This window comes from Bos javanicus, chromosome 2 (genome assembly GCF_032452875.1).
Source record: "Bos javanicus breed banteng chromosome 2, ARS-OSU_banteng_1.0, whole genome shotgun sequence".
Lineage (NCBI taxonomy): Eukaryota > Metazoa > Chordata > Mammalia > Artiodactyla > Bovidae > Bos > Bos javanicus.
In genome coordinates, this window is record NC_083869.1 from 127,915,018 (window position 1) to 128,033,469 (window position 118,452).

Below are 118,452 nucleotides of genomic sequence, written 5' to 3' on the forward strand. Positions count from 1 at the left end.
AAGGGGGGCCCTGGGGGTGGCTGGATGTGGCGGCAGCAGACCAGCTGTTGACTCCCTCTTACCACGCCTGAGACTGGTGAGGCCCTTCGCCTCTGCCAGCCTCAGTTTCCCCAGCTGTAAAAGGGAGAGAACCATCTCGGCTGTGTCTGCCCAGGGTGTTTGCGTGCGGGGGGCAGTGGAACGGGGGACCCGGGGGTCATGATTTTAAGTAGTGAGGAAACTCTGTCCAGAGAGGGAGGCAGCAAGCCCTTCCAGGGGGCAGTTGATCAGCCCAGCCTGGGCTCTTCCCTCTTCAGGCGGCTCTGTGACTCCTCCACCCACTTCTCTCTGCCTCTTTTGACAGAGAGCTTGTGGCTGAAATATATTCAAGCCCAAACGTGCGCTAGTGGTGGAATTCCAGGCGGAAGGAAAAGCCACTGTGTGGAGCTGTGGAGGTCCCTGGTGAAGCAGATGCTGAGAGTAAAGATGGTTACAGGATAGTCCTCAGTACCCCCAAGCCTCTGGCAGCTCCACGGGATGGCAATGAGGGGTCCAGCAAGGGGAGGCCTGCCTGCAGAAGGGGGCTGAGACCGGAAGGTGGAGGAGAGGGAGGGGGCAGTTCTGAAGGGGGCACCCTGAGCAGTTTTCTGAAACAAACAACAGGAAAGAGAGAAACTGGGGGTGGGGTGGGGAGAAGCCCAGAAAGCGGATGGTGGGCAGGTTGGGTTTGATCCTGCTTCTTCCACCTGCAAACTGGGTGCCCTTGGGCGGGTCTCCTGGCCTCTCTGACTGCTCCCAAGAGATGGCCGGAAAACCACTTTGCATGGGGGCCCGTCCTGAGAGCCCACCACTGGAGATTCTGTGCAGAAAGCTCTCATCATGTGGATCCCACCTGGTAGGTTCTTAGCTAATGATCATTGATCTGGGTATCCTGGCCCCTTGGGTAGGCAGCATGCTTGCAGAACTCATCTGCTACCCTGATCTCATGATAGATCAAGAGGTGGTGACCTGGCTGGTGGGGAGAGGGAAGATGGAGTTGGGGGCGGGGACATCTCATCTGGACGTCTCTGCACTCAGCTCTGAAGGTGGAGCCCCCTGGGCAGCCTGTGTACTTCGTCGCTTCAGTCGTGTCCGACTCTTTGACCCTATAGACTATAGCCTGCCAGTTTCCTCTGTCCGTGGGATTCTCCAGGCAAGAATGCTGGAGAGGGTTGCCATTTCCTTTTCCAGGGGATTTTCCTGACCCGGGGATTAAATGCACTTCTCCTGCATTGCAGGCAGTGTCTTTCCCTGCTGAGCCATTGGGGAAGCCTGCAGTAGATATCAAATATCATTCCAGCACCTTCCTTGGGCCCAGCAATGTGATTGACTGCTGGAAAGCTGGAGTTTGAACTTGAAGACCAGTGCCCACCTCAAATCTGCTCGCTATTCGCTGCAAGCTGGCTCTGCTGACCCCTAGAAACTAAAACGTGGGGTTAATCCCTGGGATTAGTCTTTTCCTCATCAGAAAAGTGAAGAGAGACACACCTATCCCACAGGTGGTTGGGAGGGTCCAGTGGGCTCAGAAATGTGCCATCTTTGTAAAGTTCACAGACAGGCCTAGAAGCCAGTGCTTGTAATTCCTCAGTCACAGTCACCCAAAGCCCTAGTGAAACCATCAGCTCTGCACACAGGTTAAGAAAACGAATTTCGTCACCATTCACAGTAGGTGTTTTCTTAACTGACCCCAGTGTAAATGGTCCATGGAGCTCACGGGTAATTCTGGGGTAATATACCAGTGGATATATGACTGGGTGGCAGGTCCCTCACTGGGACCCACACCTTCTGGCCCCACCAGCCCACTGAGCTGTCAACTTGCCAAGCATCTGTTGGCTTTGTTCCCATACCCATTCACCCCCATTGGGTTTCCATGGTTACAGAACTCCAGGGGCTACCATGCCAGTTTGGGGCCACTTTGCCTTCAGATCTATCTACTCCCTCTCCTGTTTGACTCTATAAATGCAGAGATCTGATTCCACTGAGTCAGTTTGCTCCAGCTCCTTCAGCCATCGGGAGGCACCAGGAGGAGACGGAAGGATGGGAGGAGGGGAGAAGTTTCTTTACTCTTTGTCTCAGGGGCCTCTCCATGGCGGCTGAGCCTCCTCTGTGGCTCCAGTAAATGCGAGACTGGCCCTCCACGCTCCTGCTTCCGCTGGGGGCACTGGTGACGTCACTCCTCCTTGTGTCCCTCGGGTGGCGGTGGCTTCCTGCTGTTGGGGCTCCTCCCCACCTCTGTTTGTCTTCTCAGCTCTTCTATCACCTGGGTTTCCAATAATCCCTGAACTAAGGTCCTTCCTTCAGTTTCCATCACTCTAAGTGGCTTCTGTTTTCATCATTGGACCCTCACTAGCGGTGATGTGATGTTATGGGTGGTGTGAGGCAAAGCGGGGGTGTCTGTTTCTATGAACACTTTCCAAGGTTGAATACCTGGGAAAGATTCATTGAAGGCAAGTTGCTAAAAACTAAGCTGAATTAAGTGTGGGTGAAACATTGTGAAAGATTGGGCAAAAGGCTCAGCACTGCTACGGTGCTAATCGCTTCATAAGCATTTTTACGTCTGTGTTCCATGTTAAAGAGGACAAACCTGGACGTCGCAGGAGACTCCTTCCAGGTTGATTTAAGACAGAAGAACAAGAGGGAGGCCATTTGGTACACATTGATAAACTTAAACATATAAAAAGGAGCATCACTATTTTTTTTCAGTGATTTCCTTCTTCAGCCAAAATTTTAGATTAAATGGTTCAGAGGCGTCTGTGGTACCAGATATTTTTTTTCTAGTGGAGAACAAGAGGACACTCGACTGCTCACTACATACCGAGAGGGTGCATGGTCAGAAGTGGCAGCAACGGGAGTCCTGGGAACTGGGCGCCTACTGAGTGCCGGGCATGCTCACAGTATGTTTTTCATTTAATCCTCTTTGCAATTGTAAGTGGGTCCCATCTCACAGGCGAGGAAGCGGGCTCAAAGGAAAAAGCCTTTGCCCATGATCTCACAGCTCATAAGGACCAAAGGCAGGCTTCAGGAAGGTTCTTCCCTGGGCAGCCTTCAGAGGTTCGTGCAAAGACTGGTGCACGCTTTTGAAAGGGCGCGTGGAGATTATAAGCCTCTTGAGGGAGAAACCAAGCTCGTTACCCAGCAGGCCTTTGCTGCATGGTCCCAGGAAGGCAGCAAGCCACCTGCCTCACACATGTACCCCCTTGGGCCCCCTTCCTCCCTGGGTCTGAACTCAGCTTCCCAGGGAGGGGGAGTCCCTCAGAGTGACCAAATTATAGGTGTTATGGGGGAGCCCACTCTTACGTGTGGAAAAAACAGCCAAGTGCGTAGGGTGGTACATTAGAAACTCGAGGTGGCGGCGGCAGAGTGGAAACAGCTCCTGGGCAGGGAAGCAAGGGGCCCGGGTTCCACTGACTCACTGGTGAGTTCAGAGTGCGTCTCTGCCCCTCTGGGGGCCTCAGTTTCCATTCTGTTAAAGGGGGGTCTTTCCAGTTGTTTTAATCTCTGATCAGTTTCACAACATGGCAGACTCCAAAACACTCCAAATTTAGCCAGGAGGCCAAGGCCCCTTGGCCGGCTGTGCCGCTGACCCACCCCGATCCCTACCGCCCAGCCCTGCCCAGGCCAGGCCAGCCAATGAGTTTCCAGCAGGGGCAGTCTATACTCCTGTGTGACCGTGATGGCTCTTTTCCTGCACTTACTCATAACGGAGCCCGAATTACATCACCCAGACTCAGGCAAGGAAGCCAGACTTCACGGCATCCTCACTTAGCTGTGTGTCCTCCGAGAAATGTGTTATCCCCATTCTACAGGAAAGGAAACTGAGGCCCAGAGGAGGGCAGTGACTTGGCCCCACGGCGTTGCAGCTGGGGTTCAGCAGAGCTGGACTAGAAGTTGAATCTGACCTCAGAGCCCTGCACCTTTCACTTAAACCTGCTTCCTACCTGGAGAAGTTAGAACCCCACCCCCACCCCCAGCAACTTGCCACTAGGGAACAGAAGACTGAGTGAGTTTCCAGGAGGACGCAGGTGAGACACAGACGGCGAATTTCCAAGGGCACGCCACTCCCAGGTGACCCAGGGAGGCGGTGAGCAGAAGCAAGTCTCCTTGGGACCTGGGCCAAGCTCCTCTTCCCCCGGATGCCCCTTCTCCGCTGTCTTAGCCTACAGAGATGACGGAGCCTGGGCCCAAGCTTGGGCTCCCTAGGAGAGGCCAGGTGGTGGCGCCCAGGCTGCAGAGGGCTCTTGGGAGCCTCGGGGTTTGGCTTAGAGGACACTGCAGAGCCCTGGGGTGTTGTGGCTGAGGCCCAGCCTGGTGAGCCAGAAGCTGACATTCCAATCCCACTCAGAATACTGTGTGGCCTTGCACGAGCTGACTTCAATGTCTCGGGCCTCAGTGGTCTGGCCCATGAAATGGGAGAGTAGTAGAGCTTTCCAGGGAAATGGTGAAGCTTCCACCCTCCCCCCAAAGCCTGACCTGGCTTCTGGGAAAACACGGAAATGTGGAGTTGAATCATCCTCCATGTCTTTTCTACTTCTGAGTCCCTCTGGGAGTTGAAGGATTCAGGGGGCTGACGAAGGACACTGGGAGCCGGCAGAGGGGGAGCGGGAGGGTTGGAGGCAGTGGGGACCGGAGAGCAAGAGGAAAGGCCTAGAGGCAGGCAAGTCCAGGCACATGAGGCTGGAACAGAGAACCCCATAGAGATGCATGGGTGGGCAAAGTGAGCAAAGGGCCTTGAATGACTGCGTGCGGCCCTCAGACCCCAGGCTCTGCACAAGGCCCCTTGACAGGCCCCTAGGAAGCCCTTTCTGGAGGCCCAAGGGCTCCAGCGTGAGCGCTGGTGACGCCCCTTCATGTATTTCCCCCTTGGTGCCTGATCCCAACTCCCATAAAAGCTCCCCGAAGTGTCACCCAGCCACACGCGTGGACACCTCTCTGGGACTGAATTGGTTGACGATGGCCGGCTGACAGCCACCCACAGCCCAGGGTTGGGGGTGCCTGGAGGGATCCGGGCTCCTGGGGCTCCCTGCTACCTGGGCCCACACTGGCCTTCATTAAAAAGGAGTTTTCCACAGGATCCAAACCACCAGCCAGCCACTCCTGCCCCAGCCGCTTTCAGTTCTGCTTTTGGGCCGCGTGCTGAGGCCAGCCCCACAAATAAAAGCCATCCCTTTTCTCTCTCTCTCTCTCTCTCTTTTTTTTTTTTTTTCTAAAAAGGGAGTGAGGCAGCCACAAGATCTTCTAAGAGGCTGTGACATCACGGCCCAGGTGACTGCTGCCCAGCCAATGGGCCAAGGCCGCGAGCTGGCTTCTTGCATCCTGTGAGCTGAGGTTGGGTTGACACCGTGAAGGCCTGGTCCCTCAACCACAGAACCACAAGGCCAGGCCCTCGGCCGCCTTCGGGGGGCCCTGCGCCGGAGCTGGTTGGCTCCCGGTCCTCCCACCCCTGGCCGCCCTCGCACCCACTGAGCTGAGCTCTGACGGGGGCGAGCCTCATTCATTCATTCCCGTGGCGCCTGGTGCTGGGCTGCCTCTGCTCTCACCGCCCCGCGACTCCTGCCCTGGCTGCCGAAGGCCCCTTCCCGCCATCTAATGATACACTCTGCATACGCTTCTGTTGAAAATTTGTGGCGAGACATTCCTGTGGGACCGGGAATCCAAATTCTTGGGTACAAACAGAAACTTACTTTCCTTGGGGATTTTTTTCCTCTCTCGCTCACACACACACTCTCGCGTTCTTTCCTTTTTTCTTTTTCATAGCAGTAGGTGGGGGTGGGGGGGGAGCGAAAAGGACGAAACGACGAAAAAAAACAAACAAAAGGCACCCCCCCCCACTTTATTTTCAAAAGTAGCTAGGAAAAAATAAAACAACAGCCAACCAAGTTATCCCAACCCAACCCTCAGAAGGGCTGAAACCTCGCCTTCCTCAGAGCAGGGCATGGCATCGAACAGCATCTTCGATTCCTTCTCGACCTACTCGCAGACCTTCATCCGCGGTGAGTAATGAGCGCCCTTTTGGGTGGGGAGCTGGGGCCAGGCCCCGGACCACGACCCTCCACCGCCCGCCCTGGCTGCCTTCAAGGGCCCAGGGTTGGTTACCTAAATCCGCTGGCTTCTGAAAGCCGGAGGTGGGAACTGGGCTTGGTGGCCTCCGTGGTCTCCTGGAGTGGGACATCTTTGTGAACTTTTATCCTCAGCTGGTGGGGACCGTTCGTGGTGAGGGTCATGGATACCACGAGACCTCAAGACCTCAAAGACCAGAGCTCCGAGGGTCGTGAGGTGGAGAGGACACGGGGGTGTCCCTGTGACCTCACGAGGCTTCCTGCCTCCCCCGGGGGGCTCTGGGGTCCTGAAACCCTAGCCCCTGGCCCTTCTGGGGTGCTCAGACCCTCTACCTGTGCTCAGGGAGATACTCAGATTCTCCCATCCCCCAGGGGCCCAGCCGGCTTCTGCCCAGAGCCGCGGAGCAGGCAGTGGGCAAGTCTTACATTGGTGGACTCAGAGACCTTCCCAAGGACCTTCCCCTAACTCTGCATTTTCCGAGGAACCCCTGGGACTAGGGAAGCAGAGGGAGAAAGGGGTCCAGGCTTTTGTTGGAATGCATGCAGCTCTGGGTGGCCCTGAGCCTGGATCAGAGTGCGGGGAGCAGGCCTCAGGAAGGTCTGTGGATTTGGTCATGGGGAGAAATCAGTTGTTTCTATATATGGCCTAGAGGGACCCAGAGGTCTAAGTCATGTCCCTCAAAAAGGATTTAGTTCCCAGATGCCCCACTGGGAACCTCTGATTGAGGCTAGAACTCAGGGGGAGACTGTTCCTGCCTCTGTCTGGACCTTCGAGGTGACGTGCCCGGGCCTCAGACAACACCCTGTTGCCTTCCCCCTCACTAGTGGGAGCCCAGATGGGGCTGTGGCACCTGGGATCAGGGGTCAAGAGACCCTGAGGCCAAGATCAGTGGCTACCCTGCTGGGCAGCCTTAGACAAGTTACTTAACGTCTCTGTGCCTCAAATGAAGGCCCCTCTGGCTGTGACATTCTGATTGCCTGAGGCTGGGAATGGCCTGTGTGTGAGGGCAGGGCCTCGGGGTTGTACACTGGGATGACTTCTCCTCTGGAATAGAGGGATGGAGTGGAAGCCAGAACTCCAGGGTTTGGGGTCCAGGCCTTGCCTTTGCTCTGCTGAGGTGGTCAGCTGAGATGCAGTACCGGTCTGACTGTCCATCTGCCCATCTGCCTGTCCCGCTGTGGACTGACTCCAAGCCAGTCCTTGGGCAGCCAGCTCTGTGCAGGGACCGAGGCACATTTGAGTGCTTATTGTTCAAAGGCTTCTGCACGGGCTTGTCTGAGGGCTGGACGCGCTCCCTCCTGCCTGGAGAGGGGCTGAAGCAGGCTGTGCGGCTGCAGTCGGGGGGCTGAGTTGGGGAGAGGCGGTTTGTGGGGGCTGCCGTCCCTGTGGTGGGGGCACTCCTGTCAAACCTGCTTGTGGCCGGTGACCAGCAACAGCCCTGGGTCTGGGAGCCGAGCGCCGTGGGCTCCTTCCTTCCAGCGGCTCCTATTATAACGCTGCTCCCTTTGTAGTCCTGCGAGCTAATTAAAGGCAGTGCTGTGGCAAGAAAATAGGAGTTTATAAAAACCATTTGCTGGGTCTTTGTAATCTGTACTTCTCTCTCCGTGAGCAAGATGGAGAAACGTTGAGCTCAAAACAAAGGAAATTTAGGAGCCGGGACTAAAGGGCCACCCACCTAGGGTGGGCTCCTGAGAGATGGTAGAGGTGACCTGGAGGGAGAGGGAGGGGACAGCTGGTGGCTTTGGGCTGGCTGTGTGCACAGAGCTGGGAGCCTGCCCGGTAGAGCGTGCTGATCCCTGGAGGGTGATCTGGTAAGCTAGGGTGGGGGTGGGGTGGGGTGCTCTGTCTGCCGTCTGAAGCTTTCCCTGAAGTTCCATGTCCTGTCCACACCATCTGGCCCCCTGTCTTGCCCAGTTCTATCCCCCCAAACAGTTCCCACTCACTTAGATGGATCTGCCTCCCAAATTTTGTCTCCAGAGGTTTCCCAATTCTGTCCCCAGAGAGATCCAACCCTGGGGTCCTGCAGCGCTCGTTCCATGCTAATCCATGCTTAACCTGCCGGAAGCCGGGGACCTTTGCGGACTCTCAGGAAGCCTATGGACGCCTCAGAATCGTATTTTTAAATGCATAAAACAAAATACAAAGAACTATGAAAAAAAAAAAACAAACCTCAGATCTATAGAAACGCTGTCTTCAAACTATAAAAAAAGCCAGTGTGTGACACCGTGACCACGGGCCTCTCAGTGGCGACAGTAAGGGCCGTGATGCGACAGGGAAGGGCATACACAGTATCTCAGGAGAATCGTGACAGCCCTAAGGAGACTGAAGGATGTCTGCGATTTCCACGGGCGACAAAGTCACTGTGGAAAAAAGATGCTAAACTTTAGCTAGAGGTCAGTGAAAGGACCTGCCGAGTCCATGGAGGCCCTGAATTCAGGCCTACGGGCCTAGTTCCTTAGCTGGAAGTGGTAGAGCAAGCGGGTCTCAGGACATCACCACCTCCTGAGAGGTTTTTCGACTTGGGTTCTGGATTCCAGAACTCCTCTCAGTTCTCTGTGATGACGAGGTCTGGGGAGAGCCTGGCGTGCGTGCACATGTGCTGGCCAGGCTCCTCTGCCCATGGGATCCTCCAGGCAGGAATACTGGCGTGGGTTGCCATTTCCTCCTCCAGGACATCTTCCCGACCCAGGGATCGAACCTGGGTGTTCTGTGTCCCCTGCAGCGGCAGGCAGATTCTTTACCACTGAGCCACCTGGGAGGATGGGGAGAGCGTGGAGAGGCGTTTGATCCCCACCTGAGTTAGAGGGTGAGGAGGGGACGAGAAGAGGGCGATGCTTACCCCACAGAGCTGGCAGACTGATGGCAGAATCCCAGGCACTGAGGGGGCGAAGGGGGCTCCTGGGGTGCATTTCTCCACCTTCTCCCATCTCTTCTCCCGAGGATTCTCCCAGGGAGGAGAAGGGGTATGAATCCTCTCTTTGACAAATGGGGAAGCTGAGGCCTAAGAACACACTGCATGACTATGGACAAGTCCCGCCCGGTCTCTGGGCCTTGGGGTCCCCACTGGACAAACGGGGCTATGGCTTGGGAATGCCCAGGGGCCTGTCCACAGCCCTTGGAGGGCCAGCACCTTCATTCTGGATCTTCCCCCGAGGCCTATCTCTGCACCCGCTGGGGTGTCCTCTTGCAGCAGGCCCCCCTCATAGCACCCCCAAAATGCACCCTCCCCAGGACACTCAGGGAGGGCGCCCCTCCAGGGAGGGAACTGGAGGAAATGGGTCTAAACTGCCACATGCAGGAATCGCAGGGAGGTAGAGGTTTTCCCCGACTCAGTAATTCCACATACGCTCATCAAGGAGGAGATAATGAGATTCAGGCTGGGTTCTGGAATCAGACACTCCAGGCTCAAGTCCTGCCTCCGCCCTTCAGAGCATCATAGCCCGAGGCAAGTTGCTTCACCTCTCCGTACCTGTTTCCCCATCTGTAAAATGGGAGCGATGATTACACCAACCTCATGGGCTCTGGAGAGAATTAAACAAGCAGGGTACCTGGCACAGAGTAAGCGCTTGCTAAACGTTTTCATTTTTCAAATTATCCTGAGCTTGGCCTTGTGCTGGGAGCTCAGCTGCAAGGGTGACTAGGTCAGGCTCTCCACCCTTGAAGAAGTCACGGTCTGGTGTAGAAAGAGATGGTGAACTGAAAATTGCACCGGGATGGGATAAATGTTATAAGGAACTAAGAACAAGAGGGCTGGGGGATCAGAGAGGGCGACTGGCCAGACAGTTCTGCTGGAGCTGGGCCTTGCAGGCTGAGGAGGTGACCAACGGGGAAAGGATGTCCCAGGCAAGGGGCAAGGTGGGGAAGCAGCAAAGGATGTGTTGATGCCAGGCGCTTCCTGGGATGGCTGGGGGGCACCATGAGGGATGAGCTGCTGGAAGGGGACTAGGATGGGCCTGTCTGGCTGGGGTTCTCCGAACAGCGGTGGGCAGCTGACCGGCAGCTCTGCGCCTGAAGACACCTGGAAGGAATGGGAAATGGCTTCTCAGGTGTCAGCCAGGCCTGTGCAGAGGCAGGGGGTGAACAGAATGGCCCTGGGCAGAGTCTGACTCAGAGGTCACCAGCCAGTGGGGCAGCTGCTCAGACCAGAGAGGTCACTCACTGTGTCCTTTGCTCAGCTCTAGGCAGTGGGCAAACAACAGGGGACTCTCCCGAGTCCCGGGCACCCCACGATGGTTGGTCACCCCGAGCAGCGTGCCCTTGGCGGCTTCCCCTCCCCCACAGCCCCGGGAGATGAAGGGACTGACCGCCAGCCACCCACACCCACTCCGGCGCTTGCCTGGCGCCACCTCTGCGGAGCCCCTTTGACGGCGGCTCCTGAGGCCGCCCTGCACACGCCCGTCTCCCCAGACCACCCTGCCTGTCCAAAGTACCCCCCAGGCAGGAAGGGCATTCCTGGGAGTCCCCCCACTGGCCACAGGGTCTGGGCGGGCATGAGGCGGCCCCACACAGTGGGACTGTGTGTCCAGGCCTCACCCGTGCCCACGACGGCGGCCGGCGGCCCCCAGCAGCCCCACTGGTCACATAGAGAGCCCATTGACACCCTGGCCTGGAGGTGGCCGCATCAAAGCTGAGGCCTCCTCGGCTACTCGGGGGGCGGGGGGGGCCTCTCGGGGGAGATGGGGGCCAGGAGTCGGATGCCCCCAAGCAACAGGGCCTGACCTTCCAGAAGGCTCTGAGAGCAGGAAGGCAGTGGCACCCCCCCACTCACCCCGCCCCATCCTCACCTGGGAGCCAGTCCGGATGCCTTCATCGACAGGGACACTGGAGTCCGGGCTCAGGGTTCAGTGGGGCAGAAGGATGCTGGTCCTCCAGCCATCTCCTGGGGATACCTGGTCTACAGACCCTTCCTCAAACCCACCAAGCAGGGGGGTGCCCCACTGGCAGCTAAGGAACGTCACCCAGTCTTCAAGACTGAGCTCACCCATCCCCTCTTGCCAGCAGTATTCCTCAGGACCCTGCGGCCCTCAGGGTTCCCTGGCCTCCTGGGTGCTTCAGACCCAGGCTGGCCTGGGCCTCAGTCAGTCACTCGCGCCTTGGTGCCCAGTAGCCTGCCTTACCTGCTGGAAGTTAGGGGGGCAGAGGGAGGTGGGAAGGAAGGGTTTGACCCCCTCAGTGGATTTGGAGCCCGAGTCTTCCATCCCACCCTCCTTGAAACGGCACCTCCTGGAGGAACACAGCCGGGTTGGGAGCGAGACTGTCCTACCTGGAGACATGGTGAGAAGCAAGAACAGTGAGTGAATTCCGGAGAAACGTTGGAGCTGGCAGGCAGAGCACCTCCGCCTTGGTTTATAGATGGGGAAACTGAGGTCCTGAGAGGTGTGTGGTCTTGTGTGAGGCCCGGACACAGCAGGAACACCGACTTTCCCCAGCCACTTGGGGACCAACCTCACACGTAGCTCAGGAGTCAGGCCAGGTTGAAGCTGTTAGGTTAGCTGGGTGACCCAACATGTGACTTCATTTCTTTGAGTTGGTTTCCTCCTCCATAAGATGGGGCTAGAGTGGTTGCAAGAGAGGAGTCAACCCTGCCCTGAAGGCCTGCATGGCACTTGGTCTATAGTGAGTGCTCGCTCGGCATGGCCACCTCCTCGAAACTCTCGGCCCTGTGCGCCGACCCGTTCGCTAACTTGCCACTTGCTGACATTCCCATGTCTCAACCCCCAGCTCTGTCTCTAACACTGACCCCTGGTGTTAATGCTGGAGAGGAAAGTGCAGGGAGCCTGTAAGAAGGACCGTCAGGCCCCTTGTCAATGGCTCCAAGAGACGGGAATGGAGAAGAGCCAATATGAAATGCAGTTAGTCACAAGCCCAGGCGGCAGCCAGGTCCCGCCTCTTCCTTGCTATGTGGCCACGGGTAAAGTGTGGCCTCTCTGAACTCAGTTTTCTCATCTGTACAATGGGAAGAACAAACGGTAGCCACTTTAAGGCATGCTGGGTGGGTTAATGAGCTCATGTATATTGCATGCTTAATACAGGGCTTGGCGCAGAGGCAAGATCTCCCCAATTATGGAAATTATGACTATTTAGTGTTCCTGTTCCTCCTGGGCAAGAGTCTGACTCTGAACTGGATGGGGAAGGTGAGAAACCCACCTCTCTCTTCTCAAGGCCCAGTCTAAAGACCTCCCCTTCTGGGGAGCCTTCCTGGGTTCCCCCCCTTCTCCTCTCCAGGCCTCAGGAGTGCCCTACCCTCCTCCTGGCAAGGGGAGTGCTCCTGGGAGCAGGTTGGGCTTAGAGGAGGGAGTGGTGGGGGCTGAAAGGACCAGTGAATGGATGGACCAACACAGACTCTCAGGAGGGTTCCAGCTTCTCCCCTTACTTCCTCTTCACCGTCTGGCTCGTTCTTTGAAACAACGCTTGCTGGTGGGAGTCTGAGCTCTCATGTCCAATCGGCACAGCCGTGTGAAGGTTTAGGTTCCTCTTTGGGGTTTTCATTTGCGTCTGGGAAAAGTGTTTTTGGCAAAAGGTTCAGACTTACGTGTGGGCGGATGCCCATAACTTATGATTTGCTGAGGTGACCGAAGTTAGCCCCCTCTAGAACATCTGACTGAAATTCCTCCCTGGCGTTTGGCCCCTCTGGGGTGAAGGGCTGCCCACTGGGCTTTTTTAGAATGCAGGGTAATTTCAGGGATCTGCTCACCTTTGTAAAGAGGAGAACAATGGCTGGGTGTAGAGGAAGCAGAAGACATAAGGGAAGGAAAACTTGGGGAGCGCAAATGAAAGGGGTGAAAGGAAAGGGGATGGGGAGGAGAAGGAAGGTCCATTTTGGTCATGCCCCTGCCTCAGACTCAACTTGCCCAGGTGCCCTGTGGCTAAAGACAAACACGCCACTATGGCCCTGAGAAGTGCCCCCCCTGAGGACTTTCCTTCCATCCTCCTTGCCCCCCATGGAGGGAGCCCCCCACCCACAGCTCTGGCCAGCAAGATGCAACAGGGACAAGATGGTTGGAGCAAGGAGCCCCATGTCCTAGGTAGCAAGGGTTCACGGCACTGAGCCTGGTTCTCCCCTATAGAGCAGCCATGTCCCCTCCCAGAGGGCGGAGGACACCACCTGTGGGAACAAGTCCGCCTTAGAAAAAAGACTGGAAGGAAAACACAAAAATGCTGTAGTTTGTGCTACATGATGCAATGATAGTGAGGAGCATTTATTTCTAATTCTTTTGATGGTTGTAGGTTTTCCAAAATGTTTAAAATTTTTATTTATCTATTTTTGGCCATGCTGGATCTTCGTTGCTGTGAGTAGGCTTTCTCTAGTTGAGGCAAGCAGGAGCTATTCTCTAGTTGTGGTGTGCAGGCTTCTCATTGGGGTGGCTTCTCTCATTGCAGAGCAAGGGTTCTAGGGCGAGTGGGCTTCAGTAGCTGCAGCAGGTGGGCTCAGTAGTTGTGGTTCCCGGGCTCTAGGACACAGGATCAATGGTCGTGGCGTACGGGCTTGGTTGCTCTGGGACATGTGAGATCTTCCTGGATCAGGGATCGAACCCAGGTCTCCTGCATTGGCAGGAGGATTCATTACCACTGAGCCACCAGGGACGCCTGGTTTTCCAAAGTTTTAAACACTGAACACGTATTGCTTATAAATTTAGTGGGGGGGAACTTTAGTTTTTCAAAACGAAGAAGAGGAAGGGGCAGCCCCACCCTGTTAGGAGCAGGTGAACTGGGTCCCCTGTCAGTCGGGGTTGCAGCCTGGGGTTAGTCTGCTCCCGTCCAGCCAAGACCCCGCCGGCCGGCCCTGGTCTCTGTTCCTCTCCCCACACCCCTTGCCCGTCGCCTTCCTCCCGGGCTCTCTCCCACCTGGCAGTGGGGCGAGGGTCTGCCCTGGGCCAGGCGGAGCCGTACACGTAACAGGTGCTCAGGAAATGCTAGTGGCCTGTACCGTGGTCCCAGTCTGAAAACAGGTTCCCTGGGAAGGGCTGGTTTCCCTGGATTCTCCCATGCCCAGTGCCCAGTACCTGGGTGCGATGTGGGCCAGCTGGTGCTGTTCAGTGGACATTTGCTGAGTACCATCTGCACGCCAAACACTGTGCTGGGCACTGAGGATTCAAGAGCGGACCAAACAGACAACACTGCCTGCCCTCCTGGAGCCCGTGATGTATGGAAAGAGTTTTTCTCAGGAAAATGCCCCAGTGAGAAAGGCCAGCACCTCTTTGGCTGATGCCCTTCCTATCGATATAGAATCTCAGCCTCCTGGGATCTCTGTAAATGTTCCCATTACCCCGCTGAATCCTCATCACAGCTCCGTGTGCCGGGCACCACTACCTTCATTGCAGAGATGAACAAACAGAGGCAGACCGACAGGTGATGGGCTGAAACTAACATTTCAATAGAAGAAAGACCCTAAGGAAGGGAGATGGGAACCATGTTTGTTAATGACTTGCTGTGTGCCAGGCACTGTGGGAGCTCCCATTTTAATCAGTTAATCTCTAATCCATGTAGTAGGTGCGATCGATGTCACCCCCATTTTACAGATGAAGAAACTGAGGCCCAGCAAAGGGACGTAACTAACCCAACTAGTTACGCAGCTAGTAACCACCAAAGCCCAAATTCACATCAGAATCTGTCTGATATCAAAGCCAACCCAACAAAAGTCTCCTTTCTACCTGGCAGACATCGCTTCTTTAAGGTCTCAGCTTGCCACCTCCATGGAGGTCTCCCTGATTCCTCCAGGCAAGGTGATCCATATTCTCTTCTGTGCTACTAGAGTATCTTCAGGCCCTTCTTACTTACTTCCAGGCTTCCCAGAAAGGATAGGATCTGGGATAGACAGATCTTGGAAGGGAGGATCGTTGGTGTTCCAGGGAGAATAAATGGCATCAGCAAAGATATGGCAGAAGGACCTTGTAGAGACGCTTGCTTAGAGATGAGAGGGCCTGGGGGGTCCTGCAGCGATGTGGAGGGAGAAGACGCTAGAAGGAAGGTAAGCCAAGCCTAGAGGCTGGGCATGGCCTTCAAGGCAGTGGGGTCCAGGCAGGATCCGAGCGAAGCGGTGATGTGGGGCACAGCATCCCGTGATGCACCGGGCTGCTGTCTCTGAAATAGGCCAGTGTAGACGTGCGCCTTGAGCTCCTGTGTGTGAGTAGAGACCACAGGGGCCCTCCTGCACCCGGTTGCAAGTCCTATTTTTATCACTCTCTAGACACACATCTTAGTAACTAAAGCAAACTTGTTCTCAGGCACGTAGAGTGCGCCATGGATGGGCTCGTCTGTGGTCTGACGAGGACAAGTCGACGGTTTAGAGCAGCCAAAACGAGACCCATTCCGGGGAGAATCCCGGGACCGGTGCCCATGGAACAACTTTGCAGGACATGGTGCAAAAGGAGAATGCAGGGCCCCTTGTTTGAAAACCATTAAGAATGTACGGATGGCAAAATACCGAGAATGAAACCAAGAGTGGGGCTCTGCTGCTTCTTTTTAAAAAATATTTATTTATTTATTTTTGGCTGCATTGGGTCTCAGATGTGGTGTGCAGGCTCAGAGGTTGCAGCCACAACTAGCTTAGTTGCCCCGAGGCATGTGGGGTCTTAGTTCCCCGACCAGGGATCGAACCCGAGTCCCCTGCACTGGAAGGCAGATTCTTAACCACTGGACCACCCAGTGGGAAGTCCCAGTGGGGGCTCTTCTAAACAAGGGACCCTTTGTGACTGCTTGGCTTGCATTTGTGTGAAGCCGACCTGCCTAGAACAGCCCTGAGCAGGAGGGACCCTGGGCTGAAAGTGAACCTCTGTCTGCTTTTCCTCCTTGTGCTTCATACCTTTGACTTGTGCAGGCTTCCATTCTTCATGTGTCCACAATTTAAAAAATAATAATAAATGAAGTCTTATGTAAGCACATCCCTTGAAGCTTTTAGAACCAGCAAGAACTTTAGGGAAAATATGAATTCACCAAATGCCCACCCTTCCTGCATTTTAGGTTGTTGATCACCTGAAGGACCTAGGAAATGTGAAAATAAATTCTGTAATCTCAACACTCAGAGAAAACCGCTATCATTCAGTGTATTTCAGTCTAGACTCTCTTCCCCTGTGTCTGTTTTTTTTGCCTCTAGAGGGTTGTTCCCTTTACAGGTGAGGCCATACAGAGACTTATGATATATTCTGGAACTTCACCAAATATATTGATAATCAATATGATATATGTTGGGATATGTCTTGCAAGAGTCTAGAGCGATGCTATTCAATAGAACTTTCTGCGAAGATGAAAACGTTCTGTCTCTACTGCCTGACGCTGTAGCCACTCACTGCGTGTGAATACTGAATGCTTGAAATGGGCTGGCCCAGGTCCACAATGAGTCTGAATAAAGGACTGAATTTTTAATATTATTTTACCTTAACTATTTTTATTTAAATAGCACATGTTGGACCATCTAGACCTAGAACCTATGTGCCCAACTGTCAACCCACATTATCTCTTGAGGTGAGGTTATGAAGTTTTTCATTTTCCAACTCAGAATGTTTGATAAGTCTTATACCCAACCACCATGAACTGCTTTTTGTAAGCAGAATAAAGCTGCTGAAGATTTAAGTTTGTAATGTATTCAGTGCTATGGCGGGGAGGCTTTAGATTTTTAAAAGCATATCACCAGGGAAGATCGATCCTGAAAGAGTGAGATCTATTTTTACTTCTCCTATCAATGTGCACGAGAAAGAATGTGGGGTTTAGAATCAGAAGCTGTGGGTTTGCCTCCTGTATCTGCCACTTGCTGGTTGTGTGGCCATTTAACCTCCGTGAACCTCAATTTCCTCATCTGTAAGATGGGGATATTGATGCTACTGACCTTGCCAGGATGCTGTGGGGACTGAATCAGACAGTGATGATGAGAATGCAGGGGACCAGCTGAGCAGTAGAAGCAAGTTACTGGAGATGATTTCCGTAGAGGTGGAACCACTCACTCATCTCTGTGGGGGGCACTGCTCACATCTCTGCCATTTCCTAGAAACCAGGAAATGAGGGGGACATCTCTCGACGTGTGTTCGGCAGATGTCATCGGGTGCCGAGCAGAAATGAAGGGGGCTCATAAAAAGGAACAAAATAATGCCACTTGCAGCAACATGAATGGGCACAGAGATTGTCAGACAGAGTAGAGTAAGTCAGACAGAGTAGAGTAAGTCAGACAGAGAAAGATAAATATCGTATCATACGTGGAATCTAGAAAAATGGTACAGTAAGTTATTTGCAAAGCAGAAATAAAGTCACAGATGTAGAAAACAAACTTAAGGTTACCAAGGAGGGGCAGGGGGGTGAATTGGAAGATTAAGTTTGGCATGTATACACTGCTGCCACTGCTGCTGCTGCTAAGTCACTTCAGTCGTGTCCAACTCTGTGCAACCCCATAGATGGCAGCCCACCAGGCTCCCCCGTCCCTGGGATTCTCCAGGCAAGAACACTGGAGTGGGTTGCCATTGTCTTCTCCAATGCATGAAAGTGAAAAGTGAAAGTGCAAGCCTAGCCAGTCAGAATCGGCTCTGCTGCTTTCTTGCTGGTGAGCCATTACCCTCACTGGGTTGCAGTTTCCTCATCTGAGAAATGGGCCAGCGGTCATTTGAGAACCCAGATGGGGAGGTTTGTAAAACACAGCGCGTGGTCTACGGAGAAGGCACTTGATGGATGGCGGTCGTCTCCTTCATCAGTGCATAGTTGGGGAAACTGAGAGATGGAGCCGTGGGAGCCCGGAGGTGGGGAAAGCTGAGCCAAAGCTGAGCTCAGAGAGCACTCCAAGAGCCAAGCCAAAGTCCGATGGCTGACCCAGGTCCACACACGGCGCAAGCAAAGGGCTCCTTTCCCATTTGGCAGGGAGTGACCCTGCTGCCCCTCTCCTAAGAGCACTCTGAGCCTCTCCCCCGGGGCTCCTCTCCCTGGAGTCCCTCCCACCTGTGCAGGTTCTGTGTGATCCGGCACTGTGCCCCAAGCCTCCTGCCTAGGCATCTTGCAGCAGTCCTCTGGAATTTTCTATCTGGGTCCCCCACACGAGGTGAGCAGCACACACAGACATGCTTCTACCCCAGTTCATGGACCCCCTTGCTTGTCCAGGGGAACATTCCTTTGCCCCAAGTCACCTCTGAAATTGTGGGCTCAGCACTTGATGTCACTGCTAACTCTGAAACCCCAAGCTGTTGGTATTTTTGTCCCCATTTTGCAGAGGAGGAAAGTAAGGCCCAGAGAAGTGAAGTCACTTGCCTAAGTTCACATCGTGTGTAGGGGGTGGAGCTGGGGTTGGATGCCAGGCTCTGCTCCCCACTGCCACGGGGTCCCCCACGGACACAGCACGGGACACAAAAGGCAGCTCCTGAGTGCACATGCTGGATACACACCACACACGCCCCCCGGCACCCCTGCATGTCAGGGGCTTTGTTGCTGGGGTAGAAGCTGAATGACTGAGCGGGGCCCTCCCTCAGGCGGGGCCAGCTTCATGGGCTGCCACCCATGGATGGCACAGTGCTCCAAGTTCAGAAGGTCCCCACACTTGTGTTTCATGCTCTACAGTTGCCTCCTGACATTCCTAATAACTTTATCCTTGGCTAAAAGGGGCTGCTGGGGGTACACGCCAGCTCAGACTCCAGGGTGGCCCCATGCTCTGAGTGGAGGCTTGCCATTCAGCCGAGGCAGGATGGAAGCTGGGTTTCTCTCCCCCCTGCCCCAGGTTGGGGGGCTTGGCCCAGAGTAGTGGGCCTGGGGCGTTGGGTGGGCTCCTGAGGCTCTCCCTGCCTGAGCAGACAATGGGACGAGTGAGGCAGGCACCTGGCCTCGCCTTTGGACACATTGTGGCCCTCCTTGATAAGCTCACAAGGCCCCAGCTGATGAGGCGAGGAGGGACTACAGCTCAGTCAGGGATGGGGCTCAGTCTGTGACTATGTGGGGCTCCGATTAGGGCCTGTCTTGTTCACAGCCAGGTTCCCAGTGGTAAGCTAGGTTGGATTCCTAGGAGGGCTCAGTAAATACCTCTGGAGGAATGAATAAGGGAACACAGTTTTCCCAGAGGAGCCAAGCCCTGGATCCCAACCCTGGGATGATCTGCACTTTCAAATTAGCCAGCCCTGGGTCTGAATCTCAGCTCTGCTACTTACTCCCCATGGGATATATTTAACCACCCTTTCACACATTTTCCTCATCTGGACAAGAGGGAAAATAACAGTTCAGAGAATTAACCAAGATAATATTTCAAGTGCTTAGCTCTGCCCGTAGCCCCAGCGAAATGCTCAGGGTGTGAGAACTAAGGTGATATCAAAAAGCTCTGCCAACTCCTTCCTCCTCAAAGATGCATGGTATTTACTTTGATGCTAAGATTTCCAGCTTTAACATTTTTTAGGTGGTTTTTCTGTATTTCTCCAAGGTTTTCATTGCACTCATATTACTTGTATCACAGGGACAGGGGTGTGTTATATAAGACACTCAATTAATATTGTTCAGACAGTAAAGAATCTGCCTGCAATGCAGAAGACTTGGGTTCAATCCCTGGGTCTGGAAGATCCTCTGGAGAAGGGAATGGCAACCCACTCCAGCATTCTTGCCTAGAGAATTCCATGGACAGAGGAGCCTGGTGGGCTACACAGTCCATGGGGTTGCAAAGAGTTGGACATGACTGAGCGACTTCCCCAGTTGCTCAGTGGGAAAGACTCTGCCTGCCAATGCAGGAGACACATGTTCGATCCCTGAGTCAGGAAGATCCCCTGGAGGAGGGCCTGGCAACCCACTCCAGTATTCTTACCTGGAGAATCCCATGGACAGAGGAGCCTGGTGGACTACAGTCCACGGGGTCGCAAAGAGTTGGACACAACTGAGCGATTGAGCACGAGCGACTAACACAGTTAACGTTATTTATTAACGGTATTGTTTGAAATAGACAATAAGAAGGAGGTAAGTCAGAGTCAGCTGCCTGCAAGCATTCACTGGGGTCCTAGCTCCTTGGGGCCCTGATGGCATTTGGGGCTGTGCTTTCACCCACATGCACCCCTCCCCAACAAGTAACCTCACCCACAGATGCCACTGCCTCCCGTGATCCATCCCCCACGGGCACGCCTTCCCCACATGTACCCCCTCCACTTGTGCCCCTCCCCACCTGTACTCCTGCCCTTCAGGCGCCCCCCTCACCCACAAGCCTCCCACCTTCAGGTTAGCCCAGTCCCAGCCCAGGGCTCTGGGTAGGAGCTGTAGGTGTGGTCAGGCCACCGTCACAAGCTGCCCCAGTTCAGCAGCCAAAGTCTGACACCCTCTCTCTACGTTAGGCCCCCAGGCTGTGTGCCCACCACCCCCCATGCTCCCCACACCCCCACTCACAGAGGCAAACACACATCAGAGGCTGCACCCACTGTGACAGACACCCGACTTTTCAGGAACCCCTGACTGTGGGGACCCGGGGACATCTGGTGGTGTGGTCTGAGGGAGACCGCAGGGGAAGCAGCTTTGCCCTACCCAGGCTGGTCCCCGCTTCTTGGGCCAGGAAGTTCATCCTCTTCCTGGGCAGGGGGGAGAGTCCCCAGACACCTGCCACTGGGCCGTATCCATGTGGCTGATGCTTCGAGAGAGATGCGGCCTTAGGGAAACCCAGGACAGATGGGACAGAGTGGCGGCCCCAGCTCAGAAGGAGGTTCTCCAGCTGGGAGATGCTTCAGAGGTGCCCGGAGGGGACCTTACAAGTGGGGAAACTGAGGCCATGCAGGAAGGTCCCACTCTGGGTCACCCCAGAAAGGCAGAGGCAGAGGAGGTGGGAGCACATGGCAGAGAAGCAGTGAGGAAGGCAGGCCCGGCCCAACCCCTCTGGGCTTCGGTTTCCCTCCCATCACATGGGGACCACGAGGGCACCTTCCAGATCCAGCAGCCTGATCTGCTGGGAGCTCTGGAAGGCTTCAGGGAACTTCAGGTGAAGTCCACTTAGCTCCCTGGCTGCTGCGGGAGAAGAGGATGCAAATAGGAGGGGTCCCCAGGGACCTGGGTTAACCCCCCCCGCCACCCCCCAAGCTCATTTCTGGCTTCTTCTTCCTGTGGGGTTGGTTAAAAAATAGCCTCCCATCTGCCGGGGCTGGAGGGGGGAGGTTCCATCTGGGGCTGTTAGGTACCCCCAGCCTGGCCTAGGACAGAGACTTGCCTACTCCAACCCCCCGAGGACCAGGCTTGGTGGCCTATGATGACGTGGCCCGTCTGACAAAGTTCTGTCTCCCTTTGACTCAGCACTGAGGTATCACCACTGCTGGGCTCAGAGAAGCCACACGCCCAGGAGGCTGTCCTCCGAGTCCCTGCTCTCCCATTTCACAGATGGAGAGGGTGAGGGTTCACGCATGTACCGGGACAGAGGACAGGACCTGGCCCACCCAGCTTGCAGACCAAAGCTCCCTCCTGGCTTCCATCAGACAGTCTAGAAGGGGCAGCCCCAGATTACAAGGCTCACAGCTCTCTAGGGCAGAACCAGTGGCCTACAGGGGTGCAGCCTCTGGGGGGCGGGGCAGAAGAGTCAGCTTTATACCGAGTCAGGCCAACCAGAGCTGAACCCCAGATGCCCTGTTTCCTTGCTCTGTTACTTCTACAAACCACTTAGTTCTAGGCTTTCAGGGATCTCATCTGTAAGATGGGAGACAGTCATCCCAACCGCTAAGGAGAGTTGTAGGGGTGCACAGAAATGCATAGGGCCTGCTACGTGGTAAATTCAGTCACTGAATTATTAACACGTGTGATGTATATGCAGGCCTGGGGCCGTGAGCACCCTCAGAGATGTCTCAGGCTGCTGCATTTGGAACCCAGTGTCTGAGATGGAAGACACGAGCCTTAGACCATGACATGGACAAGTGGCTGAGTACATGAGTATCTTCAGCCTGGATGGAACCAGAGAGGCCTTGGATGTAGATGGGGCCATTCTTCTGAGGAGGTCAAATGATCCCCAGGGTTTCCTCCCAAGGCCAGTGGTAGGAGTGGGGCTGGGGAGCAGCGGGCAGGTGGTGTTGGGGGCACAACAGTGTCCACGTGGGCCTCCCAGTCCTGGAACGTTCCCCAAGGGAGGACCCAGGAATGCCCCCAAGGCGTCCACACCGGGGTATTCCAGGCAGTGTCTTCACAACTGAAATCTGGAAACACCCCAAAGGGCAGACCACAAGGGAGCACCCTGGTGGTCCAGCCAGAGGTGGGAGTCTGTCCATACTTAATCCCCACCACTGCCACTCAGCACAGTCACATCCCCCGCAGGTGAGGAGAGGATTAATAACATGGGGAAATGCACACTGTAGGTTGGTGAGTTTCAAAACCAGGTTCAAAACACGGAGTATAGGTTCCCACCATTAGAAAAGAAAAGAAAGAGGGAGGGAGAGAAGAAATTAAATCTATAAATACAGTGAGAATACCAGAAGGCTGAAAACCAAAATATTAACAATTGTTCTGGGTGGCAGGATTATGGATGGTTTTAATTTTCTTGTACATAATTTCATTATTTTCCAATGTTTCTTTAATGAGTGTGTATTATCCTTCTAATTAGAAAAAAATGTGTTTTGCTTCCAGAGATGGGGGTGTACAGGTTAGAGACTGTTCTTCCCTTTTCATAGACTCTAAAACTGAGGCCCAGAGTGAGATGTTCACTCATTGCCTTGTTCATTCATTCAGTCATCCACTGGTCCTTACATCCTTCCGGAAAGCCCACTAGAGGAATGCTCAGTTCTAAGTTCCTGGGCCAAAGAGCTGAAAGTACTCAGTTCTGTCCTCAGGGTGGCCACAGTCTGGGAGAGTAAAGGACACAAAAGCAAGTCCTTATAATTCACTCAGAGGAGGGGACAAGTCCTCCTGAGAGCATCAGAGACAGTCTCACAATGAAGGGGAATTAGGACCAGGCTTTGATGTATCAGCAAGGGTTCTGCAGTCAGAGAAAAGCGGGAAGCCACCCCTCACAAAGCACCATGGACTATTAGAGAGAAAGAATCTGCTCTCTGTGGGAAAGTGTATCAGGAGATAAAGCTAGAATGTTCTGTGAGGGAATTCAAGGGCCCTGAATTGCTTGGCTCTGCAGGCTGTGTGAATGAGAAAGTCACTGAACCTCTGGGGCCTCAGTTTCCTCATCTGTAAAATGGGCTAATGACCTCATTGGGTTACTGCAAGAACTAAGTTAGCAATCGTAATGCACTCTGAATGGTATTTGGTATACAGGAATGGTCATGAAACTGTTTGCTTTCATGATTGGTTGTTATATACCCTGCATGCACTCTGGGAGCCAAAAGGATTTTTAAGCTAAAATTTAATGTTCATTTATTTATTTATTTATTTATTTATTTCAGTCATTCAACAGATACTTATTGAGATCCTAGTATGACCCTAAGCCTTTTTTTAATCACTGGCAATAGAGTTATCAGACAAAATACAGGATACCCAAGTCAGTTGAATTTCAGATAAACACTGAATGATTGCACTTGCTGGGACAAGTTTATACTGAAAAAGTGTTTCTTGTTTGTCTGAAATTCAATTTAACTGAGTATTCTGTATTTTTATTTGCTAAATCTGGCAAGTCTAACTGGGGATGTGAAACCAAATGGAAAAAGATTTGCTGTAACAAATCACCGCCAATGCAATAGTTTAAAGCAACAGACATTTATTATCATACAAATCTGGGGGGTCAGAAAGCCTGCATGGGTTTCACTAAGAGTAAGGTGTTGGCAGGGTTGTGCCTCTTTCTGGGGCTGCAGGAGAATCCACTTCCTCATCTTGCCCAGCTTCTAAAAGCCATCTGCTTTCCTTGACTACTGGCCCTTTCCTATCTTCACGGCCAGCAATGCTGGGCCAAGTCTTTCTCATGCCACCATCTCTCTGGTTCCGCAGCTTTCCAGATCACATCTCCCGCTGACTGCCCTCTTCTGCCTCCCTCTTCCACTTGTAGGGACTGTTGTGCTGTATTGGGCCCATCAGATAATCCAGAATAATCTTAATGTCAAAGTCCTAAACCTTCACCATGTCTACAAAGTTCCTTTCGCCACATGAAGTAATGTATTCAGTTTCAGGGGCTGGCATAAGGGCATCTTTGGGGGCCATTAATCTACCTGCTGCTGGGGCTCCATGAAGGCCTTTCACTGGGGTGTCAGGGACCTGACTGAGGTGGGGAGTTGAGCCACGTGGACTGAATGTAAAGCCTTTCCAGGCAGAGGGAACAGCATGCGCAAGGGCACTGTGGTGGGGATATAACTGTGTGTTTGAGGACCAGCAAAAAGGCCAGTGTGGCTGGAGCGGGATGAGGGAAGGGGAGAGTGGAAAGAGACGAGGACAGGCAGACGGAAGGTGGGTGTGGTCATGGAGAAACCCACAGGGCTGACTGGAAGGGCAGAATCAGTGATGCCCCTCTCCACTCCCCACCCTCATCTGCCTTCAACCCCTGCCCCCAAGACCATCCTGTTCTGCTAATACCCACTCATATCAAAGGCCAAAGTGCCCTCCGAGGTACTGCAAGCTGAGAAGGAAAAAGGGTTCCAATGAATTAGACTTAAGGATCTTCAAGATCTTCCCAACACTAGGCATGCCTCAGTCGCATCTGACTCTCCGCTACCCCATCAACGGTACCCCACCAGGCTCCTCTGCCCATGGGATTTCCCAGGCAACTGGAATGGGTTGCTGTTTGCTCCTGCAGGGGATCTTCTCAACCCAGGGATCAAACCCTCATCTCCTGTGTCTCCTGCATTGGAGGGCAGATTCTTGACCACTTGCGCCACCTGGGATTCCTTCCTGTGTTGACCCGCTGTGATTCCCAGACTCTTAAGACCCTCTGATTTTAAGGATCTTATATTCCAGGACAAAAGCCTCATAACAGTGTGACCTTAGGCAGGTTATTGAACCCTGCTGAACCTCAGTGTGCCTGCCTGAAAGTGGGGTGACCATAGAACCCAGCCTCCTGGGCAGAGGGATGATGCCAGGAGTTAAACTGTACCACGTGCTCAGCACCATGCCTGGCACACAGTGAACACTCAAAAGCTGTGCATCCTGATGACAAAGATTCTGACGTTCTTGGAGTCTCGGAGCCCGGAGTCCGAGACCCTGCCTCCAGGAGCCTGACACTGGCCAGCTGTGGAATTCCAAGTCTCCGGCCCACCCCCCTACACACACACTGCCAGCGTGCCCCTAACGCCCTGGCCTCCTCCACGTGCTGGGTGGCAGGCCTACCCCACAACCACATGAGAGACCATTCCCCCAGGGTGTCCCCACACCTGGGAAAACCGGCAGCCTGCCCGGCGCTGGCCCCGCCCAGTGGCTGGAACACCGGGCAAGATCAATGGAGCCCGACTGGGCTCCCAGGCCCGGCACCTTGTTCCAATCAGGGCTGGGCGCCTTCCGCTCGGGACCCCCGCCCGGGGTTGGGGGGCCCAGCACCACCCCTCCTGGGCCCTGCCTAGCGGCCCACGTTTCCAGCCCCGTGACCCCTGAGGAGCTGTGCCCAGGGCCGGACTCCACTCTGGCTACTGCCTGCCTGGACTTGGAGGTTTTAGAACATGCTGGATGGTGGGGGCTGGCCCGAGGAGCACCAGGCTGGGGATGGGCTTGAAGGAGTCCTATACGAGCCCCTCCAGCTCCAGCTCAGTTTCTTCAGCGGCAGGTTGGGCTACTTAGATTCACCCCGCACGTGCTTCTCAGGGCTACTGTGGGAGAAGCAAGAAGGGAGACGCAAGATTCAGAGTCACGGACACTCCCGGTGCAGAAAAGGCAGGAGAAGGCAGATGGGAGCAGCGGGTCCTGCCGCGCCGTGGGCCCTCACGTATGTTCCCCGCTCCCTTCCTCCATCCTGAGTCCTTCAACCTCAGGTCTTGGCTCAAATGTCACCTCTTCCAAGAGACTTTCACTGACAGCCACCCCATCCCGTCTAGGGAATTAGGGACTCACCCACTAGGCTTCTCAGGTGGCGCTGGTGGTAAAGAATCCACCTGCCAAAGCAGGAGACATAAGAGACGTGGGCTCAATCCCTGGGTAGGGAAGACCCTGGAGGAGAGCATGGCAACCCACTCCAGTATTCTTGCCTGGAGAAATCCCATAGACAGAGGAGCCCGGCGGGCTACAGTCCATAAGGTCACACAGAGGCGGACAAGACTGAATCGACTTAGCACGTACATACTAATTTTGCTGGCGTGTGTATGTATTCACTCCTTGTTATCTCCCGTCTCCCCTGCTGGCATCAAAGCCATTGTGTCCATTGCTGGATCCTCAGCACCTAAAATAACTCCTGGCACATAGTAGGTGCTCAAAAAATGTTTGTTGACTGAGTGAACCTAGCACCTCCTCCATCCATTTGCTTATTTCTCCTTTTCCTTTCCCACTCTTTCCCTCATCAAATGCAGTGCTCCCCTGTATGACTAGGAACATTCTCCCCTGTGCTCCTGGGACGGGGGAGCCTGGTGGGCTGCCATCTATGGGGTCGCACAGAGTCGGACATGACCGAAGCGACTTAGCAGCAGCAGCAGCAGCATGCTCCTGGGATGGGACCAGGTTCTGTGAGCTAAGGACTCTCAGACCATCAAGCCCCCCTGCCCACTTGGTTTGTCTGAAGTTTGGAGATGGAGCAGGAGGAGGACCCAGCCTCACCCAGGTTCTGAGCACATTCTAGGATCCCCTTTCAGAAGCTCACTCAGGGGCACCCCAAAAGTCACAAGTGATGAACATCATCTTCTTGCCAGTGACAAATTCACGCCAACAGCAAATGACAAAGAGTGCCCAGTGTCTGAGCCTGTGGCCAGACATGCCAGGTGGGAATCCATGAGCTTGCTCTAGTCTCTGTTCGGCGCTGCCCTTATCCTCAGCCCTGCCCCAAGGGCCAGAGGCCTGCTAGGCGAGGAGGGGCAGAACACTGCTCGCTACACGTTACTGGCGTCACTCTGGGCTTCCCAGGTGGCTTGGCGGTAAACAACCTGCCCGCAGTTCTGGAGACGCAGGAGACACGGGTTCGATCCCTGGGTCAGGAAGATCCCCTGGAGGGGGGAATGGCTACCCATTCCAGTATTCTTGCCTGGAGAATCCCATGGACAGAGGAGCCCGGCGGGCTGTAGTCCACGGGGTTGCAAAGAGCCAGACACGACTGACTGAGCAGGCATGCACGGCATCGCTCTGGCATCACCCCGTTCATCTACCCCTGCTGGCCTTTGGTTCCTGGGCGTCATCTGTGGAATCTGGGCCACAGCTCTGTCTTGCATCCATGGTGTCTGTGCTCTCTGTAGGCCAGGCAGGGCAGCTCAGGTTGCCAAGGTTCAAAAGCTCAGCTCTGACCTTCACCCAGGGTGTGAACTGGAGCCAGTTATTAACCTCTCTGTGCCTCAGTTTTCCTAGTGGTATAATGGAAGTAATAATAAGGTTACCTAACACACAAGGTGGGCTTCCTAGGTGGCGCTAGTGGTAAAGAATCTGCCTGCCAATGCAGAAGACGTAGAGGCCCAGGTTCAATCCCTGGGTCAGGAAGATCCCCTGGAGGAGAGCATGGCAACCCACTCCAGTGTTCTTGCCTGGAGAATCCCATGGACAGAGGAGCCAAGTGGGCTACAGTCCATGGGGTCGCAGACTCTGACACAACTGAAGCAACTTAGCCCTCGTGCATGCAACACATAAGGTGGCTGTGAGGATAAATGATATGATATATGTCAAGTGTGAATAGCATTAGTTATTGTAAAAGAGGGGCCTGGCCCCTGGGATTAGGCTGCTGCATACAGCAATGCACAATTTCAGCATCAATAGACCTAAGGCAATGGCACCCCACTCCAGTACTTTTGCCTGGAAAATCCCATGGACGGAGGAGCCTGGTAGGCTGCAGTCCATGGGGTCGCTAGAGTCGGACACGACTGAGCAACTTCACTTTCACTTTTCACTTTCATGCATTGGAGACGGAAATGGCAACCCACTCCAGTGTTCTTGCCTGGAGAATCCCAGGGATGGGGAGCCTTGGTGGGCTGCCATCTATGGAGTCGCACAGAGTCGGACACGACTGAAGCAACTTAGCAGCAGCAGCAGACCTTGGTTCAAATCCCAGCTCCACCCCTTCCTAACTGGCTCCAGGAGACTTATTCAACGCACTTCAGTCCCTCACCTGTAAAGAATGCCCAGTGACAGATACCTGGAGGGCTACTCGTAAGGTCTAATGAGCTCGGTAGGGACCGTGCTTAGCAGGGGCTAGATACACTGAAATTCTCAGCATGGTGGGGTTGTCATGATGAGGGTGGCTTCGAGTCCACCAGACGATTCAGCTGAGTGAGCTGGTGGACAGGACAATCTGGTTGAAACAGCGATCTCGCCAAGAGTAAACAAGTCCCAATTTTGATGCACCACGGGCAATTCTGCAACTCTATGCAAATTTAAGCATTTTTGTCTATTCTTTTTTCAGAAGTTTCAGGGAGGACGAGCTTTTCAAATATTTTTTATCTTTTGCTTTCCTTTACTGCATAATATAGTAACGGGGTATATAAAAATATTATCTAAGTTATAATAATAAGATAGAGACCCATAAACCTACCACCCATCTTTTTAAAAACCCCACTAAGTGGACCTTAGGGCTCCCACCAACACCCCCTCCCCAATCACATCCCTCTTTCTCCTTCCCTGCTGCCATGGTCACCCACTCCCCTGGTCTTTGTGTTAACCATCATCTTGTTCATATGCTTTTTGCTTTCAACGTCATTTTCCATTTATGAGTAGATACTTTGGAATAAACTGAAAGGCAGAAATAAAGGATGTGAGCCATTGAACTACTAAAGTTTACTTGTGGGGAAACCATGGAAGATGGTCATGTGTGTGTGTTCAGTCATGTCTGACTCTTTGCAACCCACATTGGACTGTAGCCAGCCAGGCTCATCTGTCCATGGAATTTTTCAGGCAATAATACTGGAGCAGGTTGCCATTTCCTCCTCTAGGGATCTTCCCAACCCAGGGATCAAGCCTGTATCTCTTGCATCTCCTGCACTGGCAGGCGATTTCTTTACCACTGTGCCACCTAAGAAGATGGTCAATTCTCCCCATTTTACAGATGAGGAGACTGAGGCTTGAGAAGGCCCAAAGTCACACATTAGCAGGTAAAAATGCCAGGGCAAGAACTCAGAGTTGGTAGGCACTGTGTCACTAACTGTCAGGTCACAAATGAAACTTTGGTTTCATTCTCTCATTTGTTCAATAAGTGCTTACTATGAGCCAATCTAGGCTGGATACTGGCACCTGGTCCAGCTTCCAGTTCCATCCAACACTTGTATTCCCACTACAGTATCCTGACTTCAACTTGAATACCTCCCACAATGGGGAACTCTCTACCTCCCGAGGAAAATCTCGTTCTGGGAAGGAGGTTAGCAGATACTGGGGATGTGTCTGAAAGCTTTGGGCTCACAAACCACCTAGAGAGTCAATGCCCCTCGACTAAGAACAAATAGAAACTTCCATAGCCAGGCCTCAACTCCTCCCAGTGCCTCAGAGTTGGGTCCAGCTGCCTGTGTAACCTTGAACGAGTCCCTGATCTTGCCTGGACTTCAGTGCCCCCAGTTGCAGATTAACATGGAATTCTAGAACATTGAAGATGGACAGTCCTCCTGGGGATCAAGTGTGTGCCAATGCATTTGTCTCTCTGATGGGGTTTGTTGGAGGCCCAGAGAGGAAAGGAACTTGCCTGGGGTTACCAGCAAGGAATAAGGGGCTAGAGCCAGGTCATAAGTCACGACCACAGTCAGGCTCCATTCAGCGCCAACTTTCTGATTCATGGGGGACTGGTTTGAGTTTATCAAGGTGCAAGGCACAACTGCCTCCCCAATCGATGAGGGCAGCAGAGGAAAACTGGAGCATGAAAGAGTGGAGGAGGTCAGTCACGAAGGACTTCCAGATGTTTAGAACAGAGAGCTGGGGCCAGGACTCCCACTACGTCCCAGGCCAGACTTAAGGCAATGACCCACCTAGAAGACCTAATAAATTTAAAAGTGGAACAAACAGCTATAAAACTGGGACTCCCGCCCCCCCCAAGTCCTATGGGTCTAGGCGCAGGTGCACTGCTACCCAGCCTGGCAGAGAGTGCCCCACTCCCCACTGACTGGGTATGACCATGAGTCCCTTCACTGGTCTGGCCTAAGTTATCCCTTCTGTTTTGGGAGAATAAAAAACCCTGCCCATGTAAAAGACTGCAGAACGGGGAGCGGTTCAGACACTGGCTTTGGCTTCAGAGGGACCTGATTCCCAGTCTAGGCTTCCTGGCTGCATGGAAACCTCTCTGAGCCTCAGTTTTCCACATGTGCCGAATTCAGAAAGTTGTTCTGAAGTTCATCTCAGCCAATGTAGGTGGCTCAGAAAACACTCTCCCTAGGCCTGGATCCATGCAAGGGGCCGGGGGACCTGTGGCAATTGGCTGATGGGAGGACCTGTTGTGCAGGACCGGTCATATCATTGCAAAATGAAAATACAGGCCCCTTATTCAAAAAGTAGTGAAGAAATGTCAAGACAGGGATAGCAGGGCAGGAAGCCAAGGGCAAGGTCTGGGCGACTACACGGCTCATGGGCCCGGGAAGCTGGCCCCGTATGCGGGGACATCTGGCATGGCTCAGACTCGGTTCAGGTTGAGGGGCTGAGGCCCTGACACCCTGGCTTCCACCAGCAAGTGGAGGGCCACCCGCTCTCCCCGGGGCTGCAGCTGGGATCACGACCACTGGGCCCGGCCACGCTCGGTGGCCGTCGGAGGCTGCATGAAAGACCAACTGTTCTCCACCTCGTCCTACCCCGTTTTTATCTCATGCCATGCACACAGCACATAGTTGATTTCTTTCCGCAAAGAGCTGCGCTTTTTTTTTTTTTCTTTTCCAAGGGCAACGCTGGAAAGCCATGTGGCTTTTATTGCTGGCAGGAATGTCTGAGGCGTTCCTCCACCACCACATGAAATGGAGCCGTAATCTTCATCTGCGTAAGGCCAAAGCCCCTGGTCTCCTCAGAGCCATCGGCCTCTGAGATTAATTAAGGCTTCACAAGGACTGACAGTCATTAGAACCTTTTTGGGGAGGTGGAAAATCCCTAATGGGACTGGCTGGGCCCGGGAGCCACTGGGTGGGCGGGGGGCTGGGGGGCGGGAGGAGGGCCTGCAGTGGAGAGGAAACTACCCTGGACCGGAGTCAGTGGGCGGCGGTGAGAGGGGGTCCAAGGCTCTGCCCCTGGCCTAGGCTGTGACCTTGAGCAAGACCCTTCCCCTCCCCAGGCCTTGGTTCCGCCCCTTGATAAACGGGAGATTTGGATATGCTATCTCAGAACCCTGTGGAGACTGACATTATAAAATCCTGAATCCTGCCCACAATTCTCATGCCAGGATTCTAATTCTATTCCATGACTGTAACTTCAAGCATCTGATTCTGGTCCATGAGAACAGAGTGTGGTAGTCAGGAACGTGGGCTCTGCAGCCAGTCTGCCTGGTTGGAATCTGAGCACCACAGTTTCCCAGCTGTGTGTCCTTGGGCAACTTACCTAGCCTCTCTGTCTTTGGTTTTCTCACCTGTAAAAGGGGGTGATAACTGTACCTCTCCCATAAAAGTACTGGGAGGCATGGATGAACTTAACTGCCATCAGTAATGATGAACAATGCTCAGAAATGTAATGGTGTGGTTGCAATCCTATCCCCCAAATTGGTTTGGCATACCGATTTCTTGGAATCCCATTCTTGCCACCTGCTTAAGGTTTGGAGACATGTTGAACCTGGAAACTCTCCTATCTTTCTTCTACTCTGCAAGAGGAAACAGCCGCTCAGAGAGCCCTTTCCCTCCATGACTGCCAGAGCTGAAGCCCTATGGTGGGACTAGGGGAGGGCCATGCTCTTCCCGGAAACCATCTTGGGCTGCAAGACACTGGGCTCTCCTCTGCCCCCAACAGAAGAGTCCTCTGATTTGATGGGTCCAAAAGCGGGTCATTTGGCACCCACCCATTGCCGTGGATGGAGGAAGGCCCTGTGACCAGCCAGCAGGGGGGAGACAGAGCCCAACTCTGCACCAAGAAGTCATGTTAGAAGGGTCTTTGAAGGACTTCCCTGGCAGTCTAGTGGTTAGGACTTGGCAGTGGCCTCGGGTTCAATCCCTGGTCAGGGAACTAAGATCTCACAAAAACAACAACAAAGAAGGGCCCTCAAGACCTTCTTGTTTGAACCTCTCAGGTTCTGAGACCCAGAGGAAATAAGTTATTTACTGTCTGAACCTCAACTTCCCCATCTGTAAAATGGAGAAGACAAAATCTCAACCCTGCAGAAGCATTGTGAGGGTTAGTGATAACTGAGGTAGCACCCCCAGCACACGGCAGGAGTCTAATCAATTAGGGTAACTATTCATCATAGACCGAAGAGCTCTGCCAGAATTATTTCTGCTTTATAGATGACCATGGGCTTCCCTGGTGGGAAGCTCAGCACTAAAGAATCTGCCTGCCAATGCAAGAAACAGGGGTTTGATCCCCAGGTCCGGAAGATTTCCTGGAGGAGGGCATGGCAACCCACTCCAGTGTTCTTGCCTGGAAAATCCCATGGACAGAGGAACCTGGCGGGCTACAGTCCATGGGGGTTGCAAGAGTCGGACACGACTGAGAGACTAAACAACAACAACAGATGACCAAAGAGAGGAAAAAGAGGGCAGTAGGAAGACCAGATCCGGGGGGGGGAGCCGAAGCCAGAATCCACTTCCCCGGCCACTGATGGGGCCACCTCCTCTCCTCTGGCCAGGCTTGTGCTGAGACCAGCGCCCTGCCCTCCTTCCACTCTCTCCCTTTTGGAATCTGGGCATCCAGATGCCATGGGCATCCTTGCAGGGAAGCATGTCATTTCTCCTGGGGCAAGGGGTGGCAACCAGCCAGGGGGTGGGGGGTGGGGTGGGGTGCAGTGTGGTTCTGGCCCAGGGTTCCACCTGCGGGGTTCCAGCAGGGTGGGCAGAAGTCAGGCCACCCCACTTTGGGGGCCACGCCGTGCTGCCCCCAGCCTTGCCAAGTCCTCTTCTTCTTCGGTGACACGGGTTAAGTCTCTCCCCATTCTGGACCTCAGTTGTTCCTATCTGTAAATTGGGGACTACAGCTGAGTCAGCCTCCTCTCAGGTGGGTTAGTTCCGAGGTGAAAGGAGAGCGGGCAGTGGGTGGGCCTCAGTGGACAACTCCTGGAGCCCCTTCCCTGAGTCCGAAGGGTCTGCTCATTTCCCAGTCCACAGCTATTTAACAGATGTCATTGCCTCTAGCCCCCCCACCCTTTTGCAGTGAACCGTCTTTCAGTATCCATCCATACGCCGGGCTCTTCCCATTTCTTCATTTAACCAGTGCAAGGTCGGAGGGGGGAGGCAAGGAATGTACACACCATTTGGGGTGCCTCCTCTCCAAATTTTGAGTCAAACTGAGCTTTTAATCTGGTTCTGGTCCTCTTTAGCCCAGAAAACCTTGGGCAATGTTCCTTTTCATTTAAACTGGCGTTAACACCTACCAGAGACAATTGAGGGTTGAAAGACCACTTCAAGCCCAAACACAGTGCCGGTACATGGGAACGTCTCTGCTGACGTGGCTGTTACTGCTTTTCCACTTTACCATCCAGGGGACCAAGGTTCAGAGAGATGCAGGCCCTGGGCAAAAGTCCAACCAGCCAACAGCAGAGCCTGTAGCTGTGTCCTACCCACCGTCTTCTCCCCAGCTCCTCTCAGAATCTGGCCCTTTCCAAAAGAAAAAAAAATCTACAATTTGAGAGGACACCTGTCTTCCTGCTCCAGTCCTCTCAGCAGAAGCCTTCCTGAAAGGCTGCCCAGGGCGGGTGGCCTCAGAGCTGGATTCTCTAGGGTGAAGGCTCCCTGCCCTGAAGGTGACAACCCTTCAGCCACATTATTGTCTTTCATGATCCTTTCTCACTAATTATATATGTATATTTTATTATATAAATATTAATATTCCCTGGTGGCTCAGACAGTAAAGAATCCACCTGCGATGCAGACCTGGGTTCGGTCCCTAGGTTGGGAAGATCCCCTGGAGGAGGGCATGGCAACCCACTCCAGTATTCTCGCCGGGGGAATCCCCATGGACACAGGAGCCTGGCGGCTACAGTCCATGGGGTCGCCAAGAGTCGGACACGGCTGAGCTACCCCCACTACCGGATAGCATATATATTAATATTAAAACTTACATATGTGTAAATGCATATATCTGAAATAAGGATGCAGACAAGCCCTAGTTTAATTAGCACAGTTGCTTTCTTATTTTTGCACATAGAACAACTGATGGTATATCTGATTTGGTGAAGCACAATACCCGTCCCCTTCAGGTTGTAAAATGGAACCATCAGAACAACCTCCGTTCACAGTACAGGAGACTGAAGCAAAGCGAGGGACAGGAATGTTCCTCCTGGAGTTCCAGGGCACAAGGCATGAAACAGGTTTCCCCATGGTTCCCTCTGGAGTGGGGGTGTGGAAGCCAGGTTGGGAGACGTCATTAGCTTCTAGCTGACAGTCCTCTGTGTTATTCACTGGACTAGGGCTCCTGGGAGCTGCTCCAGGGAATAAAGGGAACAACCACCTCCCGGGGAGGGAGAGGGGGCTAAGGCAAGTTTCAAGTTAGGAAAGTGTCTGCCTGTGGGGAGGTAGGGGGCGGGACCAATGGGTTTCCTGAAGGAGGGTCTGAGAGCCCAGGGGAAGGTGAGTCCTCAAGATCAAGACACGGGTAGTCCTATGGTGGTGGCTGAAAACCCTCCTGCAAGCTGCCTCTGCCTGGAGGCAGTCCTTAGTTCCCCTGGGGACCCCACCACCACCTCCAGGAGAACCATCCGGGACAGGACCACCATGGACCAGGCTCTGACTCGGCAAGCTTTAAATGTGAGGACTGGATATTTCACAAACAGAAAATGTAAGGCCCAGAGAGGGGAAGGGACTTGCCAAAGGCCGTGTACAAGGGGTGATTAGGACTTATTTTTGAGCATAACAGTACCAGCTTGCATGGATGGAGCACCACCTATGTGCCAGGCGTGTGCCAAGCACTTTACGCATGATTCTAAGAGACCACTGTTATTACTCCCACTTCACAGAAGAAACAGATGAGGCTTGGACAGTTTTAAGCAATTTACCCCAGATCACGGTAGGTGGTGGAAGAATTCAGGCAGGGGAACCGCAGACCCAAGCTCCTTCCACAGCCAGTGAACCTCTTAGAAGGTTTTCCAGAGCATCTGCATCCACTACCTGCCACAGACTGGGGATCCTCACCCCTCCCCAGGCACTGGGACTCCCTGGGAATCAGACTCACTCTCAGAAGCTCTCTGGTGGGAGGGGAGACACGTGCAGGCACCTCACTGCCAGGAACGCAGCTGAAGCCCCTCCTAAACACCCTCCAGCAGCAGGAACGGGGCACCCAACACGGGATCATTCTGACTCCCTCCCCCTGGGGAAGGAGTGTCTCCCAGAACCCAGACTCTGCAAGGCCCCAGGTTATGTTTCTATTTACCTAGCTCTGGGCCAAGGTAGGTCCGGACGTCCTGGCTTCCTCTCCCTGTTGCAGACAACCTGGCATGCCCTTAGATGGGGGCTATTCGACAGTGTCTGTTGATGGGTCCCAGAGAAGAAGAAGGGATCCCTGTCCACACAAGATGGTGAAGGGAGAGATATCTGTGGGCCCCAGGGCGGGAAGTAGATTTCCAATTGAAACTGTCTTTTGAAAATGGGGAGAGACAGGGTGGGGAGAGGAGAGAGAGGTGTGATGCTAGGTCTGTCAGTCTAGCGTGGGGACAAAAATGGGTTGGTCTTAGGTTGAAATTGGGACCGAGTTGGTCTGTTCTTGTGTGTGCTCCTCCCCCCTGAGTTCCCCCGAGAACAGGACAAGACTGCGCACGTCTACCAGAGAGAACGTTCTGCAGGGGGTCAGAGGGTGCCGGAATGCTCCGAGGTCTGAGATAAGGCACAGAGCGTCCACGTCCATGGGGGGCGGGGAGGGCAGCCTTCGATCTACCACAAAGCCACTGGTTTGTCCGATATGTGGCCGCACAGACGGTGAGGAATCGGGTGGGAGGGCGGCTTGTAGGAGCCCGCCGGTGGCGCCTGGTGCACATCTGTGCCCAGAACCTCCGCGGCTGGCAGAGTGCAGGCGTCAACTAGCGGTGGGTCCCGGGACTGCTCCTTGCCCCGCGGCCCCGGCGATCTCCGGCTGGGGACCCAAGTGTCTACAAACCCAGGTTTCCTGGTTCAGGCGCCCACCGGCAGCGAGCGCCTTTCTCTTGGGCTGGAGCCGTGCGGGCACTTTTGGTCAGGTGCTAGGACCCACAGGAGTCCTATCCTCAGGAAACCCATTTGTAAACCGGCCGTAGGACGAGAGGGAGAAATCAGGCGGAGAGACCAGGAAGGGAACGGCTGCAAACCAAAACCACTCAACAAATCGAATTTACAAACCCCAGATGCAGCGGGTCCTGACCTCCAAAGCCGCTCCGGGGCAGCACAGAGTCACCCGCCCTTCCTGGCCCCGGGCCCTACCTGGACAAGACAAGGTGGGCCTTTGCAGAGGGAAGCTCCCAGAGGTCGGACGCCCCAAGGCCCCTGTTCCTCACTTTCCTCCAGTTCTGCAGCCAGTGCCAGCGCTCCAGAGAGTGTGCAGGCCCCTCCTGGCGATCTGCAACTGCTAAGTACAGGCTCTATAAAAAGGTCCAGCGAGGGACCTTCGTTGTCCCCGCTCTCTAAATGGTCTGAGGGGGACTGGTGTGAGGCTCTGACAGGGCTGAGGACCAGCTCTCCAGGTGGTCGAGGTTGGGTCAGGTTGGGTCGGTCTATCCTAGACCCGATACAGGGCTTGATTTCGTTTGGCAAAGACTAAGTGGCCCGCGATGGGTCAGATCCAGGGCGAGATCTTGCTGACGCCATCGGATCCTATGTTTCTCCGCTCGCTCCCGAGGCTTGGAATCCGTCGTTTTGCACCTGTCCAGGGCCGGAAACAACGAATATCCAACCCGATCTCGAAAACGGCGGGTAGACTCTGAACGCGTTCGTTTCCCAGACTCCAGGGGGTCCATCTGGGGCGATAATCCAGAGCGAATGGGGGCTTGATCTTTCCAGTCCTCCTCCTCTGTGTAGCCTGTCCCTAGGCCCGCTATCCCGGCGTAAGAGGCTGGAGAGGGGATCGTTTGCCTGTTTTGCCTCCGGGAGCGGTTGGGCCACGCGGTCGGGAAAGGGGAGAAGGGGAGAAGGAGCGAGGACCCCGGGCCGGCGAGCAGAAGGTGCCTCGGCAGAGCTGTCTGCGTTCTTGCCGCAGGGCCAGAGCGCACTGCCCGGGAAGACGTGGGCGTGGACCCGCGTGGGCCAGTTTGCATACACCTGGTGGATGAAAATTCCCTGCTTTGGAAGCCGGGGCCCTTATCCTTTGCAGCCTTTCCCGCGCGTTCTCTGCACGGTTTCCTTCTCATCACGAATTCTGGTCCTCTCCTACGAAGCAGGACGGCGTTTACATGCCCGCGGGGGGTTGGGGCTTGGGGGTTGGGGGAGCGATGGGGGAGTGGAAACGCTCGCGTTTTTCAGGCACCGTCGTGTTTTTCAAAGAGCCATAGGCCGACGACGCAGCGAGGCCTGCGCGATCCTGAAAGTCATTTTTGGAGGGGAGAGCGGAGAGGAATGGTGTTACTCGCCCCCACGCCGATGCGGGCACGGAGGGGACACTCTTCTCCCTGGCCCCGGGCCGCGAGGAAAGTTGCCCACGGCTCAGTGCTGCAGAGGCCTCTGGCTGGTGAGCGTCATCTCGTGTGCGGTGGAGTTTCTGGGGTCAAAATAATTTGCGGGACAGGTAGGGGCAGGGAAAAGGCACTCTGGGGCCGCTACCCGCTTGGTGTTACCGGACTTGAGGTCCGCCCCCCCTTCCCCGCGCAGTCCCCATCTTGGGGGTGGGGGGTGCAAGCTTCACAGGCCGAAAGCAGCTGGAGCTGGGGAGGCCTGGCTGCCGGCGGCCGGGAAGGGCACCCGAAGAAGCTGGGGGTGGGGGGCGGGTGGCGGCAGGAAGGACTAGACGTTTTAAACAAATTCTCAGCCTCGGCTCCAGCTCCCAGAACTCTGCAGGAGCCCAGGGCTGTCGCGCAGGGAGTCGGGGGGCCCAGACCGGACCCCGGGCGCCCTCCCCGGGCGGAGCCTTCCGCCCCTCCCCGTTGGGCGGCCTTCGGCGGCCCCCGTTCCTCCCCGGCAAGCGCAGCCGAGGTGCCCGCGATGGGGGCTCCCATTGGCTGCGCTACGCGTCGCTCGGGCCGGCCCCGCCCTCGCGGGCCCCCGGGGGTACTAACCCCGCGCGGGCGGCGGCGGCGGCGCGGCCACTCGGTTCTCGAGGATTTTGTTCTGGGGCTGCGGCCGCCCAGTCGGTGGGGCGGCCGCGAGCGGGCTGCGGACGGCGGGCGGGCGGGCGGCGGGCCCCGCCGCAGCCTGAGCGAGGCCGCCGGGACCGCCGCGAAGAGCGGCCGCACGCGGGCCGCGCTACACCCCCAAGATGCGGGACTAGCGGGCCGGGCCAGAGGCGCGGCCGTCGGGGGGGCGGTGAGGCCTCGCGGCGGGCGTCCCCGGGCGCCGCCCCCCGCCACCCCACCCCATCCCACCCCACGCCCCGGCGCCCTGAGGCCCCAGCCCGGCCGCTTCTGCTTTCCCGCTTCTCGCAGCGGCAGCAGCAGCAGCGGCCGCGGAGGAGAGGCGCCCGCGCCGGCCGCCCCCGGGGGAGCCGAGCCGCCGCCGCCGCCCGCCCGGCGCCCTGACGGCCGCTGTTATGCGTATTCCTGTAGACCCGAGCACCAGCCGCCGCTTCACACCTCCCTCCACGGCCTTCCCCTGCGGCGGCGGCGGCGGCGGCGGCGGCGGCAAGATGGGCGAGAACAGCGGCGCGCTGACCGCGCAAGCGGCCGTGGGCCCCGGCGGGCGCGCCCGACCCGAGGTGCGCTCGATGGTGGATGTGCTGGCGGACCACGCGGGCGAGCTCGTGCGCACAGACAGCCCCAACTTCCTCTGCTCCGTACTGCCCTCGCACTGGCGTTGCAACAAGACGCTGCCCGTCGCCTTCAAGGTGAGTGCGGGGGAGGCCCTTCACCCCCGGGCGGGAGGACACCGGCCAGGCAGCTCCGGGCGTCTCCGCTGCAGGAGTCAAAGCCCCGGAAAAGGGAGGGGAAGGGAGGCGCCCGAGAGACCCCAGGGGTGAGAGCCCGGCCGCCGGGCCCCCCGGAGCTTTTGCGCGCTCCACCCGGGGACTTGGGCATACACTCTAGAATGCACCCGGCACGGATGACTTTTTAAGGGCTTTGCCTTCTTCGGTCTTGGGGTGGTGGAGAAGAGGGGCCCTGCGGAGAGACCGTTGATGCGGAAACGGGCGGATGGGGTTTCGCTCTTCCCCAACCGGATCTCTCGGATACAGCCCTGCGGGCAGCGAGCAGGGCAGAGAGGAGCCCTGGGACCCGGGCGAGGACCCCGGAGGCGGGGTGCGGAGGGTGGGAGAGGGCCTACCCTCCCCTGCCCGCACCCCTCCTCCTGCACGGCTCTCAGAAAACACTTCCTGCTCACACCGTCAACTCCTGGCTTCTGAAATTTTACACCGGGAGGCTCCAGGCCGTGATGGGGGGCCCTGAACCCTAAACGATTGCTGGCCGGGAACCCGAATGTCAGACCGAGATTGGGGGAGGGGGGCGGTGCGCTCCCACCCCTGGCAGCCCCTAGTAGCCATCCCGAGGAGCTTTTTTCTCTTTGCTGGGGAGTAGGCGACTGTTTCATTTTCATTTTTTTTTAAGGGGGCAGCGAGATGAAACGAAAACGCCTTGGTTTTCCCCTAAACCTCTCACAGCTGCCGTGAGAAAGGGCAACGCAGGAAGGGCCAGCGGCTGGGGGTGGCGGGTGCCCGAGGTGGCTGGAAACAGCGGCTCCTGGCAGCCGAGGCCGTCTTCGGTCCCATTAAGACGACTCCAAATTGGAAAAAGGGATGAGTGGCTCTTTGAGGTCTCCCGGGTGACATCTTAAAATACCACTGGGGAAAATCTCCCGGGGAGGAGGGGGAGGGGGAGGCCCGTGTGACTTTAATCCTCAGATCGGAGGTTTTACTGTCACTTGGAGCTTAAAAGGAATCTTTGAAATTAAAAGAAGACAGGATGTTGACAGGAAATCTGGCCTTTTTAATCAGACCCCAAACATTTTCTCCTTGAAATTTTTACCATCTGGATCCCTAGTCCCTGCACGCGGTGGCCACGTTTAAATGGCTGTGACTGCCTTTGCAGTCTGATTTCCTTTGCAAAAGGCATCTGCCTCTCCACGCTCCTTGGGGCCTGGGGTGGGGAAGACTGTATTAGAGGGGCATCTCCACCTTCATTTTGCAATTCCCCAGCAGGTGCATCCTCCTGCTATCAGAAGCCCCTCTCTCACTTTAAAGGGGATTTCTGGGCAGCCCCTCTCAAAACAGCAGTTTGTTTTGCGTTTTGCATTTTCCCTGCATAACGAATTCAGGCTCTGCAGAGGCAGATAAACTGGGCCTGGGCCGCATTTCGGGGCCCCATTTCATACCCCAAAGGGCTCTTGCATTAATTGAATGTGGGGGAGCAGTCCCGTTATTGTTGTTGTTGATATTATTTTCACTCAGAGTCTCGGTTGCTAGGAGCATGTTGATTCCTCTTTTGCTCAAGCTGAAGGGAAGAGAGGAACTGCACCCCAGGACATAGCGGCTGTGCTCATTCCTCGCTTTCACTTAGGTTTCATTGCATTGAAAGGATCAGTTCTTCGGGACGTGACTTAACCAGTTGATGTAGGATTTGGGTGTGGAAAGTAGAGATTTTTGCCTTCTGATTTTTGTGGTATTGGGGGTGGGGGCGCAAGTGTCTATCGTTTTTAAGCCTCTTCTCCACCCCCGCATTTGAAAAATCCGCACTGCGCCTGGGCCGCGTAGGGGAGCTGCTGACCCTGCCCCTCCCCTTCTTTCGCTGGCCTCTCCTACCTGCCTAAGCTGTCCCCCTGCCCCCGTGCCCTCAGGTGGTGGCGCTGGGGGACGTGCCGGATGGAACGGTGGTGACAGTGATGGCGGGCAACGACGAGAACTACTCCGCTGAGCTGCGCAACGCCTCAGCCGTCATGAAGAACCAGGTGGCCAGGTTCAATGACCTCCGCTTCGTGGGCCGCAGTGGGCGAGGTGAGCGGAAGGGCAACTTTGGCGATGGCAGAGGCGCAGGGAAGTAAGCTGAGAACGAGGTTTTGGGGTCCTTGCAGAAGCCCTCGAAGCAGGTCTCCAGGCCCAGCTCTGTCCAAAACATTAGTTTGGAACTCCTTAAGGTGTTTCAGACCCTTTTGAAGACGTGGAGAAAGTTAGGGTCCTTGGCCAGAAAAGACACAGTTTTCTTCCCGTTTCTGGGGTTTACTAACTTGTGAAGCCTTCTGCGTCTCCCCTCTTTCCCAATTAAGCACCTCAGCCTCACAAAAGATGCTGGGAGATCGTGGACCAACAAGCTCAAAATGGGGCCTCGTGGGTCTTTATGGCGCGGCGCTTTACTTAGAAGCTGGTTTAGACAAATCCTTGGTCTTTGGGGCCCCGAACACCCCAACCACTCTCTCCACTGGGGTGGAGTCTCCGCGACACTTTGAGGCTGCCTCTCCCCAGCTGTGGTCTCCCGAAGCCACAGTTTCGCCAGCCCCTTTGAACCTTAAGGTGGTTTAGAAAAGAAAAAAAAAAAAAAAAACGAATGCAGTGCAGGATGCTGGGTGCTGGAAAGCAGAGCTTGAAGGCTGCCATCTCCCACTCTAGAAACAAGGCTGGTGTGCCACCCTGCCTATCTGATCTTCCTGGGGCATTATGAGGGAAGGCAGGACCAGACGCCACTGTGGCTGCCGCCAGGGGCTATTGAGTGGGAGGCGGCTGGGACCTGAAACCCCATCATCACTTCTGGATTAAGAAATCCTAGAACCCCGGCCGGGGCGAAATGGAGACTTAAGGGCTTGCTGGCCCTTTAAGACCAGGCTGCCGAAAAGCTAAAAGCGGGGAGTGTCCTTTCCAGGCAACCAGCCGACCCCTCCAGCTTGTTAAGAAAGCTAGCTAGGTTCCCTCTGCTTCCAGTCTCCACAGAGGCTGAGGCAGAATTGTACTTTTCATCACCAATAAACAAGACCTTCTTAAGGTTTTAGTTCCCTCTGAGCCGCCAGCCCAGCTCGGAAACGGGCATCTGGGCACCATTTTTTCCTCTCCAGCCGTTCAATGTATACATACAAATGTCAAACATATTTTGACTTTTCAGCATTAATTAAAACCAGGGCATTATTTGCATGTAATAACTGTTTACTTGTTACTTTTTTATGAAACTGAAATAGTTTACATTCTTTCAAACATTTCCTGTTCCTGTTGGCTCCCTTCCCCACGCACAGATTTCTTTCAAACGTTGCCCTTAACTGGTTGCAGGTTGATGGATGGAAAATGTTTGCTTTTATGAATTAAGCTTTCATTGCTGCTCCTAATTAGTCTCCAAGCCCCCTTTGTCATTCCCAATCTCTCAAGCCTTTTGCAACTTAATCCCAGCCCCAGCCCCAAGTGGAGAGTCGGGCCACTGGTCGGCGGGGGCTCGTTCGGGTGCGGTTGGGTGCGGTTGGGTCTCGGGCGGTGGCCGGGTCCAGCAGTGGCTGTGGAGGCCCCCTGGAGCTGCAGCAGAAGGGGCAGTCAGTGCTGGGAGCCCAGCGAAGCGTCAGGAGTGTCCCCCACTCCCTCTCCTGGAAAGTGACAAATTGGTTATTCTGTGTGTTCCTGAGACCTCACCTGGCCATCCCCTCCACTGAAAATTATTTCTTGGTAGTATTTATACCCACAGACCTGCACCCACCCCGCAAGGCCCACAGAGAGGGAGCTAGGTTTCCAAAGCATCATTCAGCCGCGGGCTCTTGGAGGAGGCACTGTGGAGGGAGGCTGGGATCCTGACTCTGGGAGGTGCAGGAGGTGGAGTTTACAAACTCCATTCTCTCTCCAATCTCAGTGGTCCTAGGAGGCAGAAGAGGCCTGAGTGGGAGTTCCGATGCCCATGGAACTCGATGAGCCTTGCAGACCTCGGAGGCTCATCAGTCAGCCTGGGCTTTGCGACCAACCAACCCGGTTCCAGTCCCAGCTCTGCTGGTGACTGGCTGGATAACACTGAGCAAATGGCTTACTAACCTCTGTGTGTCTCGGTTGTTGCCTCATCTGTAAAATGGGGCAATACTCGTACCTCCCTTGTGGGATTTCTTAGAGCATTAAGGAAACTGGTACTAGTGTATCGGTTGGCACCTGCTGAGAACGGGATACAGGTTAGAGACTGTGTTACTTCAGGTGCCTGGGACTGGAGGAGACCTTTGAAGTCTCTTTGAGTGGTGACAGTCACTGATTCTCTGATTATGGTGTGGTTTGGGCGGGGGTGGGGGAAAACCAGAAGATGTGAATTGTTGAGTGGGAGAAGTGGAGGCGGCTGGCAGTGAGGAAGGAGGACACAGGGGTCCTGTGGCATGCAGCCACACCTCTGCTGCGCCCAGCCTGCCCATTGGGAAATTCCCTCCCACGAACACATCGGTCGTTGACACAGACAGTTTGGGCCACGTTAGGAATCAGGACAGCCTGGGGTTTGGGACTCCAAGCCTTTCCCTGGCTCTCTGACTTCTGCCAGAACTTAAGAAGCCGGATGGAAACTTCTGTTCATCTCCTTGCTTTTTATCCCTTGATCCTGCCTTAATTCTAAGAAAGAGATTTCCTTGCAAGACATATACACAGAACTACCACAGAGCTCTCATGATAAGCCTGAAAGTGTAAACCAAGAGAAGAAAGGGAAGGAAACCAAGTCATTCTCCTGCAGTGATTAGGGCTGATGTCCCCGCCCTGCCAGACGCAGCACCCCTTCTCACAGAAGATTTTTGCAACATGCCCTCTACCATCCTACGGTTGAAATGTGCATGATATCGTCGTAATCTATCCACCTACATGCATTCTCAAAATTGATATAATTCCATAACTCTAATGGAGAGAAAGGAAAAGTAACTTATCACAATGTATCTATTTGAATATGTAAATGTTGGAGCAGACAGACACCGTGGGGTGGATGGATGTTTGCACCTCTAGCGGAAGCCCTGTGACCTCCAACCCTACAGGCCAGGTGTACGTGACTCAAAGTCTGAATGTGGCACCGTCGCCAGGGTCACAATTTGCTGAAGCTGTGAGAAATTTTTGGCAAAACTCTGAGCAAAAATTTTTTGAAACAATTAAGGAACTATCTTCTTGCCTGGAAAATTCAATAGATGTTAAAAGAGTGCAAAAACTTCTGTTTTATGTAAAACTGAGTTAGGCTCATGGCTCAGAGACTGTCTGTAAGCTGCTTTTCACACAGAAGGAGTGAATAATCCATTGCCTTGTGCAGTGCTTGATATTTGTATCTCCCCACCCACCACATCCCACCCCTTGAGGACCATGCACCATAAACTCCCAAAATGGCCCCTAGTCAAAGCTGTGGTTTTTAGCTGAGCACCAAAGAATTGATGCTTTTGAACTGTGGTGTTGGAGAAGACTCTTGAGAGTCCCTTGGACTGCAAGGATATCCAACCAGTCCATCCTAAAGGAAATCAGTAAATATTCATTGGAAGGACTGATGCTAAAGCTGAAACTCCCAATACTTTGGCCACCTGAGGGGAAGAACTGACTCACTGGAAAAGACCCTGATGCTAGAAAAAATTGAAGGTAGAAGGAGAAGGGGACAACAGAAGATGAGGTGGTTGGGTGGCATCACTGACTCAATGGACCTGAGTTTGAGTAAACTTCGGGAGTTGGTGATGGACAGGGACGCCTGGCGTGCTATAGTCCCTGGGGTCGCAAAGAGTCAGACACGACTGACTGGCTGAACTGAACTGAACTGAACTGAGGAGGGGGCTACTGGCCTAGGTGAAGATGAAAAGAACTGAACTGTCATGAACTGGTTAAAAAGAAACCTCAGTGTGGCAAGAAATTTGGAATGCGATTGTGGACACAGGCTTAGGGGGACCGCTGGTGGGAGAGGAGTAGATGGCTTCTTGGTCGACCCTGAACAAATCCAGAGGCCCCCAGAGATGCGTCCTCCCCCTGTCCATGAAGCCCCAGGGGCGGGGACTCGTTCCACAGGAACCCAGGCCTAGAGGGACAGAGACTTGCCCAGCACCACGCTGCCAGACCTCACCACGTTCTGCTGCATTCAGCAACCGAAACCCAGGTCCTCTGGCAAAGTCTGGACGCCGTTCTCAGCCCCACAGAGCAGCAATCTCCAGACTAGGACTCCGGCCCCCACTTGCAGGGCCACCTGCCCACAGTCCAGGAGTTGCACCTTGATGTGCAAGTGAGCCTGGGATTCCTGCACAAAGTCCTCTCGGCTTCCTGCCCTTAAGAGACGGCTGGATGGGTTTGCTGCCAGGCACAGAGAGAGGCGAGGGGTGCTCTGGGAGATGGCTTCCCCCACCTCTGGTTCGCGGAGGTGGGGGGCGCAGCCTCCTGTGGCACCTGACACCTGACCCCTCCCACTCCTGCTCCCAGGTCCCAGCTCCTCTCTCCCTCCTCTCTGTGGGTACCTGGGAAGGGTGGTGTCAGGCCTAGAAACTGGGAGGAAGCTGTTGAGGTGGGCTGGTGATGTCAGGGCTGGCCTGTGGCTTGCTGCCTAGTGGGGTGGAGTTTTTCACACCCAAGGAGTAGATGCTTAGGGTCATTGTGGCGGGTTAGGCTCCAGTAAGTGCTAACCTTTCCGGGTTCTACTTGGTTATCGTGTGACCTGGCCAACTCATTGCCCTGCTGTGAGCCTCAGTTTTCTCATCTGTAAAATGGGAGCAGTAACCTCTGCCCTTAATTCATTTCACAAACATTCTTTGGGCACATGCTGTGTGCCAGATGCTGTCCTAGGGGCTGGGGACAGAGCAATGAAGACAAATATTCTGGCCCCCACTGAGCGTATCATCTACTTGTTCAGTTGCTCAGTCGTGTCTGGCTCTTTGCGACCCCATGGACTGCAGCACACCAGGCTTCCCTGTCCTTCACTACCTCCCAGAGTTTGCTCAGACTCCTGTCCATTGAGTTGATGATGCCTTTCGACCATTTCATCTAGTGGAGGGAGACAAGATAAACAAGTAGATGGATTATTAGCAGTAATAAACCTTAGGAGGAAATTCAAGCCTAGCAAGTGGAAGTGGGAAGGTCTGTGATGCTTCAGAGTGAGCTTCTTAACCTTTGATCGCTCCAGGAACCTCTTTAACAGTCTCAGAATAGTGTTTTTCAACCTAGAGGGGTGGGATGGATCGGGAGGTGGGAGGGAAGTTCAAGAGGGAGGGGACATATGTATACCTACGGCTGATTCATGTTGATGTGTGGCAGACATTTATACAATATTGCAAAGCAATTATCCTCTAATTAAAAATAATTTTTTTAGAAAGTGGACCATGAAAAAAAAAAGAATGAGATAAAATGCAAAGGATGGTGATGAAAGCCAATTAGATTAAAACACAGTTAGCAAAACATTTTTTTTTATGTGATAAATATGCTGTCTTGTTAGCCTGTTAAATAGCAAGATCTAGCAATGGGTTTGATGATGACTATGACTTTGAAGTTGTGACGTGCACAAAAGATATTTAAAGAAATCTGCACCGTCTGTAACGTGATATGTTAGTATCTGTGACGTCTGTTGGCGACAAGGTCACGGAGACTGCTGTCATGCCTCTGTGGTTTGTTGCCTACGTTCATCCTTCAGAGAGATGCTACATTCCAGGTGGAGGCTAGGGAAGACACAGTTGCTGTCCTTTTCTTTTTTTCCTATCGCACTTCTCAAGCCCGCTCAATTCTAAGAGGCGTGCCAGGATAAAAATGCCTCCTTTAGATGAAGTGACCCGGGAGGGCCTCCCTGGGAAGGTGACTTTTCAGTGATGACCTGAAGCAAGTGAGGTTAAAAGCAGAGGGCTTCAGTGATCTGGCGAGTGCAGGGACCCTGCAGCCCATTGGCTCTGGGCTGGCCACCTAAACCACCCTGGTACCAGGGAGGCAATGGGAAGGGTCAGAAGCCCAGTGACCTCTGGACAGTGCCTGACTGGTTAGGGAGAGGGTCCAGCAGGGAACAGACCTCAGAATGAGAGGAAGCAGTAATGGGGCAGAAGGGTCCCTGGGAGGGGGTGGGTGGAGAGCCTGAGGCCAAGAGACTTTCTGCACGCCCTGTTTCCAGAAGCCATGGAAGTGCCCCTGTGGTCTGAGAGTGAGGGGCCAGGCTAGTTTCTCTGGCCCAGACGCCAGGTCAGATGCAGGTGCATTTCCATCCCTGCCTCCAGCCGCCAGTTCTGGAAAGTTCCTCCAGAGAGGCCCCTCTCTGCCCCAGTTCGAGTCACACCTCAATTTAAACGGCTACCCTTACCCTGCTCCTTCCCCCACACACACACTCTCCCAGGCTCAGAAGCCCCCGTTGGTGTGGCCCCAGCAGCCTGACTGGTTTTCTTTTTTCTTTTTATCCAAGTATCTTTGCTTTTAGGGGCTTCCCTGGTTGTGACTCGTGGAGTCGCAGAGTCGGACAGGACTGAGCGACTGAACTGAACTGGTGACTCAGACAGTAAAGAACCTGCCTGCAATGCAGGACACCCGGGTTCGATCCCTGGGTGGGGGAGATCCCCTGCAGAAGAGAATGGCCACCCACTCCAGTATTCTTGCCTGAAAGATCCCGTGGACGGGGAGCCTGGGGGGCTACAGTCCATGGTGTCACAAAGAGTCAGACGTGATCGAGCGACTGACACACACATCCTTGCTTCACAGTGCTGTTAGTTTCTGCTGTAAAGCAAAGTGAATCAGCTATATGTGTACATATATCCCCTCTTTTTTTTTTTCTTTCGGATTTCCTTTCCATTTAGGTCACTGCAGAGCATTGAGTAGAGTTCCCTGTCTATACAGTAGGTTCTCATTATCCTACTGCTGCTGCTGCTAAGTCGCTTCAGTCGTGGCCGACTCTGTGCGACCCCATGGAGGGCAGCCCACACAGCTCCCCCGTCCCTGGGATTCTCCAGGCAAGAACACTGGAGTGGGTTGCCATTTTCTTCTCCAATGCATGAAAGTGAAAAGTGAAAGTGAAGTCGCTCAGTTGTGTCCGACTCCCAGCGACCCCATGGACTGCAGCCCACCAGGCTCCTCCGTCCATGGGATTTTCCAGGCAAGAGTACTGGAGTGGGGTGCCATCGCCTTCTCCTCTCATTATCCTAGTCTCTATGTTATACATAGTAGTGTGTATATGCCAGTCGTAATCTCCCAGTTCATCCCACCCACTCTTGCCCTGTGGGGTCCATACATTTGTTCTCTTTGTCTGTATCTCTGTGTCTGCTTTGCAAATAGGTTCACCTGTATCATTTCTGTAGAATTCATATATATGTGCTAATATACGCTATTTGTTTTTCTCTTTCTGACTTCCTTCGGTCCGTGTGACAGTCTCTAGGTCCATCCATGTCTCTGCAAATGGCACAGTTTTGTTCCTTTTTATGGCTGTTTTCTTTTGCGCTGGGTTGTCCTGTTTCTGGGGCTGGAATTTTGACTCCCATCACTGGATCATCAAGTACCAGCCATGCTAAGCTGGCTATTGGTCCCTCCCACCGACACACACTCCTCAAACTTTTGTCTCCCACCTGTGAAGTGGGAATGTGGAATTGGGTCTGCCTGTCCTGGATGGGTATTGAGAAAATGAGGACAGCCCTGGGGGACGCAGGTGCACAGAGCCACTGGCCGCTGCCCTCGGGGGGTCCCCAGGCACGTAACGGGACCAGAGGTAGGGGTCTCAGAGGCAGAGCAGAAGGAGGCCAGTGCGACTTGGGGTTCAGTGATCCTCGCGCACCCCCACCCCCCAACCTCATATACCGTGGAGACTTCGATGAAATGGAGAACAGGGCAGGAAAGAAGACTCCAACTTCAGAAAAGGTGCTGGGAAAATTAGGTTGCCCTTTGAGGAAAAACCTTTACCTTCTACCAGGCCAACCGGTAAATCCCTAGAAGAATCAAAGAGCGACGTAAGAGTTCGAGAGGATGATATTGATCGAAGGTACCCTTTATCTGCTTGTTCCACGGGGAAACCTCCCCAAACATGAAAAGACAGGAGCAGTCACCAATCAAGAGGCAGAACTGAAAATGCAAATCAGCTCGGAGTCAGAAAGCGAAATCTGAGGGCCAGTGAAGTGGGAGACCGATTGCCACAAACAGGACAAGGAGAGTGTTAAGAAGCTTGCTAGAGAGCGGGGGGTGTGTGTGTGTGTGTTTAAGGCGTTAAAACCTTACAACTCTGGAAGACCGTGAAGCAGTCATTTGTGTTGGATGAGAACAGATGATAAACACATGAAACGTTTCAGTCTCACTGATAATAGAACAAAGGTGTTGAAGTTAAGAGCGTTTCAGAGATCTTCCGCCTTGATAGACTTGGTCCTGAAGATGCTGAGCACATCACAGTAGACTCGGCCCCATTCCGATCACCATGCTTCTCTCTGGAGAGTCATCTCACTGGGGAGATCAGGGCCCCTGAATCCATCTCAGCCCTCTGATGCGATGAAATCACTCACCACTGCCTGGAGTCTAATCTAAGGAAATAAGCAGAGGTGTAGACAAAGATTTTTATAAACAGAAGGTCACTTTCCTTTTATTTTAAATGGTAACACAAAAATCATGATTTTTAAAGTTTTTTTTTCCCCTCCTTAGGAATTTTGAATGGAGACTTTTGGGGCCAAATGTCTATCTAAAAATAGAACAGAGTTCTGGAAATAACAGTTGTGTCTACAAATGAAATGTCTGTAGCTCCCAAATCAGTCCTTTTTCAAGCCCCAGTTGCACACACCAATAAGAAATGAGCAGCAGCATAAATACCCAAGATAAGGAGACGGATAAATAAAAGATGAGGCTTCCATGAGTGGAAATATTTTGCAGCCATTAAAAATGAAGTTTATGAAGAATTTTTAATGACATAAGTGCTTATGATGTGATGTTAAGTGAACAGAAAAAAAAAAAAAGAGGGTACGGAAATATTTACTTTAGTGTCATTTTTACAACTGTGTAAAAACACACACTCGCCCGAAAAGGGTTGCAGGAGAGAACAGTCAAATGTTAATAGTGTTTCTCTCTAGTTAGTGGAACTGTGGGTGGTTTCTTCTTTTTTTTGTATTTTCTGTATTCTCAAATTTTTCTCTAAAGGTTATGAATTATTTTCAGGAAAAAACATGTACCTATCCTGGCTCCCCTCCCCCAAATCCTGAGAGTCTCTGAGGAATAGCACAAAGGCCAAAAAACAGGGAAGAAATAAGCCAGGGAGGCCAGAACGCAGGGCAGGGGGAATGTGATCAAATGGGTGCCAGGCCTCCAGGGGGCCTTGAATGCCAAGCCCAGCAGCTTGATGTTCACTCAGAGCCCTCTCTTTACCTCGGGGTCACAGGAGAGAGACCCGGCCCTTCTGGAAGATGAGGGCTTCAGGCTGTTGTGAATAGCTTCCTGGTGCCAACCTCCTGCCTTTATTTCCGCCCCAGGTAAGAGTTTCACGCTGACCATCACCGTGTTCACCAACCCCACGCAAGTGGCCACCTACCATCGCGCCATCAAAGTGACCGTGGATGGACCCCGGGAGCCTAGACGTAAGTGCCAAAGCCATTGAGCCAACTGGGTTGGGGAGGAGGGCCCAGTGGGGTCACCAGAGTCAGGCAGATGGCACTGGATCCCTGGAGCCGTGGGGGACTGCAGTCCTGCCGCTCAACTCTGCACCCCGGCCTCCCTGCAGTACGTGCTGATGCTAAGCCTGGGGCTGTAGGAAGCCAGGCTGCAAAGGGGAGGTGATGGAATCAGCTTGACCTCCACCCTGCCACCCCGAGGGTTGACTGCCCATTGGGGGGAATATGGAAAGGAAAGAATGGAAAAGACTGCAGAGAGGGCATTGTGTGTTTGGGGTGGAGATGGGGCCAGGTTGGCTTGACTCCACCCCAGCTTCCTCTGCCAGCGTGGGAGGGAGGGAGCACGCGAAGCAGGTGCTGCTTGGGGTGCGAGGCCATATCCCCTCCTTGGAAACCCTTCCTTTGAATCTCAGGGTGTGACTTAAGTCTCATAGAGCCCAGACACTCTGACCCCAGGACCCACCTCTTGAGATAGGAATGCAGATCTGATTCCGCAAATGTTTATTGAGCACGTATTCTCTGCAGGGAGCAGGGCATCTGTGCATTTTAGCATCAAAGAAGGTTTCTGTTTCGTTGCTTCTGCCTGCTGGATGACCCAGAGTTTCAGATTCAGATTAGGGAAACCGGAGGAGCAGCTGCCACTGTGGGCCAGAGACCAGTGTTTCCTGAATGAATGAGGGAATGAATGAATGAAACAAAGAAGCAGCCAGTCATCTCTGGACTGGTTGCTTCCTGACCTCAGAGCAGAGCTCTTATGTGGACTGGCCCCGACTTGTGGCATGATCGATGTATTGAGGCCCTTTACAGTTTAGAAAACCCTCTCACATTTCTTGTCTCATGGGATTCTGAACCAGAGGGTCACTGGGTTCCCAGAAGGAGGAATCCAGCCCTGGGGATGTTGGGAACCTGGCCAGGGCCTCACACTGTCTTAGGTGTAGGGAGGTGCCCTGTCTTCCCACAAATAGCTTTCAGTTCCAATTCCAGGCCTAAGTGGGCCTGAGGAAGGAGGCTGGGAAGGCGCTGTGGCTGTGCAAGGGCAGCCTCAGTGAGGACCAGCCAGGCCTGGCCCTGGACCACTCTCCCCTTGGGGAATCAGGCCTGGCCCCCTGATCTGTCCAGCCCACGCCAGCACCTGGCCACCGGGAAAGGGCTCAGAGCTGGGTCTTACAGCCCTGGAAGTGTTTCCCTGCAGGCTTGTCAAGGCCACCTCCTCTAACCCCCTCCACCCAGGCTCCTGATCACAGTCATCAGGCCCAAGTGATTCACCTCCCAGCTGGCACCTGCCCTGGCCAAATTCCTGCTGGTTCCTTCCTGCAGGGATTAGATGTGGATGGGCCCATGACTATGACCTTGGGCTTTGTGACTCAAGAGAAGTCTTGTCTCCTTTTTGGTCTTGGTTTTGTCATCTGTGAACGAGGTCAGTGACCCCAAGAGTCTCAAGGCGGTGATGTCTGGGAAGCCCTTGTGAGCCACAGGTGCATGGTACAGAGAGCAGATTCTGACCCGGCTTGCCTGGCCGGGGGACCTTGGGGCAGTCCTTGACCTCTCTGCACCTCGGCTGCTTCCTCCAGGAAGTGGGATGATACCTCCCAGCCTGCTGGCCAGTGATGGCATGTGGATAGTATCTGGCTGTAGCAGTGGGAGGGTCCTTGTGAGTCTCTGGATCCCCAGTGTTCTGTTAATCCTTGTTGTCTGGCTTCCCCCATACTCCCACCACCACCACCACCACCACCATTGGTCAATGGTTGAACCTTTCTTGGTCAGCAGCAGGGTGGCTGCTGAGAAACCCAGGTCATAGTAATAGAGGTATTGAGTCTCTGATGAAGGAGGTGCTGTTTTACTGTAAGTCTCCAGGGGCTGAATCAGGATGAATGGGAGCCACAGTTGGGCTCAGCGTGATGCTGAGCACTGAGGAGCCACTCCATAAAGCGGCGAGCTTCCGTGCATAGAGGCCGGTGGGCAGGGGACTTGGAGCTTGATGGGAAGGGTCCCAGGACCCAGCCAATGCCTGGATCCCTGATTCCAGAAGGGTCCAATGCCTGGACCCGCTGTGTTCAGCCCTGCCCGGCCCAGAGCTGCCCACCCTCCCCAACTAAGGCCGCTGGATGAGGAAGGAGGCTCAGCTCTCTGCCCTTGAGAGCCCCCCAGTCGAGTCCTTGTCTGCTCGTCTCTCCCTAGGTCTCCCACATCTGAGACAGCCCCTTCCTGGGGTGAGCTGGTTGGGGCAGGGATGGCATAGTTGGAGGCAGCAAGAGGAAAGGAACGAAGCTGGGCTCTGAAAGACCCTGGAGTCAGAAGCAAGTCAGTGTGGGCCAGATCAGTGGTTTTAAAGCAGTTTCTTGAAACAAAATCTTGGTTGTTGTTCAGACACTAAGTCATATCCGACTTCGCAACCCCATGGACTGCAGCACTCGCCAGGCTTCCCTGTCCTTCACTGTCTCCAGGAGCTTGCTCAGATTCATGTCCATTGAGTTGGTGATGCCATCCAACCATCTTATCCTTTGCCGCCCTCTGATCTTAGCAGAAGCTCATTTATAGAAAAGGGCAAATGTGGGAGGTGGCCCTCCTGGTCTCCTCCCCTCCGCCCGGCCCTCAGGGCGGGTCTCCCCAGCACCCCTGGTTCCAGCTCCAACCTGGCCTGCACTCGGCCACCTTTGGACACCGCCGCCTCCTTTCTCAGCTTCCATTTCCCCACCTGTAAGTGGTCAGAGGCCGGCTCAGCTGCGTTTGGTCAGCGAGCGTTCCCGGGATGCTGGGCCCTTTGCAGAGTCTCTTTTGGGGAGGGCTGCGCTGTGCGCCACGTAGGATCTCAGTTCCCAGACCAGGGGTCAAGCCTGCGCCCCTGCAGTGTAAGTGTCTTAACCACTGGACTGCCAGAGAAGTCCCCCAGAGTCTCTCATCTGATCCTCAACTACCCCAGGAGGAGACATGCCGGCAGACAAAGCCGCTTGCCCCAGGGTGAGCTTCGGTACACCCTTGGGGCTCCACCCCGGGGCTCAGGGAAGCCAGGGCTGCATGGAAGGGGCTTCCAAGCCCAGTGTGCTCATCTGTAAGGCAGGGATGGCGTTAGCTTGTGCTGTGGGGAGCTGTGAGCGTTGCATGAGTCTGTCGCTGACTGGCTCTCAAGACTCTCCTGATGGATGTTCGCCGGGTTTTCCTTCTGGGCTTTTCTCCTGCTTTGGGACCGCACCCCCACCCCAACCCCATGTGAGGGCTGAGCCTTCTGTGGGGAGGAATGGGAGTCGAGGCTGGTCCCGGGAGCCAGGGAGCGGGCGCCTTGCAGCTCCCCGAGGCCTGGCTGTGGGTTCTGTGGCTGGGTCGTTCCCCTCCGCTGCCCTGCAGAGCGTGCCCAGTCTGCAGCCAGGTGGCCAGCTGGGTTTGAAGGCTGGCTTGGTGGCTTCCTGCCTGTGTGGCCTTGGTTTCCGAGGTTCTCAGGGCTGGTGTCCCTCAGAGTCACCAGGGGCTGGTTACGAAGCAGGTGGAGCAGGATCCTGAAACATGGTGGCAGGCGGGGTCGTGCTCGAGCGGGCCTGGGCTGGACCACAGTTCGGGAACTACTCACCCCATCTCCCAGGCTCACGGGTGTTGTACTTGAGAGGGCTTCCTTGGTGGTTCAGGCCATAAAGAATCTGCCTGCAATGCAGGAGACCCAGGTTTGATCCCTGGATTAGGAAGATCACTGGAGAAGGAAACAGCTACCCACTCCAGTAATCTTGCCTGGGAAATCCCAAGGACAGAGGAGCCTGGCGGGCTACAGTTGCAAACTCAGTTGCAAACACTGAGGTTGCAAAGTGTTGGACACGACTGAGCAACTAACACACACTTGGAAGGGTGGGGCACAGGTTCCTCACTGAGGCACTGGCCCATCTTGCCTGGGGCGGGAGTGGGGGTCGGGTCTTTTCTTCCCCAAAATATACATGGGATGATTTCAACAAATACTACTTTCCTGGGGCCCGACCCTGTATCAGGCATTGTTCTAGAAACTGAGGAGGCTGCACTGAACCCAACAGACCAGGTTCTGGCCCTCCCAGGTCTCACTCACTTGGGGTGGGGAGAGATGGTAAGTCATGCTGCTATCACCACGGCCGTGAAGCCCAGATCTGACGTGTGACTGGGCTCCCTCCACCCTCCTCTCCTCCGCCTTCCTCTTTGCTTACCCTCCTCTGGCCGCGCTGGCCTCTTGGCCTTTGCCCTGCTGTTCCCTCTACCTGGACATGCCTCTCCTGACAGCCCTGGACACACAGACATCCCCGTTCCCCTAAACTTCCTGTCTTTCGTTTTATTGTCACCTTCTAAGATGCTATATAGCTCACGCGTTTATTTCACCTATTTTTCATCTTCCCTGATTACTGTTTGTGCCCCACCCCCACCCCAGGGGGGTGGGTGGTCCTTTGCTTTGCCAGACATTGCTGTAGACCCTGGAACACAGACGTGAGCACGTCGTCGGTGTTCAGTAGGTAGTTGTTGAATGGATAAACGAGGTAAAACAAATGATTTAGCTAGATTTCTGGTAGTGAGAAGTCCTGCAGAGACAACCGAAGCTGGGGGAGGGGTGGAGCAAGCAGGGCTGGGACCCACAGGGAAGTGTCACCTCCTGAAGAGGTGATGTTGGAGCAGAGGCCTGAAGGAGGTGAGCACACAGCCACGGGGGCGGCTGGGAGCTAGAGACAGCATGGGCAGGCCAAGTGACCCTGAGCCGGCCACCAACCTCAGGTCGCCACAGTTCCATCCTCCATTCCAGGTGTGGGCACTGGAGGGGTGCCCAGGATGCCCACCCCCAGGGAGTGCACCCAACAGGCATGAAAGGGTTAACCTCAGACCTCCTGTGCTCCCCGGATGAGGGTCCTGGCTCCCAGTTCCCACCCACCCACCCACCCCCAGGGAGTGCATCCAGCAGGAGGGAAGGGGTTAACCTCAGACCTCCGGGGCTGCCCCCTAATTAGGCCCAGGCCGCTGGAAGCCCCAGTTGTGGCCCCAGGAGGGACCCGCTGGCCCCTTGCCTGCCCGCCCGCTTCTCTGCCCAGCCGCCGACGGGCTTTCATCTGCTCACAGGGGGCCGATTCACAGCGGACCACCCCGGGCCCAGCACCCGCCTGCGATGCCGCGCGGCTGTTAAGAGCCGGGTGTAAATCTCCTGACAGGCCACAGAGCGGGCCTCGGGCCCGGGTGCCCCACCCGTGCGGCCAGGCGGACAGTGGCCGCTGTGTCTGAGCTGTGGCTGCACCAGGCCCGGGCCGGGTAGCCAAGGAGGTGGCCGAGAGGCTTCAGATGGCAGAAGGGCCCCGTGGCTGGGGCCCACATTGTCGCCCGCAGACCGCGCCTCTCCCGCGGCCCCACCCAGCGCTGCTGCTCCTGGCTCCTGGCTCCAGTTGGCCTGCTGCCCTTCTCGCCCCTTCCACGGCAGGACACGGACCTGGCCTCCTGCCAGTCCGGCCTCGCTGCCAAGGAGCCCAGCTGTCCTCTCTCTCGGAGGTCTTGGGAAGCCAAGACCTTAGCAGCTGAGCTCCATGCACCCTGCTCACCCTTCCAGGTTTGCCCTTCGCCACGTGCCTCCACTTTCCCATGTGGAAAACGGGTGTGATGGTAGCAGCCTCCCAGAGGATCATCATGGCCCTTGGAGATGACATGTGTGGCCTGCCTAGCACAGTGCGTGGCCCATCGAAAACGTCTGCTCACGTGGTTGCCATGCTCATCTCGAGGGGCTTGTGTTAGGCCAGGGTGAAGGCAGGGTGATGGCCCTGATGGCCCCCAGGTTTCCCCCCGGGAGCACTAGGTCCCTGGCAGTCCCTGAGGACCCAGTGCTGGCCCAGGGACGAGCGATGCCTGGGAGGAGAGAGAAGGGAGGCCCCTCCACCTCCGCTGGAACCCAGCCCTGGTCCTTAGGCTTCTGCCGCTGTGACCCCCGGGTGAGTCACCCATCTGGCCCGGATCCAGTGTTCGTCCCCCAACTCTGATCCTTCTTGCACACCTATGAGGCCACATGCACACACCTCCCCCCAACACTTCCCCCCACCACTGACTAGATCAGTGAAGAGGAGCTGTGAATCTTGAGGGCCAAGGCCAGGCCGGGTGTTTCATTCTCCTCAGCCTGTCTGCACCCTCAGGAGTTAAGAGTGTGAGCTCCGCTTCACAGATGACGCACCGGAGGCCCAGGAGAGAGAGTGGCCTGCCCTAGTCACCAGTGGGTGAGAGCTGCCCGGGACAGGCCCCGGGTCGCTGGGCCCTGGAGGCTCACACACGAGGTCAGAGCCCGGATCGAGGTGACATCAGAGGGGCCCTCAGTGAGTTAAGCCCAGCTACTTGCAGGGGGTCAGGCTGCCAGGCCCAGATGGCAAGGGGGGCGTGCTCCCCCAGCGTCCCATCCTCCATCTGTTCGGAAACACTTGGGGGCCCATTCTCTGGCTCAGCCTCAGCCCAGGGCTTAGACATTATGATAACCACTCGACAGGACTGGAAACCGAGGCCCAGAGGGAGGAGAGGGACTTGGGGGGTTAGAGCAGGATGTGAGTTTAGAAGGTTGGACTGGGCTTTAGAGCGGGGCGGGGCTCCTGCTGGGGTCCACTGAGACCCTCTCATCTGCCTTTTCCCGGGCCCGTCGCGGCACTGGGCCCTGGGCCTAGGCTGGGCCCTAACAGCCAACCGTTTGGATCCCCCCTGACTTTGCAAAGCCAGGCTCGTTCCCTGTAGGGTGGGCTCCAGGAAGGCAAGGTGGCCAGGTGCTTCCGTGTGACCTCGAGCATGTCACTGGCCTTCACCGAGCCTCAGTTTCTTCACCTGTGTACTAGGGACAGTGGTGGGACACCTCCCCACCTACCTGCACCCCCCCGCTGCCCCCCACCCCCGCCCCGCGCCATGGAGATGACGCAGGTGAAACAAGGCAGAGTGTGGCAGCTGCTGAGACCCTGCAGTGGAGAAAGCGCTCAGTAAGTGTCAGCCACCGTTTTTCTTTCCATCCCTGCTAGCTACTGCTCTTAGCCTTGCAGAGGAGCTGTGGGGCTCCGTGCTGGGAGAAGGTGGCTTCCTAGAGGGGGTGGGGGGCTCTTGGACTGAGCCCCAAAGGATAGGAAGACTCCTGACAGAGGCTGTACCTGAGCCGCTGCCCTGAAGTGTGCAAGGCAGAGAATACTAGAGAAACCCTGCGAACAGAAGGAGCAGACAGAGGGGCCCCGAGCCAGCGACCCCCGCTTCCTCGCCAGTGGCTAGTTCTTGGAGTCTAAAGTCAGGGACTTTCGAAGCTGGAGGGGCCTCAGGGAGCAGTATGTACAGAGGGGAAACTGAGTCCCGGCGTGAAAGGGCTGGGCCCCTGGTGACCCGGTGAACTGGGCCAGAGCTCCCCGCCCCCAGCTCTCACTGTGGGTGGCGGAATGAAAGAGGTCTATTCTGAAGGCCCATCTTCTTTCCTCGGGCACAGGGAGTTCTGTTCTCCCAGTGTGAAGGCCGGGGCCCTGTGGCTCTGAGACTTTCTGGCACCCTGGCCCCATGGAGCCGCCTGGGCTCCCCTTCGCCCCTCCCAGGCCTTGACTCGGGGGTTCCACAGCAACACGGAAGCGGTTCCCCCACGTGCCGTGAAAACTCCCCTCCAGGAATTCTGCCCTTTGCGAAAGTAGGGTAGCATGTGGTTGGAACATGTGCTCCGGGACCACATTACCTGCTTTATATCCCAGACCAGTCACTTAGCGTAGGGTTCATCTTGAAGCCTCAGTGGCCCCATCTGTACAATGGGGACGAAAGGGGGGTGTTCAGAGAAGGAGCACTGGACTTGGGGTCAGGGGTCTGGGTGCTGACGCCGACTCTGGGTGCTGGCCTGGCTTTGTGTCCCAGACAGGACTCACCGACCGGGCCTCAGTGTCCCGGTCTCCACGTGGAGACGATAATCCTGCCGCCCTCGGTGTGAGCTGGGGTAGAAGTGACCACACAGGGGACAGTGACCTGGGAGGGTGGAGAGCATCCAGAGACCTTGTTTGGTCGGAACCACGACCCGCAAGGGCACCGTGTGGCCCTCCCACTGTGGCTTGGGGTGGGGGAAAGGGGTGTGACTCAAGCTCAGCTACCGGCTACCAGGCTGCAGGCAGTCCTTGAACCCAGGCGGGCTGTGAACCCCGCCCTCCTTCCGTCGGCCCGCAGGCGTCTCTGTAAACACTCTGTACTCAGTGTGACTCAGAAACGGGACTCTATCCGCCAGTGACAATAACAGCAAGGCCTGAGGTTTTGCAGCAGCTTTCGTGTAGCCCCATTGGCTCACTTCAAGCTTGTGGTTGACTAAGACACCCGGATCCTTTGCACCCGAGCTGCTGTCAGGTCAGTCTGCGGTCTCCACATCTATCCAGCCAGCTTCCTCCCTGTTGAGATTGTTCTCAGTGCATCCATGATCCAGCTCATCCACGCCACCCTGCCGTCCCCAGTGGCCGCAGCAGCCAGGGCGAGAGCACGCCCTCCAAGGCCTGCCAGGACCGAGGTTGAGCCCCGTGGCACTCCCCTGGAGACCCTTTCCCCAGGGCTATCCATTAGTCAGCCCTAGACGGCTCACGTTAGACAGCCAACCAGAAAATGAAACCTCAAACTTGGAGGCTACAAACTGGCAACCCCTGAGCAGGACATATTGTGCCAAGTGGGTTATTGTGTTGTTGTGTTGGTTTCAGTATACCAGGCTTCCCTGGTGGCTCAGCTGGTAAAGGATCTGCCTGCAATGCAGGAGACCCGGGTTTGATTCCTGGGGCGGTAAGATTTCCTAGAGAAGGGAACAGCTACCCACTCCAGTATTCTGGCCTGGAGAATTCCATGGACTGTATATAGTCCATGGGGTCACAAAGAGTCGGACATGACGGAGTGACTTTCACCTTTCAGTATTTGGGTTAATCGCTGACATATATAATATGGGAGATTTCACAGAAAAGCAGGTTTATGGCTTCTGGTAAATTGGAAACTGGCAACACTGGGCCCACCTCCATCGGGGGACCAGTCAGCTGGGCTGGATGGCAACCGCCCCTTCTACAAGGCCCACCCTCTCCAGTCTGTCCCAGTCTCCACCCATCCCATCTGCCTCATTTATGAAACTTGCCTGGTCCCCTTAGGCATCTGAGTTTGCAGCCTCAGCTCCAGCCACATTTACCCCAGCCCACGTTTTTCCTGTTTCCAGGGGTCCTGGGAGGCAGTAGTGGGGCCTGGCTGGTGCCAAGTGGGCCCATTTTGGCTGCCACGTGTCCCATGGGCCTGGGCCTGGGCCCTCCTTGGAGGAGAAATTGGGTTCCTTGGTTCTTGGTGGCTTGCTGAGCCCACTGTGGCCCCCAGGACAACCGGTTCCGTTCCTCAGGGCTCTCAGATGCCTATGTGAGCTGGTGGCAGGGGTGTGGAGCCAGCCTGGGGGCCTGTGGGTACCAAAATCCATTGCATCCTCATTTGAAAATCAGGAATCAGGCCCATTCTGCAGCCTCCAGCTCTGTCCCCTCGTTCCCAACAGCAGTGAAGAGTCCCATCACACTTACCCAGGCCCCCCGGGGGGGGCCATATTCTGAGACTGTCGTCTTCTTTCTCTGTCAAGCTAGAAAATTCCTCTTGTCACGGCAGACCCCAGGACTCAGGCAAGCCTTCTCCTCTCCCCGAGCCCATTCCCCACTCTTCTTTTCCAAGAATCCCAGGTCTAGAAAATCCTCCCCACTTCCTCGCTGTGTGACCTCAGGCAAGCTTCTTTACCTCTCTGAGCCGCAGCTCTGTTGTCTTACAGAAAGAGGACCAGGCCAGCCTGCCTGCCTCAGCAGGAACTTGGGACACACACGGGCTCAGCAAGGTCACTCTGCCCCCACTCATGGCTCCTCACCACGCCCCAGGGTGGGTTCCCAAGGTTTTGTGGAAACTCTGTGGTTTCTCTGAGGCGGGGGTACTCTCTGCATTTATCAGATGACGAAATTGAGGGGCCCCCACCCAGGTGGGCTGTGGAAGAGCAAGTTACAGAATGATACAACCAGGCTGAGACCATTCAAGAAAGTTCTATGAAAAACTTGCTCTGTGTTTTCCATGCACATGAAACCCTAAAAAAGGCCTGGAAAGAAAGACCTCCAAATTGATCACTTGGGGCTTTCTGGGTAGGATTTAGGGTGGGTCCGAGGAGTCGTTAGCCTTACCTGTAATGCTTTTCTTTTTGGAGGTATTCACGTGTTGCTTGTGAAATGTAAAATGAGTAATTGGAAAAGTTGTGCGTGTGTGTATGTGTGTGTGTAAGGGGGTGATCCCTGTAAGCCTGATGTCATTCAAGAAGGGTTGAGGGTGGCCTTGACTGGCTGCTTAAAGGCAAGGGCATGGCCATCTTGACCCGGCTAGCTCCTCCAGGGTCTTGGAGACGAGGCTGGGGTCCTTCTTGTATGGTAATGGCAGAAGAATCCTGGAAAACGCTGGTAGTTTGTCCAAGCTCAGTGCCCCAAGTAGGTGCACTGATCCCCCTGTCCCCAGCTTCTGGACAAAGATGGGAGTCCGGCCCCTCACACAGTGCCCCGCAGCACTTGCTGGCATCCTGGTCAATTTCCCCTCCTGTCTGAGGCCCAGAGGGGAGAAGGCATGTGCTGGGGGTTCCCAGGTAGCTCTGGACTGCAGGAGCCGGCACTCCCATTCTGGGCCTTGTCTCATTCCTCTTGCAGATGGAAATGCTGGGGGTGGGGGCAGGGAATGCTGGGGGCAGAGAGTGGTACCATCCCTGGGTTCTCTCCCTGCCTTCCACAGAGCCTGCCTGAGCCCCTATGCATGCCTGTTGCCTCAGGTTTCTCTTCTGCCAAAAAGTGTAACATAGGGACTTCCCTGGTGGTCCAGTGGCTAAGACTGCCCACTGGCAATGCAGGGGCCAGAGTTCGATCCCTAGTCAGGGAGCTAGGTTCCGCATGCCCCAGCTAAGAGCTGACACAGCCAAATAAGTGAAAGTAAATATTTTTTAAAAAGTTTAACATAGAGGTGTAGATCTCGGGCTTTGAGTTGAACTCCCAAGTTCAGGTCTTGACTCCACAACTTACTGGCTGTGTGGCCTGGAAGCTCTCTTGAGTCTCACCTGTGGCGTCGGAAGGTCAGGGTAAAATCATGGCAGCCGCAGGGCGGCCCGTACTGACTGTTCTCTGTTCAGAAAAGAGGCTGGTAACGGCCAATGGGATCTCCCTTGCAGAGGCCTAAGGTTAGACCGCAGGGAGAACTTCCCAACGGAGCAAGGTGTTTCTGCCCACCCCACCCCCCACCCCGTGATGAGCTGCTCATGGGCTCCATGCTCTGCAGGGCATCGGCAGAAGCTGGAGGACCAGACCAAGGGATTCCCCGACCGCTTCGGGGACCTGGAGCGTCTGCGCATGCGGGTGACACCCAGCACGCCCAGCCCCCGGAGCTCGCTCAGCACCACCAGCCACTTCGGCAGCCAGGCCCAGACCCCCATCCAAGGTACGTCACCCAGGGACGGCGGCGGGCGGGGGCGGCGGGGGAGCGGGGGGCGGGCGGCGGCCTGGGCGTGGTCCCCGGGCCTCAGACCGGAAGCTCATCAGAAGGTCCTTGACTGTACCGCCCTGGTCTTAACGACGGAGTGCGGGTGCCCACTTGCTCTGACACTCGGCCCACTCTGAGGGCCTGCTCGGCCCGGTCCTGGGCTCAGCCCTTCCTTCACTCAGCAAATAGATACTGCCACCCTCCCTGTGCCATCACAGTGCCTGGCCTCAAGGATCAATGTGAATAGGCAGACAGAGTCCCTTCCCTGCCCCGCCAGGAGCTCCCTGTCCCCTGCGGGAAATAGCCATTGGTTCCCCAGCGTGCCTGTTGGAGTTGGACAGGACCTGCCCCAAGAGCCTGAGGCAGACACCTGTCTCCCGAGGACATGGTGGGCCCCCAAACCTCGCCTTTCTCATCTGAAAGCCAGGTGGTTGGTGGATGCCTCTGCCCGGGCCTGGGTGATGTTCAGATGATCTCACTGCGCTCAGAAAAACTTCGTGAAGTCAGGTTGTAGCCCTGGAGGGACACAGAACTTTGACCTAAGAAAGGTCCCCGGTGACCCAGAGACTTCCCAGACAGGGGGGAGGAGGAGGGCGGCCTCTGGGCGGAGGTGGGGGATGGAGTGTCTCCCCCGTGGCCGGATGGACGCGGCAGGCCATGGGAGCCCCGGCCTCAGGCGGACTGTCCAGGTGCACGGGGCCTGGCGTGCAGCTCTCCGGGTTCTCTTGGCCAGTAGGATGGGTGCTGGGGGCTGAGTGCACAGCTGACCCTCAAGCTAGGCGGGGACTGAGCGCATCCATCCCCAGCACTGGCCGAGGACGGGAGGGCCGGCTGCCATCAGGCGCCGCGGGTTTGTGTCCTTTCTCGGCCCTCCGGGCCCTGGTTAGATTCCATTTGGCAGATGCGTGAACTGAGGCTTCAGAGGTTGAAGGGCCACCCTTGGGTCACACAGACCATCACTGGCCAGATTCAAAACGTCCACAGCACCTGCCCTTGGGCACCTCCTGTACTTCTGAGGGCCTAGGGGGTCCCTACTGGGTCTCTCTGTTAAGGGAGGCCCTGCCCTCAGCCCTGGCCATGTGTGCCAGGCATGATGCCACACTGAAGCACTTGATGAAGCCCCCTGGCATGAAGAGAAATTTCCTCCCTTCTGGCCTGGGGAGCTGGGCCTTGGCCCTACTGAGCCCTGAAGGTGGGGAGAGGCGCCCCCCGCTCCCCGGCCCCATCCTGCAGCTCAGGGCCAGGGGCTGTCCACTTTTGAGACACTCAGCAACTCTTGAGCCCAGGGGATTGCAGGGTGGAGGGGTCTGAGCTCAGGTGGCAGGGAGAGGTCTTCTGGGCTCGTGCCCAGCCCTACCCAGAAGCTGTCCGTGTTTCCGTCGCCCATCGGCCGGCCTTTGTGCAGGTGAAGTGGTCTAAGATGCCAGGCCTTCTGCCATGGGCAGGGCTGGCGCCCAGCCAGGAGCTCCTGGACCCCAGCAGGTGGGCACAGAGTGGTGTCCCGGCCAGCAGCTCCCATGGAAGGGTAGCCCCCCTCCCCTTTCCAGCTGTGTGGACAGGGTTTGGGAAGCAGCACCTGACGGAGTCTGAGACAGATCTACTCACCCCTGTCTAGCCCCAGAGGGCCATGCCTGGCCCAGCAACAGCCAGAGGCCCTACCTCCCCGGGGCCTGGGAGGAGAGGAGGTCAGGCCTGTGTGGGACACCGGCTGACCCCACCCTACCCCTTTGGAGTGAGAGGAAGGGCTTCTGACATCCAAGACCAGGGAAGGAGCCTGACCTTTGCAGTCGGGTAGGCTCTAACAGGCACTGGCTGTGTGATCTCAGGCAAGTCGTTTCTCCTCTCTGAGCCTCAGTTTTCTCATCTCTAAAGTGGGAAGAAGGAGGTATCTGTCACAGAGGGGCTGTTGGCAGAGCCAGGCCTGGGGAGTCCCTCTTTCTGACCCTCCCCTCCTGGTGGGACAGATCTCTGCCTTCAGACTCCATCCTGGGGGTCCTCTTCAGGGCACCCGCCCCCCACCACTCCTCTTGGTTCCTGTTAACAGCTTTGACCCCCCAGCTTTGGTCACTGGCAAGCAGCACTGAGGCCCCAAGCCTCCCATACCCCAGCCCCCAGCCCCCTGGCTGCGGCCGCCCACAATGGGGGCTTCTCACAGCTCAAAGGCCTCATTCAGCCACCATGCAGCAGCTGGGGCAATTTGGAGAAGAAAATAAACATTTCCTTCCAGTGTTGGGATTGGCTGCTCGACAGCGGCCTGGCCAGCTCGGGTTTCCTGGGGCTACTGGGCTGGAGGGGGTGAGGGTGGTGGGGGGGCAGGAGCTGAAGGGTGCTGAGGGCAGATGCTCTCCCCGCCACCCTGCCCTGGGAGGGAGACAGAAGGGGATGGTGGCAGATCCAGGCAGGCCTGCCTGCAGCCCACGGGACCCTCCGAGTGCCACATACACCCAGGCCCACCCGGCACAGCCCCTGTGTTTCCCAGACTGCAGTCCTGTCTTCGCATCCTGGGGTCCCTGTTTGGCCTCCCTTTGTTTTGAAAAAAGGCTTCCCTGTCATAGGGGCAGCGCTCACTTCCCTGAGCTTAGAGCAAGGTGTTAGTCTCATGCTTGGCTCTTCCGGGGGGTGCCAGGCGATGCCCGCAAAGCTTCTCCCCCGGGGTTGGGAGGTGAGGACAGGAGCCAGGCTCCCCTGACCCCCTAGGCTTCGGGGCAGCACTGACCAGTCAAGAGATCTGTTAGGGAGGGTACCAGGTGTGCCAGAAGACCCCAGTCTCCCGGACCTTCGCCCCCCACATCTTCCCAACCTGGAGCCTGGGTGTAACGTCACATTCTGGTCCATGTCCAGGACCAGAGCCTGCTGCTGAGGAAGCAACCCCCAGCTGAGCCGGGAAGACCCCAAAGCCCAGAGAGGTTGCAGGTGTCATCTGAGGCCACACAGCGCCTCAGGCAGATCTGGGAAAGCAAAGCCTGAGAGCACCTGCAGCTCTTATCCCAGCTGTGCCTCAGGCCCTGCAAGAAGTGCCTGCCTGGAGCTGGCCAGGGGAAGGGCTGGGCACCTCCCGAGTCCTCTCTGGCCCCTAGTTTTTGGTGGACAAAGGGCTTGGGGACTGACTGACTTCCTAGTGGAACTGCTGCTGGGAGCTCACCTGCCCGCCCCCAACTGCTGCCCAGAGTCACCCCTGTGGCCAGGGTACAAGGAAGGACCAGGGTCAGGGGCTCATCTTTGCTGGGCCCCAAATGGGCCGGTTTTCCTGGGTGCCAAGAACGGGAGGTGTCACAGCCACAGCGGCAGCACAGGCCCTCATCAGGCCCCTGCTCTGGGCTCAGTGTCAGCACTTTGCATGCATTAAATCCCTAGGGCCTATTATCGTCTCCATTTTTCATGTGGGACAGCCCGATGCACAGAGAGGTTAAGTGACTTGCCCAGGAACACACAGCTAGTCAGTGTCAGAACTAAGATCTGTATCTAAGCTTGGAGACGATACAGTTAACTTCCAATGTGCTGCCTCAGAGATGGGACAGCTCCCCCTCAGGCACGTGTGAGTGCTCAGGACCAAGAACCCCGGGTTCCCTGCCAGGTCCTGCTGTGTGACCCTCCGGCGAGTGCCTCACCCTCTCTGAGTCTCAGGTTTCCTACTAAGGGATTTGGACTCATTCCTGAAGCCTCTTGGGAAGTTGAGGGTTTGGGAGTCTGTGATTACAAAAGGCAAGGCGGAGGTGAGGATACCCTCGTCTTGGAGCCAAACCCCCGGGAGGAGTCAGGGCAGGGCCTGGGCTGGACCCTGGGTCTCTCTGCGATGAGGGCAGAGTCCAGGCCACCAGACCCCTCTGTGTGCATCTCACTTTGTTGTGGAGGCAGGTGAGGGTGGCATCTGACCCTCGTCTGGCCACCAGGCAGCTCCAGCCTGCGGGCAGCCGTGGAGATGACAGGCCCAGGGAGAGGCCAGGTGGCAGGAAAGGACAGAACCGCTGTGGACGCAGCCCCCTCAAATGTAGGCCAGACGGCTCCCGTAGCCTCGCTGAGCCCCGCTGGGCAGAGAGGTGAGGCGGGCGCACGCACACGGGTACATCCCAGCAGGAGCAGAAAGCAGAGAGCCCCTGACAAGTTCCAGTCCCTTCCGTGCAGCATGGGAGAAGCCATCTTTCTCTCTCCGCCTGTTTCCTTTATCTGCAAAAAGCAGGGCTAACTCCTTATCTTGCAGAACCACCAGAGCCCCTCTTCGCACCCATGGTCTTCCCAGCTCTTACTTAACCCAGAGGGAGAGAGGGAGGCAGGAGCTGTTGGGCCAGGCTGCTGGGTGGCCGGTGCTGGCCCTGTCCTCAGTGTCCCTGACACCAGCTGCCCAGCTGGAAGCCCAGCTTCACTCCCTCAACGGGCCTCTGCCCGGCCAGGCTGTGACAAGGACTCCGGGAGGAGAGAGACAAGCCCTCCCCCTCCTCTCCCTGTCCCGGCAGGTGACCCCCGGCCACCCACAGCCCAGATACCTGCTCTCACCTGTCCGCAGGTGGGGGCCAGATTTGGAGTCCACAGGCTCCAGCCCCCGAGCAGCCCAGACGGGTCAGAGCAGAGCCAGATCTAGAACCAGGGGATCCCCCACACGGGCCTACGAACCAGAGCCTGAGGTCCTTTTTTTTTTCTTTCTTTAAAAATTAATTTATTTTTTAATTTTTGGCTGCACTGGGTCTTCGTTGCTGCCTGTGGGATTTCTCTAGTTGTGACGAGTGAGGGCCGTTCTTGTGGGTCACAGGCTTCTTACGGCGGTGGCTTCCCTTGTTGGCAGAGCAGAGGCTCGGTAGCCTGGCCAGACGGCTCAGTTGCCTTGCTCATGCGAGATCTTCCCAGACCAGGGATCGAACCCGCGTCCCCTGCCCTGGCAGGCAGATTCTTAACCCCTGGACCAACCAGGGCCGTCGCCCGAGGTCATCCTTGAAGAAGGGCCCCCAGGCGGGAGGAGGGCGGTGGGCGTCGGGCTGCGAATGACCGGTCCTCCTTGCTGTCCCCCCCGCTTCCACCAGGCACCTCGGAACTGAACCCCTTCTCCGACCCCCGCCAGTTCGACCGCTCCTTCCTGCCGCCCCTCACGGAGAGCCGCTTTTCCGACCCCCGAATGCATTACCCGGGGGCCATGTCAGCCGCCTTCCCGTACAGCGCCACGCCCTCGGGCACCAGCATCAGCAGCCTCAGCGTGGCCAGCATGCCGGCCGGCGGCCGCTTCCACCACACCTACCTGCCGCCGCCCTACCCCGGGGCCCCGCAGAACCAGAGCGGGCCCTTCCCGGCCAGCCCGTCCCCCTATCACCTCTATTACGGCGCGTCCTCGGGCTCCTACCAGTTCTCCATGGCGGCCGGCGGCGGAGGCGGCGGCAGCGGGGGCGACCGCTCCCCGACCCGCATGCTGGCCTCCTGCACCAGCAGCGCCGCCGCGGTCGCCACCGGCAGCCTCATGAACCCCAGCCTGGGCGGCCAGAGCGACGGCGTGGAGGCCGACGGCAGCCACAGCAACTCGCCCACCGCGCTGAGCACGCCCGGCCGCATGGACGAGGCCGTGTGGCGGCCCTACTGACCGCCTGCGGCGGAGTAGACGGCTCTCGCCGGCGGCGCGCGGCGGGGGGATACCCCCGAGACCCTTCCAGACAAGTGCGGCTGGCCCAGCTCCAAGGCTCAGGGCGCCAACTGGACTTAACGCTCCAGGGCAGTCGTGGGCCCCAGACGGGTCCACTGTCCTGAGAGGCGGCCCCGGAGCTGGTAGCCGGCTCTAAGAGCGTCTCATCCCAGAGCCACGATTTTGTACAGAGGGGTGGGGACCTCCTCCAGGACCCCGCCCCCAGCCCAGATCCTGTTCATCTCATCCCATGTCCCTGTGGGAGAAGCCCCCTCCTGCCACCCACCCCCTGCCCCCCCAGTCATGTCCACTGCTGTCAGGGGCCCAGGCCCCTGGACAGAGACCATCTCTTTCCCAAAGAGAGGTGGTATTGGCCCATATGGTTTGCCCTCTTATCCACCGAGCCCTACAAAGACCTCCCGTTGCAGTTTTCCTCAGAGACCCCTCACCCCGTGGGCCCAGCCCTTCCCTCCACACTTACACAAGTCGCAACTGGAAGGTTCCCGCAGCCCTGAAAGGGGGGCTTCCTCATGGTATGGAAGAGGAAGGAACCCCTCCAGAGGCCCCAGGGGGTCACTAGCAGAGATGGAAAGAGAACACCCCAGGCCCGCCCCACCCCTCCCCGAGCTCTGCTCCCTGACAACTCTAAGAGGCCCCGACCTGGTCCCAGGGCCCCAGAGCAGACTGGCCTGTGACAGCAGGTCCCTGAAACCAGGGCAGGCACCTGCAGACGGGTCCTCCGTGCACTTTACCAATCCAAGCCATGCGCCCTCTCTCCTCTCGGTGGACTGGGAAGGGTCCCTTTTCCCCTAGGCTGGTCTCCACGTTGCCATTTTTGGAGAGAGCACCAGAACTGGACGGGTCCCAGCAGAAAGCCTTGGGGTGAGGGGTCATCATGGGGTCAGATGTCAGCCTCCCTGTCCTACCTAGGTCCAGCCAAGCTGCACACACCCCTGACCCCCAGCCTCCTGAGAAGGCCCAGCCAAACCTCCCAACCTCTGACATACAACCCTCCATCTTTAACCAGTCTGCTCCCAAAGCAGTTTTGAACAACAGCAAAATAAAAAACCAGTTGTCAAAGCTGATTTTAGAAAAAGAAGTTTCTCAAACATTTTCAGACACCCAGTCCCTTACAGGAAAAGGCCCCGTGATAGTGAATGATACTCCCCCCACCCCCTCGAGGGTGTGGAATTGTTAGCCGCCCCCCCTAAAACCTCCTCAAGATGTCACATTCCTTCAGCAGCATCCCACCAGCTGCCACCAAAGGGTAACCCTGCTGCGGAACAAAGGAGGCGCTGGTGAAAGGCTGGAATCTCAACGTCTGTGGCGCTCAGGCGTTTGTTCTAGAGGGTGTGAGCTGGGGCGCAGTGGCTGAGTGACAGCAGATCACAAGAGCTGTGAAGGGCTTGGCAGCCTCAGCCCCAGCTCTGTTCACGGGAAGTGCTACAGTTTGCAGATGGGAAGACAGTCCTGGCCCCTGGGTTTAGGCACGTCTGAGTGCTCTGGTTCTAGAAAGGCATAAGAAACCCACTCCTGAGGTTTTTTTTTTTTTTTTTTTTTTTAAATTCTAGAAAGCGTTGGGCAGCATGTGGATTTAGTCACTGTTTTCGGCCCCATCTTCTGTGCAGGTGGGAATCTCCTCCACACAGCGCCCCTTGGCGGTTGTCTCTGTAACAGCCCTTGGCCGGCCCTTCACCCCAGCCTGCAGCAACCGCCAGAGAAGCACACGGGATACACACTCAGGCAGGTTAGGAAGTTCTTCTGGTGGTCTTACTCAACCCCCCTCTTGCTGCAGTTTGTCTTCTGGAAAAAAAGCACGTCTCCTCCCTTCAAAACAGCTGCTGGGGGATTCCACTGACTCTCAGGCGGGGCACAGGTTCTGAGGGTGGCGAGCTCCCCACTCCTCCTCAGGAAGCAGCTACAAATTCACTGCCCTGGTGTCTTCTCTCCTGTTCCCTGTGGTTGTAGACGGGCCCCAGGCCCCAGGGGGAGGCACCCTTGGGTCCCCAGGGCCCAGCACTTTGTAGCCCCCCCAACAGATGACTACCCGCTTCCTGATATCCAAGCCCTGGCTGGGGCAGGGACCGGAAAATAAATTGACCCCCTCGCCCCCTGCCCAATCCCCGATTAAAAGTGATGGTAGCGGTGCTGAGTCTTGTTTTTTAATGCCCATGGTGGGTGCAGACAGCTTGGGGTGGTACAAGGCTGCTTTAAAGTCATACGAGGCAAACACTGACTCAGAGAGCACAAGGAATCAAGGGGTTTGGGTACCATATTACTGTAAGCCTATTGGTGATGGGTACAGATTGGTTGTGACATATTGTCATGCTGAGGTGTTCATACCTGCTATACGCATACCTTCCGTAAAACCGTCCCAGGGCCGGGAAGAGGGTGGGGGAGGGATGGAAACTTGCTTTGCACTATAATTTGCTTGGTGTGTTTGTTTTTAATGCACAACTTGCTTGTACAGTAAACCGTCTTCTATACTATTTAACTGTAACATGGAATTTTGGCTGATTTGTTACAATAATAGGACTCTGAGAGGTGTCAAAGGAGCCTAGTGCCAGACCTCCAGGGCTGTGTGTATTGGCTTGGGGGTGGGGGTGGGGGGGCAGTGGGAGAGGATGGACCCCTCCCACCATGACCAAGGAGGAAGAGGGCAGAGCCAGGGGGCAAGACCAGGACTGACCTCGCTGTCTTGGAGACCCACCCGCCTACAGCACCCTGACCTCCCTGCACCCAGCTCCACCAGGAATGGCCACCCTTGGCAAGGGCAGCTCGCGAGCCTCTTCCTGGTGTGGCTGGAACACCAGGGAAACTGACGTCTGCAGGTGCCAACATCCCTCCTCCCGTCACAGGCGACCCATGACTTCTCACGAGTCCACAGGACAAACAGAGCCCCTCCTCCAGCTCGTCCCCCAGGCCCTGAGTTAGGGAGGGGCCAAGGCGGGTCTGTGAAGTGGCCTCGGTGAGGGCCCCTCAATGGGAACTGTTTGCTGCAACACTTGACAACCTGGCAGCAGTCAGAAGTACAAAGCAAGGGGCGCCAGCAGCTCCTCCAGCATGCGGATGAGGGGACTGAGGTGCAAAGAGGGGGTGTCATCTGGCTCCGCCTCTCCGCAGAGTTGTTTGTGGTCTATGGCGGGGCCCGTGGGTGTGATGGTGTGGGGACCTGGCTGGGCTGCCTCCCTCCCCATCCCACCAGCGAGGAGGCCTGGCCGGCCGTGCCTGTCCAGCTGGGACTTGTGGAGGGGAAATTTCATAAAACAGACCTTATTTTTGAGCAAAAAGACTTCAAAAGCTAATCCCAAGACTTTGCCTTGTTCAGTTAGATTGGTCTGCCCGAAACCCAACACCCAGCAGGAAGTTCCCCTTTCCCCAGCCAAACCCTGATCCCCGCCCCTCTGCCCTGCAGCACCCCTTCTGCCCCAGGGCCAGTGGAGTCTTCTCTGAGCAGGAGTCCAGCCAGAGTGGCAGGCTGGGTCTGTGGGTGTGCTCTGAGTGCCCTCTGCCCGGATGAGCAGGACTGGTCCCGAAGCAGCATCTATAATAAGCCAACACTCTGCTTCCGTGTATGTGTTTATGTGGGGGCACTTTGGAGGGCTTCCCAGGTGGCGCTAGTGGTAAAGCACCCTGCCTGCCAAGGCAGAAGATGTAAGAGACGTGGGTTCCATCCCTGGGTTGGGAAGATGCCCTGGAGAAGGAAATGGCAACCCACTCCAGTACTCTTGCCTAGAGAATCCCCATGGACAGAGGAGCCCAGCCGGGCTACAGGGTCACAAAGAGCTGGATGCAACTCGGAAGTGACTTAGCAGGCTTGGAGGGGACGTGGGAGGTTCTGAGTGAGCCCCAGTTCAAGCTCCTTCCCGCCAGCCACATGTGGGTGCCGCAGCTGAGAGAAAAGGAGGTGTGGCCTCCACAGCCCCTGACTCAGAGCTCCAGCGCCTTCACCCCAGAAGGCACAGACCAGTACACTCAGCTTCCCAGAAGGAAACAGGAGGTCCAGAGAAGTCGAGGACTTGCCTGAGGTCACACAATTCTGGGGCTGTTGAGGCAAGTGCTGCAGTGACTACATCAGCCTGCAGGTGGCAGCAGACAGCATGGACCTTCCCCTTCAGAGAAGGAAGAAAAGGGACGTGGCCTCACTTACGGTCAGAATTCAGGTTAGGTATTAAGAAGAACTTCCTAACCTCAGGAGGGTCATCCCAGAAGGGCCTGGGAAATGTCTCTATATGGAAAAAGGGTTTTCTTTCCTTCTTGAGCTCTGTGGCCGTGGGAGGTCCCTGTCCCTCCCTGAGCCTCCCTTTTCACTCAGACATTACATACGCACCTACTATGCGCCAGGTGTGTAGCAGAACCCAGGTCCCATGACCCCTGGAGGCCCCGCTTTGGGACAGCGGTTTACTTGGCTTGAAGGGAAGGTTGATGTCCCTGGCCCGGCAATTGCAGCCCACTACTGGAGCCCTAGCCCAGGCCCAGGCCCCCCACCTCCTGCACCTCCCAGCCAGGGTAAGGCCTTTCTGTTCCAGAGTCTGTGAGCCCCGGAACCCTAGAATTCCATTTTGAGACTCGAGGACTTGGACCAGTTTGGAAAGTGCCTACAGGCTCATCGGCCCCTGCCCAGCCCCACAGGCCTGTATCCGGCCTGGCCAGAGACTGAGAGAGGTGGTCCAGGCCTTGGGACGCCCAGGGGTGGCCTGCTGGGCACCGGGCTGTGCTTGACACCCCCTGTTGAGGGATGGAGTGGCCCCATATATACTCCTAGCCTTCTGGGCTTCTGGCCTTGGAGAAGACTTGGACTTTCATTGTGAGAGATGAACGCCTTGGCAGGGGTCTCCAGGCCCAGGGTCAGGGGGCAGCTGTGAGGGTCAGAGGAGACTTGCAGTGAGGGGCGGCCTGGTGTGGGGCCAGCCCCAGTGTTATGGGGAAGGGCCTCAGACCTGCCTCTCTCCCCCGCTGCCCCAGACTGCACCCCATAAACACAGCCAGCCAGCCCCCGCCCCCGTGGCATGGCCCAGGGGGCAGTGCTGAGCTGCCCCAGACACCCAGATTGGCCATGTGAACCGGGAATGCACCTCAGTGGGTCGGTTCATTTTGGGGTCGTAAATGAAATGAGCTGTCAAACGGACGGGTTGGGGGTGGGGGTGGGGCGCCAGAGTGAAAGAATGAACTGTTCCTTGCGGAAACTCAGGGTGCCCCCATTCTTCCCCATGAGGGCCAGGGGAGCCGGGGTGAGGGGCCGTGTCCCCCAGCATCTGCATCCATATCTGTGTGGCCCAACAGCTAGAGGAGCCGGGGAGCCGGGTTCCAGGCTTCCTATTTTTAGTTTTGCAGCTCAAGGCCTGCTGTTTGTTTTATATATTTATATTCGCCCGCAGAGGGAGCCGGCCCTGAGCCCGGCCCGGAGGCAGCCCTTGAGCGGAGGGGAGGGGAGCAAGCCCTAGAGCCCGCTTTCTGGAGCCATCCTCCCTTGGTGCCCAGGCCAGCTGCTGAAACCGGGGTGGCCTCATGGGTGTCCTAACGGGTGGCACCCATTTGGGCCACACACCCCACTCTGCTCTTCTGAGCTGGTATCTTCGAGGCCTTGGCCAGAGTTCATTCACTCATTCACCAGAGACGCAAGCCCCATGCCACCCCCACGGGCTGGACCGTCAAGGAAAAAAGGCCCATGGGTGTGCCCCCGGGGAGTTCATGGGGCAGGAAGACAGGAGGGCTCAGCCAGGGGATACAGGGTGTGAGTGAGACAGGATGGGAAGATGAACAGAAGTTCTCTAAGCAGTAGGAGAGCCTCTGGGTGGAGGGAACCACACGTGCAGCACCTGGAGGACAGAGGTGCGTCTAAGCTGGAGTGGACGGTGCGGAGCACGGAGGAATGGTGAGGGGACCATATGGGAGGCGAGCAGCCCAGGAGCTCGCAGGGGCTGAAGGTCGAGCTGAGGGGCCTGGATTTTGGTTCTGCAGGCACTGGGGAGTGGGGGCATGTTCAGATGGGTGTGTGTTGGGGGGATCACCACGGCAGCTGGGACTGTGGACTGCACGAGGGTGCAGAGACTGGCTCACAGGCTACTGCAATAGTCCAGACAAAGAAGGGTGATGCCTGTGCGAAATGGCTGGAGGAGGAGGCATCTTCAGCACAAAAGTCACAGGAAGGATTGTAGTTGTTGTTCAGTCACTAAGTCATGTCCGATCGACACTTTGCTACCCCACTGATTGCAGCATGCAGGCCTCTGTCCTCCACTATCTCAAAGCTTGCTCAGATTCATGTCCATTGAGTCGGTGATACTATTTAACCATCTCATCCTCTGCTGCCCCCTTCTCCCTTTGCCTTCTGTCTTTCCCAGCATCAGGGTTTTTTCCAGTGAATCAGCTTTTCCCATCACGTGGCCAAAGTATTAGAGCTTCAGCTTCAGTATCAGTCCTTCCAGTGAATATTCAGGGTTTATTCAGGAAGCATCCAGTGCCCCAAACCTCAGACTCAAGTGTCTCTTGGTTTCCTGGGTTCATGGGATTTGATGGAGCCACTGGGGACAGAGTTTTGATAATAGTTTTTGTTGTTGCCACGTGTGTAATAACAGCAGCCCTGCCCTCTCCGTGATCCTTGGGCTCCTACCCTGAACACGTCTTAGTGAAGCCTTATGTCCTGACTCACGACAACCCCTCACCATCCCTGAGGTCACATACAGCCTCTCAGACTTAAGAGTCCAGGGCTCAAAATCTGGTCCTGGCACCTCAAAAATGTAATGATTGTAAGATCTAATGTCTGAGGTTCCCAGATTCTGTGTATTGAATTTTAAAATCAAAATTTTAAAATTCAAGTATAGTTGATTTAGAATATTATGTTTGTTTCAGGTATGTAGCCTGGTGTACTCTATTTTGCAGTATTTTTGCAGATGATACTCCATTAAAAGTTATTACAAGATAATAGCTGTAATGGAAGGACTGATGCTGAAGCTGAAACTCCAATACTTTGGCCACCTGATGCGAAGAACTGACTCACTTGAAAAGACCCTGATGCTGGAAAAGGCTGAAGGTGGGAGGAGAAGGGGACGAGAGAGGATGAGATGGTTGGATGGCATCACTGACATGAGTTTGAATAAACTCCGGGAGTTGGTGATGGACAGGGAGGCCTGGTGTGCTGCAGTCCCTGGGACTGCAAAGAGTTGGACACGACCGAGCGCCTGAACTGAACTGGACTGAGCTGGATAGCTGTGATTCCCTGTGCTATATAGTATATCCTTGCTGCTTGCCTATTTTCTACATAGTAATTTATATCTGTCAATTCCATACCCCTAGCTTGTCCCTCCCCTTTCCCTCTCCCCTTTGCTAACCTCTAGTTTGTTAGAGAATATCGTGCGTGTGCGTGTTTAGTCATGTCCGACTCTTGGCAGCCTCATGGACTTTAGCCCACCAGACTCCTCTGTCCCTGGGATTTCCCAGGCAAGGATACTGGAGTGGGTTGCCATTTCCTTCTCCAGGGGATCTTCCTGATCCAGGAATCGAACCTGCGTCTCTTGCATCCTGCATTGGCAGATGGATTCTTTACCACTGCACCACCTGGAAAACCCTTTTAGTGAAACAAGTCAGACAGAGAAAGACAAATACATTATGATATCACTTATACGTGGAATCTTAAAAAAGAATACAAATGAATGTGTATACAAAGCAGACTCACAGATATAAGATCACATTTTAAAATTACACCAAATAATACATAGTCATGGGAGAAAACGTAGATTATACAGGTTATCAAAAAGAGCACAAGAAAAAAAAAAGCACAAGAAAGGTTACTTATAATCCCACCTCTCCAAAGATAACCATTGTTCATATTTTCAGGAATTTTTCCTCCGTGCAGATCTTTATTTTCTATAAATATATAAATATTTTTCCAGGAATAAAGTTTTTTCTAGCCAAGTACACAGTGTATATACAGAATATCAGTTAATATTATTAAAAAACAAGTGAATCTAGAGTGAAATCACTGGAAGATTGTGGTTATAGCTGTTTCCTGTTTTCTTCTTTATATTTTTCAGTGTTTTTTCAAGTTTTCTAAAGTGAGCACATTTGTTAGGGGCATAGTGTATTAAACTTTTAGACCTTGATAAATATCCAAGCAGAGGACTTCAAAATCATGCTTGGACCAACTCTTTTGACATTAGTTAAGGTGTCACCTCTTCTACATAGCCTTCCTTGGTAACCTCATGCTGAATTTGGGGCCTTCTCTGCATTTATCTTGGAAATAATAATCAGTATCAGTTCAGTCGCTCAGTCATGTCCAACTCTTTGTGACCCCGTGGACTGCAGCATGCCAGGCCTCCCTGTCCATCACCAACTCCTGGAGCTTACTCAAACTCATGTCCATCAATTTGGTGATGCCATCCAACCATCTCATCCTCTCTTGTCCCCTTCTCCTCCCGCCTTCAATCTTTCCCAGCATCGGGGTCTTTTCAAATGAGTCAGTTCTTCGCATCAGGTGGCCAAAGTATTGGAGTTTCAGCTTTAGCATCATTCCTTCCAAAGAAATCCCAGGACTGATCTCCTTCAGAATGGACTGGTTGGATCTCCTTGCAGTCCAAGGGACTCTCAAGAGTCTTCTCCAACACCACAGTTCAAAAGCATCAATTCTTTAGCGCTCAGCTTTCTTTTTAGTCCAACTCTCACATCCATACATGACTACTGGAAAAACGATAACTTTGATAGCTAACACTGCATGTCAGGCGCTATTATAAATATTTTGCCATGTTAACTCAGCTTCTTAAGGTCTATACTATCAATATCCTCATTTTAAAGCTGAAAAAAACTGAGAAACAAGAAAGGAATCCCCTCCTATTTCTAATAAGGGTAGAAAAATACCTAATAAGCACTTCCCTGGTGATTCAGATGGTAAAGCATCGGCCCGCAATGTGGGAGACCTGGGTTCGATCCCTGGATTGGGAAGATAACCCTGGAGAAGGAAATGGCAACCCACTCCAGTACTCTTGCCTGGAAAACCCCATGGACGGAGAAGACTGGTAGGTTACAGTCCATGGGGTTGCAAAGAGTCAGACACAACTGAGCGACTTTTTCTTTCTTTCTTTCTTCTTTCGATACCTGATAAAGTTGGGCTTAAATGTCCCATCAACTAAAGGTATAGGTGGCTCAAAGTAAGACTTGACTTTAGGAAAAAGTTGTTATGTCTTGCACACCTGAGTTTGTGCCCCATGAATCATCTTTGACATAAAGGCTGCCCATTAAAGGGGGAAAGAAAGGAAAAAGTTATGAGAATATGCCTTTAAAAAAAAAAAAAAGGAAAGCAGAAACGGAAAGCACACAGACTTACAGCCCTTTCTCTGCATCTGAGAATAATGCATCTGTCTTTCTGAATTGTGAACCTGAAATTTGACAGAGCCATGAAATCAAGACAGAAATGACATCTCTAGACCCTCCGGTGACCCCACCGCCCATCCTGCACCCTCAAGGGTGAGGGTGCCCTGTGAATGAGGCCTCCCTGGGGGGCTGGAGCCCCTGGCGGCAAGCTCCCTCACTCTGCAGGGGGACACACAGTGGGACGACCAGCTGAGGGGGCGGTCTTCCCCTCCTCAAACAAGTGCTATTTCTCTTTCCATGAAAACAACTCAGTTCTAAATCACCGACGCCTGAAGCTAGAAAAATACGCGGCCCATATTATCATAAAACTATTTTAACATGGCGGGGCCCTCTGGGCGGCAGGAGGGGTGGCCGGGAGCCCACAGCAGCCCCTTCCAGTTGCAGCCCCTGGAAACGCTCAGGGGGACGAGAAATTTGGTTTTCATTAGCAGCGAATGTGAGTGGTTCTATCGCTCTGAATGGACCTTTGATTCTGGCTGGCGATGGAATCTTTCCAGGACCAGTAAGATTTGTTTTGTTTTGTGTGTGCGTGTGTGTTTTTTTTCATAGAAAATGGGCCAGGCCCTTGTAGCTTACGTCTTCCCGAACTACGCGGGAATTAGGCGACTCCCCAACCTCTTGACTTCTAAGATCAACAGCTAGGGCCGGCAGGAGGGGCACCCGGGACCATTTGGCTTTATTGACTCTGAGGTTTTATTAAAAATGTTATGTTTCCTTGAGGTCTGCGCCAGACCCAACAAGAAGCCCAGGCCAGGGAGGGGCTCGCCGGGCCAAGGGGATTTTCACCACCTGGAAGACAGCCCACCTTGACCTCCCTTCTCTCACCCCAGTGACCCCCAGAAGTGGCCTCTACTTTAAAATCTCCGCAGAAAACCCTCTGGCTTGCCTCCTATTGATTTCAAGTGAAGGAACACAGGCCACTCTTTGATTCATTTGACACATATTGGTTCACCACCTACTACCAGGATGGGGGCTTGGGATGCAGCTGTGAATAAGCCAGAATCCTCAGCCCCTTGGAGCTTAGGCCCTAGTAGGAGAGAAAGACCATAATCAAGCAGATAAACATGTGCCATGATTTCAGAAAGGAATAAAGGCTACAAAGAATAAGATGGGAGAATATGATGGCAGGAGACGCAGTGCTGCAGGAGGACATTTGAAAAGGTGGTCAGCAAAGGGCCTTCTGAGGAGGGGATTCAGGCTGCCAGGAGCTTCAGCCAGGTGCAGCCGAATCTCTGTGCCAGGTGGCATCTTCCCTGAAAGACGTCTGGAAGGTGTCCAGCGTGTCTGGAATCTGGCAGACAGCCATTGATATGGCCGACTCTGTTCACGAGGTCCCACAGCAGAGAGGGGGCAAAGCAGTTTGCCTATACCCGACAGGGGCCACAGAACCCTCTTCCCGGCCCCATCTGATCATCAAAACAATGCTCCTCTGCGCTATCTTTTTTTTCTCCCTTTCCTTTAATTAATTAATTAATTTCTGGCTGGGCTGGGTCTTCGTTGCTGCGTACGGGCTCTCTCTGGCTGCCGTGAGCAGGGGTTGCTCTTCGCTGCGGCGTGCTGGCTTGTCATCGTGGTGGCGTTTCTTGTGGGTCACAGCCTCTCGGGACACGGCCTTCAGTAGTGGTGGTGCCCGGGTGCACTTGCTCCACGGCAGGTGGGATCTTTCCAGACCATGGATCAAAATCCGTGTCCCCGGCCCTGGCAGGTGGATTCCTATCCACTGTGCCACCAGGGAAATCCCAGGGCTGTCTTTACTCAGGCACCCTAGACACAGATCCAGAGGCAGGGATTTTTGTGGGGGGAGGGGGGTTTCAGAAGCGGAATGACAAATAGGACAGAGCACGAGAAGAAAGCTAATTACCGTGACGCATTTGGGCTGGAGATTTTCCTCCTTCTGGTCTCGCGGGGGACTCTGGAGGGTGCATTGCACCACTGACTTGCCCCCCAGGCGGCCAGTGTGACTAACCGGCCCCTCACAGGGGAGTGACCTCCCTGGTAGGCTCCCTGCGATGAGACAGAGTGCAGTGCTCCAAAGGAGGGGGAAGATACGAGCTGCTAGAGCCGACCTGGCGGGCCAGAGTAGCGTCAGGAACATCAAGAGGATCAAGAACGCTGGCATGAATGCTATCTGAGCATAACCCACCCCTCCTCCCCGGGCCCGCACCCCATGCCCCTGCTGCTGGGGAAGCAGGAAGTGGCAAGAACATGGCCAGAGGGTGGGAGATAAACCTCCGTGAAGATTCAGGGGTCCAAAATGCTGCTGTAGAGAGGAACATGGAGCTGAGGCAGGTCACACCCTCACCTCTAAGAGAAGTTGCTACATTTTTGCACCTTTAACCACATAGTAGGCAAAAAGTTCCCCACCAGGGACTTCCCTGGTGGTCTAGTGGTTAAGATTCACCTTCCAATGCAGGGGTTGCAGGAACTAAGATCCCACATGCCTCTCAGCCAAAAAACCAGAACATAGAACACAAGCAATATTGTAACAAATTCAATAAAGATTAAAAATGGTCCTCATAAAAAAAATCTTTAAAAAAAAAGTCCTCCCACCAAAAGATACATCCATATCCTTATCCCTGAAACCTGTGAATAGTTTATTTGGAAAATGGGTCATTACAGATGTAATTAAGGATCTCAAGATGAGAGTATAATCTTGGGTTATCCGAGCAGGTCCTAAATCCAATGACAAACATCCTTATAAGTGATGCACAAAGGAGGAAGCAGCGTGATGACAGAGGAAGAGATTGGAGTAAAGAAGTCACAGGCCAAGGAGTGTCTGGAGCTCCCAGAGGCCAGAGGAAGCAAAGAAAGGATGGTTCCTGGAGACTTTAGAGACAGCACAACCCTGCCAGCACCTTGATTTCAGGCTTCTGACCCGCAGAACTTTGAGAGAGTAAACTCTCACTGTTTTAAGCCACCTTCTTTGGCCTCTTTGAATTTCGAAATAGTGTATTCCACACTTGGGAGTATTACTCGGATCTGTTTATTAGGTGATGAGGAAGTTATCAACTTTGTGTGTGTGTGTTAAAATACATATAACAAAAGTTTACTATCTTTACTATTTTAAGTATGTGGTTCCGTGGTATTAAATGCATTCACATTATCCTATAACCATCACCACCATCCATCCCCATAACTCTTTTCATCTTGCAAATGGAAAACTCTATATCTGTTAAATGATAACCCCCAAGACCCTGGCAACTATCACTCTACTTTCTGTCCCTATGGTTTTGACTACTCTAAGTATCTCATATACATGGAATCATACTGTATTTGACTTTTTGTGACGGCTGATTTCACTTAGCGTTAACATCCTCAAGGTTCATGCATGTTGCAGTATATGACAGGATTTCCTTCGTTTTTAGGTTGACTACTGTACCACTGTACGGATACACTACATTTTGCCCATCCATCCATCCATTGATGCATACTAAGACTGCTTCCATGTTTTAACTATTTGTGAATAATACTGAGTGTAGAATATATCTTCAAAACCCCTCTTTTTATTCATTTGAGTATATACCCAGAAATGGAATTTCTGGCTCATACAGTAAATCTATTTTTAATTATTTGAGAAGCCACCATACTTAGGGGAGGGAGATATTTTTTAAGTTGATTTACAATATTATATAGTTTTAGGTGTACAAAATAGTGTTTCAAAAATGTTATAGATTATACTTCATTTCAAGTTATAAAAATATTGGCTATATTCCCTATGTTGTATAATATATCCTTGAGCTAATTTATTTCACTAAACATAATACCTTCAAAGTCCATCCATTTGGTTGCAAATGGCAAACTTTCATTCTTTTTTCTGCCTGAGTAATATTCCATTGTATATATACACCACGACTTCTTTATCCATTTATCTGTTGAAGGACACTTGGGTTGCTACTGTATCTTGGATATTGTTAATAATGCTGCTATGAACAGTGACATTAGTGGTACAGAAACCGCCTGCCAGCAGAGGAGACATAAGAGACAGGGGTTTGATCCCTGTGTCGGGAAGATCCCCTGAAGGAGAGCACTGCAGCCTGCTCCAGGATTCTTGCCTGGAGAATCCCATGGACGGAGTAGCCTGGCGGGCTACAGTCCGTAGGGTAGCAGAGTCAGACGCAGCTGAAGTGACTTAGCACATGTGAACATTGGGATAGATCTTTTGAAATCAGTGCTTTCATTTTCTGCAGAAATGTATCCAGGAGTGATTGCTGGATCATATGGAAGTTCTGTTTTCAGTCTTTTGAGAACCACCATAGTTTCCCATAGCAGCCACACCTGTTTACATTCCCACCAGCAATAACCAGATGGTCCCTTTTCTCCACATCCTGGCCAATATTTGTCATTTCTGGTCCTTTTTACTGTAGACATTCTGACAGTTGTGATTTTTCAAGGTAGTTTTGATTTGCATTTCCCTGATGATTAGATATAGAACATTTTTCACGCTCTTCTTGGCCATCTGTGTGTCTTCCTTGGAAAAATGTCTGCCCATTTTTCAATTGAGTTGTTTGGATTTTTTCTGTTGAGTTGTACGAGCTGTTTATATATTTTAGGTATTAACCCTTTATCAGTCTATCATTTGCAAATATCTTCTTCCATTCTATAGGTTGTCTTGTTGTTTTGTTGACAGTTGTCTTTGCTGTGCAAAAGCTTTTAGGTTTAATTAGCCCCAAGTGTGACGGCTTCCCTGGTGGCTCAGACGGTAAAGCGTCTGCCTGCAATGTGGGAGACCCAGGTTCAATTCCTGGATCGGGAAGATCCCCTGGAGAAGGAAATGGCAATCCACTCCAGCACTCTTGCCTGGAAAATCCCTTGGATGGAGGAGCCTGATAGGCTACAGTCCATGGCGTCGCAAAGAGTCAGACACGACTGAGCGACCTCACTTTCACTTGGGCCCCGTTTATTCAGTTTTTGCTTTTGTTTCTTTGCCTTAGGAGACAGATCCCAAAAAAATTGCTGCAATTTATGTTGAAGAGTGTTATGTCTATGTTTTCTTCCAGGAGTTTTATGGTTTCCAGTCTTCCATTTAGGCCTTTAATCCATTTTTAGTTTATTTTTGTATATGATGTGAGAAAATGTTCTACGTTCATTCTTTTACATGTAGCCACCCAGTTTTTCCAGCACCGTTTATTGGAGAGACTGTCTTTTCTCCACTGTATATTCTTGTCTCCTTTGTCCATAACTGTATTGGTTTAATTTGGGGCTGTCTAGTCTGTTCAGTACCATCTTGTTTTGATTATTGTCACTTTGTAGTATAGTCTGAAATCAGAGCCTGTGATGCCTCTAACTCTGTTCTCCTTTCTCAAGATGATCTGGACACACGACACAGTTGTCCACAGTGGCTGTACCACTTTACATGCCCACAAACAGTGCACAAGGGTTCCAGTGTCTTCACATCCTCACTAACATTTGTTATTTTTTTAAAAAAACTGTCATTTCTGAGACAAAGAAAGAGATAACTCTGTAGAGGCTGAGGCTGCAATGCAAGCTGCCTTGTTATTTAAGCCATGTGACCAAGAAGATTCCACAGTGCTAGATAGGGATATTGGACAGAGTCTTTGGCAAACCCTAGTGAACTGAAGCGACTTAGCAGCAGCAGCAGCAGTGAAAGAGTGCTAGGGCACACTCCTCAGGTTTCCTGCAGCAGAGAACTACTCTTAAAAAAAAAATAGTTTCTGACATTCTCCTGATTCCTAATTGGGACTGCATGCCTGACCATGAGACACTCAGCAGCTATAGGGTAGCTCTCTCCAGAGTGACCCTTGTGAGATGGGTATTATCAAACCCATCAGGTCATAATATTAGGGAGGCACAGCAGCGATCCATTACAGAATTAAAATTATATATTTGGAATGGGGACTGAGTGGTCCAGAGCATCCAGGCAAGCTCTGTGAAGAGGTGCGCCAGGCCCCAGGTCACCCACTTGTGCCTCGTCTATACCTGTCCCTCCACACTCTCCTGTGTCCTCTACAGTCGACTGTCAGAGAAGTCAAGGAGTCAGGGCCAAGTTGTGTGTTGGTGCACAGTGATGAGCTATCCACGTGGTCTTCCCTTCACGTGGAGGAAGAAGGACCACCTATAGGCACTAACTGGATGGCCAGAAGCCTGAAAGACAAGATTAGATCTCAGATGGCGTGGCTGGGAAGACCAGTCTCAGCAGGATGTGTGGGAGATGCCTCAGTGCCCCCAAAGGTCAAGTCCATTTTCAAAGCACCACAGTCACAAGTCACTGAGTCTCAGGACCTGTGAGATGGGTCCCTCTGTGGCTCCTCTGGGCTAGGTTCCTACATCAGTCCTGGCCATAGCAGGCTCCAAGTATGTGTATCCGTCTCAGATTGGGATGCCCAGAACAGACTTTGAGAAGAGGACCCTTATGAAAGCCAATTTCTTAAGACAAGTCACAAACAGATTTGGGGGAACTGGACATGGAGAGTGAATTAGTCAGCTCTACCCTGACCTGTGGGGGAGCTCTGGAGTGTCAGCTCCACCTCAGAGTTTGTCCCCAGCTGAAGGCAAATGAGCTGGGCTTTCAAACTCCTGCATGAGGACCAGTCATTATCATGCTAAGGCGGCCCAGAGGACATAAATGCCCAGGCACTTCTGGATCTGTGTGTGTGTGTATGTGTGAACAAAACAGCTCTAGTAGCTCAAGGGGATGCTGAGAGAGCTGCAGTTGCAGGCTGTTAGAAGCAAAGGCAGCCAGGAGGGGCTCACAGACACAGAATGTCAGCTCCAGTGAGTTTCCCAGGAGCCACAGCTCCTCGCCTCGGGCATGGGGTTTCATAGCGTCCCTTCCAAAATCATGTTCTTCCTGGAACCACAGAATGTGACTTAATTCGGAAATAGGATCACAGCAGATGTAATTAGTTAAGATGAGGTCAAAAGATTAGCATTAGATGAATAGAGTGGGCTTTTTTTTTTTTTTTTTTAGGATGCAATGTCCTCTTTTTTAAAATATTTGTTTCTTTGGCTGTACCAGGTCTTAGTTGTAGCACACAGGATCTTTGATCTTCATTGCTGCATGCCGGATCTTTAGTTGCAGCATGTGGGATCTAGTTCTCTGACCAGGGATCAAACCCAGGGCCCCTGCATTGGGAGCATGGGGTCTTAGCCAGTGGACCACCAGGGAAGCCCCCTGAGTGGGATGGGCTTTGCATCTATGATGATTGATGTCCTTAAAAGAGGAGAAAAGACACAGAGACAGAGACACAGGAAGAAGGTCAGGTGAAGAAGGCGGAAACAAGGGACGTGAGGGACACCAAGGCTTGCCAGCAGCCCCCAGCAGCTCGAGGAGAAGATGGAACAGACTTCCCCCCTCAGAGCCCCCAGAAGCAATCAACTCTGCCAGCATCTTGATTCTGAATTTCTAGCTTTCAGACCTGAGGGAAAGTACATTCCTGCTGTTATAAGTTACCCAGTTCGTGGTCCTTTGTTATGGCGGCCCTAGGACATGAGCACACCTGGAAGGGCCTGGGTGATGGGCAGGAGACGCAGCTCACAGAGGCACTTGGCTTTGACAAAGAAGCCAACTGACCCGCACTGTCCCCATCTGGCCAGAGAGCCTTGGAAAGATATTTATGTTCCAAAAACAAATGAGAAAAAGCAAAACCACATGCTTCCATCACCTTCCAGGAGATGAGGAGCTGCTGCCCCACCCAACAGAGACCTGGATCTGGGCCATGGATGGAACCACCATTAGTCTGGGCTGGAAACACATTCAGGTGCTCCAGAGGTTGTTTTTGGAACTGCACTTGGCCAGATGGGAGAGGCACTGGGCCTGGCAGTGGGACCACAGCCCAATTAGGGGAAGAGGAAGGAGCAGACAGGTACCAGGTGAGCAAGGGACGGGGGGTCATTCTTCTTTGCTCCTGGAGACCCTAGTCATGAGTTTTGGCCTAAGAAGAGTAGCAGAAAAGAAGCTTGGCTGGGATCTTACCAAGTTGTCCCTCTGGGTGGGAGGCAGCAGCCATGTCACCTCAATCCTGGCATCTATTACTAAACAGAGCATCCCCCTGGGCCAGAAGAAATCTTCAAAGAGCAAAAAATCCACTAGTAAGAGCTTCACCAAAACTTCACTTACTCAAGTACCACATCCCCACTTTTTGCATATCTGGCACATATCAGCTTCATAAGTATTTTACTTCACATTTATCTTTAAATTATTGCCTCTTTTTCATCTCTTCAACAAGTGGTGATGGGATAATTGGCTACCCATATGCATAAGAATGAAGTTGGACCCCTACCTCACATCGTATACAAAAACCAACTCAAAATGGGTCAAAGAGCTAAATGTGAGCACTTAAATCTTCATGACTTTGAAATTACCAATGGCTTCTCAGATATATGACCCCAAAGCACAGCAACAAAAGGAAAAAAGCAGATAAACTTGACTTCATCAAAATGAAAAAATGTTGTGCATCAAAAGACACTACCAACAGAGTAAAAAGGCAAACCGCAGATTGAGAGAAAATATTTGCAAGTCACATATCTAATAAAGGATTAGTATTGAGAATATATAGAGAACTCCTCAAACTCAACAATGAAAAGACAAACCAATTCAAAAATGGACAAAGGACTTAAAAGACAATCTGGAAAGAAGATATTCAGGTGGCCAAGCAGCACATGAAAAGATGTTTACTATCACTAATCATTCAGTTCAGTTCAGTTCAGTTCAGTCACTCAGTCATGTCCAACTCTTTGTGACCCCATGAATTGCAGCACGGCAGGCATCCCTGTCCATCACCAACTCCCGGAGTTCACCCAAACTCATGTCCATCGATTCGGTGGTGCCATCCAACCATCTCATCCTCTGACATCCCCTTCTCCTCCTGCCTCCAATCCTTCCCAGCATCAGGCTTTTCCAATGAGTCAACTCTTCGCATGAGGTGGCCAAAGTACTGGAGTTTCAGCTTTAGCATCATTCCTTCCTAAGAACATCCAGGACTGATCTCCTTCAGAATGGACTGGTTGGATATCCTTGCAGTCCAAGGGACTCTCAAGAGTCTTCTCCAACACCACAGTTCAAAAGCATCAATTCTTCAGCGCTCAGCTTTCTTCACAGTCCAATTCTCACATCCATACATGACCACAGGAAAAACCATAGCCTTGACTAGACGGACCTTTGTTGGCAAAGTAATGTCTCTGCTTTTCAATATGCTATCTAGGTTGGTCATAACTTTCCTTCCAAGGAGTAAGTGTCTTTTAATTGCATGGGTGCAATCATTAGGGAAATGCAAATCGAAACCATGATGAGATACCACTTCACATCCACTAGAGTGGATGTAATGTTTAAAACAGAGAGAAAATGGAAAGTGTTGACAAGAATGTGTAGAAATTGGAACCCTCATACATTGTTGGTGAGAATGTAAAATGGTGCAGCTATTTTGAAAACACAGATTGGCATTTCTTCAAAAAGTTGTGCACAAGGTTACCATATGACCCATATAGATGTATACTCCAAAGAACTGAAAATAAGTAGTCAAACCAGTGCTTGCACATGAATGTTTGTGGAAGCACTATCCACCTTGGCTAAAAGCGGAAACAACGGAAATATCAGTGGGTGAATGGGTAAACAAAATGGGTCTATCTGTACAATAAACTATTATTCTGCCATTAAAAAAACTGAGGGACTGAGGCATGCTAGCTACATAGATGAACTTTGAAAACATTGTGCTCAGTCAAGTAAGTCAGACACGGAAGATCTCATATTGAATAATTCCTTGTATATGAAATATCCAGAATAGTTAAATCCATGGAGACAGAAAGCAGATGAGTGGTTGCCAGCGCTTAGGGGAAGGAGGAATGAGAAGTAGGTGCAAGGGTCTCTTTTAGGGGTGATGAAATGTTTGCAACTAGGTAGAGGTGATGGTTGTGTAATATTGTACATTCAGTGCACAATGAGATTAACAAAAAATGGAAAAAAATCCAACCACCCATCAGTAGTAGAAAGTATAAACAAAATGTAGTATATCCATACAATGGAGTATTATTCTGCCGTAAAAAGAAATCCAGTACAACATGGAAGAAGCTCGAAACCATTATGCTAAGTGAAACAAAAGAGCAGTATTACTATGATCCCATTTGGAAATATGCAGAAGAGACATTGACATTAACATTGTCTATTGTCTGTAATGTCCAGAAATGTCTATCCTTAAAACAGCATGGATTAATGGTTCCTAAGGCCTAAGAGGAAAGAGGAATGGAGTGTGACTGCTAAATGGTACACCATTTCTTTGGGGGTCAGTGGAAATAGTCTGAAATTAGTGGTAATGGCTATATGATGATGTGAATACACTAAAAATCACTGAATTGCACACTCTGTGAAAGGTTTAACTCTACAATATATGAATCATATCGTTTGTCAAAGAATTGATTTTGAGTCTGGAAAAATTGGGCACCATCCAGCAGGACTGAGGCTTTTACTCTTCACAATACCAACACTCACCTCACAGCAGAATGAGCAGACCAAGAAGCTAACGCCACGGTTCTCAAATTTTAGGTTTCGGCAGAATCTCCGAGAGGGTTTGTTCAAATACAAACTGCTGGCCGTGTTCCCAGGGCTTCAGATTCAGCAGGAGCCCAAGAATGTGCATTTCTAACAAATTCCCAAGTGATGCTGATAATGCTGCTGGTCTGGGGACCACACTTTGAGAAGCAATGAATTAATTCATGAAAAGTGCTGTGGGTCTGGCCCCTGAACAAGGACTCACTATCACATAAGCACATTTTAATTCTTCCCCACAACCACAACTGGGAGGTTTGCAGAACCAGGGTTATTATCTGAGTGGTGAAACTGAGGTCTAGAAAAGGCAGTAGCCACCTGGAGGCATGAGGATGGGAGGGAGCCAGGCTGGGACTTGAGCCTGGACATTCTGGTCCATGCACTTCCCTCTGATTCCCACCCCCCGCCCCAGCTCCTGAAGAACATGCTAGGTCCTTTCCAAACTCCCAGTGCTCCAACCCACTCAGTCCATCTCCAGCAACCTCCTTGCTCTTCTGCAGTTTGATCTAAACCCACTGCTCTGGATCGGCATCACTCTGGATGCTGCGTCCTACCACACCCTCCCCCAGCTCCAGAGCAGGTCTCAGCCTGATCCTCCCTGTCACTCTCAGCCCCATCTGCCAGAGACCCAGGACTTGGCCCTGGCAGGCATGGTTGGGGTAGGCCAGCCTGAACCAAGACACAGAAGGAAGGAGTGGTCCTGAGGTCTCCAAAGGGGTCACACGATGCTTTCAATGAACCCCTCCGAGCTCGGGTGAAGCCAGGATGCACACCATCCTAGTTGTTCCTGCTAGTTTCAGAGAAGTGGTTTTTCTCCAGGGCAAGGAATCAGACAGGCTGCAGAATGACATCTCTCCACCCAGGTCTGTCATGGGCTCCTTCATTTAAATATTTCCTGGCACTTGCTCCACGTCAATGGCATGCTGGACTTTGAAGGAACATAATATATGGGGCTTCCCCGGTGGCTCTAGTGGTAAGGAAGACAATGCAGGAGAAATAAGAGATGCAGGTTCTATTGCTAGGTCAGGAAGATCCCCTGGAGCAAGGCATGGCAACCCACTCCAGTATTCTGGCCTGGAGAATCCCATGGACAGAGGAGCCTGGTGGGCTACAGTCTATAGGGTCACAAAGAGTCAGACACGACTGAAGCAACTTGGCATGCGCACACGCAAATTTGCAGAAGGTCACTGCTAGGCTGGGAAGAGGACGCTGACCCTTTGAAATAGTCATCACAGGGGTGTGTCTGTGGTGGAAGCCCATAAGAACACCTTGAACCATTCCCAGAGGGCACAAGCCCTACCTTCGTCTGTACCCAGAAAAGATGATCCAGAAGCAGTCTGGTGTCAGAGCCGTGGTTTCCCTGTCTTTCCAGGTCAGAGCCAGAGGTAGTAACACCCAGCTGACCCTGAAGAAATGGGCAGATGCCAGCAGCTTAGGGACTGGATCACCACTGAGACTGCTGGCCACGAGGAAATCGAGATGCTTCCGCTCCACGGGGCTTAACCATCAAGACAAGCGACTTCTCAAAGGAAACTGCTTCCGCAAAGGAAGATGTTCAAAACAGTAATAATACCCTGTATCTCAGCCATCCTAAGAGGCATGGCCTTCACATTTTAATAGCTCTGAAATCAGGGTGCGTCTCCCAGTCTCTGCTGGCCAGGAGCCCTCTGGATGGAGTCACCATTGCCTGCCCAGCACTCTGGGATGGGTTTCTGTGGCTTGGAAGAAAACCCTGGAGACAATAGAGGAGCATTCTTTTAACCTTTAGGAAACAACCCCATCGTGGGTAAAGCAGACAGACGTGTTCAGCCGCATTCCTCACTGGGAATCAAATGTGGGAAGAGCTGCAAAAGGCAGGGCCAGTGTAAGGACCCTCACCTCTCAGTCTATCTGTGGAATTCTTGTAAAAAAAAAATGCTGCTTCAGAGATTCCTTGGGGGAGATGGGCTAGGAGAGCACAGAGGGGCCTTCTAGGCAGCTGTAGAACTCGCTCCTGACCCTGATGGTTCAGTTCGGTTCAGTTCAGTTCAGTCGCTCAGTCGTGTCCGACTCTTTGTGACCCCATGGACTGCAGCACACCAGGCCTCCCCGTCCATCACCAACTCCTGGAGTCTACCCAAACTCATGTCCGTTGAGTCGGTGATGCCATCCAACCATCTCATCCTCTGCCCCACCTCCTGATGGTGGTTACAGTCAATGAGGGAGTGCTGGTATACCAACCTCTGAGGGTGGTGGGGAGAGGGAGCCCTGAACTATAGCACTTGCCAGTTTCCATGGTGTAAATATTCCCACCATGGCGACTAAGAGTTTAATTTAAAAACTGGTTTGCAAAAGTCCTAGCTATTAATACTTAACAATCAGCCCATCACTGATCATACATGTACGCATACATGGGTAAAAGCCCATCAGAAATACTTACGATTTGTGCATATTATTATATGAGAACTTTGGTTCCATAAAATGTTTCTAAAAAACAGAAAGGGAGAGTGAGGTCTGTATCACCAGTGCTGGCCGGCTCAGCGGATGATGTTGTGTGAAAAAGCATGAGCCTTGGCTGCTCCCTGAGTCGGAGTCAGATTTTGTATGTGAAGAAGTTTATTTTTATATAAATTTAGTTTCATTTCACGTAAATTTGTTTTCATACAAATTTCCTCTTATGTATATACAAGACTGTTGTATATAAATATACATACATACGATATGCATCTAAGTCTAAAAGGGTTCTTTCACTAAATAGGAAACAAACTCTAAGTGATAAAGTACCGTGTCTTAGTGTAACTGACAGCATTCCTATTTCCTAGGATATATAAAATACTAGTATGTCTATGTTCAATGATGTGGATTTATTGAAATATACTAACGTGTTTTTTTCCAGTTTTACGGCTGATCTCAAGAGCTGGTTAGAACTCTGGGCCAGCAATCACAAGATGGGTTCTGGGTCTAGATTTGCTGCTGTGTGACCTTGAACAAGTCAGTTATCCTCTCTGACCTTCAGTTTTCCTACCTCTGAAATAAGGAGGAGGACTTCCCTGGTAGTCCCGTGGTTAAGACTCCAAGCTTCCACTGCAGGAGGGCACGGGTTGGATTCTTGGTTGGGAAAGTTCCACATGCCTCCCCAAGGGGGTGGCCAAAATAAAATAAAATAGGGATGATAATATCCTTTGGGGACTTCCCTGGTGGCTCAGTCAGTAAAGAATCCAACTGCAATGCAGGTGACCCAGGTTTGATACCTGGGCCAGAAAGATCCCCTGGAGGAGGAAATGGCAACCCACCACAATATCCTTGCCTGGAAAATCCTATGAACAGATTTTCAGATATTTTCGCAAATATCATTTACCTTATATAGCTGCTGGGAAGATTAAAGGAGAACTGTTTGCAGCGTGATTGAGAGTCTTAATTTTAGAAAGGCATAAAAAAGCTCAACAAAGGGCAACAAATTGTTGTCACTGTCGTTTCTTAGTCTCTCTGAGCCTCCATCTATCAAACAGACACAGGTCCCAGGTTTGCCAGGAAGATCCACTGAGCTGTTGCGTATAAAAGTGCTATGCAAACTAGAAAGTGCTCTGCTAACGAGAAAAAGTGGTAAGAACAGTCTAAGGAGTGTGTGCAATAGACATGAAACACCTCAGAGCATCAAGACCACGACTAGACACATTACCCAAGGGAGAGAGTGAAAAGGGAACCGTGAAAACACACGTCAAGGCTCAAACTCCACTTCCACACGTGGAAACATCTGCCAATCTGTGGTTAGACCTGCCACCCAAGCCCCAGCCTCTTGGTCATTTCAGAATGGAGAAGTGGCCATGGGAACGGCCTCCTCATCTGCAGGGGACTGACGTAGGGGCTTGGATGGAGGGTGAGGGATGAGGCACCAGAGCTGAACTGAAAACGTCCCCAGGGAGGTATCCTGTGCATTTCCACCCCACTGCCCAGCCATACCGGGGCAAGACCATGTGGGCTGGCCTGGCACTTACGGAACCAGGCCTTCACAGATGAGAAGTGGGTTCAGATCCCCGCTCTGTTTCCCAGAGCCAAGTGGGCGTGGATGCTCTCCTCTCTGAACCTCAGATTCCCCAGCTGAGAAATGAGGATAATAGTAGCTAATTTCATGTAGTTGGGAGAATTAAATAATATATGCAAAGTAGCACTGGGGAGGCAAAGTCAAGTCTGTCAAGTTCTATTCCCTGATGAATCAGACAGACCAACAGGGAGATTCGAGCCTGACGTCATGTACTTAGTGCTAAATAGGAAAGGAAGCATGAGGTGCTTTGAATGGGCAACAGGGTGCCATCACCCAGTATGGGGTGCTGGGAGGTTTTCTGGAGGAGCCGAATCTCATCAGATGGGTGAGAGTCAACTGGGTGGAAGGGGCATTCCTGGCAGTTATGGCGGCACTAGCGAAGCTGGGAAGCATGAGGCAACTGTCTTACACAAAGGGTTCCTGCTGCAAAGACAAACCCTCATCTTCAGGAGGGGAGTCACAGACACTTCTCCTTTATCCCGAGCCAGTGTTTGTACTCAGCAGGCAGCGAAACGGACTACTGCTGCTGCCCCTAAGGTTAGAGAGTGAGCTCCCTGGCACCTGGAGCATTTAAGCACAAATAGTCATAGGCCAGGTGTGGGCTTCCAGCCTCAAACACTTTCCTGTCTATGTTGCAGAGCGGGTTGATGCCTGTGGGCTCTGTTGCCCAGGCTCCCTTGCCAGCCAGTTTTCAGTTACGTTCTGCCCCATCGAGGCAGATGGAGGAGGGGGGCATGAAGGGAGAAGATGGACTATTCCTCCCACATTCGAGTCTGCCCCGGGGGGCGGGGAGGGGCGGGTCACTGGAGGCTGGTGTGTTTCCTCTGTGCTCCACCCAGCCAGGTTCCAGCTGGCACCAAGCAGCCCGGGATTCTGGGCCCTGCACACCCCAGCGCCTCCCCTGGTCCCTCCACCCATGGGTGGTGGCAGTTTCCCACGATGGCTGATCTCTGGGTTGACTCATCATTCCCCGCTTTGGCTTCTCAGCTCCCCTATAAACAACCTAGGGAACCAGCACCCTGTTTTAAGTACATCTATCTGAAATACCCTTGGACTGCAAGGAGATCAAACCAGTCAATCAACCCTGAATATTCATTGGAAGGACGGATACTGAAGCTGAAGCTCCAATACTTTGGCCACCTGATGCGAAAAGACTCATTGGAAAAGACCCTGATGCTGGGAAAGTTTGAGGGCAAGAGGAAAAGGGAGCGGCAGAGGATGAGACGGTCAGATAGCATCACCGACTCAATGGACATGAATTTGAGAAAACTCCAGGAGACAGTGGAGGACAGAGGAGCCTAGCGTGCCGCCGTCCATGGGGTTGCAAAGAGTCGGACAAGATTTAGTGACTGAACGACAACAATCTGAAATGCCTAGAGTGTGTCTGTTACTTAAACTAACAGACACTAACAGGTTTACTAACTAAACCTGAAATGACACAACTCCTTACTGAAAATGTGAAGTGAAGTCGCTCAGTTGTGTCTGACTCTTTGCGACCCCATGAACTGTAGCCCACGAGGCTCCTCCATCCATGGGATTTTCCAGGCAAGCGTACTGGAGTGGGGTGCCATTGCCTTCTCCAGGGGATCTTCCTGACCCAGGGATTGAACCCAGGTCTCCCGCATTGCAGGCAAACGCTTTACAGTCTGAGCCACCAGGGAAGTCCTTACTGAAGCCACATGAAAAGCCTTGTCCTGAGAAATCAGGGATAGAGGTTGATCCAGAAGGTCCTTCGTAAGCCTTTGACTCTCACCCGGGTCCTCCCCTCCCATCCCAGTGCCATCTTCCCTCTGATGTGGCACCGGACCGGCTGCCTCCACCCTGACAGGTAGGTCCCAGAGCAGAGACTGAGCCTCCTCCAAACCACCAGACAAGCCCAGTAGCCTTTCACGGCCACCAGAGCACAGAGTCCTTCTGAATGGCTGGGAATAACTGCAGGGCACTGGAGGGGACCGCGCTGTTTTACACACTGGTGTCTGATGCAAGCCCGGAAAATCTACCAGTGCCCTCTGGGCCAGCATCCGCATTCGAGGAGGAAGAACGAGGTCAGAATGGGGAAGTGGCGCCCTCCAAACCCAGGCCTGGTGCCCTTTCTCCTCCTGTGTTGTCCTATGCCCGGGCACCTCCCAGGGGTCTTCAGGGCTGCTGGCATCCTGGCAGGGACTGCTGCTGCAGTGGCCTGGCCAGCCCCCCTTGAGAAGGTGTTCTACACAGCCCTAAGTTTTTAAAAGTGACAAGCTAGGGATTTCCCTGCTGGTCCAGCAGTTAAGACTATCGCTTACAATGCAGGGGGCATGGGTTTAATCCCCGGTCAAGGAAGTAAGATCCCACATGCCACGGAGCAGCCCCAAAAATACAAGAACAGAAGTGAAAAGCTAGAGATAACTTAAGTGACATCAGCAGGAGTTCAGTCACAAAGCACAGTCGGCCCACCCCTAGGCAGCTGTTTGACCAAACTCGATGTGCCCTGTGTGTTTGGGGTGCAGAGACCTCAGAGCAAAGGTCAGTGGCGGGGGCGGGGGTAAGGGATGAGATGGAAGGATAACTCGTTTTTCACAATAAATCCTTTATGCTATTTACATGGCCGAAATGGGCACAGCATTATTCTAAGAACAGTAAAGTTGTTTTTCATATTTGATTTTTTTAATAAAAAGAATGAGGTTGTGCTCAAGGTGCTGACGCGAAAACCTCTTCCTAATGAATGAACGATCACTGTGGGTAGTGCTCCCTTTGGGAGCAAAAGAGATTTACTTCCATGAGGAAAGAAAAATGTTTGAAGGCGCCCCGCCAATCTGTCGACAGAAGTTAAGATTTGGGGAGAGAGAGCTATGAAAGGGGGCCTTTGCTTTGTACTCTATACACTTCGGAATTGCTTCATAGTTTTACAGCGAGCTTGTTTTATTTTTGTCACTTAAAGACGAGAGGAAGAAAACACGTTTTCAGTTTAAAATGCCCATGGTTGGCCGGAGTCTCCTCTGGTCTCCGGGCACGTGGCTGGCTCAGCCTGACCCTCCTCTGGCTAAGGACAGGGGCAGTCTAGGAGCCCGCTCCATGCCCCAGACAGCTGTGTCTGTGCTTTTAGGACAACAGAGAAAGGAATGGATGGGAGAGGGCTGGCAAAGGCCCCGATGTCACATAAGCCTACCTTGTACATGGAGGAGGTCAGAGGCTCCTGTGTCTTCTCTGTGTTCTGCACCTAGTCTCATGCTTAGCCCTGCATGGAAAAGGAATCCAGGCAAATGAAGGGGTGGGAGGTGGGGAATCAGAGCTAGAGCATCCTGATGGAGAGTGGCTGGGGGGACCAGAGAACAGACCCAGGTAACCGTAATCTGTGTGTGGATTAGACACATGATGTGCTCTATGTGGGGACTTCCCAGGCGGCTCAGTGGTCAAAAAAATCCTCCTGCCAATGCAGGAGACACAGGAAGATCCCCTGGAGGAGGACATGGCAACACACTCCAGTATTCCTGCCTGGAGAATCCCAAGGACAGAGGAGCCTGGCGGGCTCAGTCCACGGGGTCACAGAGTCAGACACGACTGAACAACTAAGCACGAGGCCCCATGTGCTCTGTGCAGTCCCAAGAGGAAAGACTGGAGCCCCTGGGAGGAGATAAAGGATATAAAGCTGGGCTCGGCAAAAGAGAGAACTGCCAACAGACCTGCCTAAGACTGGACTGAGCTGTCTTGAGGGGTGGGGGATGAGCGTCCTGTCATCAGAGGAGACCAAGCTGAGGTGGGTGATGCCCAGCAGGACTCTGTAGAAGTGACCAGTCAGTGGATGGAAGGGTGGGTTCTGGGACCTCCCTTCCACTCTGAGAGTCTGTGATCCTGTGACTGGGGGACCCAGGACTGGAACAGCCCCCTGCCAGTTCCTCACTTTGGGCCAAGTGCTAAGCAGAGGGCTCTGCGAGCACAAGTCCCTCAAGCCTCCCAGCAAAGTCGCAGGCAGGGAGGAAACTCAGGGTCCCAGAGTGACACTGGCAGGCCCCACCCCTGCAGAGCGCCTTCCTAGAGATGTCCCATGGGCACCCCCATCAGACCGATTGCACTGGGGAGAAAATGGCATTTCTAGAAAGACCCATCTTGCTAAGGATCATGAGCTGCGGATGGGCATTAGACGTCTGGGGTTTTTTGAGGGTGTGGCAACTCCAGGGACCAGTCCAAACCCCTGCCTCCAATGGGGGTGCCTGGGAGAATACATTCCAGAGGCTCCCTGGGCACGTCTCTGAGCCCCTTTCTGGGGGCCTCCTGGGTCCCCCGCTGGCCCCCTACTTTGGTCTGTTCACATCTTCCCAAATCTGGGAACATTAGGCTCTTCTTGCCCCTTGAGCTCCCCTACTTTGCACCCCACTGCCGCCCTTTAATCCACCCTGCCCACTCCCGGGGCCCAAGGCCTCTGGATGGATGTCTCCTCCTCCCGCCTCCCAGCAGCCCTGCCCAAAACCCTCCTGCTCTTCCCCGATCTCAGCAGGACAGCCTCTCTCTGCTTCGAGGAAATGACACATGTCCTAAGACACACGCCCACCTCCTGAGATGGATACACAAGCCCCCTGTGAAGGGCCCCCAGCTGAGGATGGGGGGCATCGAGGAGGCACACGAGCACCCCGGGAAAGCCATCTACTGTTCCCATTAGGCCTTCCAGCTCCGGCCCGGCCCCCAGCCTCTCTCTGCTCTCCCTGCCCTGGCCTTCCTAGCACCTCGACCACACCAGCTCTTCCCTTCCTCCCCTGCCCGGGCACTCCCCTGAAGAGCTTCCCACACTGACCTCCCACGTCTTGGCCTTGGTCGGAGGTCACCTTCCCCAGAGGCCTTCTCTGGCCGCCCACTCAGCACCCAGCCTTGGAGGCAGCTCTCCCACCCATGCCCACCCTCCACCCCACACCGGGTCACCAGCCTGGAAAACTCTCCCTGGCCTCCGGGTTGACTGTCGGTTCCCAGCATCGGAGGTCACCTCGGGGGACCAGGACTGTCTGTTGTGAGAAGGGCCTGCCAGGCACGAAAGCAGGAGTGTTATAGATGCTCGTTTCAGGAACACATAAGCAGCACTTGGCAGTTTACACGCTGCCTTCCAGCCCACCACACATTCAGTCCACACAAGCCCAGCAGCAGGTGGTCTCTCGTCCCTTCTGAAGATGAACAAAGGCTCAGAGAGGTGAAGGGACCTGTCTGCCTGAGGTCACACAGCCAGCAAGCGGCAGACCGGACACAGGCCTGTCTTTCTGATGCTAAAGCCCTTGCCCGCTCTTCGACAGGATGTTGTGAATTCCGGCCCTGGTAACACATTCTGTGGGCTGCTTCTCGCCTTGTGCCAGGAAGCCACACTGAGTCCTGCCCTGCCCAGCCGGTCACCCAGGGGCTGCTGTGGTCAAGGTCTGCTTAGGGACCAACTGTCCCCCAGGGGTCAGCTGTGCAGGAGGCCAGAATAGGCCTCGGCCTTTCCTGGCTGTGTGACCCTGGGACAGTCACCCACTCCTCTGAGCTTTGGTTTCCTCACCTGGAAAATGGACATCTTAATAACACTCAGAGTCTGCTACAGAGCCAGAGTCCAATCAATGGAGACCATGATTAATGCTATGTATTCTTCTGCAAATAAATTAAAAGGTTTTCAATACAAAAGTACAACCTCAGTACATTCCTGTTACCAAAGCATTGCAAATAAAGCTGATGAGCTCCTAGCAACCGCTGTTGGCTTGGTGAGTAATTTCCATTCCTGACCTTTCCACTGCATCTGGAGAGACAGGCAGGGGAAGGGGCAGGGCGGGGGGCGGTGAGTTAAAAAAATGAGCATCACCATCCTGTATGGCTTGGCCTGAACTTTATTTTCCCATCAGCACTTTGTCTCAGAGACATTCTGGTGCTTCCAGGACGTGTTTCCCTCCTGCCTTCTACCTTGACCTTCACAGGCCCCGATGGGAAACAGGCAGGTGATATCCCCAGTCAGCAGATGGAAGAACTGAAGTTTCTAGAAACGACAACTGCCCCAGGTTACAGAGGAGGAAGGGGTGGAGCCACAGGAAAGCTGAATAGGGTGTCCCCTGGGATGATCCACCCACGTGGGGACAGGCTGCTCAGCGCACCTTCATCCACTCATGCATTCACTCACTCATTCATTCACTCACTCATGCATTCACTGCTTCATTTGCTCATTCATTCACTCAACCTTTGCCAGGGGCCTGTAGCAAGCCAGGCTTCCTGCTTCGAGGAAATGACACATGTCCTCAGACACATGCCCACCTCCTGACTTGGATATATAAGCCCCCTGCTAAGCACTCGCCACAGAGGATGGGAGGAGCATAGAGGATTCCAACAGGGGCCTCAAGCAATTTCTACTCCAGACGAGGGATGATAAATCCATACCTGCTCCCAAGACAGTACAGGCCATTCAGACAAGAAGAGACGAGGACATTCGGGTCTGGGTTCTTTACAGTCTTAAAGACAGACAGACATTTTTTTATTACTTGAAAAAGGAAAAAATAGAAAGAAAGAAAGCACAAACCTGTCAGAAGTTATAACAGAGGTTCAGCTGGTAACTTGGAGCAAGAAATGGGGGTGACTGGAGGGCTTCGCAAGGCTTTACCCCAGCGGGTAAAGCCGGGAAGCCAGGAGCTGTCAGCAGAGCTCAGGCCCCATTAAAAAGGCCCCCAGACCCGAAGGTCACTTCCTCCCGTGCAGTGGATGTATTTATTTTATAGATCTGCCAAATGCAGGGGAGAAACCCGGGCTGCCAGGAGAGAGAAAAGCGGGGAAAAGTAAACATCGTCAAGCCGGTGTTTTACAAGCCGCATTAAATCCCCTCACACGACGAACCATGCGGCTGCTAACGAGGACGACTCCGTAAAGTCTAGGGGATGGCGAGTTGCGAGATGCAGGAAATCAGATCATGGTGGATACAAACGCACGCGTGCTACACACTCTCACACACACACACACACACAGAACCGGTCCCAGAGGAAAGGGGTTAGGGAGAAAAGATACCTGCAAGGTCAGAACTCTGGGACCATCCCAAGCAGACTCCCTTGATTAGAACCCCCCAGGGCAGGGTCACCCGTGCGGGACAGCCGGGTCTCACTTCTTGTCCCCCTGCCCCTCCCAAAGCACGGAGGAGCTGGGCCTGGCTCCACTTCTCTCCCTCACACTCATCTACACATCTTGACCAAACCGTCAAAACCATCAGAAGGTCCTCCATGGGGGGGTGAGGGGTAGTGTCCAAAACTGCCAGCACCCCACCCCCTGGGTTGCAGGAAGAGACAGTTTTCCCCACGTGATGTGGCCTGAGGGCCCGATGAGACTTGAAAGCGCTCAGCTGCAGGGCCTGGTACAGTCTTGGTAAATGGGAGATATTATTTTTATGTCATGTTATTATCATCAGCAGGGACCTTGGGAGACCCTGTATTTGAGATGGGGGGAGGTGAGGGAGATGGAAGAAGACTGAGGAAGCTGGAGCACAAGGGATCAGGGAAGGATTGCTGAGCAGTGTCCCAGCAGAGACCAGGCCCATCCAAGGAGCTCAGCGAGGGTCCACAGTAAGGTTAGGGAGCTGGGGTGAGGCCTGAGTCACCGCAGGTTACCTAGACAGCAGTCAGAAAGGAAAACTGGACATGGATGAGAGCAGGGACCCCCCAGGTCCCCTGAGGATGGAGTCTGAGCATGGGTGGTGGGGGAGGGGGTGGTCTGTCAGGAGGAAGGACAGGGAGTGGCCTGGAAAGATGTCTGGTGTCTGCTCAGTTGTATTTAGAAGATTTGCCCCAAAGTGTGTGACCCTGGGTCACATCTGACCACTCCGAGGCTCAGTTTCCTCTCTGAGAATCTCAGGGTCCCTCATGCCCGCCATCTGTGGCTCAGTCTGACGCCTCCCACTGGCCCCACCAAGCGTGGTTCCTGCACACCCAAACCTGTGCCCTCCGCCTCACCCCGAGCCTCCCTAGCTTAGGCAGCAGCCAAGAATTTCTAATTGCCTCTCCCTCCAAAACAAACAGTCCAGGAGTCACGATCCAAGTGTCTTTTGGGTCTGCTGTGGATCTCCTTGAAGTCCCGCCTGGTTTCTTTTAGGACCCCTTTATACAAAACATCACTTTATCTGACAATTGAGAAACAGCTCCGGGTTCTGATGTTTGTTCTGGAGAACAGGTAACCTGGCAAGTCCCAGGCCGGTGAGTGCAGAGTTGAAATTATTCAAGGCCGCACCCCAGCCTTCTCAAGCACCTACCCAGACTGCAGAGGCCATGTAGTCAATTCATCCAAGTTAACAACGGGTTCTGCCAAGAGGGAGTGCCCGTCAGAACCCACATCCCTGTAAGCCAACTTCTGGGCAGGCGGGTGGTAAACTGTTCATTGTCTAGAAGACGGCCTGGGGCCTGGCGGGCCGGGGGTGGCGTCAGGGCCGCAGACTTTAGCATCTGCACCCCCCTCTGCAGGGCTTCTGAGGCCCCAGTTATGGTCACAGCCAGAGGAACCAGCAGCATCACTGCATTTTGGGGGAGCCCAGGGCAAGCTGTGATCCCCAGTCTCTCAGGGGCCACACAGCTGGCAAGGCAGGACAACTGGGTGCCTTTGTGGGTCACACCCAACCTCACCTCCTTCCTGCCACCCTGCCCCATGTCTGATGCCCCAGGGAGGGGGGAGCGACAAGACTGGGACCCGTTGTGGCCCCAGCACAGAATCCCCACCGCCTTCCTGACGCCCCTCTGCACCTCCGAGTGGTGGGACTTCTGCCTTGGGGACCTACAGGTCAGCACACAGCCACCAACGGTCTCCAAGAGAGGGTGGGGCCCTGGATTTCCAGATGTTTCTGTCGCCCAGTGGTTCCTAAACGGTGGGGGTGGGGGGCACATGAGTATGCCCTGGAGTGGGTGGAGAGGGCCTCATTTGAAACCTGACTACACAGACCCCACTTTGGACTTGCGAAACGGAACCCCTAATGTCCTGGCCCTGGAATGTGCCCCTGGGCCCCTAACAATGCCACAGTTCTTAAGGCACAATCCCAAGAGCCAACAGACCAGGATGGAGCCCTGATTCAGCCCCTTATGAGCAGCGCAGCCTTGAGCAAACAACTGAACCTCTCTGAGCCTGTATTCTCATCCCTCGAGTGAGGGTAATACTGGCACCAATGAAACAACGCGAGAGAATTCGAGACAGCGCCCAGTGCAGACAGAGAGACGCCCAGTAAACACCGCTGCTGTCACTGCAGTCGCTGGGTGCTCGGCAGCCTGCTGGTAACCACTACCTTGCTCACTTTCAGGCTGGAAGCTCTCTCTGCCCTGCCTTGCTGACCAAACTGCCCCTCCTAGTCGGATTGCCACATGCAGTTGCCTAGTCTGCGCACTGCACAAAGTGCTGTCGGCGGCACTGGGGCTGGAATCCAACCTGCCTCCACTGAGCCAGGCACGCTGGCATGTGAGCTGTGCCCACAAGGGCCATGTTTTCTACTCTTTCCAAAAGCACCACACCGGTAGCAACGGGTTTTGCGGAGCTCAGGCTACTTCCCATCACGGGGCCGGTATCAGCCTTTGCCAAGGACTGTCATCCAGCCCCGGGTCACTGGAGCCTGCCTGGTTCGTAAAATTATTTATATGGAGGACAACTCGGGAAATTCGAAAATCCATTTATTATTAGATGATATTAGGAAATGCTTGTTAATTTCCTCAGGTCTTGGGTTATATAGAAGAGTATCTATATTCTTAGCAGATGAATGTTGAGTTATTTAGGAGGGATATGTTGTAAAGTTTACAGCTTACTTTGAAATATTCCAGCCGAACTGTAGGGCTAGAGATAAAGAAAGGTATAACATAAATGGGGAAACCCACGTGACCACGTGACAACGGTCGTCACATTTAATGGTAGATACATGCATGTAGGCTTCCCCAGTGGCTCATCGGTAAAGAATCTGCCTGCAGTGCAGGAGCCCCAGGTTAGATCCCTGGGTCAGGAAGATTCTGGGGAGAAGGGAAAGGCTACCCACTCCAGTATTCTGGCCTGGAGAATTCCTTGGACTGTATAGTCCGTGGGGTTGCAAAGAGTGGGACACAACTAACACTTCTACTACTACTGTATGCATATATGTTAGACTAGTCTTGCATCTTTTTATGTGCTTGATAATTTTATAATAAAGATATTCAAATAATAATTTTTAAGAAGGGAATGGTGAGAAAGGGGCTCTCGAGTCACCTGAGTGCCCGTTGTCCTCTCCTCAAGGTGCTCTGCTGTCTTCACCTCCAGGAGGGACCCTCCTGGGCGGACTCCTGTTTCCTTTGGGGATATGGGGGACACAGCAGATCCACCCAGAACACTCAGTGGCACTGACAGGACCTTCCCAGGGTAGGAGCAATGAGCAGCTCATGCCCCCCACGCCCTCCTCCCAGGGTACTCTTTTGGGAATGAGAAACTCTAAAGAGGGATGTTCCTTGCTGTACTTTGCATAGTCAAAAAATGGAAATAGTCTAACTGTCCATTTACGGGGAGTTGAAGGCATAAATTTAACAGCCATGTCTCTGCGCCTTGTGACATGGAAGTATGTTCAATAACATCCTGAGTGAAAAAGCAAATTGCAGAACAATATGTAATGCTTTTAAGAGAAAACAGTCCCTACATATGTTCTGGAAGGTGGCCCACTGATCTATTCTCAGTGGTTATTTCTGGAGTGTGAGAGTAGGTGACGGAGAAGAAACTCACTTTCCACGTCAACCACGTTTGCATTTTTTGAAAATCACAAATGCATTTTGCATTACAGTTCTACACAGATCTCAGATCACTGACTACCCTCTGCACAGTGTAGTAATACCAATACCCACATAGGACTGCAGGGAGATCAAACCAGTCAATCCTAAAGGGACTCAACCTTGAATATTCATTTTGGAAGGACTGATGCTGACGTTCCATAACCTGATGGAGAAGAGCCAACTCACTGAAAAAGACCCTGATGCTGGGAAAGATTGAAGGCAGGAGGAGAAGGGGGAGACAGAGGATGAGATGGTTGGACGGCATCACCGACTCAGTGGACCAGAGTTTGGCAAACTCTGAGAGATACGGAAGGACAGGGAAGCCTGGAGTGCTGCAGCCCAGTGGGTTGCAAAGAATCGAACATGACTGAGCAACTGAACAATAACAGAACATACCACATGCCAAGGATGTTAGGCATATTAACTCAGTTAATCCACATATGATTTAACACACACTACCATCTTCATCCTTCCCGGTTTACAGGTGAATGAGACACAGCTCTTTAAGGAACTTACCCAAGGCCACACAGTTAGTGTCGAAGCTGGGATTTGGACCTGGGCAGTTCTTCTCTACCAGTAGTACCATGACAACTCTACTGTATCAGCACAGAGGCCTGGACACAATGCTGTTCCATTTCCTCCTCGTGGAGCTCTCAGAAGGGCTCCTTGCCTGACTCGAGACTCCCAGAGCAACTGAGGAGCCTGACTGGAGATGGTCCAGGTGGCAGCATGATCTGAAGCTGGGGGAGGGGCCCATCTTCTTCTAAGGAGGAGAAGAGACGGGCACCGGAGGAATAAAGTAGACACACGTGTATGTACAGGTGACACAGACACCACCAAGACCACCCAGGGTTAATCCTGCAAATCAAGGCCCCAGCTGCTCATTGGACAGATGAGGAAACTGAGGCCTGGAGACAGGAAGTGCCCGAGTCTGGATGAGTCTGGTCAGGACCTTGCAGAGGAAAGCGGAAGAACAAAGACCGCCCTTCACCCCACAGGCCTTGCCCCACGTGGTCTTGTTCTCCACAGGCAGTGAGGATGTCTTGAAATCCTATCTGCTTCCCGTGAGCAGTGAAAGGTGAGGCCGCCGGGGGGAGCCAGTCACGGCTGGGACCCGACCGCTCCAGCGCACCCCATCCTCGGCATCCCTGGGGCGGGGCCTGGACAGAGGCAATGCCACGCTGGCCTGGAGCCACACCTTAGAATTCTGAGAATAAGCAGCAGCCCCGACACCCTGAGGACACACCCCGGTGTTCGCAGTGGCAGATCTGAGGCGTGAAATTGCGGGTAATTTTTATTTCCTTCTTTGTACTTTCCCACAGTTTCCAAATTTTTATTGGGTGAGCACACATCAGTGTTATAATTAGAAAAAAATTACTGTTTTTTTTCCCCCTCCAGGAGAAACCAAGGACGTATTGCAGGAAGTAATTCATCCAAATGAAGGTAAAATGTGTGACTCTTGTTAAACGAGAAGAGAGAATAGGAGAGGGCGCAAGGGGGACAACCAATATTTCTTGGGTGCCTATTACGTGGCAAGCATAGGGCCAGGGACCCCTCATCCATTATGTCTTCAATGCTCACACCGACCCTGGGAGTTTAGCGCCCTGATCCCCATTTTACAGATGTGGACGCTGAGAGTGAAAGCATCTTTCCACTCACCAAGCTGCCTCTCCAAGAGGTGGCAGAAAATGCAGCTCCAAAACCAGTTTGGTGATTTCCCTGGCGATCCAGTGGTTAAGAATCCACCTTGTAATGCAAGGGACACGAGTTTGATCCCTGGTGTGGGAACTAACACCCCACATGCTTCAGAGCAACTAAACCCCACAACAACTGAGCCTGCGTGCTCTGGAGCCCACGTGCCACAACCAGGGAGTCTGCTGCAATGAAAGATCCCGCATGATGCAACTAAGACCTGATGCATATTAAACAAACAAGCAAACCAGTTTGCTTTAGAGTATCCATTATCTAGGGCTTCTTAGAGAAGAGTCACCAGTTTCTCACAATACAGCTGCCCTTCCAGCTATTGTTTGCCAAGTCTTTTGATGACAGCAGGTCATTTTTATGTTCTGTATATAATGTTTTATCTGGAAGTGTTAATGCCTAATGCAGATAAAGCTGCAGTGGATTCCATCTGCCATTTGGTTGCCGGTAGCACAGAAAATCAGTACAAACCTTTTTGGAAGCAATAGGTGACAATACAGCAAGACTCATAAACAAGTTAAGATCTTTTGACTCAGGAATTCCATTCCCAAGCGTGTATTTCTAAGAACTACTTCAGCAGAAAAAATAGAAATTGACATGCATAAAGATGTTCATGTCAGTATTAACTACAATAGCAAATGACTGATAACACGACAAATGTGATTTTGTTGTTCAGTTGCAAAGTCGTGTCCAACTCTTTTTCGACCCCTTAGGCTGTCCATGGGATTTTCCAGGCAAGAACACTGGAGTGGGTTGCCACTCCCTTCTCCAGGGATCTCCCCGACTCAAGGATCAAACACACATCTCCTGCCACATCTCCTACACTGCAGGTGGGTTCTTTACAGCTGAGCCACCAGGGGAAGCCCCAACAATGTGATGGGAGATGCTTTAGAAAGTGGCTTTTTATGATGAGTAGTTTTTCTGAATGTGGTAGCCAGCCCCCAAGTTGCCTTCCGTGAGTCTCACCTCCTGGTAGTCATGCCCTGGTGAAGTTCCCTTCTTGATGCTGAATAGAACTGACTTAGTAACCAGTAGGGTTGGGTAGAAGTGACCATGTGTCACTTCTAAGGAGAGGTCCTGGAAGATGTTGCAGCTTCTGCTTTGGTCTCTTGATTATTCACTCTGGGGGAGGCCAGCCACCACACTGTAAAGAAACTTAAGTCACGAAGAGGGCCTGGGGCCTCCGGCCAAGAGCCAGGTGAGTGCACCACTTTGGGAATGGATGGCCAGCCCCAGTCAAGCCTTCAGATGACTGCAGCCCTACCCAACATCTCAAGGGCAAATTCATGACAGGCCCCAAACCAGAACTGCCCAGTTAAGCTGCTCTTGACATTCTTAACAGATAGAAACTATGAGAGACAATAAATGCCATTGTTTTAAGTCACTAGGATTTGGGTCATTTGTTTGAAAGCAATACACACGATGGAATTCAAACAGGACGAAAGTAAAAAGTGATTAAACTATTGTTACTCACACAATAGCCGTAGTTTCACAAACAGGATGAATTTCACAAATACAATGTTAAGCCGAAGAAGCCAGATACCAAAGAGGACATTCTCTGTGATTTTATTGGCACAAAGATCCTAAATGCGCAAAGTTAATCTTGGCTGTCTGCATAGTGGTTCTTTTTTGGGAGAGGAAGCATGGTGGCCACCGGGAGCAGTTAGCAGGGGGCCTCCAAGTGCTGATAACGCTTCACTTCTTGGGCTGGGGGCTATATGGTTTAGACAAGATCGGCCACATTCAGGGTGGTATGGCCACAGACTGGGGGCTGTATAGTTGAGATCATGGGTATGCTTTTTTTGTAAAAACTCATCAAGCTGTACATTTATGACTCATGCTCTAGTCTGTATGCACACTATATTTCAACATGAAATATTTCTAAATGATCATTGTATGGATACTGTTTGAAATCTAGAGACCAAAAATGAGGTTCTGGGCCATGAAAAGGGAAGAACTTCAGGAGAGTCTGTACAATGATTTGCAGTCCTGTAAAACACACATATGGAAGGCAAGATGGAAAAAAGATGAAATGTTTGTGTTGCGAGGCAGGGATTCTGGGCAACTTAAAAATCTTTTAAGTGTTTCATTTAGGAATGTATTAGACTGTCTTGTCAGAGAGAATGAATAAAGGGCCAAGAGGTTTAATACATTTTCACAGGGGGTCTAACCAGAGACTAAAATACGATCCTATAAGGAGTAAGCTTTTTATTCACCCAAAATTTGACCACCCAGAATAATGCCTTCCCAGAGATTTCACAAGCTGTTCAAGTGCGGTTTCTCTAGCAGAATCAGTTATTGAAACTGCCGTCCTCATTAAGCAGAAAAGTGGGCGCCCGTGCTCAAGGTTCGCGGTCCGGCTGGGCGTGGAGAGAAGCTAGGCCAGGCGGACAGGAGGTGTTGGCGACGTGGTGGGCAAGCAGAGCAGCAGGTATTAATTTGCTGTAAAGTAAGGAAATTTGCGGGCCTGGAGGAACTCTCCCAGTGCTGATAGTAATAGAATCAGAAATATCACCTTCAAATCCCCAAACAGCTGCAGGCTCAGAAGACAGTGGAGAAAGTTCTCCAATTTCACTGAGCTATAAATTTTGGATTTCCCATAACAGCTTTCCAGAACAGGTTCCACATTGTTCTCAGTAGAAATCACACATTACAGTATTCGGTAGCATCCTGAAGACACAGACTCTGGCACACTCCTTCCGTATGCCCTCTCCCAGCTCAAAAACCGTCAGTGGATTCCCCCACTAACCCCCAGCACAACCTTAAAAAGTGTCTCTGGCCCAGCACGGTAAAAAGTAACAACTCCAACCCAGGCACCCCAGACTGTGTCACCGCCGGCCACCTGGCCAAGAGCCCACTGTATCTATCACCTGGGAACTCCCTTCACCAGATGATCTTTACATGGGGAAGGGCTTTCTAAGCTTCAAAGCCGTGGAAGAAACCACAGAGGAAATGCTTGACAGTCCCACGCTACATAAAAACAAGAAATTCCGGTGCGATTAAGAAAATCAAGCAAAATTAAAAGACAAACAACTGGGGGAAAAAGTTAGCAACAAATACCACAGACAGATGGCGAGGGCCCTTACTTTATAAAGAACCCACATAAATCAGTTTTGAAGATACATATACAAAGATGCTCATGGATAAAAGGGCAAATGGCTTAATAAAAAGCAAATATAAGAGGCTAACAAACATGTGGAGGCGGAAAGAATGCTCGATCTCTCTAAAGGTCAAAGAAACGCAAATAGCAATAAGATAGATTAAGTTATCAAAGACACTGCTCCCTGCTAACTGAAGCACAGAGGGATAGCATTCTCGTGTAGGCACTGGGGCGTGTAAATTCGTGAGCTATTTCTGGCAAGCCACTTGGTGATCTTTATCAAAAGCCTTAAAAATGTTCCTACTTTGTTCACATTTTTTTTTTTTTTACTGTTTCTTTAGAAACTTTTCAGCAAATAATTTGGTGATATTTATCAATCTTCTTGAGATGTTTGTACTTTGGACTCAGATTTCTGATTATTTTCTCCGAAATCTAAAAGTTGACATGCGGCTGAAGATGGATGTACGTAAAGACATGTCTGCTGCAATGTGAACAGGCTATAACGAAAAGCTGGAAAGAACCTAAGTGACCTACAGTTGGGGAGAGGGTGAGGCAATTACCGTACGTCCTTGTGACTAAAAGCACTGGGTAAAAAACCTTGTAACAGTCAAGGGTTCCAAACGGTGTGGGGAAACGCTTATGAGGTAATAGGTTTGCAGTGGGAAGTAAGCTCTCAATTTCTTAAAGAAAACAAAATTTTAGCCAATAGAAGGGAACCCCACACATGGATTGCCTCTGGCTGGTGAGCTTAGGGGAAATTTGTATATGTGCTTCTTTACCGTTTTCCGTGATTTTCGAAATGTCTTCAGTGTGCAGAATTACTTTGATAATCACTTAAGTAGTTAAAATCTGTAAAAAAAAAAAAAATTATTCTCCTTGATACAGTCGATTTTTCTAGTGAAAAGCAATTGTTCCTTTATGAATTGACACGTAGGTTCAATAAATATTCGTGAGCAAATGAGTGAATAATGCTTTTAAGACTCTTGTGAATTATTTCTCACTTTCTGCTTTTATTGCCTGGATATTTGTGTATATGTCTTTCTCCCTTGTGACCCTGGAAGGTCTCAGAAGGCAGAAATCACATGTCTCCATTTATTCACATCCAGCCAGTGCCTTGAACCCAGGAGGAGCTCCAAAAGTTATTTTTAAATGAATGGAGCATATCATACAGTTATGTGTTTTTTCATATGAGATAAAGATTCAGGATGCCAAAGACTATGACAAACCCAAGCCTCCTGAAGTAGAACTCCCTGAAAGCCAAGAACAAGGAGATCAAAACAGGGGTTCTAGTGGCAACTCTGCCCCAACCCGGAAGCCATCAGGTGTTTATGCCAAAGCTGCTGTCTGGTCCTGAAAGCACTGTCCTAGGAGCCCTCATGCTGCAGGTAATACCTACGGGACCCTGGGCAAGTCACTCATCCTTAGTTCACTCATGGGTGAACCAAAGACGCTGGAGTACTTCTAGCTTGCTGTCACTAGGATTTCTAAAAAGCATCTGATAGTGAAAGTTGGTTTGGAATACCAAGGTGAAAGGGATCTTCAGAACACGGCAGAATTGTTCTTAAAAAAAAAAAGCAAAACACCCTGTATTGATAAACCAAATCAATAATGTGCACCCGTGAGCTGGGCTCCACTTCACTGACATTTTTGTCTTTCTCATCAATCTTAATAATTAAATTAGGCAACCTTAAGGTTCTGGCAAGGACCCTGGGATTCCTGGAGCATCTGTAGAGATAAGCAACAATTCCTCTTGCAGTCAATGATTTCAGAGAATGAGATGACTCACTGAAATGTCAGTGCTTCCAATGAGGGCAGAGAATGGAGAGGATCTTGGGCTTTTCTTCTCTTGCCCCTCCTTGGTCCAGAATTCTCCCATTCATCCGCAGCAGGTGGTTTCGCTGGTGTACAGTGACCTCTGCAGACAGCAGGGTGTTGCATGTCTGTCTCTGAGCGGAAGAGGAGAGGCCCCTCCTGCTCTCCCCAGACTCCCAGAGTCCCCTCTTATCAACCAGGACCCCCTCGATCACACAGAAATGGAGCGCTGGCCCTGAATCTTGGTTCTTAGTATTAGAGCCCTGAGCTCCGCGTGCTTTGTCCCCACTTGTATGCACTTCAGAGACTGGAGCTGTGCATGGTGTAACCAGGAACTCCCAAACTCTCCACGAGAAAAGTCCAGTGGGAAGCTCAGGGCTACACCACCACAGTGCCAAGGAATCAGGCTTCATGTGTCCCCAACTTGAGCTCCTTCCAACACTGGAGAGGCGACAGCCCGGAATCCAGTGCTCTGGAGCCAGATGGCCTCCATCCGCTCTTGACTGCATGAGCTTGGGCCAATTACTGAAACTCTGGTTGCTCAATGTTCCTTATCTTTAAAATGGGGTTAATACTACAAGAGACAAGCTGAAAAGATGAAACAGTTACTTATATTAAAAATATATGTATACCTATACGTATATAAAGTCGCTGCCGTCTCTGGGGTCGCACAGAGTCAGACACGACTGAAGCGATTTAGCAGCAGCAGCAGCAGCATATAAAGTCGGGTAATTGACAGGGGCTTCCCTTTTGGCTCAGAAGGGGAAGAATCCGCCTGCAATGAGGAAGACCTAGGTTCGATCCCTGGGTTGGGAAGATCCCCTGGAGGAGGGAATGACTACCCACTTCAGTATTCTTGCCTGGAGAATTCCACGGACAGAGGAGCCCCAGTGGGCTACAAGTCCATGGGATCACCAAGAGTCGGGCACATGGTGTTTAAGGAAAAGCATTTATTCTTCTTTGAGGAAATCGGAGAACGAAGAAACACTGGAAGGAACGGAAGCAGGTCCATTTCTTATAAGAAATGAGATCAGAAATGGGTGGCTGGTTTTTTCTTCCCACCCCCGCCCCCCTCCCCCAATGGCCGTCCCAAAGGCAGCTAGCCTCCCTTGAGGACAATGCCCCCTCCAAGGCCGTCTACAGGCGGGGCCCTCCTCCCGCGCGGGGAGCCCCCTCGCGGAGGCACCGGGGCGGGGCACCTTGCGGGAGCTGGACCCAGGAGTAGGGGGCCCGCCCCTGGCGCGAGGGCGAAGCTGGGAGGAGGCCCGGGCCTTAACGTCGGCTGCATCCCGGCCCCCGAGTCCCAACTGCCCCCAGACCGGCCAACAGTTTCGCTTCCGAGACTCTTCCTCCAGCCTCCGCGGGCCCAGCGCGTGCAGTACTGCGCAAAGAGCTGCAAGAAGCGGCTCCGCGCGCAGCCCCGGGCCGGGGGGCGGGTGGGCAAACCAGAGCCCCCCGGCGACCTGACCTCAAAGCAGGGGCCCTCACCCCCTGGCCGCCACCCCCCGAAAAGGGTGCAAGCCGGGCCCGCGGGGCCTGCGGCGGGCGGCAGGGGCGGAGATGAGCGGCGGCGCGGGGTGCGTCGGTTCGCCACAGGAAGGAGGGAAGAGGCCGGAGGCGCCTTCACAGCGCGGCAGCCCTGACAGATCTGATAAAAGAGGAAGGAAGCCCTCGACGCGGCTGAGCCGAGCTGCCGGCTCCCCAAACCGACGAGGTCCTGCAGCTGTCACGGCCCCTGCGGGCGCGCGGCGGCCCGGCCAAAAGACCGGGGAGCCTGCGCCCCCTGCCGGTCGTTCGGAGCGACGGGCCCGGAGAGCCGGCCTGGCTGCGGGGACCGGGGCGCGGCCACCGCCTCCTCCGCAGTTCAGTTCACAGTTCAGTTCAGTCGCTCGTCGTGTCCGATCTTTGCGACCCCATGGACTGCAGCACGCCAGGCCTCCCTGTCCATCGCCAACTCCCGGAGTTTACCCAAACTCATGTGCATGGAGTTGGTGATGCCATCCAACCATCTCATCCTCTGTCGTCCCCTTCTACTCCCGCCTCCACTCCTAGGTGGTAAAGACCGTGGGTGGGTAAGTCCCCGAGGCGGGCGGGGGGCGCGGATACGGGGCTTGCCTGGGCCTGGATCCTCTATCTTCGGCTCCCTGCCAGACACCGCAGAGAAAGAATTCTCAGGTTTGCTCCAGCTGGGCTCTGCTTACCTAGTAGTGTTTAGTCGCTCAGTCGTGTCCAACTCTTGCGATCCCACGGGCTGTAGCCCGCCAGGCTTCTCTGTCCATGGGGATTCTCCAGGCAGGAATACTAGAGTGGACTGCCATTCCCTTCTCCAGAGGATCTTCCTGACCCAGGGATGGAACCCGGGTCTCCTGCGTTGCAGACAGATTCTTTACCCGTTTGAGCTACCGGGAAGACCCTGGCAACCCAATTACCTTGGCAGTCCAGGGGTCGGAGCCAAGCCCACCCTACTGAGAAAAATATAGAAGCCCTTCTAAAGATGGCAGAGCACCGCTCCGGGGCTCTGATTTTGCTGTCGCTTCCTAGCTGTGTGACCTTGAGCAAGTCCCCTGTGCTTCAGTTTCCTCATTTATAAAATGGGAATCATAGTCTCCACCCCACAAGGTTGTAGGGAAGACCGAGTTAATACATGTAAAAGTGCTTAGAACAGCTTCCTGGCTTAGTGCACATATGTCTGTTAAATTGTTTAAATTTCACTGTAGCGTGAAGGCTTGTTGAACTTGCTGTAACTGGTTCCTTATTCTGGGGATTTTCTTGCTGTCTATATAATAAAATTTTATATATATAAAATTTTATTTCTTTTTGCCTGTGCTGGATCCTCCTTGCTGCTCAGGCTTTCTCTAGTTGTGGAGAAGGGCGGCTGCTCTCTAGTTGTGGTGGAAGGGTTTCTCATTGCCCTGACTTGTCTCGTTGTGGAGCACAGGCTCTAGGTGGGGGCAAGCTTCAAGAGTTGCGGTTCCTGGGCTCTAGAGCACAGACTCACTAGTTGTGGCACAGGGGCTTAGTTGCTCCGCTGCAGGGGGAAAAATAAATAAATCTTCCCCCAGCAGGGGTCAAACCTGTGTCTCTTGCATTGACAGACTCTCTACCACTGAGCCACGAGGGAAGCCCTCTTGCTGTCTTTCAACCAAGCCAATTTTCTTTCAGTTCCACTGCATTGGGAGAACTTACTTTGTATGATGCCACTCCTTTGAAATGTGTGGAGGCTTGCTTTCTGGGCCAGCATATGGACTGCTCTGCTAAAACCTCTGTGTGCACCATGAAAAGAATGTACTTTCTGCAGCTGTCAGATGTAATGTTCCAATGTCAATTAAGTCAAATTAGTTAACTGAGTTATTCCATACTGAGTATGTGGGTGTGTGTGTGGTTCATTTCCTGCTTGTTCTATTAGTTAGTGAGAGAGCTGTTAAAAATCTCCTGAATGATGGTGAATTTGTCTATCCCTCCTTTCAGCTTCACTAACTTTTGCTGTATGTATCCAAGGCTGTGTTATTAGATGAGTATAAATTTAGGAGTCTTGTATCTTCCTAGTGAATACAACTTTCATAATTATAAAAGGGCATTGCAATGGCAACCCACTCCAGTACTCTTGGCTGGAAAATCCCATGGACGGAGGAACCTGGTGGGCTGCAGTCCATGGGGTCGCTAAGAGTCGGACACAACTGAGCAACTTCACTTTCACTTTTCACTTTCATGCATTGGAGAAGGAAATGGCAACCCACTCCAGTGTTCTTGCTTGGAGAATCCCAGGGATGGCGGAGCCTGGTGGGCTGCCGTCTATGCGGTCGCAGAGTCGGACACGACTGAAGCGACTTAGCAGCAGCTTAGCAGCACACGTGTCTATATTGTAAAGTGTCCTTCTTTGTCTCTGGTAAATACTTCTTGCCTCAAAGCCTGCTTTTTATAATGGTTACACCCAATTGAAAATAAATAAAAAATAAAATACAATGGTTACATGCACTTTCCTGTGGTGTTATATCTGTGAATTTCAAACTTTCTGTGTGGTTATGAAGTTTGTTTCTTGTAAATGTCATATATTGGGTTTTGATTATAAACAGTTTCATACTCCCTTTTAGTTGGATTGTTTACCCCACTTATATTGACTATAACTAATTGTGTAGACTTTATAGCTAACCTTTTGCTGTTTTCCAACTTTTGTTCCTTTAGTCATTTTTCCTTTTGGAAAAATCACTGGATTTTTTAAAAATTCCATTTTCCTCTTGCATCTTTGATAAATGTATTACTGTACTCTTGAAGCTTAGATTTTCAAGCTATTTTTATAGTTATCCTACTGCTACTGCTAAGTCACTTCAGTAGTGTCCGACTCTGTGAGACCCCAGAGACAACAGCCCACCTGGCTCCGCTGTCCCTGGGACTCTCCAGGCAAGAACACTGGAGTGGGTTGCCATTTCCTTCTTCAATGCATGAAAGTGAAAAGTGAAAGTGAAGTCGCTCAGTCGTATCCGACTCCTAGCGACCCCATGGACCGCAGCCCACCAGGCTCCTCTGTCCATGGGATTTTGCAGGCAAGAGTACTGGAGTGGGGTGCCATTGCCTTCTCCGATAGTTATCCTAATAATACCTAATCTTCTTGAGATTACAATATTTATTACAGTTTTGTTTTAATTAGCAGTTTTACTACTTGCCAAGTACAAACAACCCTTTCTTCCACCCTCCCACACTACTATACATGCATAACATATAACCGTTATATATTCCATACTACATATTTTTAACAATATATGTCCTCAAGACATTACTGTGGTTTAAAAGTCAATATTCTTTCATATTTGCCTATATACTCTGTTCATTGCTCTTCATTCTTCCTTCTGGTTCTATACTACCACCTGGGGTCATTTTCCTTTAGGCTGAAGTACTTCCTTAAGTATTTTTATAACACATGTCTGATGGTGCTTAATTCTCTCAACTTTTGTCTGTCTGAAAATGCCTTTAGTTTGCTTTTGAGAATATTTTTACTAAGTTGGCAATTCTAAGTTGGCAGACCTTTCTCAGGAGTTTTAAGACTCTGGCTTCCAAAGTTTCTGCTGAAGTCAGCCACTGCTCCTTCAAAGGTTATGTATTTCTCTCTGGCCGTCTTGAGAATTTTCTGTCTTGGGTTTCCAGCATAAGATATTCTTAAGTGTGCCTTCTGGTTTTGCTTTTACTCCATAATGAATTTGCTGAGTTTTACGAATAGGTAGGTTCAAGTTTGTCAACAGTTTTGGAAAATTCTCAGCTATTATTTCATCAAATATTGATTCTGCCCCATTCCCTTTTATGTCTGGGACCTCAGTTACATGTATCTTTAGGTTGTGTTCATCATGTTTCTCATGCTCTTGGCTTTTTGTTTAGTTTCTACATTCTTTTACTCTTTGCTTCCATTTGAATTTTTCTGTTGGCCTATCTGCAAACACTAATCCTAGCTCCTGCTGTGTGCACTCTGCTGTTAAACCCACACAGTGAGTTCTTCATTTCAGATTTGAGCTGTTATTGCAATATTCTTTTCAAACAGCTTTATTGAGGTTTCACTTACAAACTGCAGAATTCACCCATTTAAGGCAAACAAAATTTTTTTAGTAAATGTGTTAAGTTGGGCAGCCATTAGCACAATTCCCCCCTCTTTCTTCTTTAAGAATATATTCTGGTTGACATCTAAATTGAAATTTAAGTCAAATACAAAGGAAAGAGACATCACTAGCTTTGCCAATAAACCTGTCTATACGCTGTTTATCCAAAACTTTTAAGCAGGCAGAATGGCCCCCTTGTAACTTTTAAAAATTGAGATATAATTCCTATATAATAAAGTTTACCTTTTAAAGTATACAACTCAGTGGGTTTTAGTATATTCACAAAGTTGTGCAATCATCACTCTTAGCTAATTCCAGAACATTCATTTTCATCACTCCAAAAAGAAACCTGTACTCACTAGCAGTTATTGCCCATCCTCTCCTTCCCCAGCTCTTAGCAGCCACTAATTTACTGTCTCTATAGATTTGTCTATGCTGGCCATTTCATATACATGGAACCATATAATATGTAGCCTTTTTGTGTCTGGCTTCTTTCACTGAGCATGTTTTCAAGGTTCACACTGTAGGTTGTATGAGTATTTTTTTAATGGCCAAATAGTATTCCATTATATGGACATTTTATTCAGTCACTGGTTCATGGCTATTTGCTTCCATTTGGGGCTATTATGAAAAACCATGCCATGAACATCATTTCTCCTGGTTATAAAGCTAGGGGTGGAATTGCTGGGTAAGTGTTACTAGTTCTATGCTTAGCTTTTTGAGGATCTGCCAAAGTGGCTGTACCAGCGATGTATGTGTGAGTTCTACTTTATCCACATCACTGCAAACACTGATTGTCTGTCTTCTTGATCACAGCCATCCTAAAGGGTGTTTTTAATGGTTTTTGATTTACATTTCCCTAGAGACGGGAATACCAGACCACCTGACCTGCCTCTTGAGAAATTTGTACACAGGTCAGGAAGCAACAGTTAGAACTGGACATGGAACAACAGACTGGTTCCAAATAGGACAAGGAGTACATCAAGGCTGTATGTTGTCACCCTGCTTATTTAACTTATATGCAGAGTACATCATGAGAAACGCTGGGCTGGAAGAAGCACAAGCTGGAATCAAGATTGCCGGGAGAAATATCAATAACCTCAGAAATGCAGATGACACCACCCTTATGGCAGAAAGTGAAGAGGAACTAAAAAGCCTCTTGATGAAGGTGAAAGAGGACAGTGAAAAAGTTGGCTTAAAACTCAACATTCAGAAGACGAAGATCACAGCATCTGGTCCCATCACTTCATGGCAAATAGATGGGGAAACAGTGGAAACAGTGTCAGACTTTATTTTTGGGGGCTCCAAAATCACTGCAGATGGTGACTGCAGCCATGAAATTAAAAGATGCTTACTCCTTGGAAGAAAAGCTATGACCAACCTAGATAGCATATTGAAAAGTAGAGACATTACTTTGCCAACAAAGGTCTGTCTAGTCAAGGCTATGGTTTTCCCAGTGGTCATGTATGGATGTGAGAGTTGGACTGTGAAGAAAGCTGAGAGCCGAAGAACTGATGTTTTTGAACTGTGGTGTTGAAGACTCTTGAGAGTCCCTTGGACTGCAAGGAGATCCAACCAGTCCATTCTGAAGATCAGCCCTGGGTATTCTTTGGAAGGAATGATGCTAAAGCTGAAACTCCAGTACTTTGGCCACCTCATGTGAAGAGTTGACTCATTGGAAAAGACTCTGACGTTGGGAGGGATTGGGGGCAGGAGGAGAAGGGGACAACAGAGGATGAGATGGCTGGATGGCATCACTGACTCGATGGACATGAGTCTGAGTGAACTCTGGGACTTGGTGACGGACAGGGAGGCCTGGCGTGCTGCAATTCATGGGGTCCCAAATAGTCGGACACGACTGAGCGACTGAACTGAATGACTAATAATGTTAAGCTTCTAGGTGTTGATTGGTCCTCTGTAGATCTTCTTTGGAGAAATACATATCTAAACCCTGGTTCATTTTTTGGTTGGGTTGTGGGGTTTTGTCTGGCCACACACCATGGCATGCAGGGATCTTAAGTTCCCTCACCAGGGACTGAATCCATGCCCGCTGCAGTGGACACAGAGTCCTAACCACTGGACCGCCAGCAAAGTCCCCAGCTGGGTTGTGTTTTTATTATTGAGTTTTAACAATTCTTTATATATTCTGGATACTAGACCCTTATCTACAACCTGTATTTAAAACAGACCTCTCATGTCCGTTTGCGGTCAATTCCCACTCCCAACCCTGTTGTTCACTCGCTCAGTCATGTCTGACTCTTTGTGAACTCCAACCCTAGTAACAGGCAACCACTAAGTTACCGCTGCTGTTTCAGGTAAGCCCACCTTTTAATGAAATTTTGTCTAAGTATTGTGTCATTGTGTGACGTTTCACTCTGCCTTTTGGTGGCCCTGGGCTTAGCTTCTGGCATGTCACATAGAGCTCTGGAATTCAGCAAATGTCCTGGGAGAAAGCCAACCACTTATTTAAGGTGTCTCAGGTTTCCAGTATGTCGTCACCAAGGACCTTGTGTTTTCTTTTACCCAGAAGTGCCCCTCTGCATGGGCTAAACCCAATCTTCAGTTCCTGGCCCAGAATCAGCAAATACTCCCTAAGGAAAAAATGGCCAGACCATCAGTTTACCTCAGAAAGGCTTCCTCCTCTGAAATCCAATTCATTTAGTCATTGCTTCCAGTTTTCTGATGTTTAAAAGCAGTATTGAATTTTTGGTATTTTAAACCAGTTTTTTCTGGTAGTTGCAGCAGGAGTCTTGTGTTGATGTGACCTAATATATCCTACTCATCAATTATATTAAGCTTTTAAGACTTTATATCCTGTCAAGCAAGTTTCTTTTCTTTCCCTCTCCTTCCAGATATATGTTGGCTATTTGGGGAGCATACTTCTTCCACATTTATATTTTAAATCCATTTATCTGTGTCCCGCCCCACCCCCCCAAAAAAAAACCCTCTTGGGATTTTGTTGGGAAAATATATTGAATTTATAAATTACTTAAAACAAATGAAATTCTTATAACTTTTACATTCTCCATCCACAAACATGGTATACCTATCCATTGAGTAGGTTTCTTTTAGGTTCTTTAATAATATTTTGTACTTTTCTCCATCAAGGAATTGCACATACGTTATCAGGTTTTATCCCAAATACCTTAGAGATGATCTTTTAAAGTACTTTTTAAAAAGAATAGGTAATGTATTTATGGTACAAATTTCCAAAAGCTCAAAAAAGTAACACTGACAATTTTCATCCATTTTTCTGTCACCCAGTTTTCTTCTAGAAGAAATGAATGTTATCTATTTTTAATGTGGTTAATGTTAGTATATAGTTCAATCTTGTATCTAGTAAGCAATTGAATTTTATTATTTCTAATCAGATCAGATCAGTCGCTCGGTCGTGTCCAACTCTTTTCGACCCCATGAATCGCAGCACACCAGGCCTCCCTGTCCATCACCAACTCCCGGAGTTCACTCAGACTCACATCCATCAAGTCAGTGATGCCATCCAGCCATCTCATCCTCTGTCGTCCCCTTCTCCTCTTGCCCCCAATCCCTCCCCAATTTCCTCTGATAGAAAAGCATCAGAGTCTTTTCCAATGAGTCAACTCTTCACATGAGGTGGCCAAAGTACTGGAGTTTCAGCTTTAGCATCATTGCTTCCAAAGAAATCCCAGGGCTGATCTCCTTTAGAATGGACTGGTTGGATCTCCTTGCAGTCCAAGGGACTCTCAAGAGTCTTCTCCAACACCACAGTTCAAAAGCATCAATTCTTCGGCGCTCAGCCTTCTTCACAGTCCAACTCTCACATCTTTTTTATATATGTATCATCTACAAAGGTGAAGTCACTTGGTCCATCTTTTTCCACTCCTTATTTCTTTTACTGATTTTACTGCATTGGTATAGGATACCTCGAATACAGTAGTTATGTAAAATAGCTGAGTAATGGCTGTGATAGAAGGCAATCGTATTTTGCTTCTGACTTTAATGAG

General features: G+C 52.7%; 1 protein-coding gene and 3 long non-coding RNA genes across 4 annotated transcripts; 2 read left to right on the forward strand and 2 right to left on the reverse strand.

The window, feature by feature from the left end:
- The first annotated feature begins 5,405 nt into the window (after positions 1 to 5,405).
- On the forward strand, positions 5,406 to 70,184 carry RUNX3 (RUNX family transcription factor 3). The gene is made up of 7 exons (XM_061393102.1): positions 5,406 to 5,681; positions 5,943 to 6,008; positions 38,777 to 39,054; positions 40,995 to 41,151; positions 50,493 to 50,597; positions 61,878 to 62,036; positions 67,091 to 70,184. Exons 2-7 carry the CDS (start codon positions 5,951 to 5,953, stop codon positions 67,636 to 67,638), a joined length of 1,305 nt encoding a protein of 434 aa, XP_061249086.1. The 5' UTR covers positions 5,406 to 5,681; positions 5,943 to 5,950; the 3' UTR covers positions 67,639 to 70,184.
- A 12,280-nt stretch (positions 70,185 to 82,464) lies between these two features.
- On the reverse strand, positions 82,465 to 89,719 carry LOC133233095 (uncharacterized). The gene is made up of 2 exons (XR_009731581.1): positions 88,839 to 89,719; positions 82,465 to 88,505 (listed from the first exon to the last, which is right to left on the reverse strand). It is a non-coding gene; the product is annotated as an uncharacterized LOC133233095 (long non-coding RNA).
- Positions 89,720 to 103,031: 13,312 nt separating this feature from the next.
- LOC133233122 (uncharacterized) lies at positions 103,032 to 107,979 on the forward strand. Its single transcript, XR_009731604.1, has 4 exons — positions 103,032 to 103,561; positions 103,673 to 103,717; positions 104,689 to 104,805; positions 107,417 to 107,979. It is a non-coding gene; the product is annotated as an uncharacterized LOC133233122 (long non-coding RNA).
- LOC133233133 (uncharacterized) lies at positions 105,747 to 110,041 on the reverse strand. The gene is made up of 3 exons (XR_009731615.1): positions 108,862 to 110,041; positions 107,855 to 107,924; positions 105,747 to 106,417 (listed from the first exon to the last, which is right to left on the reverse strand). It is a non-coding gene; the product is annotated as an uncharacterized LOC133233133 (long non-coding RNA).
- Positions 110,042 to 118,452: the final 8,411 nt, after the last annotated feature.

Bases quoted from the DNA above. Each gene is read 5' to 3' on its own strand.
- RUNX3 (XM_061393102.1), top strand. From the start codon at position 5,951: ATGGCATCGAACAGCATCTTCGATTCCTTCTCGACCTACTCGCAGACC. The intron at 6,009-38,776 runs GTGAGTAATGAG...GTATTCCTGTAG, and splicing joins CTCGCAGACCTTCATCCGCG to ACCCGAGCACCAGCCGCCGC. The intron at 39,055-40,994 runs GTGAGTGCGGGG...CCGTGCCCTCAG, and splicing joins CGCTGCCCGTCGCCTTCAAG to GTGGTGGCGCTGGGGGACGT.